Raw genomic sequence first — 133,185 nt, forward strand, 5'->3', positions numbered from 1 at the left:
GCTTGGCCATCCAAAATAGACCTCAGGTTCTCCTGGAAGTTATTTCAGTGGAAGAAGAATGTGCAGGCTTTAAATCCTCACAGTTTATATACACCACTCAGAGACTTGGAAAACCGATTTATCTCTCAAATAATTAAAATGTCATTTTTAGTGAAAGTTACCTTTTGCTTAGCTTTTGTGCATGTGTGCGTGTAGCAGAGAGATTCTGTCCCAGTATGTTGGAAATCTAGGCTTCAAGCTGCAAGGATTTTGTGAAAGTTATTTGCTTTTTTTTTTTTTTTTTTGAGTGCTTTTGTATACCAATGGTATCTCAATTGGAAAATTTGTGTCTGCATAAACCTGTACTGATGTTCTGATGTTTAAATCATTCTTCAGAGATGACAAAAATTACACTGTGTGCGGCCTCAGGCCCAGTAATCTACACTGTATAATTCCCTTGCTTAAAGTAGATAGTGAATAGACACTAGTTCTAGGAAACTCTGGCAAGTTTCACCACTCTAGACTGTTCTTCAGGCTTCAAAATAGTACAATAATGCCAACTTTTTCTTTCTTTAGTAAATTTCAATCAGCTGGAATTGTCATTTATCACTGACAGCACTCCATTCAGTATAGTTTCACTTGAGTTAGGGTGATAAATCACACTACGCAATTTCTCTTAAGAGTATAAAACCATTCCAGCACTACATCTGTTAAGAATATAATGCTAGTCTGTCCAAACAGCAGAATATTGAGGATTTTATTCTAACAACTCTATTTAGTGGTGTCCATTGTTGTGTTTGGATATATTTTACTGGGGAAGATTAGTTGCTGCTGCCTGAATGAGAAACAAATACGTTGGATAATTTCTTCTGTTTGAGCTATTTTGTCTATGAAATGGAATTTTGAGATATATTTAGAACGTTCAGGAACTTGAAAGCAACAAGTGTTTCCCAGCATTTCTACAGCTCTATGAAATGTCTTGCATGTGATAATGAAGGTAGTCAATTATGGTTTCACAAAAGGAGCAAGCAAGTTCTAATAGACTATCAGCAAAAAACATTTTTTGTAATTTTTCTTGAAAATGGGTAAAACTTTTTCTGATAAAATATCACTAAAATTTAATTAAAATGATGTATTATCATTTATTTTTGTAATGACATTGTAGTGCATTATTCCTGTTTGCCTTCCTAAATATGTTTTAGAGAAAACCAAATTTCTTCAAGTATTGGAGCAAACCAACAAAATTTGACAAATCGATCTCTAAATAGGCCATGCTCTCATCTTTTCTGCTCTTTAGATCCTCAGCTCTGACACATACATACTGTTGTTTACCCTCTGTGTGTATTTTTCTTCAGTTAGACTCATTTATATATATTAAATACAGGTCTTAGTCTTTGCAGCTGACGTAAATCAGCTCTGCTTCTGGCTTAAAGAACTGATAATGCATTTTAAGCCTTATTTTCACTTTTTCATTATTTTTGATTTTAAGCTTTATGTTGTTTACTTCAAATATTTTTAAATGCTTTTTGTGCCATGTAAGTCTTTGGGTACTGTTATTAAAACAGTCTTTGCTCATTTTTACCCCACTTCAGAGCATAGATTCAAAACCTATTGAAAAAATTAATTTCATTATTGTCCGGAGAAGTATGAACCTTCTTTTTTGTTTCTGTTTTTCTCACAAACCCGGTTTTGTTCTTTTGTTTTGTATAAATATTTAATTCATTTTGTGCTTAGTTCAAGTTTTTAATATTGACTTTTGCCCTTGTAAGTTAACCTAGAACTGGGACATGTAGGATGACTATAGATGCACTGGGCAGGCAGACTAGCAAAAAATTAAATGTGAATCTGTTTCAGAAAGTACATTACGGTAAAAAAGAAGTCTTGTGGCTGGGGGAGAAGTGTGTTTTAATGTAAGGCTATGTCTTTCTCACGTCTTTCTCTTGCACTGTAAAACTAGATCTCTGAGGTGAAGCTGTTGGTAATGTGTTCCACACAGTGAATCTTTTACTTTTGATTAGTTCTGATCTGGTCCCATAGATAGTTTCTTGGATGTTTTAGCTGCCACTCCCTAGAGCACACTACAAACTGTGGGTGTTCTGTGAGTTTGTGTGCAAACTGAAGCATAGGAAATGCAGACAATAGGGAGATTTGCTTCTGCAAATCATGCCTGATTAAAATGCTAGGAGTAAGGAACCTTAGAAGACCGAAATTCGTAGTGTGGAGATTGAATAATATTAGATGAAGAGAGAACACTTGTGTTTAAGATGAAAAAGGAGGTAGAAGAGATGGAACAAAATATAGTCTTATGAGAATATTTTCTGTGTGGTTTTATGAATGAATGTGGTTTTATGAATGTGGTTTTCAAGTTCTTGACTTGACTACTTAAAGAATAAATGAATTTTCAGAATGCATCAACAGTTTTACAGGCCTTAAAGAAAAGCAGGGAGATCAGTTTAGGCTTGACCTGAAGTGTTACAATCTTCTGCAGGCTGGGAAAAAGTTATCTGTAGCTTGTGTAAATCTTAACATTATTGCTGAACTCATGTATTTCTCCAACAAATAGGATATTGGCTTAAGAATATTGAAATTGGTAGGTATTGACAAGGTTTAGCAAATTTTCATTTTCTGTAGAGCCCTGTTTTGATTAAACCTTAAAAGGCTTTCTTTAAAGAGAAGTTGGGTCTTTTATGACTATTGAAGTAATGAAATTAGCAAGGAAATATTCTCATGAACCCTATGAGAAAAATGATGGGTATGCTCTTCTGAGCTTAATACACATAAAATTTCTTTAGTGAGTGTGGGCTTCTGGTAAGTTATCTTTTGAGTCACTTATTGTTTTGGCTTTAGGATAAATGTCTTGTTACATGAGAAACATAGGACCTCCAGAATCAGTTTGGAGTTGTACCTATTTTATGCTGACCATTAATGGCGCTCATAAGGTATCTGTTATTTCTAAGTGCAAAACTGAGACTGCTCTCAGCCAGAATTAATAATGCTATTTTACCATAGGAAAGCTCAAATATTGCTTTCTCTGTCCCACCTCTATTACATTGTAATGGTCTTACTTATCCACAATGTAGTGTGCACAGATGATCAAATTGTGTATGTGAATGTGGCACAAGAAATAGTTCAAACTGAATGAAATACATTCTTTATCTGCTGTGGAATAAATAAGCGATTCATCATTGTTACTAAGTTCTTTAAGGAATTAAGTCTGGAAGAAGCAATATAATTTAAAAGTTTCAGCAATATTGGGAGGGAGAGGGGAAACATATCTTAGAAGACATTTTCTGTGGTTGATTGCTTAAGACTTTTATATCATTGTGCCTTGTGTTTCTGCCACACTCTGTGGGTGGACAGTGGGACTTTTTTTTTTTAATTATAAATACCAGTGTAATTAAATGTTATTTTCACATATGTATTTGATCATATAGTGTGTGCCCTATATGGATGGGGCAATCAAGAATGATGAACAAGCCCTCTTATGTAGGAAAATAGATTGTATAATTAAACCATACCTCTTTTAACAGGTAACCTGAATCAGTTTCATGGCAACATTTGGATATATTTTCACCTACTCAAATAATTCATAATCTTTTTTTCTTTTCTCTCTCTCTCTTTTTTTTTTTTTTTTTTTCTTTTTGCTCTGGAAATTTGTATTTTAGCTGATGTTTGCTTGGTTAAATAGCTGAATAGCAATTAGAAAATGAGTGGTTTGAATAATTTTCTTATTCTAGATCTACCCCCCGTCCCAAGCTTCCAGATATTTAAATTTAGGCAATTGGCTTGTGAACAACTTAAAGCTATAGAAGGCTCATATCTTAAAGAACCAAATTTTGTTAGGTTATAAACAAAACTAAAACCTTCAGTGATCTGAGGTTAGTAACAGGTGCAGAAAAATTGCTACAGAGGAATGACTAAATCTGCATTGGCATTCTGCAAGCAAAAATAAGCTGAATTTCTGAATAATTTTCTTGTACTTCATCAAAATAAGTTCACTTTTATCTAGTTTGTTTTATATGAATTTTCCTTGGCTACTCACTGATTTAACATTCCAGAGGTAGTTGAGAATTTGCCAAATATGTGACAAAAATTAACATAAACACAGTTTTTCTTACAACTGTTAATTCAATAACAGTTCACTTGTAACTTTTCACAGTTATTACACTGCAGTAATAAGGTACGCATTCTTGGGAAGACAACCAGAATGTCGTCTGTCTCTGCAAGCTCTCTAACTGCCAGAGAGGAACTTCTTTTTTATTTTTATTTTTTTTTTTTTTGGTTTTGTAGTTGTGCCCCAGTCAATTTCCTCTGGATTACTTTATGCATCATCACCTTGTGTATTATGAAAGAGAAAAATGCATCTAGGTACTTATCATCTGAGGAGTGTTTTGATCTATGATCCTCACAAAGACGTCTTACTGTGGGTAAAACACCAAAGTTCCAAAGGAGTTGTTATTTTTCATAACAGTTTCCTATAATATGCTTATTTCAGGGAGCAGGTGAAAGGAAGGAAGGAGTAACTGGGTTGAAGGAGAAAAGGCATGGGAACATCTTAAACTGGATTTGTTGACTGTAGCCAAGATAATGTATCATGTAACTATGCTTTCATACAGATGTTTGGATTCCTTTGTATTCCTTTGAAGGAGGAGCTGATCAAGTGCTTAAGGGGTTCTCTAGCACCTCTAAACTTTTTAGAGATGGAAATATAATTTTTTGGATTGTGTTGTCCCACACAATTCTGGTCAGATCTCAACAGTACAAAGGAAATCCATTGTTGTTATAGTTTGTCTTAATATTTTTACATATATATCAAAAAATAACTGCACAAAAGCAATAACTTCTACATATAACCCAAAAGATAAGCATTTTGGAGAACAGCCTGAATGATAATTTTTTGTCTTTTTCTGTAAGAATAGCTTGAAAACAAAAGCATAAATGCATCACCCCTGGCCAAAATATTCTTGTTCAGGAAGAGTGTTTTGTTTGGAATTAATTTTCTTGCTACAACTGTGTTCTTGGACCTCAAGTGCATACCAGGTACTTTCCTGAACTGGGACCCCTGTCAACACATACATGGAGGAAAAGAGGTAAGATTATAAAGAGGGTTTTAAATAACATATAGAAAAGAAGGGTGGGAAGAGATGCGGGGGAAAGATTGCTTATGAAAAGTCATTGCATGGAAGATGCTTACAAGCATTATGTATGTATTTTCTATTATTTATCTTGGCCGATGTTTGCCAAGAGATTACTTGAGTCAAGTTAATTTCACCTGGTTTACTTAAAAAAACAAAAACAAAACTGTTTTATTCACTTTATCTGTATTCAAATGGCATAAAATCAATTAAAATGTGTATGCTCTGATTTGTAGAGAGCATGCCTTGTTAGTCTACTTTCTCTGAACCATTTCATGTGTTCTTTTTAACTCATTTTTTTTTAGTTGTCTTTTGAACACATGCTCACCTGCTTCAAGGAATCCAAAGATACTAATAAAACACCCCTAAATATGTAACAGATGCAGAAGGGAATATAAGTGGAAACAGTTGAATAAGGGAAGTGGAACCAGGGCTGTCATCAAGCTCTTCACAGTCACTAGATTTTTTTTTTCACCTGCTCATGCAGTGCTTGCCCAGGACCTGTTGGCAGTGACTATGTATTTCATATCTCACCATTTTTTTCCCTCCACCTCACAGGCTTTTTTGAGAGTTTGTGGCTATATTAGAGTCATCTTTAAACCCTGCTAAATGTGCTAAACAATGTAGAGTGGTTGCCATTAAAAAGACGAGTTTATGTGCTGCCAATATAACTAGGGCCTCCTTCTAAAGTGTAGTGTGTTTCATTTATTTATTTATTTATTATTGGAGGCTCTCTAGAATCATTCTGGCTTGTTAGAAGCTGGTGTATAAGTGTGCATCTGAGCTCCATGAGGAGAGCATTGAAGGGCTAAGTAGAAGTTTAGTGGTTTCTTTTCCTATATAAACAAAACATATTTGATGAAGGAGGGAAAACGCCATTTGGTAAAAGTATTTTATGCAGTGTTTCAAATTTGAGGTATGATACAGTGAAGCATACAAGACCTTTTGGACATATCATGATCCTATGTGTAAGCATAAATACCCTTTCTTTCGCTTTCCTTTGAAAATGTTTCCCGCAAGCAATTGACTCTTGCTTATCTCTGACACATTATCTCTGCGAGTTGTATTTTCAGAGATTTTATAGCTATATGAGGAAAATTCTGGGCAAGATGACTTTAAATAGGGTGCAGACAAGTTTTGACGTGGGTACAAAAACAAGGACTCTAGAAATCATAATTTCATGTATGATAAAATCCTTCCAGGAGTGTTCTCAGATCCCAGTTAACACACGTTAATGCATTTTATGGATACAGAAATAGTAATAATAAAAAGGTAGATGTTTTCAAAACAAGCTTTACAACCTAAAAAGTGATTGAAAATGATAGAGATCACAACAAAGAATGTAACTGATTTTATCTCCATTTGTTGGTTGTAATAATGTGATGAGCAGTAAACTGCTAGGAGGACCATCTCTGTGGCACACCAGTGTGATTCTAAAATTATTTGTTTTGTGCTTTCCAGTACAATGCTGAATACTGAAATAATTTATGCAGGTATATTTTTAGAAGCTTTTTCAAGGACATGATCTACTGTTCCAATCATAAATCTAGAGGATATGTCCACTGTTCTCTAGAAGAGTACAGAGAGAAAAACTACCTTGGTCTCCTTCCCTATTTTCTGTTTCCTTCCCTTATCCATGTGAAATGAAATACAGCTCTTTGGTATTTTTTTTTTTTCCTAAATTAAATTATAGTTTTTCTGCAGCATTTTGTAGTTTGTGGTATAAATTGATCTGTCTGTACTCAGTACTACTGTTTTGACTGTTTTGTTTTCTTTCTAAAATTGATCTAAAGGGTTGTCTGTTTTCTCTCCTATGAGACCTCTTGAAACCACACATCTTTCTTGTATAGAGACAGAGCAAGACAGTAGTGAAAGTCAGTTTGGTGGTGGCTTGTGAAACTGCTGTTCTTGCTGCACTGTGCACTTGCTTTTCGTGTGCTGAATACATATCTTTAAAGGATAGGTCTGCTATAGAAACCTGTTTCTCTATGTGCACAGACAATAACAGTATTGTACATACAGGCAAATTGAAAGTAGAACTTTTACTCTACATTGTCTGTAGGCTCAGCAATTCTATACAGTTCCAAAGCTTTAAATTTACATAGAAATAACCATGCATTAAAACATATGTAACCAAATGCTGACCTCAGCTATATCACTGTAAATCTAGACAGTAACCTATCCTATGGATTTATGCTAGTGTTGTTAAAATAAAAGGAGTGATTTATTAGTGGTGAACGGGTTTTTTGTGGTCATGTTAGTCTTGTGCACATGTATAAGGTTGTTTAAGTACCAGTACTCACCAGTTTAACTTTTATTATGTGTAATGATATCTGTGGCAGGTCATTTTGCAGTAAGTGAAGGGTATCTAAGAGTATATTAATTAAAGGTTATGTCACTTGAGGAAATGGTTTGTTGGGTTTTCTTTAAAGTCTCAAGGCTCTTGTACAGTTCTTAATTCAACTGAGTTCTTTTTGTTACCCTTTTGTTTCATACATATGTCACTATTTCATAAGACTATCCTTGGCTCAAAGGAAGAGCATTAGCAAGATAGTGAGCATGTTTGTAATTTTTTTTCAGTGATAGAGATGTGCAGATGTTCACTTCAATCCATTTTCTGGCCACCTGCAGAAGTTATAACCCACTTTCATCAGAGAGGGGGAGAAAGGGGAAAGACTTTGTTTTTGGGGTGATGATCATGGTTCAGAATTAAAGCTGCTGTTCGACCTATTCTTGTCTTTCCATTCCCAGCTCTTGACGGCGTTTCAAGTTGCACTAAAAAGAAGATGGATAAATAGATAAGTATGTATGCACTAAAAGAATAGTCACTTCATTTTTTATAAACTTTAATCTTGGCTAGACAATTTTAAATATGTCTTGAGCATAAAATATTGTAATCTTCCTATCTGTGTTTATTCACCATCTAAACAAAATAATATTGTTACTTAAATTAAAATTACTAGAGAATATACTTAATTATTACATTAATGAATGCTTTGAGTAATTTAAACATTCTGTAATGTGCAAAAAATGACAGATTCATGGGGAAAAAGAGTAAAATTAGTATGACTTAGAAGTCACATATACTACAGGAATGATTGTTCTTGTGAGGCTTGATACTGTGCCACTTAAGTCAGTGCCAATGCTGTCTTGTGCAATAATTGCTGACTCTGAATAAACCATTCATTTTCTCTTGAAATTGTGATTATTTAAGCACTGCAGTCATTTACTGTTAGGAGTATGTAAAGGCTCAAGCTGTAATTATGGAACTGAGCACAACAAAATTGTAAATTTTAGGAGGAAAGCTTTAAAAATAAATCCTTTGAAGAATATCCCTGATCTCTGCAGACTAAGAAATTTTCAGTATCCAATAGTATACCGTTGGAGCAATTGTGTACTATTGTGCCACTTTATAAGCTGTGCTAAAAATGTAGTTTTCCTGAGATGCAAAGTGAAGACCCTAAAGGAGCACAGAAATATTTAGCTTTCTTGATGTCTACAGCTTTTCAGAATACATTCTGTTTTTACTGACCTGAAGGTGGTTATTCGCATCTTAATACACATATTTACAACTTGTGAGTCCTGCAGAATCTGTGAGAAATTATACAAGTATGCTGTGAGGAAAATGGGCACAAAATCTCCTGAAGGTGGATGTTTAAATAATACACAGAAATTGTAAATTAATATCAATTCTCTATTGAACAGATTGTAGAACCATGGTCTTTACAGCCAAGCAAAATTGACAGCTCCAAAATATTCAAGTTATTTTTGATGTCTAGCTCTAAGGCAATAAAAATAGATCTTCAGATTTTTATATATGAAGACTGGGGCTTTAGCATCATAATGGCAATCAGGAGAGTGCTGCATATTTGCAATTCTGCCCTTTTCAGTGCCGCACATATGTCTCTGCGGCTTTGAGACCACAGAGACTGCATACCTGAAGCCTTTGTTCACCCAGGCTCTGAGCAGCCTACCTCAATGCTGAGTGCAGGCATGGCAGGCAGTGCTCATCTTGCAGGGTGGCTTCACAATCTCCTGTCTCTGTTCTTCATGGCACAGCAACCAAATTCTATTCTGAGTTAAAGGAAAGCATTAAAGATGTCCTGAAGTAGTTTTCAAAGTAGGAAGAAGACAAACCCATCACAACAGGTGATGTTATGCTTGCTTGGATGTCCTTCTTTAGAAGAAGGGCAATGCAATAACCTAAATAGAACTTTTTTTTTTTTTTTTAATTATTTTTTTAAGAGTAGATTTCTTCCACAGCAAACCCACTCTGTTGTTGTCTCTGACTGATTGAATGGTGAATAGAAAAAAAAGAATAGCATCAGGGTAGAAAAGTATTTTTATTTGAAACATTTTTTGTCAAAACTGTGAGGTATGCTTTTGTTGTTGTTGTTGTTCTATTTTGTTCCTTCCAAAATAGGCAAGAAGAAACAAGATGATTTTGAAGGCCTTCTACTCTTCATCTTGCATCATAGTATAGTATCAGATTTCCACGTTATACTTTGACAAAAAATATTAGAAAATAAAAATAGGTGCATGAAGCATCTTACCTGTTTTTTAAAATTAGATATTTTTTCTTGCAGGCAACTGCAGTGGAGTGTAATTCCTGGGAAGAACATATTCAGTTCGTATTCTCTAAAGCTAAGCGGTCTGATTGATAGACTTGAGAGAGTCTTGCAGAGAACAGCAGAGGCCTTAGAGAGGTATACTATAAATGATTAATTATTTAGGGCCCAATTGACTTTGCTATATGTGTTCAAGTTTATTCAGTTATTCTGGTAACCATGAGAGACTAGGAAGTATTATTGCAGCAAGAGACTTCAAGTATCGTCTCAAAACATTTCTTTGATTGGTTCTAATTCTATACAGTCAAACTCACATAGGGTAGAGCAGTCTAAGTTGGAGCAGAAAAACGTAGTTTCTGCTGTTCAAATAAAAAATTAAGGACAATGTACTGAACAATATAGAACTATTAAGAATTGACAGTGAAGTCAGTTTTGGTGAATTTGCCCTGTTCTAGTTTTCCAGGGTGCTGATTTTCTTGTAGTGCCTGGCACCTCCAAATGAAAGCACCTGGAATAAAAAGTGAGAGACAAGTCTACTCATATCAGAAAAAGAGGGATAATACACTCCTTCCTTCCATGTCATGTACCTATTTTTAAAAAACCGAAACCGTGACAAAAATATTACCACAAGTCTGTTCAATAATTGCATCATTAAAATTTGGAATAGACTCAAAATGTTATTTTGTGATAATGCAATAAGAAAATATCATGTGGCAACATGAATGAGGGTAATTAGTTTGATGTTGGTCATAGGGTACAGCTTCAAACTTTAACTTTTGTTGATTCATTTATTCCTTTAATTTATATAGTAAAAGTTAAATTAGCTCAACACAGCATGTTGCAAATGCGTGTGGTACCTCAGTCTGTCCACGATGTGTTTATTAGAATTATTTAACGGGCATGTATCCAATACATGTTATATCATGCCCAGGAAACAGCAGTGTCTAACTCTTTGCCAACCTTACCAATATTGTGCCAAGTTGTGTGTTTGAAGTGGAAACGTTTTACTGAAGATTTATTTACATACACTACTAGAACTTGTTATATGTTGGTCAGGACAGATTCTGATGAAATACAGAGGTAGCTGGCATATTAAAGAGCAGAATATATATTTGATATTAAACTTGTTGCACTTATTGTGTATGCATACATTCTTCTGTACACATATTTGAAAATAATTATTTCAATGTTTGTTATTACTTATTAAAATTTAATATACAGGTGTTACCAGAGTTTTATACACTTTTACCTGGCTTTATTCTATTTCTGTTTGAAACTCCACAAATGTCTATTTCCCTTTCTCTTTCTTATTTTGCACCAAAAAAGTATGCTGTTATTAATATGAACCTATCCTGGCCAGCAGTACCTTCCCTGGATAGGTCTCTGAGAAAACAAGTTAGGCTCTTTAGATGCTGAAGAGTATCAGGCATATTCATTGAATGATATTTATTTACTTGAAATAAAATATGCATAACTTTCTTACTAATTTTGATGTTGTTTTCCATGACTGGAACTGCAGCAGGTGGAAATGAGGGTTTCTGAAATGTGCCAAGAACGTGGTTGTGGTGCTGCTGTATATGAAGAGGAGCTGTATCTCCTAGGAATGGTTTGGATCATGGTGATAGCTAGGAAGAGCCTGAGGAGGCAGGAAGGAAGAAGCCCAGGATGGGTAGGAACTAATTCACATCCTTAGATTAGCAAAACCTTAGAATTCTCTCCTATAATTGTAAACATGTAAACATCTTTGTACCTTCTGCTTGTAAAAACTTTAATATAGTACATGTGTGTAGAAGCACTCTGTTTTAAAGCACGTTGACACTTCTATCTTAAGAGATAATGTGAGGCTGTGCAGATTTCATACCCTATGTGAAAAAATTATAAATTTGTAGGATGAGAACATAGCATAAGATGTATTTTTTTTACGTAACTGCTTCATCCTCATGCAATCTCCAGCACAACCTAGGCACTATGAAAGAAGTGAATGCTTTGAAGTTCCCAATCCAACTAGCCACTTGTGGATGGAATATTATTTATTTTTTATTTATATAAAATGGAATATGTTATACAAATGTGCTTTTTTTTTTTAAAAAAAAACAAAAAACAAAAAACATATGTTATAAACATACTCCAATATATATGGAATATGTTTATTTTTTGTTTGTTTGTTTGTATATGACTGCAGCAAAACATAACTGCTTTTTGTGATTGGAAGTTGAACTCCCTTTCCAGGTATGTGGTTCTATGTGTCATAAGGATGAGAGTAATTTTATTTTTATGTTCAACTTTGACTGTAAGAGCCTTGACAGCTTTCAGACAAAATACAATGAATAAAAAAAAAATGATTAATTCTGAAGTCTGCCATCATGAAGTAGACAATTTTATTAAAACTTCAAGGTCTCTTAACCTTGATAACTCTCATAATGTCTCTACAAGTCTATTTTATAAAATACTGCATCATAACAGTTAAGTATTAATGCTACATATGTGCATTCTCAGATTACCAACATATGGATTCTCTTTGTTTTTCCAATGATAACTGGCATGTCTTGAGTAGAAACAATGGTTGTTCGTCTCTCTAGGTAGTTCATCTTAATTGAGGAAGTTCTCATCATTTACTGAAGTTTTCTCTCAAGTAAAATGCATTCCATCTTCTTGTTAGTGTTGTTGCTCCTTGTCTTTGCCCACTACTCTGCCCCAGAAATGATGGGCAAGGGTTTGTTTCTGCTTTGGGGGGAAAACCAATTCCAAAACAACCTCTTTTGTGTCATTCAGGATCTTAACATTTAAGTCTTTCTCCTACTGACAAGAAATGTTGCCTGAAGAAAATATTGTATGGTCTTCAGCACCTCAAGACTTCCATGGTATTTGTGGGCAACTGTAGCATGCACCAAGATGTATTCCTACTTTGTGGCCTGTGAAGGTGTGATAGAGAGGGAGGTGGAAAGATTGTTTAAGGGGATTAGACTGAAGACAGAGGTCCAGGTGATTGTGAGGAAGGCTTAATGACACATTTTTTAAATATATCAAATCGACAGGTCATAAAAAGAAGGGGCATTGGAGCACATTTGCAAAACTTCAGATTTAAGATCTCACCTCTAGTTTAGTTGCAGTTACAGTTCATGTTGCAAAGGTTTGTATCCTGTGTTGTAGTATTTTGCCTTTAAATTTTGGTGGATTGTTCCTTCAACATTATCAATCTCAACAGAATGAAATTCAGGTAGACAGAAAATTATATGCATTCTTATCCTTTTAGTGAGTCTGGCTGATATAACCCTAATTGTAAAAGGTTATGCATCAGCCCTGAGTAAAAAATACTACCCTGTGATTGTTACAGGCCATAGTGGAGATGCACTCTATTTTTTAACCCATAAAGGGTGATGGAGAACTTCTTACACAGGTGCTTCCTTCATATTCACTGAAGAGTTGGTCCCATTCCCAGGCTGGCTGTGAATTCTATTGAGTGACAGCTCCTCTGAGGGCAAGAAACATTATACAGGTGTTACTATGGACCTTATGGAGCCATCTAACATCTAAAGGTTAAATTGTAGGGGAGAGGATGTGGTTGAAATAGGTTGTAGAAAATGAGAATGTCCAATGAGTCAGTCACTGATGTGCATACCATTTTCTTTGTCTCTCAAGTTACTGATTTCAGGCAAGCTATACTTAAAGCTGCAAATTGAGTGCAGTATCTAACTCATCCTCTGCATCTTATATGAAAAAGAGTTCAAGTTAAAATGTACTATCAAATTAAAAACAAAACAACCTCTCTGCCTGCCCACCAACACCTATTTTCAATAGGGAGAAGCATCATACCAAAAGAAAAGGAAATTTTTTTTTGAAATGCTGTTTGATCCAGCAGAAGAAAATGTACAATCAATGCAAAATTCATGCTTTCCACAAGATGGCAATATAGGTGCATTTTTTAAAACTTTTGTGCTTTAAAATAAACAAACAAGCAAAAAAAACAACAACATGGTGTTGTGATAACAGCCATTTACAACTAAGATAATTACTGAGTAGGTGTTGTATTATTGCAGTTAGTCTAATCCCAAGGGATAAAGAATTTTAGTAACTACCATTAATATATTTTTTAATTGTTTATTTAAAATATATGTAACTACTTTCTTGCCTTCTTTAGTTTGTAGTTAAAAGCCATAAGCACTCTGAGCAATGTGATGGCAATTTATATGCTGTATAATGAAGGAACAACTATCACAGAATCACAGAATCACAGAATTTCTAGGTTGGAAGAGACCTCTATAATGAAGATGATGAGAAACCTTTGTATATTTTAGCCTAAAGATAAAACTGGGGCTAATGTTTGTCATCAAAGCATATGTAGTAGATGCTTCTGTAAGGAAAAAAAAAAAAAAAACAAACATCTTGGTTTTCTGGAGAAGAGAATGTGATACCGACGAACAAAATGCCCCATACCCACAGTATTATCATTGTTTTATTTGCCCAATGTTTTTCTCAAGATAAAACTGATAGTGCAATTTTTGTTTATTTCCTTAGAAGTTAGTTGAGGGTTTTAACTAATGCTTCTGCTCAATTTGACAAGGTGCCTATTATGTGTTCATACTAGTATGAATATTGCTGTAATGTGCTTAATTCATCAGGACTGATTGGTCTTAGGCCTGTTGGGGAGTGGAATTCATATGCACCATAAATACAGTTTCTGATTTTTAAAACTTCTTAATCATGGAGGTACTGTACAAATCTCATCAGGAAGTGCTAGCAAGTCTGTACTTGATATAGCAATCTGGCTTGGAGAACAGCAAAATCATAAAACTGTTTTGACAAAAAAATATATATATATTTTATTTTCCTTTTTTTTTTTTTTTGGTATATGATGTTTTAGAGGCTGCCCAGTAGATGTCTCTTGAGAGCTTCACATTTCGTACAGGAGCAACTGCTGCATCTGCAAAGGCCTGGAAAACGTAGCTGGGAGGGTTTCTGAAGATGGCTGTTAGCACTGCTTTCCAGAAAAAGCTGGATAGAATATCTGAGAGATTCTTTGATCTAGGAGTTCGCAAGAAGGGCTTTCACAGTGCAGATATGTGTTATTTTTAACAGAGTTGAGAGGCATCCAAATGCCATATTTTTTCAGGCCTGCATATTAGACTGCTTTTTTAGACTGTTGATTAGGAAAAAGTAGAAATATTTGTTTTAATGCAAAAATTAATCTACCCTACACTTCTAGTGCATTTTTATCTTTTTCTGAATCTTAGGACTTTGAAAATAACATATAAACAGTGAAGAAGTTGTTTGTATTTTTCACAGAATCACAGAAGTGTAGGGGTTGGAAGGGACCTTGAAAGATCATCGGGTCCAACCCCCCTGCCAAAGCAGGTTCCTCAGAGCAGGCTGCCCAGGTAGGCGTCCAGACAGGCCTTGAATATCTCCAGAGAAGGAGACTCCACAGCCTCCCTAGGCAGCCTGTTCCAATGCTCTGTCACCCTCACCATGAAGAAGTTCTTTCGCATGTCAGTGCAGAGCTTCCTGTGCTCTAACTTGCAGCCATTGCCCCTTGTCCTATCCCCACAAAGCACTGAGAAGAGGTTGGCTACGTCCTTCTGTCTCCCACCCCTCAGATATTTATATACACTGAGGAGATCCCCTCTCAGTTTTCTCTTCTCCAGGCTGAACAGACCCAGGTCTCTCAGCCTTTCTTCATAGGGAAGATGCTCCAGGCCCCGTATCATCTTTGAGGCCCTCCACTGGACTCTTTCCAGGAGATCCCTGTCTTTCTGGGGAGCCCAGAACTGGACACAGATTTGACTGTGGAAGAAACATCTATCTGAAATGCAATGGGGATTTTAAATGCAACTGTGCAAAGTCATGAAACAAAAAAGTTACCTGAGGCTACAAGGAAAAAAAAAAAAAAGCATTATGGAACCACACTGAGCAAGTAAGCAAGTTCAAATACCAGAGAACTGGTATTTGAACTTGGAAGAAGTTTTAAAAGAAAATGAAGGGCTTTGGAAATGCTTGTATGTAGAATGAATATTTAGAAGTGTCGGAAATAAGCAATTAAAAAAATTGGATACAATATCATCTTTAGACACACAAAAGAAATTTTCTAGCTCACTGTCTACATAATAAAACACTACACATTGCATTACAGTTCTGTGGCGAATGCTAATATCAACATGTGATTTGTCTTAGAGCAGGAAAGATAAATGATTCTTCCAGTCAAAAGGATGCTTTATGAGAATATAGGGTTACAAATTGCATGCAGTTGCATAATCCCAGTTTTTTGGAAAATGGTGAGGGAATTTATACTAACTGCAAGCAGACGGGGGAAAAATAGTCATTATCTCATAGCAATGAGACATCTGAGAATTTCTGCCTACTGCATCCAATGATATTTCACTGTAATCTGAAATAAAAATTGTCCATTAATATGTACTCTGAAGGGCTTTTACACACACAGTGCTTGAGACTTTTCAGTTAAGATAAGTGATCTTGTTATTTGCAAAATATTGGTAATTCATTTTCTTGACTTTGATTAAAACATTCGCCCTGCCACCACTCGGAAAAAAGATAAACATACATCTGGAAAAGAAGGAAGGTCAAGCCATGGTCAGTATGCCTTGTCCAAGAATGGCAACAAGAGAATATTGAACCTGTAGTGCATTATTTCTGTAAATTTCAGTTTGTAGAATTATCTATTAACAATCTGAAGTAGAAGTTGTGAGGAATTGATAGAAAATAGGTGATTACTACAGAGTGCAACCTAACAGCATGATAGACATTCAAATATGCTCTTACAATGCAATTAATTCACTTTTAAGCTGTGTTCCTTAGCGAGTAGAATGGGAGTGGGAAGCCAGAACATGCCAACTTAGGCTTCATACAATTTGATTTGTCTCCAGTCATGGGAAAGAGGAAAAAATCTGATGGGAGCTTAAACGAGAAAGAGCCATCTATCATCACCTTGTAAAATTTAATTTTGCTTAACTGTACTGACTACCTTGCCATATTGTAGCAGTGCATGAAAACTATGCTACAATCTTGGAGGAATAACAAGTTTGTTTATCCTTCTCCTTTTGGCTTACCTCTTATCTGGTTGGCACGGCCAAATCTGTACGGGTTTCAGGGAAGTGTTGAGGCTTTTAGTGCTTTACACAGGTATGTTACTGATTAGTGATACAGCTGTTTTGTGTGCTATGTGTTTCAATAAGTATATTGAGTTATGATGGAAAGAACATCTTGCCAGTGTATGGAAGGTAGCCAACCAAAAATATCTGTTTGGCTAATTCCAACAGCTATTCCAAAAGATGTGCTGCAAATATATTCGCAATTTTGATGCCAGTAGGATTTATGTTATGTTACCTTGGTTATTGAATAGTTTCAACACCTTGCTTAATTTTTAAATCAGCTTTTTTTTTTTTTTTTTTTTTTTTTGTCAATACCATGTTCAGGAACCTCCATAGCTGTCTGCATAATTGTTGGAGTGAAAAGTGTTTGGCAATCAGTGAAGTCATGGAAACTTACTGTACAGGTTAACTACTGATGTTTGTTTAGTAGAATTCAGTACCTTGTTGAGGTCTCAGTCACTGCTCTGAGGTATTTACAATCAAAGATACCTAGAGATAACAAACCCACATTGAGTTTACTTGGCTGAAATTTGTTAGCTGAGCCAAAGATGACACATGAGGCGTGACAGATAGCATATACCTTGCATTCCAGTATTAATGAGCCAGTGAAAAACTGTAATAATTCAAATATTTAAATACAAGAAGAATGAAATTGGAATTAGGTCTCTTTATTGGGTCAACAACAGCCTGGTCTCAAAGCTGAATCATAATGTGTCAATAACCTGGCAAGCTCATTGTCAGCCTAGTCTATGCTCAGTTTGTTCTATTTCAAAACATTTTATTTCATCAAGTCAGTGATGAAGTCAGTTTCTTTAATTTGAAGTTTGAAAATGGATAAGGTAGACGGATTGGATAAATCTTGATTTACCTTATTCACTCTTTGTTTGGTCTGGATTTTCACACCTTTTTTACATCAGCTGTGAATTATTTATTTTTTTTTCTTTTTAGTATTCACATTCATAGTCTACTAGACTACGTTATTGCAAGATTTGGCTAGGTTTACATTTGCTGCTTTGTTTCATTTAGCCCTTTCAATTTGGTTATACAACATTATATGCTTTTCCATTTGTTCAGATGGCAAAAGCTTCAACAGAAAATAAGAGAGCAGAATTTCAATGGGAAAGCTGTGTGCTGGATAAGGAGAGAAGCAATAATCATCCTAGCCCTGAGACATTGTAAAAAGAATTTTGGATTAGAAGCACCAAAGAACAGGTGTTACTGGGAGCTTTGAAGATGTGAATTTAAAAGCACAAAAGAAAACAACTGAAAAGAACTGGTAAGTAGGAGGAAGAACTATCAGAATAGTTAATAAAAACAGGAAATACAGAAAAATGAAGATAAGGAAGGGTTAGAAAGCCTTTTCAGTAGACAGGCAACTATTGTGCGGTGGGGAAAAAGGTAAAGATAAGAGGCATGTTAAAATTGTTAGAAAGCCAGATGCATTTGTCAATGAGTTTTAGGAACCAAAGAAGGTTTAAAAATAATAATAAAAAGCCGAGGTCCTGAGATATCTTTTCTTTAGAGCACGAGTATATTCTCTGTTTTGAAAAAGATTCTCCTTTAGTGTAGATTACTGGCTCAAAAGGTAACTTTAAATCTCCTATATCATAGTTTCTTTTTGACATGCTTTCTCATGTGAATTAGGAAGTCTGCATGAACAACTCTTCTGAATTAGCCTTCAGCACAGTATAAAGAAAAGCGTAAATGATTATTGATTGATCCAGAACATGAGAGGGCATGCATACATCTTTGCTCAAAACAGGACATCACACTCAGTGAAGATTATTTCTTAGAATAAAATAAAATTAAGTCTGACTTTGGTTTTGAGAGGGAAGAGGGATGATTACTAGTAATTAAATGTATCAGCTAAAAAAATTGTTTGTGAATATTTAAAAATGCAGGTGAAGCATTCTGTCTGATAATCACACTTTGTGTTAAATTCAGTAGCCAGTTTTTTAACATTTTATTTACTAAGTCTAACTGTGAGAAGTAGGGTAAAGTTTTGTTCTGCAATTGAGTAAGAAGTTATTTTCCCTCTCTGCCTTAGCCTACCCAACTCTATGTTCAATTTAAATAGAATGAGATTTTGCTTTATGTTGTTGTTTAATACATTAATTTAGAATAACACTGCAGAGGTGTCTGTGCATTCCAGACAAAACAAGCTCAGGTGTAAGTTTTATGACCTTGTCATCTTGTGTTTTGATGGACCTGTGGATTATTGTCCTATTCAGTTTCTCATTGGTAAATGTTAGTGGGAAGAACAGGAAAGGCAAATGTCACCTGAGGGAAGAAACACTCCACAGGACTTGGAGGCTGTTTTACAGTAGATCCTGTAATCAATCTGCAATGAAGCTGGCTGGGAGCTGAGGCTGTGTTACCTGTGACCTGAATACTAACTTGTTACTGATGGGAGTCACAGCAGGATATTTGTAACCTGAAGCTAAGTTATCCATTAAATGGATCATGCTACTATGTTGCTACTTCTATTGTCAATGAAATTCTTAGCAACTGCTTATTTAAGGAATTTAAATAAGCAGCTTAAGGAATTGCTCCTCTTAATTTACTTTTGTCTAGTAAAGTAGTTTTGAAGTTGTGAAGACTTGAACAGGGAGCCCTGACAGTCCTGATTTTCAGTGTATCTTTTTACAAGCACCTATCAATGGTAGTGGTATGCTTATAGAAAAATCCTTCAGTGGAGAATTACAGGTATATATATACACATTTACTGGTAGGTTCTTCAAAATTTTGGAGGAAAGATGAATGATTAAAATGGTTCCTGGAGGTCAGCATGCATTTTGATGTAAGGGCACAAATGAGGAAATTCCAGTCAACGATGCCCTGCCTGTGTACAAGTAGCTTCCTCCTCTGTTGCCTTAAGACCTCATAGGGTTCTGTACATAATCTAAACCACTTTTGAGCAGCAGAATGTTGATGACAGCTATCCAGAGCCTTATACAGTTACTGGTACTTTACCAAAAATATTAAGATTTCTGATTTTATGTTTCTGTTGTCCTGTACATCCTGGCATCATTACTGTGCTCAGTGTTTGTGAACTGTTTGGGATGAATCAGATGTGTTATGGTAATATGGACTCACATATCTCACTGGAGTTCCTATAACAATAATAGTGAGTATGAATCAGTGCAGGAGTGGCTCAGAGTTTCGGGGAGCCAAGAGATGATTCATCCTTTGAAATAAAGAGAAGCTGCTAATAAACATTAATAGACATTTTCAGTTTTGTTTGCAGTGTGCCAGCACTTGCTGTACATATTGGGGAAGCAACACAGGGAACTGAGAGAATATCATACCAACGGTTGCGTTGTAAGCCATGACTTAGTAAACGCACATTGAGTTGTCCATGCTGTGAGTATTCACACTCTCTAGTGCTGATACAGTGACAAACTTTACTGTTTTGTAACTGCAGCATCGGACCTTTTTTCCAGTCCTTCTGTTGTTTTATGCTTGAGATTTCCTTAAATTGCTGTATACTACGTGAATTTTCTTAACAGCTGATGTTGAATGTTTAATTTTTAGTATTTAAAGTGTCAAATGACTTGGAAAAGAGGAAAACCACTTTAAAGTAGATTCACTGGACTACAGAAGGAATTTGCTGTACAGGGAGTAGCCATATGTGTGCCTCCAACTTGCAGCAGTCTTTGTCTCTCTGCCAACTTGTTTAACTGGGAACTCATGTTTCTTTGCCCACAGTGGCTGTCAGTGCACAACCCTACTGCACTGAGGTTGTCTTTACAATTTAATGCTGAATCCTACCCAGCTGCTGTCCCAACATGCTTCCAGATTGTGGAGGATTCACTTGCTTCAGGTGAATAAGTGTGACACTATTTTGCTCAGTTGTCAGACAATGTCTTGTCTTCCCTGTTGGCTTGTCCACTTGTAAGAGAGCTTTTCTTCATTCTTGCAACTGCAGATGATATGTATGTTCTTTTTATCTAATCAAATGAAAGAGGTCAAACAGACTTGAGAGGACTGCGATAAAGAAAAGAGCTTGTGTTAAATTACAGAATTGTGAAAAAGCAATATTGTGAGCCATGGGAGAACTTGTAGAAAAGCTCAGAGGGCTTTCAATTAGAGATGCATAGTATACTGTAAGAGAACCACCACTGTTGTTTTGAGCACATCATGATACACTCCCACTGGTTCCCAAAGTGATACAGAGCTTTCTGCCCTCAGGGATTATGAAACTCCCTACACATTGCTCAAAGTGGAAGCTAGCCTGGTGTGTCACAGACAGTAATCCTTTCCTGGTTTATTTAATGTACATACAATTGCTGTTTTTGCTGGCTGTGCAGTGCCTCTGACCATGGTGACCACTGTTCTTCCTTTGTCCAGCCAAAATAGCTCTGTTGTGTGAACTAGTAAGATACGTTTATTTTAGAAGCAGATGCAGGAAGGAAAGCCCCAAGAATAATCTAACTAGCTTTATGTCCTTAATTTTATTTATTTATTCTACTGTCAGGTGTTTAAATGGTCAAAGACCTACTTCACAAACATTTCCAGAAGAAATGCTTTGTCAACCACTGCACGTCTCCCTTTATTTAATACCCACACGCTCTTTTTGTCTGGGTCATTGTAAAATTAATGTCTTCAGTACATGCTATTAAGCTGTGTTTTTCTTTCTCTCTTTGTCCAAAAGAAAGATAATGCTGTAATTTGCACTGCAATTCATCCTTTTCATTACTGGTTTCTCAGTGACCTTGTACCTGCTTTGAGGTCACCATTCTGGCCAATAACCATCCAACATCTTTGTTTTTTCTGTTTGTTAGAAAGAGAATTCTCCTGAACCACAGTGGAAATACCTTCACATCTGAACTCAGAAGTACAGTTGCGATTTGTCATCACTTTCAATACTCAGATATCTCAAAGGCAACATGTTAAACATTGACTAAATCCCTCCCCTCCAAAAATATACAATTGACATAAAATCTTAAGAGGGCTGTTTGGTTTGCATTGTGTCCATACATTGCTTTCACAGGAAAAAATCCTTTCCAAAAGAGGATCAAATGCTAAGAACCAGTGTTTACTTTCCTTAACTAGGAAATATTGTGTAGATATTTATTTCTGACGAACTACTTACACCCTTCTTTCTTCAGATTTTTGTCTTTTTGTGAACCTGAATTATAAATTGGACTGAGCTGATGCTGAGTGCATATCACAGAATGGCTGAGATCGGAAGGGACCTCCAGAGATCATCTAGTCCATTGCCCCTGCTCAAGCTGGGTCACCTAGAACACGTTACACAGGATCACATCCAGGCAAGTTTTCAATATCTCCAAAGAAGGAAACTCCACAACCCCTCTGGGTAGCCTGTTCCAGTGCTCTGTCACCTGAACTGTAAAGAAGTGTCCCCTCATACAGCAATGAAACCTCCTGTGGTTCAATTTATACCCATTACCCCTTGTCCTATCACTGAGAAGAGTATCACCCCGTCCACTTTACTTTGTCCCGTCAGGTATTTAGAGGTTGATAAGATCTTAATCTCCCCTTCTCTAGGCTAAACAGGCCCAGCTCATGTAGTCTTTCTTCATAGAACAGATGCTCCAATCCGTTAATCATCTTTGTGGCTTTGTGCTGGAATTTAGAAGTTCTACGTCTCTCTTGTACTGTGGAACACAGAACTTCACACAGTATTCCAGGTGTGGCCTCACTAGAACTGAGTAGAAGGGAAGGATCACTTATCTCGACCTGCTGTTCATACTCCTCTTGATGCAGGCTAGGATCCCATTGGCCTTCTTGGCCACAAGGGCACAATTTGTTCTTATTTGTTCTCATTATTTTTTTATTATTATTATTATTTTTTTTTTCGGGGGGATGTGTGAGTTATCTTGCTCTAAGCTTTTCTTATCCAGACACTCTTAATGAACTTGGAAGTACTGTGCTGCATGGGAGTTGGTCTATCGATCTATTATTTTTACCCATTCAAAAGTGGATAATCTTTGTCTTCAAATTAATAATCTGCCCATATGAAAGAAGTTAATATGACACTCTATGGGTCATATTAACATATGGGTCTTTGTGATATCTTAAGATATCCCAAAGGAGCTATCTAAAATAGGGATGGAATTAGGAACATATATATATATTGTTTTTTTTTTTTTAAATAAGTATAAAGTATTGCTTTTTTTGATCAACTACGTGGTTACGGAACTTAACAATCTTTTTATGTTATAGTGTTGCAGAATTTGTTATATCAATAAGGTACATAAGTGGTTACATCCCATCTAACAACTCTTCTGAAAAGAGTGGCATTATTACAATGACATGTGCAATCTTGGTGAATTTCTCTACCATAGGTACAGAGGAATCTTTTTACCTCGTAAGCTCAATTCTTTTGTAGAAATACTGTTTTTCTTTCTCACAATATCCATTTATTCAGTGGATATTGCAAGATATCAAGCATTCAAGGAGATTAACTTGCCTGTCCCTTCAGATTTGGGTACAATCCCTCCCTCCAGGTAGTTCTGGTAAGCATTATATAAATCAGATACTTCCTAAAACTGAATATTACTCAAGAAAACAATGCAAGTTTTCCCCAAGTTGAGATGTCTTTCTCCATACCCTCTTACAAAAGCTGTGTCAAATCTCCTTAATTAGCATTGACGTGATACCAACTGACAATTGTACAGGCTGTTCAGAAACGTTTGTGTTGCAATGTGGTGTTATTTTTCACTGTGGGATGACTAGATTGCTCTGTAGTACTGGACTCCAACATAACACATTAAAGTTTAACCCATTCATGTTCTGGAAGTAATAGGTGTTGTCAGGTAGGAACATCCCTTTCTGGAAATTTTACAGCTTGAATAATTGGATAAACTGTAACCATTTTAGACTTCATGAATAAACATTTCTTAGACAATAGTTAGGAGCTTCTGTATATACAAGAAGGTTCACATTGTTAAGTGTGGAGTGAGAAGAAAAAGGAAAGAAGAACAGAAAAGAGTTGAGAATCCACTTCTCTTTATGCTGAAGATACTTCAAGTTCTTAGTAAGGTAGAGAAATCATCAAAAAATTACAAGATAACTTACTGTTGAGCAAAATATACTAAAAAGTGCTCTCAAACAGATGGAGTTTTTTTTATTATTATTTTTATTTTATTTTTTTTCCCCTGCTTTAAGCAGTTGATGAATTCTTTCCAATTAAATGTATGTTTCAGAGTGGGAACATTCCTGTGGCCTTGCAAAAGACAGCCAAACTCAAGGTGATTCATAGTGAAGCTCTCCTTTGTGGGGATCCTGAATTAATCAAAATATTTATGGAGAAAATAACACAGGTATCCAACATCTCAAAAGACAGAAGAGTTTTTTGTTCAAACTTTTTCCATGGTGTAATAAGTTTTCACATTACTAATTCACATTACTAATTCGTTATTAAAAAGAATAGTTGGCATTGGCAATGTTAGTAATTTGGGAAGTTTGCATCTTTATGCTGTGTTCTGCTGTATCTGATACTAACTGAGAGCTATTTCCCTTTGCACTAAGAGCAGTGTGTGGCCTATCTCTTTGCTGTCCCTCTTTCACACCCAGCTGGGGCATGGCCTACATCTTTGTCCTGATAAAGATTAGTTTATAAAAACAGCAGAAAAAGACAAGAAGAGAAGGCAAAAAAAAAGTTGCTGTAACTGCTTATCTTTTGCTTATACAGATACAAAGAACAAGAGGAATTATTTAGTATGGTCTGCTGAGCCAGTACAACAGGATAAAAAATGTAAAACAAAATTAAGATATGAATATGTGAAAGGAACTGCATGACAAGGATAAAGGGAAAGAAAATTGACTTTGAAATCCTATACTAATGTTCTAATTTTATGATGAATTAATACCCAGCAACAAGAGAAATACAGTCTGTTATGAACTCCAAAATGAAAACTCACTCCAAAGTTTTGTCTAAATCCTACTACCAGTTCATTGACTTTCCCACTCACTACAAAACACATTTTCATTTCTACTTCTTATCTTTTTAAAAAATTATGACTTTTCCAAAAGAAATGGAATTTGTGGCCTCAGATAACAGAGAATAACATTCTTGAAGTTCTTGATGGAAAATTTAAATGAGTTTACAAAGAGTAATATTATAAAGGTCATTGAAACCTATTTTATGCTGAATTTCCCATTCAGTTTGCCCACAGGGATTATGAAACACTCATCCTGAAAAAGTTCCCTTTCCAATTTTCTTTTTTAGTTCACATTTGAGCTTACTTTGAAGAAGACATGATTTTTTTAATAGATAAATAGAGTGCCAAAGCAGTGGAAAAAAGTGAAGTAGTTCTTATTGTTTTCTGAACATGCCTTAAAAATTAAAGATATTTTTAGGAAGGTCAGAATGCCTTTGATGTATTAGGTACTCTGCTGTTGAGAAGCAGCATTAGATTCACTGAAGGCCTGTATGTCATGGATAAGTCATGGATAAGGCAGGAAAGGGAAAGTATAAGGAAAACTGCTTGGATATTGTTAGCATGTTTCTTCAGAAAGTTGTGTAATAATCTGAATTTTATTGGTGACCATGGCCTTATTTGAACCTTATTGATACACTTTGAGGGAGGTTGTGAGTGTAAAGCATCTTGGACAGTTGGTGTGGTATTTTTTCCTGGTTCTGTTGATAGTCCTGCACTTGAAGTGTGTGTCTGTTAGCTGGTGAAAAGAATGGTCTTCTATCATTAGGCAATAGAATTGAGCAAGAGATGACATCTTGTCCTGTGATGGAGAAACAAGATGCTTCTTGGAAATGCACCAGAAAGTCAAGAATTTTGATCAAACATGAAAACCAAAGGGCTAAAAGGGCTAAAGAACAGCTTCTTTACAGGAGTTTCGGGATTATTCACTTTTTTTTTTTTTTTTCTTTTTTTTTTTACTAATATATTGAGGAGAGAGATTTTAGATGATCATTTAGATGAGGAGACTGATTTTAGATGGTGCAAACGGCTTTTTGAGGGGCTTATCTCCTGCTTCCTTATAGCAGTGATAAGTGACCACTATCAGAGACAGGATACAGAAGTTTGCAAGTTCCTGTGTATTTGTTGGTTGTGTTTACATAAAGTATACTTTCCCTCTTCATTGCTTTTAGTTTTAATGGAGAAAACAGATCCAAAAAGGCTAAATAAAAAGCCTGTGTGCCAAAGGAGTACTTCATAAAGTACACAGGAGAAGCTTCATGCATTTGAGATGTAACTTTTTTTTTAATTATATTTTTCTTCCTGTAGGCAGTAAAACCAGAAAAGTCTATTTTGTCCTACTTTTAGGGCTTTCATAACATTTTTTATTCCTGTTTTTTTTTTTTTTTTTTTTTTTTTTTTTTTTTTTTTTTTTTTTTTTTCTGTTTTGGGAAAAAAACAAGCACTATAAAACAGCTACTGAATGTTCCCATTTATGTCATCTGCCTGACTGTAGCCAGTTCTGGGGTTCAGGCTCTGCCCTGTTTATAATGTCTGATTTTCCCATATATCTAGATTGTCATAGTTTGTTGGATTTGTTTCTTGCAATGTAAATTAATTTTCCTATCTTAATACATTTTGTATATGGAAGTGTTTTAGAGAAAACAAACAGCAACAAACAAAAACAACAACCCAAGATTAGATTAATTACTATACAAAGTATTCCCCAAAGAAATAGCAAGCAAAAGGAAGCCAAGATTATGATGAATAGGGAATGTCAGGCTCTTGTGGCCGTCAATGCAGGAAGTAATTTTCCTCCTGGATCCTTTTTGAATATAAGAACAAAATAAAAATAAAAGTCTGGTGATTGTAGGTATAGTGGATGGGAAATACTGAAAGATCATAGAAGTGTCTGGGCTAGGATGGAGGTATCCCCTTATTAAGACACAGGATATGCTTTTGAATGGGTGAAGAAAGGATGAATGATTTTTTTTCATGTTTATGAATTCATAGCTCCTGATAAATTTTTTTTGGACATTACCATTAGTACACCAGCATCTGAGACAGAATTACATAACTTTTTAACAGTAGATCCTTTCTTAACAGTCAACTGATGTGATTGGCTGACCCTGCCTTTTTGGTTTGAAAAGAATGTTTGTTCACAGGATTGAACAAAATTGGAAAAAAGCAAACATAAAAACAAGCAAACCTCTTCACTTCTCTTTCTGTTACATCAACTACAAAAAGTACCTGTAGAAGCTTTAGGCATTTTAATAATTAATTGGAGGGCTATATAGATTGATTAAAAAGTCCATACAAACACACTGTATATGAAACAATTTTACCCTGCTGAGATAATGAATCAAAACAATTTAATCTCCAGAATTTTACCTTTGATACAGACCAAATACTACATATGTTTATCTCTACATGTGCTATTTTCTGTAGTTAATAGGTGATTTTCAGCACTTATTTACAGTTCAACAAATAGTGTTTTCACTGCTTTCTCAGGGGACTTCTTTAATAAATACGTTTGAGTATTATACATAAGTTCTTTAATCTCTTTATAAATATATTTTTAAAAGGTCTTTTTTGGTTATACAGTTATGAAATATCTTGCTGTTGGATTTTTGACTCAACCGCATGGTTTTTCATGTGGTATTTCACAGTTGATCCTGGCAAATTAAAACTTGTGTCATGTTCAAGAAAAAAAAAATCAGAACCAAATAAGTTTATTGCTTATCTGGACATCTCATTTTCCTGCTTATTTTCAGCTGCATATTTCCTGAAGCTCACTGACCTTTCCTGAACGTTTTCCTGATAAAATTATTTTTTATCTGTAAATATTCTTTTCTTGTTCTGCATTTAAATGAATTTATTTCCAGTTCTTATTGATAATAAACAGTAAGGGCAAAGCAATAGCTTTCACATTTGATTCAGATTCAAGTAGCTTCCAGAATTAACAGAAATAGGAGTTTGTTGAGATTAACTGTCTGCACATCTGACAAGTTTTTCCTTTAGAATGCAAACCAAAAGTTTTTAGAATATGAAATTACAACACTGGAGGGAAAGTCTTCTATTTAGTAGCTGGATATGGGGTTAGGTTAATCTTGTAGGTTATTTCTTAGTGTCTGAGAAAGTGTTCATTGTTTTGCTTGCTTCAACTAATTAAATGCTTGCTAGATGCAATACACAGCACTAGTTTGTGTAAAAAGAACAGGCCAAGTTTAGTTTACTTCAAATGCCCATATGAATTTCGCCAATTGAAACACTACCTCTGTTGAAGAAAATGGTAAAAACCCATAGACTTCTTGAAGGCAGATATTTCATTCTTGGTATCTCCCTCTTTCAGGCTCTCACCTGTAGATTGTAGTCATGTGTTACTGCACAATCAAGCATACAAAATAGAAAATCTGCTTCATTGCTGTGAAAATGGGAACTGTAGTTATGTGTATGATAGTACAAAATGTGATTGCCAAGCCTGGGCTTCCTATAGTTTATTTAATGACTCTCTGTTCGGATCACAAACAGGGTTATGGATAGTATAGAGAAAAATTATGAAGTAATCAGTATTCAAGTAAATACAGTGGACTCTGGAGGACAGGATGCAAGCAAACTGAGTAATGAATACTTCATTTCATTAGTGGGTAGAAATTATGTTGCTCAGAATGTAAATGGCAATTTTTGTGTCAAAGGAAACAATGTTTTATTCTAAGTTGAAACATTTAAATTAAAAAGAAGAGATGATTTGTTGAAAGGAAATGTTTTTCAAATGACATTTATAACATTTCATTTCAACATTTTTTTTTTCATAACTTATAAAAAATTTTCCAAGCAAGAATCATGCAAATAATTTTCCAAACATTTTAGTGACAGCATACTGGCATTTTACCCCTAGCAAGCTTGGTGTGAAAGATTTCATTTAGGTATCAATGTTAAAACAAAACAAACAAACAAAAAGATATGTTTACAAAATAGCCTTCAGTCAAGATTAACTTGCTAACTATTGCTAACTATACCAATGTAAATTTTAAGATATTAGAGGTCTTGTGGAAGCTGTGGCGAGTCCTCTGAAAATTAGACCAAGATACTAGCCTTTGGAAAACTTTCCACAGGACTATGAACTCTCCTCCAAATTTTGTCATGGTTCCCATAAAAAGATGGTTTTATTTATTAAATTAATTATTTTCCTCCTTCTAGGCTACTTTTCCTAAAAAGGTCTCAACTACATAACCTATTTTCAGCAGAAATCATATTTCTGAGAGCACTAGGTTTTCTTGGTAAGTGTTTTGAGAAAGATTTTTGGTTTTGTTGTGGTATTAGTCATGTAAATATTTAGGGTCTATGTCAATACAAGTGGTAAGTGAGAGAAAACTTTGTGTAGTGTTTCTACTGTAACTTTTTGTGTGACTTGGAACTTCAGTTTTATTTATTATAATCTTCTTTATTCACTCTTTGTCTTCTAGTTTGATCTTCAAATCCCTTTGCCAATGCCATACAGAAACTGCTGGGTATTGTTATCATTTGAAGTTTCCTCATCTTTACTATGGCTGGATTGAGAAAGAATTTCAAGATCAAGGTCAGCAAAGCTTCTTGTAGCAGGAAGTCAGGTTTCACATACAATGAGTCTTAATTTTTTACTGTTGCAGATGCTTTTATTTAAGTTTGGGCTACTGATTTTATGTTGTATTATTTCTGCTGAGGGTGACTCTCATGTGGAAATGCCCCAGGAAGTAAGAATTTCACAGGGCAAGTCAAAATCAAGAAGTAAAAAGAGAGAAAAATTATAAAAGTACAGTTTAATTCCTGAAAAATTTCAGCAGCTCTGCAGTGGTGGCTACCCTCTGTAGTTTGGAAATTAAGAATTATTAAAAGTTAATCCAGTAGGCTTTCCTCCTCAGGCTGAGTTGAAAAAGTAGAACATGTAAACCTGGTCACTTATATATAAACATCTTCCTGCATGGTCAGGATATGGTCTTGCAAGTCATCCTCCTGCCTCCATGGTCCCATACCAAGGCTGATGGTGTTGCTACCTAGTAGTGTGAACTTGCTCAACCTTCTCAAAGCTGAGTCAGTGATGTATTGCGAGGTACAAAATACCATGGAGAATCTCTTGGATTACTCATGTGACTTTATCTGCAACTAGCTTATTTACAGAACAGCTCATTGAGAAAATGTGTAACATGACCAAATGGGATGAATGTCTGGCAGGGGGCAGGGGCAGTGTGGTTTCTTTAACCTGTCATCCTAAATTTCAGCCCTATTTGCATATATAAACATGACCACCAAAGCTGCAAAGTGACCTTCAAAAGCCTAGTTTAGAAACAAAATTGCTACTCATACACAATAGGCTAGTCACAAGGTCAAAGTGAGTTTTACTTTCAAACTCATCATGAGATTTTTGAGAGTAAAGGTTGGTAATACTGGAGATATTTTCTGTGTATAACAGGCCTTGATGATCTTTTGGGTCTTTTCCAACCTAAATGATTTTATGATTCTATATTATCTTTGAAAAAGGAAGTATTTTGCCTGAGCTTTCCTACTTGTCAAGAAAAACAATAGAAGTCCATCTAATACTCCTACTCAAAAATAGACCAAATATATATATATATATATATATATAAGGATTATGTTTATCATTGACAATAACATTTTTATGTAAAACATTTTTTATCATTTGGATAAAATGAAACTTTCACTTTTTACCTTAGTAAAATATTAAGCCTTTTGAATGTGATACTAGCACAGCCAACAATGTCTTCAGAGAACTAAGAGATTACAGGGAAATTAGAAGTATGAAAATATTTTATTAATTAACAATTTGATTTTTTTATGTGAGGAAGCCTTCCTTACTGAAAGTAATCCCACTTAATTTGCTTACCGTCTTGAAAAGTGTCTGCTATTGCAAAGCCAAATATGACTGTCTCAGTCTGTGCTGCAGCAGGGACATATGAGTGCAAGTGTCTTTCAGTCCTTACCAGCTTTCATTATAAGCTTGCAGTGATGCTTCGTCTGTAATTTTCAAGTTGCAGAATAAGGACCAGAGGTGTCAGCCAAGGGATGCACTTGTTGCAGGTCAGCTGATTCCTGCCAGTGCATAGGCCAAGGAAATGGGAGGGAGGCAGATACAGTAATGTCCCCAGATCTCCTTCTGGGCAGACCCCTTAGAGGGATATACAGACATTCAGATTTTTCTACTCCACTCCTGTCTATCAAATCTGGAGTTTCCTTATTGCAGTACAAGGGTCTACAAAGCCCTTTGATCCTGCCTTTTACACAGCTGCCCCCAGCTTAGAAGAAAAGCCTTTCTCTTTCTCAGCCTGATTTAAATGCACTTTCTCTTTGTCAAGGGTACCACTTCAGAAGGTAACTCATGCACAATGTCATCATTGCTTCTGACATTCTGATGTCTATTAGCAAAACAGTTTTTTTAATTTAATTTAATTTTATTTTATTTTATTTATTTTATTTTATTTTATTTTATTTTATTTTATTTTATTTTATTTTATTTTATTTTATTTTATTTTATTTTATTTTATTTTATTTTATTTTATTTTATTTTATTTTATTTTATTTTATTTTATTTTATTTTATTTTATTTTATTTTATTTTATTTTATTATTTTATTTTCCATGCCATAAATAGTATTTTTCCTTCCTTCCCCAGCACAGCAGGATGTGCATATAGAAGCAGAACGTTTCAGTCAGTGGCCAGCCTTATAGCTGATATCCATTGTTTCTGCTTTTATTTTTTTTCCCCTCTTACTTTGCAATTAGCACTGTTGTTATCAATTGCTTGGTATGAGATAAAAACATGAAGCCTATTCTTCCATGTATAATTTCTAAACCTCTGCATCTTACATAGGAAGTGGAACTTTGCAGCCACACTCAGTGATTGCAAGATAAACCAAGAACTTTACATCCAAAAATGGATTTTGCCTTTCTTTTCCTTCTGACCCAAAGCCTAGAACTGTTTTTTCCTTTAGCAAGCAAATTCCTAGCTGTCCACTGTACAGTGGGTCTTGATACCATTGCTTGCCACCGTCTGTCATGAGCAATTTGTCAACAGATTAGAGTTCAGGGTAGTTGTGTTATGCAACAGTCTTGTGCAATGAATAACTTCAGAAGCACGATGCCGATTCAGAGGATGTTAAAAGAAAATCATAGAGTACTCTGACCCAGACAAGATGTCTCTAATGAGGCTTTCCTGTAGCTTGGGTGGAATCTTGTGTCTCCCCTTTCCTGCTATACTCTTCATTGGGACTGGTTCATATTCTTTCTCCATAAGAATTTTGATGCTTCATTTCAGGCTTTGGACTGGTCTCAAAATACTGGTCTTCATATTGTTCTTTATTTAGTCATCTGGTAAACATGTTTCTTCAGAATGCGTTGAAACTAACTCAATACCCGTCTGATTCTAAATATGGGGAGAACCTTCAGGTACTGTTTGCACCAATGTGACCCCAACGTCTACAGTTTTCCTTTCTTAATGACTACCTCTGTTTCATATTTTCATCCTTGACCATCAGACAACCCTCTCTCAAAGTGTAGAAACACAAAGTTCTAGGTGTTGAAAGGTCAAACATGAAAAATAATAACTTTGGCCTGACACTAACACGAAATCAATGTTGTATTGTAAGGAAGAATGAACTGCATTTAGAGAGGCCCCAGTCCTCAGCTATCAAATTTTCTATCTGACCCAAACCCGCACCAGTTTAGAACAGGAAACCAAGAAAAATCTGTTTCCTCCAGATCGTGTTGATGTAATGGTATGCAAGGTAATTTATATTCTGGATTTCAACCTGACCCATTGGAATCCTCAAAGGCAGAATGAGACAAGAAAGCAAACAAAACATTTCCTTTCTTTTCCAGAGAAAGATAAATAGGAACAGATAAACAAGCTCTGACAAGCTTTAAAATCAGATATGAAATTGGATTGTATTATGCCACCTAAAGATGATAGCAGAGTTACCAAACTGATAAGAGTTGGTTGTTCCACTAAACAAACCTCTGTTTTAGGAGGAAAAAATAACAGCTGTTGACTAGAAACCCTAATGGTCCAAAACCAAAGTGCTATCTCTGAGGCTAAAAGCTGAAGGTTTAAAAAGCCTAAACATTTTCTTGACATTAGAGGAAGGAAAGCAAACTCTAAAGTCCTTCCAATCATCCCTCAAAAACATTTTTGTTATTGTTGTTGTTCTTGGGCCTGTTAGTTAGGAAACAGCTCCCAGAGGTGTGAAATTTGCAGGAAAATAGTGGGACAGATCTCTGAATGGTGCAGACCAAATGTTATTGTGTTTGGTATTACATCCAACTTTTGCTTAAAAAGTAAAACAATCTGCCTGAAGTTTACTGCCTGTCCTTTCCCTAATTTGATTAGGTAGAAGGAGAGAGAGAGAGACCAAATGTGCTTTTGCTCTCTGCACATGTGGCTACAGATTTGCAGCAGGCTACAGTTGCTGGTATTTGTAATGAACTGATTTAGTTGTCTCTTTTGGTATACCTGCCAGGTTCTGCTATCAGAGAAGATACCGTATCCTAGTGGGTTTTAAAGCTCTTCTTTTGATCAAAAGTGTGATGTATAGCAAGAGCTTTGGCTCTTACCAGGTTCAAGTTTTTCTCTTTTCATCTGCCACAAGGTAAGAAGGTGGTGCACTGATGTCCACTGAATTTAATGAGTGCGGTTTTAAAATTAATTTTATATAAAAAAAATCGCTTCTTTTTTTTATTTATTTTTTTTTAATGTGAATAGAGTTGTGTATCCAATGACAGATATACAAAACCCTCAAAGGCTGCCAAAGAACACAAGTTATACAAGTGGGCATGTCACAGGCTGACTCAGTGACTCAGTCTTGGCAGCTGCCCTATAAACAAAGCTACTGAATTGGTTTGAATCTGTCTCATCATAGAACTTCTTATGCAGCTCACTTTCAAAGATATGTCTTAAAGAATTACTAGAGAGTGAAAATATGATCAAAATGCATGAATTACTAATAAGTTAAAAATTAGAGTAGGCTTTAAAAATCCAATTATAATAGCTGTACTTCAGTCTCTGGGTTTTAATCAGACATGAGTACATGCTAAATCCAAAACAAAGATTTGTGAATCAAAATGCATTTTCATTCTACATTACTGTAATTTGTATTTCTGCTTTGGGACTTAGTCTCCAGCTCCTCTGCCAAACACCACTGCCAGAATTTTTAATCAACTACAAAAACTGATTTTTAATATCAGACAAATTTGGAGGATCCAGTAGTTGGTGTAGATTGCTTAGTGGATGTTTAGAGACCTGTTCACACATTCTGAATTTTTAAAATTATATATAAAAAAAAAAAAAGCAGAAAAAAAAAGGTAAATAAAAGCTAATAGTTAACAATCTGTAGGTTAGAGCTTTCCACAAAGATGTAAAGCTATAGAGGTAGCTGTGTTCCAAAAGGGGGTATACACAATGCTTGTTAATATATGACACTGATATTTGCTGGTTTAAAATGCATTTATATTCTAGAGTTTGATTAAAATGAGTGTTAAGCCATAATATTTGTTGAGGATACCTTTGCTAAGATAAAATTTTGCAAGCAAGCCCTCTCAAGCAAATCTCTATAAATATCAAAAGTTTATAATGACTTCATACTATAATGCATTGTAGGTAGATTTGTGTTAATATCTACCCGTGACTGTGAAAAAGTAATTTTTACAGTTCTTTTGTTTTCTATTCATTTCTTCTGGAATACTGTTTGTTGACTTCTAGGACTGGAGACTCTGCTACCTGTCCCTGGAGAACAAAGTATTTGTGGTTAGTTTGGTGTGACAGCGGTATTTTTGTTTAGAAACTGAGCCCGAGTTCTCAGCTTCTACATGTCTTTAAATACAATTAGCAAATCTTGACAGTTTGTCACTTGTGCTCTGGAATGATGTGTACTGTTATTTACAGCTTAAATCCATGTAAGCAAACTGTTTCATCTGCATTTTCTCCAGATTTATGCAGCTCAGACGCTGTGACCCAATAAATCTTGAGATGAGCATTAGTTTTCTGGGATAGTCCAAAAAAAACCACCAAAAACACAACACTTTGAACATTTCTCTGAAAATCCAGAAATTGTAGGAAGCTGGAGGCAAAGATAAACAAAACAGCTAACAAAATCTGCTTTTCTCCAGAACACAGCAATATTGTGCAAGAGGCATTGGAGTGAGGCAGAAAATTCTTTTTTATTGTGGGGATTTTTGTATATCTCTTGCTTTCCCTGACTACAAGTGCTGTCCAAAACACATAGTCCTCACCGGAATATTTGGCAAAAAGAAGTTTTGTGCCTTCAGGGATTTTTATGTAGTTAATGTCTTGGTGCTGTATGATAATACATGACTTCTTGTCTATAGAACATATCTAGACAGATTCAGTTGACTAGTATACTTGTTAAGGTCTCATAAACTGATGGGATATGAGCATTTGCCTGAAGTTGAGCATGCATTTTAAATGCTTAAATGCCCAAGTTCCATTTTATTTTTAAAACAAAAATGTTTTGTTGCAAATCTAGCACCAAGGCCTGGTGCCTACACCAATTTACAAAAAATAAATATATTTAGTTTATTTAACAGACTGATTTTCCAGCTATCACTAAATAAAAATGTTGTTAAAAAAAGTCTAATAAATGTTTAATCCCCATATCTGTTAAACAGACCACACAGGTCTTTTTTGCACCCTATATTTACATTTATGCTACCTTAGCATTTATGCTATTCATTATCAAATGTTTTGAAAAACTATCCTTTGAAATTAAGTTTGAATATTCCAGCACAGAGCAACTACTGAACCTTTTTTTTTTTTTTCCAACAGTTTATGGTATGATGTCAAAGTGAGGGGAAATTAATAGCCAAAAGCAACCTTACTATTCATACCAGTAAGTATACAGACAGTTTTATTTGTTGCTCAGACAGATGAGTCTAATTCTTTCAGCTTCAGAGTTAGCACCATAGGCAAATATCTACCCTGAAAAAAATGGCTCTTTCTTTTTCTTCAGTTCTGTTTAGTTATACAAATTTTGTAATTTACAGAAATGTTTTGTTCTCTATTTGTTTTTGAATGGTTGATGTGTTAGGCAAAATAAGGAATGATGAGGAGTAATGAGACTACTCAGATAATCATTTTTTAAATCACAAAATACAACACAATCCCTGAGGTGGATTTCCTTATCACAAAAGAACCTACATTTTTGGGTTTGGACATGTTGTAACACTAACTTTTTAAAGCAAAATACTGTTGTGTTCAGTGGACTGTTCTGTTCAATAAATGAAATGGCAATGTAGGCTCTCTTCTGCTTTTCTAGTTGTCGTTATTCTTTGGATGAGTAGCTTTCAAAGGGAAGTTGTTTTTACATATCCCCACATGACATTTCTTTCCCCACGAGCATAAAGTAATACTAACAGCTAAGACAAAAACAGGAGGAAAAAAAAAAAAAAAGGAAAAATGTAAATTCCTCCTGCCACAAAGGCTGATGTGAAATTTTTAGGAAGTTTTTCAGTACTTATAATCACAAAATCACTTCTGATAAATAAGAAACAAAAAATGCATAAGATATTCTAACAGATAGGGTGATATTAGCAGGTGAATTTTTTAACATAGTATATATATCTCTGAGATTTTATGTCAGTTAATGGGAGAATGTTTAAATTAAAGACAATCTAATCTTGGTATAATTCAGTAACTAAGAAGAAACATGAAATTGTAAATTAAACTTAGGCTAGATAAAACTAAAAAACAGTTCATACAGCTTTTTAAGTGTATTCTGTAACTTCACCAAATGTCTGGCAGATGAATGTCACTGAAAAATAATGCTTTACAACTTTTTATTCATTCATCTATGTATTTATTTATTTATTTATTTTTGGTTTGTTTTTGTTTCTAGCTTCAGGTACATGCATAGATAACGTATGCTGCTCCATTACAAAAATAATTCCTATTGTGTGTGTAGTTATGCAGACACAAATATGTGTGGTGAGATGTATGTAATATACACTCATGTACTGAAGGTGTAAAAATGAAAGCATTATAGTCCCTGTAAAATGTCAATATGTACTGTTCTTTCTCAAGGAAAATGTGAGTGTAAGATGAAGTGCTTGATGTAACATTCATTTCAAGCACCGAGCATGTGTGAAAACATAGCTCCATTTTCTCTAGCCTTTTGTTAATGCATACCAAGGAAAGTAACTCTTAAATCAAAATAAATGGAATATTTTTGATAAGTGCGACTAATTTGTAAGCGTGGCTGAGGGCAATGTATTCAAACATACTTACAAATTCAGAGAAGAAAAGAGCTCCATAAAGGAACCCTGTATCTATTTGAAGTGAAATTGCCAGAAGGATTCTATACAAGGAAGCTGATTCACTTTTATAAGAGCTATACCAGAGTAAGTGGCAGAGATTTCAATGTCCTCTGCCCACCTGTGGGTCTCTTGAACTGCAGCATTCATGTGTATACAAGGTTAATTGCTGCAATACCTCCTCAAAGTCAGACGGTGTACAACATCCTGAACTCTTAGTCATTTATGTAAATAGAAATATCTAGATGAGCTAAAATATAGCTTTTTCTGAAGAGTTATAAATTCCAGTGTTCTAAAAATATCTTTATTTCCTCTTCTCTTCTGTAGGTTTTGTTTGCAGCTGTGGGAAAGTGCACTGTTGGTTTTGCAATTTTTCTGAAACCAGGCAGAAGTGTGCTTATTCTCATGTGCTATAGGGAAAGGTCAAAGACATGTAACTGAGAGCGCTATTTCCTATTCTTCTTTCTTTAGTTTCTCAAGATTGTGGCTGCTCAGACAAACATGCATCACAAAGAAAAGTGCTACTGAAGTATCTTGGGCCATTCCTGTGGAGCATCATGTGAGCTGAAAAAATGACCTTTCAGTTTGTCTGAAATCAGTGAAATGGGTGAGTATGTTCTTGGTGACTGCTGAAGAGAGGCAGTTGTGTGGTGGTATATCTGGAGTTTATCTATTGCTGAAATGCTTGTGTTCATGGTTGTCCAATGGAAAGATACAGAAAGGGAAGTGGCAAGGGTTTGATTAGAGTGTCTGATGGATCTTTTACATTCTGCTTGGATATGACTATGCTAAATCACTGCTTCACAAGGCTAAATCTGGATGGCTTAAAGCCATCCAGAAATCCTGGCCCAGGTGTCAGACCTATCACCAGATGACTGTCCTTCCCTGAGTGATCTCTCTTCTGGATAAAATTAGGAGGGCTAGAAAACCTCTGATGAAAGTAAAAGCTGAGAAAGTACAATTCTGTACTAAGAAATCAATTCTGCCTCTTCACTGATAATACTCTTCATCAGATTTGCCCAGCAGATGAATTAGCACAGTTTATGAATAATTAAAGGACCTGATTACAGGTCCTTTACAATACAAGTTATGAATGCTTCACTGCTTAAAGCATGATTGCTTGAAAGTGGTTATGTTTTTTCATTAAGGTTTATTTTCACTCAAAATCTCCATCTTATCCTCTGAATTCCTAAAAATAAAATAAAAGTGTGTTAGACTGTCTCTGTACACAAGTCAGAAGACACTTGAGCTTAGATTTGGTACACAGTTCAGAATAATGGCTTTCTATATACACAGTGGGATTAAGCTGCTTATTTTAAAGATGTGTTTTAGGTTTGACCTGTTTTTTCTTTTAGCACTTTTACTTCTTATATCTCTTTACCTGCCCCATTGTCTTACTGTTTATTGTCCCCTTCAAAGAAAGAGCATAACTCTATGTTTACTGTACCCATCAGTTTAAATTACAGATCTGACCTGATATTAAACTGTTCCTTTTTTGTACTGGAGAAAAAAAAAATCCAAAACAGTAAGTCATATGATATTATCCTTCACTTTCATTGAACCATCTGGACTTCTGGACCAGAGCCGCAAACTGTCAACATCTCTTGATGCAAAGCAAATAGACTTGGCTAAAAGGGAAGTTCAAGCTTAGAGAATCATCCTGTAGAAAGTTTAGAGCAGTTCAATGCTGGAGGAAGGAAATAATTATTTGTCAGAATAACCCCATCCTGCCCCAAAGCCATGGCATTAGAACATGCCTAATGCTGTTCCCTTAAAGATTAGGCTCGTATGGAAGACTTCAGTGGAAATCAGATATTAGTTACAATGAAGTTTATTTTTTAGTTTACTGTTTGCAAAGCTTATGTCCCAAACAAGAGAAAGAGGCCTAGCCTCACACATCAAGCCTCCCTTAATTAAAGTAAACTAGTAGGAGGACTAGTTACTGCTTGGATTGCTCCCTCAATAATAAAATTGACACATACGATTTTGATATGCATAAAAAAAAAAAAGTCAATTTCAGGTTCCTGAGCTGTACAGAACCATAATTATTGTGGTGATTGGGATTATGTACATTTTCCCAAAGACTTCTTTGAATCAAGGCACTAAATAATATAAATAAATTAACATTGTAATGTCACAGAAGCGTGGAAATGTCTTATGAACTGGTCTTTCATGTGGAATTATAAGTGAAAAAAGTGTAATATTTATTCTTTCCCCTGAAGAGATTCCAGATTGAGACTAAGGACATTCTGAGAAATAAGCTTGTATTGTATAGAACCATAGTATTGAATGTTCATTACAAATAATGATCACCATTTGAGTCTAGATTATTCCTTGTCATTTTATGTTCTTGGCAATAAGCATCTCTAATTTAAAATATTTATTTTTTCTTTTGGCTAAATTTCCGTTAAGAACTGGAACAGTTGTCTTAAAATGATGATCTCCCAGGCAAAATAAATTAAGTCTTGGAATTATGTCAAGACTTTTAACTGAAGACAAAGTTTCAAAACAATCTTTGTGCAAAATGAAGCTTACTTTCTCCCTTTAGCTCATCTTTCTACCTACTGCTACTCCGGGTGTTTCTGTCTGTAAATCAAACATATGCTCTTTCTCTTGCTTTCTGGAAGACTTCCAAAGTTTGGGGGGAAGTCTTACAGGAAGCCTTTCCAAAACATATTTAGGACTTGTTCTTCCTGCACAGATGAAACCCTCAGATGTGTTTTAATACAGGCTAACTGAAACTAGAAAAATACAATATTTGGTTTGGGGCATTTTTTTTTTTTTTAATTAAAAAGTAGAGGCTTGATGGCTATTTTTTCCTTTTAGAATTTGCATCAGGAGTTTTACTTCATTGTTACTTCCTTGTTTCTTTTAGTGAGTTCCAGATGTGCTAATAATTTGAGATTTATTTTAGTATAAATGTTTATTTGATCAAATAAGCCTGTATTACATTCTGAGACTTCCTTATCAGATGGAACTGAATGCAGTCTTTACCCTTCATGAAGGAATGCTATATGGTTTTGATTCAAAAACTTCTGTTTTTGAGTTACAAAAATAATCCAGAATAAAAGACCTATATGTATAAGAAAGATATGGCTTTAATTCTTTCCCAAACATAGTCACTGATTTTCCAGGTGTTCTGGAGTCTAACTGTATATTTTATTAATCTGATTTTGTCTTGCGTGACTATTTGATATACCACATAAACTGAATCCATTCTTAGAATTGTACCAATTCATAGATTTAGAATTTTGTACCAGTGAAACACCACAGTTAATTTTGCAATATCTAAAGTGATTGGCTCTAATTAACTTTAAATTTCTTTCCTCTCTGTATTTCTTTCTTTCTTTTTTTTTTATTTTCTTCCAAAACATCAAAATTCTGACCTTCTATTCTATTATTTGCACTCTTTAATTACAACTGATTAGTATTTGTTCTTTCATTGACCGCCTCCATGTTTAACAGATATTTGTTTTGGGGCACCAAGGAACAAAAGCGGTCAAGGCAACAGTATATGTTCAGTACATGTACTGACTTTATACGGTATTCCCAGCATTAGTTGAAGCATGTTATTAAGAGCAACTGCTGGGATACTGTCTAACGTACTGTGGTCTTTGCTAGTTAGTTGCGTATGCTATCATTATTGTTATATATTCCCTTTTTAGTAAGCTGTCCTGAAATACCACTTAACAAGGAGAGAAGCAGAGGTAGGCAATTATCAGTATTAGGACCTGACTAAAGTTTGCTTTATGTCATGTTTTTTTTTGTGCTGTTTATTCACATATTAGGAAATATTCAGATCTTCTGTATCCTGCTCTGATGTTAATGAAATAGAAATAGAAATTAATACTATCAAGTCAGGTAGCTTCATTAAGGAATGCTGATGGTATGGATATGATCATGTGTAAATAGGCTTTAAAAGTATCAGTGTTAACAGCCGAAAATGAACATGGGGAGAGAATGGTGAGTAATTCAAGGTATGTGTGCCTGCTTCTTTTCTTCTCCCCACAGTCTTATTACTCCCTGACTTCCACAGAAGATAAATATTAGTGCTTCCACTCTTTAGTTATAATCCTGAAAAAAAGAAAGGAAACCAACAACAATGCTTAAATCACTGAAATTAAAGTCACTACTCCTAAGGAGGGTGACATATTTTTTCCTAGCTTTGCTAGGGGTTATTACATCATCTTATGCTATGAGCATATAAATTACTGTGCACAACTGTATTTTTATTCAGGAATGGAGCCTATAGGTTTGCTTCATAAGTATAACTAGTGATTGAGCTAGATCAGAGGGTCCGGAGGAGCTCAGAAAATAGAAGTTTAGCTCCATTGCCATTATATGATATGCTCCATCTAAGAAGTCACAGCACCAAAATGGACACATACAAAATATAAAATAAACAGATCACTCAGGATTTAATTCAGGTTTTAATCAATCAAGGCAGGAGATTAGATTTAAAGTTTCAGAAAATGAGATTTGATGAGTAAATAGACATTTCTATCAATGCCAAAATATTCATCCTTGTATATACAAAGAGAGAAATTTCACATATATATATATATATTTATATATAAAAGAAAAAATATTTCAGAAGTATTTTATAAATAGCTAAAATCCAAGAAGAGAAAAATCTGTACTTCCTTGTATGATATGCTACATATTCAGTTTCATATATCAATGAGGAAAGAGAAGTTCGCTTCTTGTTCTATTTTACATATTTCATATAAGAAAAAGTAATTTTTTATTTTTTTATAGGTATATTTTTCTTCTGGAGTCCTGAACTGAATTCCTGGTTTGAGGAATTCAGGATGTAAATAAGTAGGCACTTAGTACAGTGAGAAGAATTATACTAAGTCATGTCCAGAAAAATATACATGGAATATGTAGATCAGATAATTGCACAGGAAGGAAAAAAACTGGCCCTTACTACTACATAATCAGAAATCTTCAGAGCAGTGTGCTTGTTCTACTGAATAAATGTAGAATCAAAGTAGGATGATAACATCTTCCTCATCCCTAGAGATGGATTTTCTTCTCCATTTCTGTTATTAGAATAATTTTGCATACTGTCACTACTCTGGATACAAAATTAACATTTTTTCCAAAAGTTATTTTTTCCAACATTTTTTCTATTTAAGAAAAGCAAAAGATAATTAGCACAAAACAATTAGATTTATCTCTTCGATGATGTATAAGGCGTTTGGCTGTATTGTTGAAAATGAATCCCTTGGGATGCTGTAATCTTCATAACTTCTCCATTTAGTGTATCGTCTTCAATTATTGTTATCAATCCTTCGGCAATTATCGATGGGCTTAAAAAAAAGGGAGAGGTGGATGTTATTTAAGAATCTTGGAATATTGATGTGAACATGTGAAAATGTGAACATGTGAACATGTGAAAAGGACAGGTATGGAAACTGAAGGTAAATCTATACACCCTGGAACTTAATCTGAAATTTGAACAAATTTTTTTTCAGAAAAGCAAAAGTGGTATTATTGTTTCAGAAGAGAATTTTTCTCCTTAGTCATGACATACAACATAAGGCTGCAGCTTTACAAATCATCATTTATTTGCTGTAGGTATCCACATCCCTGTGGATATAGAGGTGCTGCTGAAGTTTTCTCTTCTGGGGAAGAGGGCAGAAGTAACCCTTACGCAATCCTCTGCAGCTCCTTGTTGATTGTTTATCTTGGTTATTGTAGCAGGGCTGACAGTAAGTTGAACTTTGTCACATCGGTTTGTTGTGGTTAATAGATGCAATATATCTGACATATGAAAAAGGACAGGCAAAACAACACAGGTTTCCTTTGTGTAGAAGGAAGTGAGCAGCTAATTGTTAAGAGACTGAGAAAGCATTCTAGAAATATCACTTTAGGCTTGTCTTGTTCATGTACTTTTTCCTAGGTATCTGCTTTTGTCCTTTTTTGGCAATACCTCAATGGTCTAGGTGATGACTGATATGATCCACCATGGTTGGTACTGTGCTTTTATGAACTTAGTCCAGTTTGGTTCGTTGTTTGACGTCTATCTTGTTTCAATTCCAGTTGTTGTGGAAACCAAACCCTGAATCTCATAAGAAGTTTGATTAAACAAATTGATGGAACAATCCACCAAAGACTATTAAAAACTAATACACTGTCTTTAATTCAGGAATTTGATTTGCATTTTGCTGGAATTGGGAATGCATAAAGGGTATTATTACTAAATAGGTGATGCTCTTAAGTATGTGATGCCTTAAGTATCTGCCATTATTCCCTTGTGTATAGGATAACACATTTGATTGACTTTGGTTTGAGACAGCATTTCCCTTTCTTAACTTTAATTTTGCCTGTTGAGAATCACTTGAAAATGTTAATGAGTGTACTTGTTCTTCATTTACAAGGGTCAAAAAACATTGTATGTGACTTGACTTACTCCATGACGCCATAGAACTGCATCATATTTTTGATCTCATCTTTGTATGAGAAGTATTGTCCCATATTCTCTTCTTTATCTATTGACTGTAGAATCGGCGTGTTGACAAATCCTGGACAAATTGTGTTGAGTCTCACACCATAGTTCTCTATGTTAGCAGCTAACTAGAAAAGAGGAGGTTAGGTATTCATCATCAACATTTTTAAATGGTATTGTGCATCTAATTTTTCAAATAATAAGATTTATTAGTAAGTATATTTCAGACTTTCCTGGTTAGCAAAATTTGTTACAAATTTGTTGTAAAACAAATTGTTTCAACATCTAAGTTTGAAGTATGCTTTTTCTAGTAATTATATTTTTATTTTCCAACATCCATTTTGCTGAGAGAACAATTATACAAGAAATTAACACACTTTTTTCCATATATCTGTTTTTCCCCCAAATTTGACGTGTCATTTACCTACCTCAACTCAACTGAAATAAGATTTGGCCTGTACCGCTAAAGCAGTAATGCTAAACCTTTACAGCTGTTTTATTCTCCCTGCCAAGGAAGAAATCTATCACCAAGTATATACACACTGGAAAATCCCTGTGAACAGGAAAGGGGCAGGTTTTTTTTCATGATGCAGCTCAGGAATATGACGAAAGTAAGCAAAATGTCTGGCTGGATCCTTCCTTTGTGGTGCTACCAGTTCATTCTTGTAGCAAAGGAGAAGTCTGATCAGCAGCCAGGTTGAATGCTGGATGAACTTTCTTAACAATTGCGTAAACCTTATGAACTGTATAGGATACATCCAAGAATAACCATAATTGTTCAAAACTAAATTCCATATATGTTTTACATTTTACAGGAACCCTTTACGGTATCATGTAAATCACATTTCATTTTCATGATATGGTAGTTTGCCCTTTCAGTTTGAGAAAAAAAGAAAATGAAGTCATAGACACTTTGTATCACACCCATACAATGTTAGGCTGGACTGCCTTTCCTGGTAAGTATAGTTTATTGTTCTTTTTCTTCTCAACTGTATCATGTTCAATAGAAAGACAGTATTTCCTCTAATTTTCTGTGGACTCTTTTATTTTTGACCTGATGTTAAATTACATTACCATGTGAAAGTAAAACTAGAAAACCAGGTGTGAAGTTCTTTCTGTGGCTAATATGAGATGTACAACATCTCACATGTACAACAGTGTGCTGTTTAGCTTAATCTTAAGGAGTAATTTGTGTGGAGTGTAGGGGAATCAAATCTAGATAGCTATCAAAATGATTTTTTTCAGGTGCTTTATTCTGGAAATTAGTTTGGAATTCTTTTATAAGTAGACTGCTTAATCTATGAAAATGTAATTATATTTCAGTATCTCCAAGTTATTTTCTCATACTGTTTGGTTTGACTGGAAAATTTTGGAGTCAGACTAAGATGTGCTCATATACTATCTAACACATCCCATCCTAACTGTGTCATTTTACATTTTTAGTGTGTTAAAAGTTGGTAAGAATAAATAATGGCCAACATATTTGTGTTCAATCACTTTTTGCACTCTTTAGTACCTGTTTATCATTTAAAAAAAAAAAAAAAAAGAGAGAGTAATCAACCTGGCTTACAAATAAGGAAAACAAAATGCTAAATGACTGGGATGAAGTTATGAAAAATATTTTTTTAAAGCTTGGAAAAGAATGCCTGACTTCTGGGCTCCTCCTGCTGTCCTTATATTATTTTACAATGTCTCTCCTGTGTTCCCTAAATCTTCCTAAACTTCAAATTGTTCATAAACACGCACATGCCTTACTTATTCCATCTTTAGATTCTGTTTGTAGAAGGAGGGAACCTCCAGCACTTCAGACACTATTTGCTTTAAGAAAATTAGTTCCAGTTATGTGACAATAAAGAGGGAGCATGAAAAACTTAGCATGTCCCAAGGAGCTGCTGACTCTGTTTTCAAAAATATATACTTACTGCTATTGAGCGCGTAAATCCAATTACACCATGCTTTGTAGCACAGTACACAGGTTGGAATGCAGCAGGCATGAGTCCTTTAAAATAAAAAGGTAGCTGAGTAAGGATGTTGGGTACCTCTACTTATGATTACCTTAAACATATATGTAAGTTAATAATGTTAATATCAGTGATGGATTTATAGAGATGCAACAAAATAGACAGTTTAGTAAATATCTTCAAATTCCATTTTGTAATCTGAAGTAAGCTGGGAAAAAGGAATGAAACAGATAAAAACACAGGAAAGCAAAAGAGAAATATTGAAGAAAAAAGTATAGTTTAAGATAAAAGTTCTCTCTCTCTAGTGTAAGACAAAACAGAGGACAAGATCTGGAAGAATACACTCAAAACCAAGAATTTTAGAGCCTTGTTCAATGAATCTAGATATATGCAAATAAATACTCTGACAAGTGATACCTTAACTACTGATACGCAAAGAAGACACTTGCGTTCATTTTAGGGAAGAGGAAAGGTGAGGGAAGTAGTGAGGGAAATATCAATGTCCATTTTGGCTACTGTAACTGAATTAGTATTAGAGTTGTAATACATCGCTAAATCAATAAATAAAATATCTGTCAATCTGTCATAAATCCCTTGATTACAGTTTCTCTCTCTCTCTCTCTCCCTTTTTTTCCTTTTTTTTTTTTTTTTTTAGATCTTTTCCCCTAGCCCTAGTGCAGGAGAGAGGAATGCCAATGCTGCTCAACTCACAGATGTGCAGTCAAGCATTACATCTGCCCATGAAATATCATTGCTGTTTATTTGACAACATAGTTAGTACTATAACAAAGAGTAACCACTATAACAAAAGAGTACATGCTCCTTTGCATAGTGTTTTTTGTTCAAAGAAGCAAGCATAAACAAAATATTTCAGACAATGTGCCATCAGATGCAGTGTAAAATTTACTTTACTTACAGTACTGCTATAGTAATATTTTGTAGGTGATATTTTATAAGAAGAGATTTATATGAAATAGGGAAGTAATAAGTAATAAGTAATGGAAAAAAAAAACACTAAGGAGTGAATGCAGGACCTCAGTGAAGAGAGGGTATGGAGGTAAGTCAGTAAACACTGTAAATTGAATGATAAGATGAACTCAGATAGTGAGCAGAAAGAAATGAAAGCAGAGATATAGACAGGAAATTTTCTTGAAGCATTTTTTTAGACTGAATTAGGTAGTCTGAAAAGGGTTTCACTGTATGGTACATCCTACAGTGGGCCCTGTTCTGAGATGAAAAACCAGGACGATGATATTTAGGAGGGGATGGGAACAAAAGAGTTAACAATACTTGGTAATAGCACTGCTATCTTTTAAAAAGAAAAGGAGAAGCAAAATGAAAAGTGACTTCTGAGACTGTGAACCTTTGTGATGGGAGTGGCAGAGCATACAAACTTCATTTACTGTATTGAAAGAAGAGCAGAGGCATTGGTGGAAAAATAAGAACTTCTAGTTCTAGTAAGATTGAGTTTGATGGCAAAGAGCTCATCAAGAAGAGATGGACCATAGGTGTATATATGTATTTCTAAACATCATGACAACAGTATCCACTGTAAAATAAAAGCTGAACTGGACCACATGGATGCTCTGGTTCCACCTGAATGCTAGGGTCCTATGAATAACAAACCACAGCCTGTCCTATAGTTAGGACAGGATGATGACATTTGTGTTCTTGAATGTGATATCATAAAACCTGGATGCTGATTTTGATGCCTTCATGTTTAGTTCTAATGGAGATAAGCTGGAGATAAACATATCTGTTTCTTATTTCATATTTTTAAGTGATATAATCAAGAAAGAGTGTGACATCTCAGTGGAGATGATGGATATAATACTCAGCTATAAAGTATGGATTTGTCAGAAAAATATGTATGTCAGAGGCTTGTGTGAGGTCTTTGCTCTGGAATCCACTTTTCCCAAAGAAAATTACTTTCTAAGAAAGCTCTAATTACAACCCTGACAGCTTCAAGATTTTATCTTGATTTAAATACTACTCTGGTGATCTGGTGAAAGCAACACTGTTAGTACCACTGTCAGTGCTGGGAAATGAACAACTTAATCTAGTGACTGGTTATGTCCTCATCTTGGATTAATGTATTTTGCTTCTGGTTTTGAAAAATGTCTTCCATGGTGTTTCCTCTGGGTTGCGATTGCAAGACTTCTCATTCCTCTGTTTGATGACTTCTGATTGTCATCCATCATCACCATTCTTCATGATAATTAGAAATGTTGGGATGCTCACACATTGGAAATATATTATTATTATTATTATTATTATTATTATTATTATTATTATTATTATTATTATTATTATTATTATTATTATTATTATTATTATTATTATTATTATTATTATTTTAACCCTTGAGTAGTTTTACATATTTTAAAGATGAAATCAATTCCAATAAGGCCGCAGGTAACAGACATACATAAAATATACTGGGAAATACAAAGGAGGAATTGAGAAGGTAGTTTTGTTTGTTTTTTAAACCACAGTAAGGCAAGTTACTTTTTTTTTTTCTTGAAAGGGAAGAGAAATAAAGCAAGGAAGGAAACAGCTCCCTGTACTGAAGTGGAAGAAGGTTCAAAGACAAATGTCAAAAGAGAGCAGAAATAATTTGGCAGGAAGAGAGGAACAAATAAATCATCATTTGGTTAAATGAAAGCATTTAAACCAGTTCTGATTTATTTTTTTTTTTCCTTTCTAAAATGGAGAACTAAGAAGAAATCAACTGACTTTCAGCCAAAGCAGTGACAGTGAAGAGCTAGTCCTTGCATCCTTTACAATGAGTCCTGCCTCACTTTTGTTCCCAAGTTCAGTACTCAGTACCACAGTGCACTTTTCAGCTCTGAGCCATTGCCCTGCCCCGGGGAGAGCTGAACCTGTATCTGCTAATGGTGTGTCCTAAGGACTGTGCTAGGAAGTGTCTTGGGATGAACTGCTGTGTGACATTGATTCTGCTCTGCCTGAGTATTTATTCTACCAGTGCATGAAATGATTTCATAACATTTGTTAGTGCATTCAGTTGTTAGAACATCTGGATTCTATTTGCTGATCCCATAAATATTTAATTATCTTATGCAAAGTGGAACAGCATCTGAAACAGGCTGGAGAATGTTATGCACAAAATAACTGGGGGGGAGAGGGTGTTCACATGGGTGATGACTGAGGGTGCCCTTTGGGTTACCAAAAACAGTGCATCAACTATGTAACTATGTTTTTTTGTTTGTTTTTCTTCTTAGTTCTTCACAGGCTGACAGAGGGGAGCAGCTCATGCCCTTATGTATACCTGGTAAGGTGTCAAGACCAGTCGTTACCATTTCAGACATGGTGGCAGGCTTCTCACTACAACGGCTCAAGGTCAACTACAACCAAGGTCAATAGTTTTAGTTCAGTTTCAAGGTCCACATCTTGAGAAATTGTTATTGGAGACAGAAAATTGAATCAATAAGCTTGATTTGCATTAGTAAGCTTTATTGAAACCATTTTCTTTCAGTTCACTGAGGAGTTTTAATGAATAGAGAGTTAAGGATTTTTTTTTTTTTTCCAGGTGTGCTTACCCACTGAATATGTTTCACTCTGAAATTTGAGCAAGTCTCTTCCTTTGGATAAGATACATTAGCTTTTAGGTGCCTTTTCCAGTCTGTTTTCTTCATGAGTGCACAGTTAAGCAGCTTGGGACAAAATTGTTTTCTGTTTGATAGTATCTTTAAGTTTCACTAATTCTTTGAAAAGTGTACGTTCTGTTTGGATGGAAATGTCATAGAGAATAAGAAACCACAGTATGTTTTCTAACAAGGCTGTTCATCTCACAGAGGCTTTGAGCTCATCAGAAAGCAGTGCTTCTACACTATGATTAAGCTCTATTCCCAGTGATACTTTAGGGAAATATGTTCATGATTAAAACATTTAAATATTCTATTAAAATATTCAAATTATCTCACTAGTGTTTCATAATGTCAATACCTTGTACCATCCTAAATTTCTAAATTTTATTTATTTTAATGGAAATGGAGAAAATGCTGAAAGGTAAGTTTTGGGTCACTGATGGAATCCATTTTAAAGCAAACCAAAAGTGTGCTTCTTTGTATACTGGAAAATATTGCCAAAGTAGTTTGTTTCCCATACTATATTGGGTTTGTTTTTATAAAGTATAGCTATTATTGCAACACATAGAATACTTACAAACAAATAACATCACAAAGATTTAGCCACATTTATTTAAATTAAATGTCTTTCCAAACCACATTACAGAAATCTCCTTTGTTACCCTGAGGCAAAAGTCTGAATAAACAGTATGGAATACGCTTACAACATCCTCTGATGGTCAAAGCCATGTGTGAAGAAGCAAATATATGTAAGTAGAAAAATGAGCTAGGGGCACAATGATCCTACAGAGTGATGAGAGAATTGATTAAAAGGATTCATATAATACCCTATACTTAAGAGTTTGGTGGGATACAAGATCATGTTCACTATGTCAGTTGTGCTACTGTGATCTGTGCCAAAATCAAGGAGACATAGAAAGCCTAGCAAAAATTGTAAGCTGTGTCATTTCTAGGAAATTTTGTAACAGTGAACTGAAGTCTCTAGGGAGTAGTTTCTAAATTTTCTCATCTCATTCCTTCAGATTCTGCTCAGCATTCTCATTATTTACATAAGGGAGGAAACAGAAGCTCTGTCGTGATGCTGAACTGAAGGATTCAGTTGTATTGCCATTTATACCTTTACTCCACTGCACTGCATCATCATGATAAAGTCTCACTCAAAATGATATGACCATATGCTTGGCTTTGTTCTTGTGAGATATATATAGAGGATCAGATCCATAAAAAAAAAAAAAAAAAAAAAAAAAAAAAAAAAACAACTCTTTGTGAGGAAAGACTTTATATATTTCCTTTGGCTGAAGCTTTCTACAGGTGGAGGACAAACTCTCTGCTTGTTGGAACCTGTATGCTTCAAGTTGAATCAAATCACTGATATGATGATACAAAAGAACTATGCAGATCCACTACGCATTGAACAACCTCTCATAAAAAGCTAGCATGTCCATAAGCTAAATATTTTAGTAGGTTTTAAGCTCTCTATAAATTGATTTTTTGTGGGGTCCAGAAAGATACAAAATCAGTTTTACAGAATACCTTCTTAAAGGTATGAAAGCCATCAAAAGAAATGTGCATACGCACACATGAATTCCCTATTCCCTTCATTTACTAAAAGTGTATAGGTGCCAGCCACCAAAAGATAAGACAGTACTAAAGTTAGTCAAGTAAATAATTTCAGGAGTTAAATTTAGTATTGTATGGTTTTCCTGTTGCTTATAACTTCTCTGTTAAAGAAAACAAAAATTAATGTAAGTAGTTTCCTACAGAAGGAGTTTTAAAACAGTTTACTTTTTAAATCTGGAATCAAGTTTACCACAATGTATTCAAAAACCTGCTGCTGTTGGCATTCTCTTTTGGCAGTAAAGTACAAATTTTCCTGCAATCTTAGAGTTTTACTGGAACTACTTCCTCTTAATCTGAATGTGTAAATCCCAGAGAATAGCTTCATAGCTTTGAGGAGCAGTGGGTTAGGAGTTGAGTGCTCCATGTGCTTATGTATTTTCTTCCCTTTCATATTTAGTCTTGACTTGCTAAGACACTAAAGAAAGGAAGATTCAATACAGGAAAGGAATGGTGGGTGCTCTGACTTTCACCCATTGCGAGTATCCTTGTCATGGGAAGCATTTAAGTAGGCCCAGGGGTGTTCTTTGAAAATATAAAACAGTAAGGCTAGATTCTGTCTCTACTTCAATTATTGGAGAACTTACCATTGTTAAGAACTAGAAATTAAGAACTGTGTGAAGCAAATCTTATTCTTACTGAACATTACATAAGCACTACATATAACTCTACATGCTGCTCAACAAGATACAAGAACACTTGCTGTCTGTAGAGCATATCTGATATAATCTTATAGAGAAATTGTATGGGAGGGGGATCAAAACCATTTGAGAGTTTAATGATCAACAGAAGCTAGCTCTGAGAAGAGAAAACACTTGCAGGGAATATTAAACAAGCCCATGGCAGTTTGCCTTTTTTATATGGGGTGAACTGTGGGACTTAGACCTTCAGACTGTAAAGGAAAATTATCACAGATAGTAAAATAAATAAAACTATAAAAAGTAGGTGTATGTCAGCTTTTATAATGTGGCTTTCCTTATGTCTTTGGAAATTATTACTACACGGAAGACGTGTAAAAGCAAACAAAGCAAAGGCCACTTTGTTTTTGACAGATAACCACAATCATTTGAGCATAACATTAATTAAGTAAATAAATGCATATATTAATAATTACAATAAAATGAGCTGTTACCAAACGAAGAAAAAACAAACTGTTAGATCGTAAAAGCAAAACAGTTTTTACACAGTTCAGAACAGATAGAACAGGAATCAAGCTGCTTGCTACCTTTGCCCTTTCTTAAGCACTCCATGGGCATCAGCATTTCTGTGAAAATGTTTAATCTTTTACTTGTGTTGATGAACTCTTTTAGTGCAATAGCATTTTCCTTCAGGCTAATTTGGTCCCAGTACAATGTCAATTTTAGCCAATGAGATAAACATACTGGCTTCAGTAAGCAATGTGTCAGGCAGTACTGCAAGTGCTGACTTAAAGGGACATGGAGGCTTTTACTAAAGAACCCCTCACCCATAATAAGCATGTGTATGTATTATGTCAGATCCTCACATGCTAAGAGATCCTCATGACTTAGCTCAATAGCGTGAACTCGATTTCTTACTACAAAGCCCAGGCTTACAATAGAGTTTAACAGTACCCAGGACACTCACACCTATTCTGCACTTATCCCCATCTACAATCAGGACCTGGGGCCACTGCTGTCTTACTGGCTTTTCACTGTTAGAGCACATATGAGTACCCTGGAAAAAAAAGTACTATTATTTGGTATTCTACATGGATACAAAAGAAAGCAGTGACAATCCAAGGATAAACCAGCATATATTTCCCAGATGTCATGACAGTAGCAAGAAAGAATGCAAGCATTTCCCCACATGCTTTTTGAGGAAGGGTATCAGGGGGCGTATCGTTCTATATTTATCATTTCCCTGTTGGTTGTGTTTTTTTGCAGTGAGCATGGCAACATCAAGCCTACTTGCAGGAAAGGGTATACAGTTGTGCCTCACAACTCAGTAGCAATAATCCTGACTGACTTAGAAGCCATATAATTCTATTTCTGTGCCAATAAATTGGAATAGAGTTATAGTATAAACAAGCAGTTGAGCAAAGAACATGTCAACTTCTCAGTTAAATATGAATGTTAATTTTATGGCTTCTCAAGCAGAGGTGGCTCACCTCTAAGAGGGCTTGAAGAATAAGTATAGTGGTATTTGACAGTCTTCATTAATAGGTAGATGCAGCCTAATCTTAAATAGTATCACAGCTAGGCCCCTATGGAGGTGAGCAGAGGGCCTACTACTGCTTCCTCACTTTCTGTGAGGAAGCTTATATGATTTTCCATATTTGGTGCCTGATAAATGTTTTATAATATCAAAAATAATCATATTTAAAGTAACCTGAATTAAGGTTAGGTCTTCACATGAGATTATGTTTCACACTGTGGAGCACATATTGTTGTAACCCAGCAATGTTACTAAAAGTGTGGAATAAGCATAATGAATTGAGGCTAATTAGGTTTTGCTCAGTGTGGTACTACTGAAACCTGAAAAAAAAACTCTGATGCTGTATTTACATCAAGCTCAATATTATTAAATATGAGGCTGATATGTTAGGAAAATTATTGAATATTTTAAAGCAAATTAAAGTTATGTTCCTTTGTAACTTCTGTTACTATGATGAAAACGGGCTCCAAATGAGAATAAACAGGGAAGAGCCATAGGAAAGAAGAAAAAGTGTGAGCGATCAGTATGATTCATTGATTTTAGAAATAAATCAGTGAGGAGAAAGTGTTTATATACAAAATATTCTCACCTGCTAAGGATGAGATATTAATGATTACTCCTCCATCACCTCCATTTCCTTTTCTCATATATTCTAGGCCAAGGTAGGTTCCTCTAATCACAGATGTCTGACATAAGGGGAAAAAGGATAATTATATTCAAAATATGTTTCTTAAAATATGTTTTGTGATCCTAAAAACGGTCTTGCTTTAGTTGTAATGCTTAGAGTCTGTATTACTTTACTTGAGATTTTAGTTATACTTTGAAGATTATAAACAGAAGATATTCCACAGTAATGCAGCTCAATAACTTCAAAAGCACAATTGCAATGAATAGAAATTATTATTATTTCTTAATTATTTTTCTCATAAAGATATCAATAATAAAACTAAATAGTTGCAGCCTGAAATAAACACTGTAAAGGAGATGAAATCCAGACTAATTTATAAATGAATCTCTATAAGGAGTGGATGAACTGATCCAAGTCCCAGCATTTTTATTTAGATGAACTCTTTGTTACAGAAAATGTAAAGACTGAATTTGAAGATTTTGCTAACACTGATGGCCCCATTTGGCCATTTAAGGGCATGAGAAACTTGCACTTTATAGGATGTGATCCTAAAAGAAGTTGTGAGATCTATTTCTGGTCCTAAAATTTGTATTTTCTGACTAAGTTACATCATTTTTACAATTCCTCTCAAATGAAGGTAAGCCCAAACAGACAGATACAGATAAGTATTCTAAGAGATGTGAAAGAAGGTGTTGTCATATTTGCTGCAGCATGTAATTTTAATTTAATTTAATTTTATTTTATTATTTTATTTTATTTTAAAGAAAGATCTTTGAGGAAGAAGATCTTGTTGAGACCTGTACAATCTTGATTGCTTAAGATCTGTTTTAGAACCCAACTGCTGGGATTCATCCCACCGAATTAAGACATCTAAACAGATTCCTAAATGTATGCTGAGCCTGAAGTTATCAGCCTCCTAACCCAGAGGAAGTCTGTCTCCCAGAAGGTAAGTTGCTTTACCATAGACTTTAAGAAATTGCTAATAGAAAGTTATGGTGATGCTTCTAGCGGAACATAGTATATTTAGTGAAATATTGCTGCATTTTAGTGAAATGTTGCTGCAAGTTTCATAAATATTAATTATTTATATAATTTTCTTAGATCTCTGCTAAAACATTTCATATTTGGTTTACAATTTCTACCTAAAGTTAAAAAAATCATTTAATCTCTTTTATACTTCCAGAAATATTTAAGTTTTTAAACAAGAACTCAATTTATATTTTATTTGTGTCTAATGCTATTTATTTGACCCAAACAAATTAAGATGCTCAGCAAATGAAGTGTCCCTACACATCTGTCCACATCTGCATGTAGTCACTTCCCTGAGAGTTCTGTTAGGGAGAGGACCAAGGAAGGTTTGCAGAACTATGAATCATGGAGGAGGAAATGTCCCAAAGTAATAAAATACATTTTTTTTTTTAAAAAAAAAAAAAAGGAAAATTTTAAGGCATGTATTGCATCTCATTTTTACTAGCTGGTGTTTTTAGACAGATATGTTATAAAACATAAGAATCTTAATTCAAGTCTTTTTGCCTTCTACAAGAAATATGCTTGTCGTTTTAACCAGAATCATATTTGCAAGACTGCATGTCTTAGTGTTATGGCTTTTTCAGTGTCTGAGTAACATCAATAAACTGCACATTTACAGAGACAAAAGAACTTGAAATGTCATTATCAAGTTTGCTTTCTAATATTGATATTGAACGAGCTTTTTAAAATTTTCTGTAGTTGTAGTATTTTGTGATATTTTAAATATAAATATGTTTTCACAATACCATATTCTGCAATAACATAAAAATCACAATATTGGAATATTTCAAAAGTCTGAAATAATGTTTTAGATTTTTTAAATTAAAACTTCCCATAAAAAGCTTTTTGTTTTATGTTTTTATTCTGGAAAGTTTTGGCACTAGAAGCATTTTGCTTATTATCAAAACGATGTTATTTATTGAACGCTTAGTAGTAGTCTTGCAGTGTTTAATGTTGATGGCCACATCTAAATTTCAAAGGATGTATTGAAAAACAGGATAATTTATGTCTAGTACCACTGCTGTGTGGTACATTTAGTCTGAAGGTAAACTCAATGACAGCTCAACTGAAATTAGACTTGGTATTAAGGATGGATGGTGAATTTATATATATATGTATATATACACATACATATGCATGATACTAGACATTTTAGAAAATCAAGGGTTAATGCTGTCTCTGTAGAGCAGGTGCAGGTCCTATCATGCCCTGCAGCAGTAGCTCAGCCTGCTGAACAGAAAAGGAGAATTCCATTTAGGATGATTAGAGGAAATAAATCAGTTGGAGTAGGAAGTAGCTTGGGGCTCCTTGAGGGTTTTTCTATTCCTCCAGCCTTCTAATTCAAAGAGATAATAAAGCAAGATGAGTCCTCAGCCAAACCACAATTAGAAGACAGGCAAAAAGTGGGTAGCTAGATGTTTCTATCAAAATCATAGTACTGCTCTTTTTTCTCTCTAGACTCCACTAGCTTGGCATCTCTTGGTGAGCTTGGTTTTGTTACAAAATCCATCTTTGCAAGTGTTCAAATTGCAGCCTAAGGCTTCCTTTTTTATGAAATGTACCTTTGGTTGCTGATGTGTTGGGATGAGAATATTTTGGCTGAATTCTAGAAGAAAGTTTATCAACTATTACTTTGCTGTAACATCAAATTCACAACAGAAAGTAAGACAAAGAATGATGTGTTTTGTGCACCACATTTTCCTGGTTTTGGGAATATGATGGAAAAATGTCTACTATCTACTTTTCAATAAACTAAAATAAACTGAAGGTGTTTTCAGGTGGCGGAATTCTCTGTGTATATAAGAATAGTAACTTAATCCTATGCTCCTAACCAATAACAATTTGTAGTTTGTCTTTTTTAATTAGAAATTCGGGTAAAGTTCATATTTAAAATTTCCTAATTGAAAAAAAAAAAAAAAAAAGCCCGACATTTTATATGGCAAAGATATGCTATGAGAATTAACTTCTTAGAAGAGTTGCATTTTAAGGTAGAATTTTTTTACAGTTCCTTAGTTTACAACTGCACCCAGCTGCATGGATGTTCTCCATAAACATGTCAAGAACAAAGAGTAGGGAATTAGCCAAATTTACAATTAAATGCAGGAAAAGTGAAAATTAGGACAGTCGGCTCTTTCCTAGCTTGTTTGCTCCTGGCTGCTGATAACCAGTAGAACGTCTAAATGGTTGTCCTTACAACTGTTGGAAAAAAAACAACACTTGTGATCTCGGTGATACTGCTGTTTGTTTTTTTAATCAAAATATAATATTTTACTCTAGCAAATAAAGAAGACAACCTATCAAGGTGTACTGCAGGTCTCAGTGTGCTCTCAAGGGAGGCAATTTTGCTCTATACCTGCCAGTAGAAACCTTTTCAGTTAAATCTTAATGTCTCCTAATATTAGCTTCTGGAAAACTCAGATTTGCATTAGAGGAGATCAGACATTCTGAAGCATAAACTGATAAAACTAAAACTTAGTTTCTCACAACATGGTAAATTTTGAAAAGTAATTGTTTGAATGCTCGAAACATATGCAGTTGCTATTGGAAGCATCCTATCAGTAATCAGCAACTTATGTAACAAATTGTTTGGCAATTTATGTGTCAGTGTCAAAATCAGAAACAAAAATCTGAGGTTCTTGACAAGTCTATGTATCCCACAGCTGTATGGCTTTAATTCTTGCTCTAAAAGAAAGTATATATCAAAACTGATTCTAGTCAGACTGCTAGTCTTCAGTAGACCTCTAATTCAGTTTGTTCTGGCTCTATGAATCTGCCTACCCAGTGTTGTACAATGTTCTTGTATTCCAACCTAACACCTGTAAGTTGATTTTCATACTCTGTATTTCATTTTACCTCTTAGCTTGATCTACAAGTAATAATAATAACTAAAGTATTTTCTTTTGTAGTGGTGGCTTCCAGAATACCTTTAATCATCATCATTTGCAAATGGCAATTCTTTGGGAAGTAATTTACTACACACTTTTTTTTTAGTGTTTCAATGCTGAAGTAGTTTCTTATGACTTCCTTTGAGAAAACAAAATGGTAATCAGTCCTAATATATAATGTAGGTTTCTGAGCTAATGGAGCCCAGGCCTTTGTGCTAGGCATACTGCACATAAAATGAATGAAAGAGCCATTGATTCACAGTTTCATAACCCATGGAAAATGTTATCAGTTTTCTTGTAGGTCAGGGAGGTGGGATTTTATTGTAGATCTTCTAGGAGGCAGATGGGTTGTAGTAAGCATGCAAGTCCCTTGGCACTCCCATTAATTTGCTTGCTATATGAAATGAAATTTCAGGGTCTTGAGTTTGAGTTTCTGCCTCAAACTGTGGAAAGCAAGAAGTCCTAGGGAGGGAGAGGCAAAAGGAAGGGGTAGTAGGATTTGTTCCTTTTCTAGAATTCAATAGCTGTTTTACAGCATGGGAGTGAAATACTACATTTAAGTTTTTTGTTATGCAGTTTTTCTTTGCCTTTTTTCCCAAATGTTCCTCAGGGACAGAGGAATAATATTGCATTTTAAGTAGCTAGGCTTAAGTAGTCCCTATTTCAAAGAATGTGTCTTTCATTGTGTTTCAACATTGAGTACTGTAAACATGCATTAAAAATTAACCTATGAAGTTAATTGACTTACTGTGCAATTAAGGTAAATCTGTGTTTCCTAAGACAATATGGGCAATAGAAATTATTATGCTTACAGTTGTTTTCTTTAATGTACTTAGAGGATTGATCCTCACTCCACCAATTTTAAGATGATAGCTACTTCTCACTTTTTAGTGTCCGTATCTCTGCCTAGGCACGTAGTCCTGTTTCTAGCATCAAATTATACCGAAGAAATAAGTGACTAAGCCATTGAACAACAGAGTTCGTGTATTTCTTGTTGCCTTAGAATGCAAGCTTGACAAACTAGTTACCGGTGCAATTTACTCACCTACAGACAGCACTGTGTTTTGTTTTTGTTTTGTTTCAGAAGGTTTCACTTTGACCAGTTATGTTAGTAGCATTAAGAAACATTACTTGCTTGTCTGTACTGTGGGGCCAGGTTGTAATTCTCAGCTGCTGAATCCAGCCATATGTCCTGGTCATATTATTTTGGGATGAAAGCTCAGCCCTTGTCATTTCTCCTGGTACACTGGGAAAGGAAAGCAAGGTACACGAACCTTGCTGCATACACCCTCCAAAGCAAGGTGAAGGTTGTAGCACACACCCAAGAGATCCCTTATCTGGCTTGCACGAGGGAATGGCCTTGCAATGATCACCAAGTATTTGTCCCCAAAATCAATAAAATAAATCACTTCTGATATTTGCCTACTTACCCTTAAGGTTGCTGTTGAGATGCTAACTGGCCTTTTGAGGAATAGTTCCTTACTAATGAACACATCAATTGATTCTGCAAGGTTTGCTGGTTGCTGGAAATTTTATTTCACCATGAACTGTATTAAACTGAGCCTCACATTCATGCTTCTCCTAGTGTACTTCATCATTTGCACATGAAACTTAACTACCTCCTTACGACCCAGGAACTGAGCAATGCAAATGGGGTACACAAGGGAGTAAGACAGCTCTCATTACTTAATTTAATTATCAGAGCAAATGATAGCTAGCTACTCAAATCTTTGGGGATATTAATTCTAAAATTTGGCTAGCATTTCAACATTTCCCTAAATCTCTTCCTGTGACTATCCTCAAAGACCTTTTAGATGTTAATAAACCTCTTCACAAGCAGTTCTTACCCCTCTACCCATACTTCCACAGTATATCAAGAAAAAAAAGCTTGGTTTTCCTTAAGAACACTTCAGTCACAAATTTCTGATAACTGACTTTGGACATTTTGTATTTATGCTGACATATTTTGTAAGTATATTTTTCTTTTTTTTTTTTTCCTTTTTTTTTTCTTTTTCTTTTCACTTTACTGGTGTTACCATTACAATGCAGACAAGGGATTAAGTAAGAACAATTCCACTACATAGTTTACTTCACACTATTTTATTCTGAATCCTGAATTGAGGTAGCATGCCAACTTTCCCACTTTCTTCTACTTTTGCCTAAAACCACATCTTCTCTTATTTTATTAAGATTGAGGAAATAATACATGTTTTAACTGTCATTTAAAATTGTGAACTGTTCCTGAAACAATTTTCAGAACTTTTTATTACAATACAATATTATTACGTCATTTTTGCTTTAGAGCATAAAGAAAAAAACACACCACACAACAACAAAAAACTACCTCACAATTCTTTTCCTGTGAAACTAGATAAATAAGATACATAAAAACTAAACAGGTATTCACCTACATGTTAATTAATAGTGCTTTCCTAGCAGAATGCTTTAGAGATTTTTAGAGGCTTATACTTTCTGGACCAAATTTGTATACCAGGAAATATATATAATCTTTGGAGATCAGCATTAAATTTCTCTTTTAAAAAAAAAAAATGACATTTAATTATTAAGTTGTTCCAAAATAAATTAGATGAAGCTATGATGCTGAGCAGGGTAACACTAATAATTGGATCCCATGTGTTCTTTTTTGGTGTAAGAAAGAAAATAACATGGTCAAAACTTTATGTAAAATGCTCCTGCACTTTGAATTCAGGTAATATTTATGATGTAAGGATATGTGATTCATGTACTGTTTCATTTTAACTGTATAGTGTGACCTATGTCAGTCTTCAGAAACCTCTACTATGAGCATAAAAAGGGACCTTCAAGTTAATTTGGGAATTCTGTTAGTATAAAATGTACTAAATACATTTGTAAAGAGAAAAGATACTGTAAGTATAGCAGCCACTATAGAAAGCATACAACCTCAGGAAAAGAAAGCCTTTCAGAACAACTTGTGTTTAACTAAACTAATGTGGGTTTAAAGCTCATCAAAATTTGGGCACTTTTTTTTTTTTTTTTTTCTCATTTAGGTGAAAAGAAGGGGGGAAGTCAAACTATAAAATATCTGGATTCCTTAGGTGTAAGTTCTTGTGAAGCTGAATGGAAGAAATGCTGCTTTTGTCATTCTGGATGACTGTAGGTAGGACTCTTGGTAAGAATGTATGTTATGTCTCATTCCTTTCGGTGTATGGGTATGTTTATGTCATGAACTGTTGAAACAACACTGGTAATATCCACTTATGGTGGAATTTATATGGATATCATAGTTGAATCAATGTCTCAAGCTAATTTTGATCAAGTCAACACTACCAGTCTTGGAGTTTTCTGGTGGGGAATGTATGGCATTGCTGGAATGCTGAACTAAGAGTGTTAATAAAAATACGAATAAAGTAATTAAAAGGTGGATATTGTTTAGTACAAAATATAGCAAGAGCTGGAAAGCACTGCAAGAAAAATCTTTCTAGTGGTTGATATTCTTTTTTTCCTTCCCATGTTTATCAAGCTGTCTTGTTTCCTTCACAGGAATCTGTACTGGATACAAGCAGGGATTGTGTTTTATCTCCTCTTTTTTCTTCTGTAGCATGTTCCATTGTAGCAGAAATGTGCTCTTCATTTCTGTTCCTCATGCTTTTTTAAGCAGTGCTCTCAGGAAACTTCCTTGCCCTCCTTTAAAAAAGGTCTTGAAGACCAACCGGTTCTGTGAACTGTTTTAGCCATAAAGAACACACCCCGTATGTGTTTGCTCTGATTTATCTTGCTCTGTACCGCTCTACTTTTGTACTTTGTACTTTAAACTGGGGCAGGGAATATTTGTTGTACAAATATATAAATAATATCAGCAAGACAAAGATTGGCATGTAGAGTTCTTTTTCCCCCCTTAAAAAAAAATTAAAAAAAATCTGTCCAATGTTTGCATAATGTGTATCAAAATGTGTGCCTATTGAGGTTATTCATGTTCTTAGAGATAATGCAAAGGATACTTAAATGCCCTACACAGGAGAAATAGAGACGTTTTTAAATTGCATTTTTTGTACATAATTTTTCCTTTCTCTACCAGAAGCAAAACATATTTTATGAAACTGGTCAACATAGCATATTGCATGCAGCAGCTGTTATTGTTCCGTGTTACAGTTAATAAGTAAGAAGCATAAAATGTTTATATCTTGGTTCATGGAAATTACAGTAACTAGACAGAAATGCCCTATGGAAATAAGCTAGGTAGTTGGCTCAAGGTTAGGTAGTTAAAGAATATTTAAATCAAAAGAGTAATTAAGATATTTATATCTTAATGTGTCCTTAATTTAACCCACATGGTTGTGCTTTTACTTGGCTTGATCATTTTAAATGTATTTGTTCTAGTCATGAATTGATGCATTTATTCAACGTTCGACTATGAATTAAATCAGGAGGACACACATAGTGAATTAACCCAAACAATCATGTATAAATTACAATATCCTCCCCCTACCTCCCACATTTGCAAATTTGTTTGGACATCAGTCTGTAAGTTAAGATATTTACTTGGGCATTAAATATCTTCAAGATTTGTTGACCACAGATACCTTCATTTTTTGAGCTAAATTTATATGTGAATCACAGACAAATGAGTTTCTCACATGGTCTTCATTTTTTTTTTGTGTGTTGTGACTAACTATGTGCAAGCACTTTTGACACATGGATGGCTGCCTATAGTAAATTATATCTCATATTAATTCAGGCACAAAATAAAAAGAAATAAGTAATCTAGAACTTGAATTCCTTTAAATTCAAAGGATCTCTGACAATATGTATTCATGTTGCATTTAACTGATGATGTCACACTTCTGTAGGTTCAAAATATGAAATATCCTGTTGTTTAATTTGTCAGAATACTTCAGAAATGAAAGAGAGAAGAAAAAATACGTATAGTTACATCTTAAGGATATAAGATATATATAAGATATAAAGGAAAGACAAAGGAAAATGAACATAATAAAAATAATAATTTCTCTTATTGTGGAAACGTTAATCTGTGGTCTCAGTTTAGCGCCTTCCAAGAATAAGCAAATTTGACCTTGGATAGATTTAAAAGGTAAAGAAAAATATTGCTACATCTATAACTTTTTTTTTTTTTTTTTAATATGGATTTCTCTATTGTTTTTCTAGAGCTTGTCTCATATACATCTTGTGTTACTTATCCTGGTCTTTTTTGATTGTCTGTTAGTTTTCAGAGAGATAGAATTCAAAGACTCAGGTACCTTTGTCCATAAAACTTTTGAAAAAACCAAGCTTTTAGTTTTCATATCCTGAGCTATACTGCTTGTCTGACAAATTCCTCATGAATGATTGGACTCAAACTCCAAATAGTACTCTTCCATGCTTTCTTTTGCTAGTGCCTTTGCAGATCAAGATTGCTTTTAAGCATGGCGATAGGAGTAACTTGATGAATCACCATCCAATTAGAACTTCATAGGTGGTAGAACACAAGCTGGCCATTTTATTAACCTAGAAATTTGTTCTTTCTTTTGGAGCTTAGATCTCCTAACTGTGTAGCCTAAATTTTAAAAGCAAACAAAACAAAACAGAAACTGAGATAGTTAGTGAAGTCTCCCCTCATGAGAGGAATAAGATTTTACCATAGGGTTAGCCAGATACCAGATAACGTCAAAGAACCAGTGGCAGTCTGCTTGAAAATAAATTTTACACATTCATTGAATGTATCTGGTTTTATCAAATGCTCTTAAGTGGTGTGATAGTGAAATAGCGTATATTAAAAACTCAAGCTGTATGCTCAGTGGTGAAGAAAATGTAGGAGCTCGTGGCTGAATAAGTTTTCTTGCAGTACCAACAGATGGCAACTTACTTTCTAATGCAGTCCAGCCAACTCTAACAGGGAACTAAAATATTCTAAAACATTCATATACACCTACTGGCCTCATGTAGGTGTAGATCTACTGCGTTGGATACCAAATTATTACACCTATGTGGGATTTCATTGGGCTTCATAAGAAGGAGAATGTTGTCTGGTATATGGCATAGTTACTCAGGCTAACATCTTGGATAGACAACATAAAGGACCCACCACACAGACATTTGTTTTTTGTACACATGCAGTTAGATGGTTATTTTTTGAACAGCTGTGCTTGCCAGACTAATAATCCATGTTTTGTCACATGGCATGATCTGTATAAGCCAAGGAGTGTTAAGTGTATTCCAGCATCAATTACTGAAGTATGAGTATGTGAAAAGAGATAATACTTACCAAATTAATTTGTATAGTGCTTTCCCAGTCCTTCTCGTTGTTCACTCCAGCATTATTAACCACAATATCCAGCCTTCCAAAATGTTCAATTACTTTTTTGAAAGCACCTATAGTAAAATCCAAAGTTAAACTAGTACTTATGGAAAATAAGACACAGAAATAAAACATGTATTCATTAAATATAAAAATACAGCATATACTTACAAACACACGCTTTATTAATCCACCAAAATGTTTCAACTGTTTTCTTAATCACTAATGAGCAACACAGAATTACGTGTTTTATCTAACCATTCACCAATATTAAACATATTCAGGAAAACTGAAGGAATTAAGATACCACACTAAGCTTTTCATTCTGTTTCATAATGTCTAACATGAGCAAATGAAAGTTCTTAGCACCCATATATTTTGTATTAGATAGGATGTTTGGCACCCTTATTATATAAATTAAGCACTTACATCTTGAGTTTGATGTAGTTAATAAATTCCAGATCTGTCTCCACCTATTTTAAATGCAAAATAAAAGCTTCATATGTTCAGAACCATGGACTCTGGTCTGAGTCTGAATTTAACTTATTTAAAGAATGCAGTACTTATCCAGTGATATAACTAATATGAATCTTTCAAGTAAAAACAATTCATCACAGTTCTTGATTAAATGTATCCATTTATGAAAGTTTTTCTACGTCAGGTAACTTTAATAACATCTCACAAATTCACATCTTCTTCTGTTGATGAAAATAATGACCTGTCTTCCAAAGAATTTAAAAATAAAGAACTGGGAAACTTCCACAGTGACACTGTGTTCTCCCAGGTGACAGTGTTTGAACTAAGATAAAAGATGTGTATGGAAAAATACAATGATGTCATAGTGATGAGGAAACGCATCTAGTCTGGCCCTGCTCTGACAGAACAGTTGGATGAGATGACCTCCAGATGTTCTTTCCAGACTAAGTTTTTCCATGACTGCAGACCTTATCTGAAATACATATATAGCTTTTTTGTTCTTCCCTCCAGATATTTCTCATCACTAAACATTTTTTGTTATGCAAAACACCCCTCCTCCACTATATTGTTTTAAAAAACATCAGTTGGTGACTGATTGAAAACCCAGAGTATTTCAGGTATAGTGAAATTATGCTCAGCGGGCCTTAATGAAACTACTTCACCAAAGGGTGATGCCAGGATCCTCTGAATTCTCTGGTATTTCTCTGGTACTTCTTCTTTGGCTGTTAGTGTCAATCAGGTCAATAGTAGCAGTAGCTCTGAGAGATCTAGCTATCTAGCTTTTTTTTTTTTTTTTTGGTAGTTGCAGGGCTTTACAAAAGCACCAGATGTTGGTGCTGTTACAAGTTTATATTTACACGCTGAATGACACAGGTCCATCACTGTCATCATCTTGATATCAGAACAAGAGCTGGGCAGTAGCTGGGAAACTTTTTATTTGTCCAACTACCCTTATTGTACAGACTTTCTAATGTTCTTCTGTAACAGAATATTTTAATATTTTAAAGCATCTCTTTTTGGCTTTCTGCCTTTCAGGGATTTGTTATGTTTATTGCTGTCTCATTCTCTGATCCCTTAACTCTTCAATCATCCTTCCTCATCTTCCCAATCCTGCACAAGCCAGGGCAACTAAAAAGTTGGCTTAGGAGCAGAACTGATTACTTTAGCTTAGTTTCAATTAATACAATAAATGCAGTTTGAGTTAGCTTCCAAATTTTGCAAAATGTCTCTCCCATTCACTTTTAAGCCTTTTTGAAATAGCCTATTTCGTCAACTCCACTCTTAAGAGAATCTTTTGCTTTCAAAAACACTGAGATAACAGTACTTCTGCCAAATAATATGCATTAACTATTAAATTCACACATTGACTTGACTAATTGTAGTTTTCTAGCTTGCACCTTAAGAAAATAGCAAAATGTTTTTCAGCAGTTTGCATATCTATGTTAAAATAAAGAATGATTATGAAATTTAAAATATTTCTGGTAGAAGTTTACCTGTCTACAATAGTCCATCTGTTACCTTCCCACGGAAAATAAGATTCTCACTACAAATTCTTAAGAATCTTATCACCCACTCATTTTTCTAAACTGATTTTTCATTCTTCCCTTTCTGAATAGAGAATAATTCTGTTTACACTGCTAAGACAACTTTTAAGACTAGTTGTCTTATGAAATCATATCAAATAAAAGCAGATGATCATGCAGAACATTGATCATTACAATGAAGAAGAAGATCCATTTAAATGGAGATGTAAGAAACACAGTGCAAAGTAAGTCATAAGTGGAATACCAGTCATAAGTGAGCTTCCTAAGTTTTCAGGGAAAGCAAAATTCAGTGTATGGTAACTTAAAAAGTGGAACAAGGTTGAAGATTTTTGTGGGGGAATGTGTGAGTGTGCCAACAGAGAAAAAAGCACAGGCAAGAATTGAATATGGATAAAGCAGTTGCTTTTCTACCCATAAGCTCTAATGCTGTGACTTGTTTTGTACTGAAAGACTTAAACTAAGAAAACTAATGACACTGACTGTAAAAAACAAGTATAGGACTCAATGCATCCACTAAATGCAAAAAATCATAGGAGTGAAATTAGGTTTATTAATCAGCAGTTTGCAATTAAAAGTGAGGAAAGAGAAGAGAAGGCAAAGCAGTAACAAACAGAAGCCCTACAGGATTTGAAGTTGTGATGGCAAATTTTTGCTAAGCAACCTGAAATGGGAAAAATGCAATATCAGAGAAGCATAAGGAGCTTCTTGCTCTTGCTCCTTGCCATCACTCCAGTCTTATTCTAATCATTCTTTTCCTGCTAACTTGGTTCCAAATCCTCCCCCACTGACCCATCATTCTCCTTCCAGTTCCCAGAGCTCAGCCTTTAGGCCCTACACTAGCCTGGCACTAAAATGAGGAGGAAATGTGGGAAGTGGGAGAGAGAAAACATGCTGGGGTAACAGACAGGCTGCAGCACATGCTATTCCTACCCTTAAGATGCTTATTCTTGCTCCTGAGTTACTCCTCCCACTTGAAGAAAAAGTCAGTAATGAACCTAGCTGATAAACAAACAAAAAAGTTTGCTGATCAGAGCAGATCTCATGTTTAAAGTCCAGCATCTCCCACGTAAAACACTGGAATTAGGTGTAATCATGCTAACTCATAGCTAGGAAAAATATTGCTGAGTTCTGGACTATCCGCAATGCTTTGTGAAAGAGGAATGGATATGCTTCACCACTACTGTTGAGAAAGCAGTGAGTGAAGCATAGTGCATAAAAGTAGAACTAACAACGCTCACATCTAGCCTGACACAAATGAATCTGGGGAAAGGGTACTAACAACAGTTATGTCAAAATCCAAAAGTGACTCACTACCTGTGAATGTTAACTAAGAATGAAGCTTTAATGAAGTGATGTGGTGACTATGAGATGTGAAGGGTATGTCAAAATTACAAACTATTCCAAGATCTCAGTGGGAAGCAGGATTTATTCATTAACATGAATGGCAATCATGTGTGAGGGAAGCTTCTTGCCATGCCCTGCATCTGCAAAACATATGCAAAATTTTATCGATCCTTATCCAACCCCACGCTAAAGCAGCGTGCCATCTTTTGCCGACTCTTCTTTCGGCACAGCAGCAGGACGTTGAAGGCAAGCATGCTGTACGGAAAGAGCACTGCAACCCGGAGATTTATTACTCCTGTGATGAGAGAATGCAGCTTGGAGTCTGTACTGAAGCCTCATAAAAAGCAAGTCCGTGCTTTAAAGTTTATGTATATTACTCATAAAATAACAACTATCTTCTGCGGAGGCTTTTATGCAAAAATGTCACACAGCGCTCAATGGAAATGATTTCTCTGGCTTTTCTTTACGATGTGCCAAGTAACACAGTGAAATACGCGCGCGCTGGCAGTCATATTTCACATCTGCAGGTTCAGAAACAAATCCTTTTTGAGTCACTGTCAGGAGAGATTGGGAGTAGGCTGTCCTGCAGCACCCATAATTGCGCACCTATAGGTGCAGCAGCCCGGACTCCCTTGGCGCGCTGAGCCGGAGCGCAGCGCTGACGCTTGGTCCCTTACCTTTCAGCTGTTCGGGGTCCGTAACGTCGCACTGGATGAACACCGTCCTCTGCGCCTCGAACTGCTCGTCCAGGGCCTCTTTGCTCTCCTGCCCGGCCTCGAGGTTGCGGTCCAGCAGCGCTACCTGCCCGGGGACGGAGGGAGGGAAGGGAAGGAGCGGGGCTGAGCGGAGCCCCGCCGAGGCTCGGGGGCTGCCGGTGCCCGTGGCGGGGGCGCTACCCGGGGCTTACCTTGGCTCCCTTGCCCAGCAGCGCCTGGACGAACGCCCTGCCGATGCCCTGCGCCCCGCCGGTGACCAGCGCCACCTTGCCATTGACGTGCATGGCGCTGCCGGTCCGTCCCGCCCGGCCGGCGCACAGGAGGCTTCTCCCGCCCCGCCGGAGGAACCTAGCGCCGTGTCACCTGCCCCAAGTTTCCTCCCTCCGTCGCTCCCTCCCTCCTGCCCTCCCTCCTGCCCTCCTCCTTCTCCTCCTCCTCTCCCTCCTCCTCCTCCTCCCGGCGGTGCTGTTGCGGCCCATTCCCCCCGCTCCCCTCGCGTACGTCCCCGAGCTGCCCGGGACAGGGGGGAGCGGGGGCGGAGCGGCTCGGTCCCTGCTAACTCGCTCTCCGGGGCAAGACCGAAGCAGCGAGGGCCGGCCAGAAGCCCCCCCCCCCCCCCCCCCCCGGCTGGGGCAGAGCCCCCGGCCCACTGCGGATGGGCTGAGAGGGGGCTGCGGGCTCCGAGAGGGCTCCCGGCAGCCGGCTGAAGCTGGGCGCCCTGCGGGTGGGCCAGGCGGAGAGCAGCAGGGGGAAGGAAGCGCGGTCCCGACAAGCGAAAAGGCACAGGGTGCTTGTCCTTTCCTCCCACCCGGGAATAGCCCGGCAGCCCCCTCCCTAGCTGGCAACCCGTGTGAGGGCTCCCTTGTGTGAAGAAGCAGGCATTAAACGGGGCGAACGGCGGGCACATGGGGATAACTGCTTTTGAGAAACGCTCAGGTCTGTGTGTAATGAACCTTGCGTTTCCAGAAATGGTTAACCACTTTTACAGCTTGCAAGCCAAATATCCCACTACATAACGCAAATTACGTTTGATTAAAAACGGATGTATCAAGACCAAGTAACATATATCACTGTATGTAAGAAATAAGAGCAGTCTTACTGATCAAAAAGCTGAAATCAAGTTTCTTGTTCGTTAGTATTTCACTGGAGGCTCACAAATGTTATCCCACAGGAAAACCACTGCGGTGGAGTGTTGGGCAGATGGGAAAACCCATCGCTCCAGCCTTAAGCACAGAAAACGTACATATGTCAGGTATGCATCTGTGTATTATGACACGCTTTTCTTTGGGCTGCTCTTTTGCCTGGTGTATCAGGTTTAAACTTTTTGCTTGTGCTTTCGAGGCCCAAAGGTACTCTGACTCAGACTTCATCACTATCATTACTGTCTGTTGCAGTGTTTCCTTGCTTTGCAGCGACAGGAACAGTACACCTATTTGGTTTTTCCTCCCAGCTGCCTGTTTTCTCCTATGCTGCCTTCATATATGGAACACCCTTCATTAAATTCTTTTTTTTTTTTCTTCTTCTTTTTTTTTGCTTTTTTCTTTTTTTTTTTTTTCTTTCTTTTTTTTCTTTTTTTTTCCCTAGAAGAACTGAATTATATTACTCCTAACACCAGCAAACTGTTACAGAACTATTAAGGTAACTATGTTACCTAATTGAGTAAATTGAGTAACACAAGAACTTGTTATTATAACCTTTGTCCTTAAAAATGTGAACTAATATAATCCAGCTGCAAAATTGGACAGCAGCCATCTAGTTTTCCTAAAGATCATGATTCACAGTACTTCAGAAAAGCAGTCGGAGCTGGTCTCTGGGATTAGTGATTTGTTTGACTATGATACCTGTATTTCTGGGAGGACTCCAGATTGCTTTGGAACTGTGAAATTTGTGCCACCTAAACTGCCATGCCTAATGAAGTCTTTCCCAACCAGCTGAGCCAGCTTCCCTAATCTGCTGAGAGGCAAGCACAGTGCCCGGTCAAAGGCACATCATGAGAACACTGTTACCACACAGGGACCAAACAATAGAATTATAGTGGAGTCTTTCACACTCAACGCAACCCCGATAACTTCTCCCCTTCCTCAACCTTTGGCCAAGTCACAATCAACATCCGTCATGGTCTTTATTTTCACTGTGTATCAATATTTTTTTAAAGTGCTACGCAAAGGAAAAGATCAATAAAAAAAAGCCTTTGTGTTGTCAAATCATTGTAGTCAGTATGACCTTTGGCAGCTCTTTTCTAAATTGTTGATAACTCTGCATAAATTTTAAGAACAAGCTGGACTCTTCAGTGACACTGGAATGCTTTGAGTGCACACACTCTGCATTAAACAAATCTTACAAGTCTGTGTTCTAGCAGTCAGCTTGGTTGAATATAATCCTGGACATGGTAGATTGAAGTTACAGAAAGTGAAGTATTGTAATATACTAACCCAAGGTTTCTAAATCTGATTTTGTTCACTGAATGTAGTAATGGAAAGGGTCCATTATATGTACTTGTGCAAGAAGACAAAACAAAAAAAAAAACACAAGTGTTCCGCATCAATACCTATAACCTTGGCAAAAATATATCTGAAATCAAAGACAGCATTCTCAGCTAGAACAGGATGTGCCAATCTTCCAAATACAGGAGGAAGTACCAGAAGGATGATTGTGATTTACCAGGGCCAGCAGAGATTGCTTGGCTGTAAGAGATATGTATGCTTTTCTCCTTCACACTGCACCAAATTTGCTGATAACTCACTGCAGTGACTGAAGAATTTTGTTCTGGCGTTGTCTTTTACCAACATTGGTCTGTAATATGATCAACTGCATAAAAGATTAAATGTTGCCCACAGAAAAAAAGCTCTTTATAGACATTTGCATTGTTAGAAATCCAGAGTTAGCATCTCTTCATAGACTTCTTGCTGAAACTTGGGTGGCTAGTTATGAAGAGTTTGTTTTCCATGACTAAATTGGCAGTTTTCAAACCTTGCCTTCAATATTCATGGAAGAACAGAGAAGCATGAGGACTTCTGCTTTTTATTGGTCCACATTTTCACATAACCTATCCTTAAGAAAAACCCATATCAGACAGTATATAAAAACTTGGAAGAACTGTCTCAACAAGCAACTATGAACAATGTATCATCCTAAATAGCTTATAGAGACTGAGTACATGCATTGGGTATCTTATTTAATGTGTGTGGGAAGCTGATTATGCTTATTTAAGAAAACATGACATAAAAAATGATGTTGCATTATTTAATGGTACAGTCAAACCAAATCGTACCACCTTCATGTTTCTTTCTTTTTTTTTTTTTTTTTTTTTCCCAACTGGAGTGTACAGTAACACATGGCCTTAGGGGTTTGTCATACAATATGCTAACTGGACTCATAAAAATCACAAATGACTATTATCTGAAATCACAAGCATGAAAAGATTTTAAATGACTGCATGAAAGTTTGGTTTGGGTGCTTTGAGCAACAAGCAATTCCATACAGGTAATCTGCACTTTCTGTTCAAATTTTAAAAATATCAATAAAACTAAATAATGCCTTAGATGTTGAAGCCATTCAGATTAAATCTTCCACCCAGTCCCACTGACTGAAATGCTAAATACATGTGACATTTACGTACAGAATATGATTTCACTTTACTGCTTTCCAGTACTAGTATTGGTTAGCAAAATTTCATTAATTTTGGTTTCCTTCTGCTGCTATGGTCCTTCCTCTTCCATTTCCCTCCATTTACTTATATTTATTCTTTTCAGTATCCCGTGGCTTATGTTCCAGTGTTCCACACAGAACACAATGGCATCAAAGCATGAAGAGATTACCAGGTGATTTTAACCCATTTTTAAAAAGAAGATAGGAATATGATCTCTCTCAGATGTGTTATCCTGTTCACTCAATTTTTTTATTTTTTATTTTTTATTTTTTATCTTTTATTTTTTATTTATTTTTTATTTGTTATTTTTATTTTTTTTTTTAGCAGAAAAGAGATCCATGCTTAATTTGTGTGACCATTTCTGTACTCTGCAAGGTGTTATTCAAGCTGCTATGAAAACTAGGTAAGCAAGATCACAGCTCTGAATGGATTATCAGGCAATGAATGTAGGAGGGCATTCAAACACAGTTGCCACAGTGTGTGTACTTTTGTATGTCCCTTTATCCAGCTTCTGTGGGAAGGAAAGATGGAAAACAAAGCTAGAGAAATGTCCCAAGTGTCTAAAATTATGTGGGAGAGTTAAAAGACAAATCAGGTCACAGACTTAGTGTTGTGTTACCAGGCATTCTTTAACAAGAAACCTTATTCATCAAGTGTAACAGTTTTTCATGTCCCAGAGTTTTTTTCATTATGTCATTTCTGTATGATCTCTCTGTTGTGCACCAGGGTAGAAAGGCAGCAATTACTGCACAAAAAGATAAGGTTATGCAGCTATGCTTTATTTCAGTTATTATAACTTGCAATATACAGAAAAATTCAAGACATCTGATAGATAGACTGGTTGCCAAAGTTGTCAAACTAACTTAAAGGGCAAGAAACTGAATGAACAACAGGCTCAATGATTTTCCAAAAGGCATATTTACAGAACAAAATCACAGCCCATGCTAGTTCAGTGGCTGGAATATTTTGCTCATCCAGAACAACAGAAGTACGTGCAGAAAAAAATCTGAAAGTCAGTGCATTAGCACAATATGAAAATAAAAAGGCAAAAGGCTTGGTTTAGTTCCATAAGGAAGATCATGAAGAGAAGACTAGATCACTTTATAAAGTCAAAAAGAAAAGTCACTGGAAACATTTAAAATGGGAATGAGAAACTTGTGATGTGCAATTTCCTAATTTTTAGAAATGTCTAGAAAGCATGCAGTTTTTGTGAAAAGATTTTTCAGGGCTTGTGAGGAACATGTTACAGAAAATGAGAAGTGAGGGAGGTGATGACTGGTTTTTATATTGCCTTTAATTCACATTAGAGAAGAGAAAATTATGAGAGATTTCTGTCACTTATCTGAAGTGACAAAAAGGTGGTGAAAACATCTACTATGGAGGAAATAAAAGTTTTATTGTAAAGAAAATTATTTAGTGGGAAATATCTGGTGAAGAGAGAAATAGCTTCCCAGGCTACTGACATGAGGATTTGGGGATCCAGTTTTGGTTCCTATTCTGAGATGTTTTTGAGCTCTCCAGCATGCTTTTTCTTGTAAGCTCAAGATCCTGCTTTTATGCTCAGCATTATCACTGTAATAAATATTAGAAATATTTATAGAAATAAAACCAAGCTAGCAAAGTAAGTAAGCAAGTAAGCTATGAAGCAAGTAAGTTAACACAGTGCACAGTGATGACATGAGTATGATTTATAATGCTTTTAAGAAGTCACTAGACATCTAGAATATGGGGGGTAATTCCATGCCTGAGAACCAACGCGTTTTAAAAAGGTGCCTGCTACCAGAAGAACATGAATGTGAGCATGAATGTGCACTGCCAGGGCTGCACAGGCCTCCTCTAGCAGGCAGCTCTGCCAGGCCTTAAACTTCTCAAGACTGGAGCCAGGCTCTAAATGAATAAGGCAGGATTCAGTGTTAAAGCATGCCCTGCCCTCTCTCTATCTGATATAATTACAGGAGAACCTTTAAAACCCTGTATTTGGCACTGTCTTTAAACACCACAGCAGTATGGCAGCTGGCAATAAAAACACAACAAAAATATGTGAACCCCTCCCATGCCTCTTGCAACTTTGGCAACACACCATATGAAGAAGGACTGTCTACACTATTCATTTGATTATCAACTCATCGAGCAATGCAAATATCTATACATTTGGAAAGTAACTGTATGCTTACACTGCAAGGCTTCTTAAAAAGCTAGTCTGATAAATTAAAACCACACTATCCACAATAATGGAAAATGTGCTTCTTAGAACTGTATAATTGTAGTGTAACTGAGAGTTGTCTGCCTCCTTAAAGGACTATATCCACATAGCTAATGTTTATTCTCTTCATCATTTGTTGAAATGCTAGATTCATATTAATCCTTATTTGATAAATACCAATGTGCTTTCTTTGAAAAATATGCAGTTGAAGAGAGATGGCATATGTTTTTGATTATGATTTAACTGTTAAAAAGTAAGGACTTAAAAAGAAAAAAAAAAAAAAGAAAAATCCTAGAAAACTTTCACTCCAACTTTGAAAAATAATGAATTAGCAGGGAGCCATGAATCTAATGAATTCTCCTTATTTTGCTTTCCAAATTTCTGTAGGGTCAGACAGAGATAGTTGTCTTACAATCTAATGTTTTTGCTCTCTCCTATTTTTCTCTACATGCAATCACTGTCTGGGTACATCAATTTCTGGGCAGTTTGTTTTGGGAAAAAGGATCACATACAGAGCTTTTTCTGAGTGATGGCAGAGCATTTTGTGCTGCAAAGTGATTGTTACACATATGTTTTAGGGAAGTCAGAGAGCTTCCACAATTGTTGTGTGCAAAATCCTGGAAGTGCTACAGAGTGCTTGTAACTATTGTTGTAACTGCAACAATAACTACTTGTAACTACAGAGTGCATTATTGACGTCAAAGGAATGATGCAGTGACATTCAGAAATAATATGGAAAAGTGAACCAAAACTCAAACAAAAGATATAAAAAAGTAAGAAAAGGAACTAATGAGAGATGTACTTACCAGAAATAACACTTGCTGTCATCTTTCTCTCATCACAGAGTGGGTAAGAAAGAGTTCTGGACCATAATCTCATGTTGCTTCTCCACCGGAGTGCCAAGAGCAACATCCTGGCAGAACGCAAAATGAAAGTGGAATATAAGTACCCTCATTAGTCATCCTTCTTTTTTACCAATGGGGGCAGAATATCATTTTGTTTGAGCTCTGAAAAAAGAGCTGCAGTGAGAAAATAATCTGTAGTTCTTAAATCACAAATGTTTGTTGTTGCTGTTACTTTTATTTTAATTTAACTCTGTTTGGAATGATAACCCTAAAAATAAACTGTGGTTCTTGCTGCAATATGAAAGGAAATAACCAGATACCCTGGTTATCCAAACTGTAAGACATTTTAATGTAGCATGGGGAGTTATATTTTTTTGACCATAAATGATTATTTGTTTGTTTTTCAAGAGGTGTTCGGAACATCTGAGAATAAAAGAAAAAACCTCTACTGATATACTTAGTGAAAAGTCTGCTGGGATAAATAAATAGTGTTCTGAATGGTAAAAAGTCAATATTTTCATTGAGATGAATCTCTTCAAAACGTGATTGCACAAATAAATGATGATAAGAAATACAATTATGGTAATTAATACTATAGCTTTGTAAATAATTATGGATAGAATACTTATAATAATACTTAAAGCATTCTTTAGCAAATTTCTAAGTATGTCTATATGTCTAAAATCTAAGAAGTCTAATACATTCTTAATGATTAAAAATTTTAGCACATGTTGCTTCATACACTGCTGTCAATTTCAGGCTCAAAGTTGTAAGATGAAACCAGTAAATGAGTTGAAAATCTTTTTTTTTTTTTTTTTTTTAAGAAAAGAAAAAAACATACATAAAAACGAACAAACAAACAAACAAGCAATGAAAAAAACATAATGTACATAGCATTTGTACATAAAAATGAACCAGAAATTAAGAAACAAAAATAACTATATAAAACTACCAGACTTATTTTCTTAAGGAAATGTAAATACTGATATTATTTTGTGAAAATGAAAAAAAACAATCCAGACAAGGATAACCCTAAGTAGTCAATTACTAAATATTGTTTCTGATTATTCAAAATGGTTACAACTACAAAATAAACTGCAACTGGTAGCTGATAAAGAAAATTGTATTATGTGTTTTCCAGCTGAGATTCTCTTGGCTTACAGAGGAGTTCATGTTTTTAAAGAACTCACCGATGCAGCTTGGTAAAAGGAGCGTATTATGCTGATATAAGCACCTTTATTATTTGTGAATGCAGCCACACTCAGCCATCTGTTCATACTAAAAGCTGTAACAGAAGAATTCAGTACAAGTCTATGTGGAGGTCAGGCTCCACCTGCATATGCTGAGTTAATTTGCAGAGTACTATGAATTAGTTCCCAATTGTGTAAGAGTGTTTACTTAATATGACCATTAGGAAGAAGCTAAAATCTTTGATGTACTGAGCCAAGTTCAGACTCACCATGGATATCCAGAAACAAGTATATTCCTCTAAGACTATATAAATAACTATATATGTCTTCCATTTTACATTTCTGCTGTTTAAACATGCAGAAATACACTTATCTCTTTCTAGAATTAAAGTTATCTGAAAGGCTTTCTTCTTACTGGATAAATTACATTTTAGACTATGCAATGAAACTCAGAATTTCCCACATACTTTTGTGGAGATGGTAAACCTATACTACATTTATTTATTTTATTTTATTTTATTTTATTTTATTTTATTTTATTTTATTTTATTTTATTTTATTTTATTTTAATTTCTTTTTTTTTTTTTTTTTATGTGAAGCCTTTTAATAAGTCTTCCAATATGCTTCAGAAATCATATAAAACTAGAATCCACATTATCACGTCAAATATGGTAACATACTTGGATATTCTGTAATGTCACCATCATGGAAGGTCTACTAAAATGACTAAGGGACTGGAGCATCTGACATACCAGGATAGGCAATGAGGGCTGGGAGTGTTCAACGTATTGAAGAGAAGGCTAATGGGAATCTCAGGAATATCTATAAATTCCTGATGGGCGGGTTTACAGAAGATGCATTCAGACTCAGTGGTGTCCAGTGATGGGATAAGAGGCAATGGGCAAGAGGCAAAATAAAAATTGTGAAATTTCATTTAAACACAAATTTTAATTTTTTTTTTTGTTTGTTTGTTTCTTTGTTTTTCTGTGAGCATGGTCTAGCACTGGAAAATGTTGCCCAGAGATCTTAAACTGTTACCAAGTTTAAATGGACAACCTGCGCTAGATGATCCTGCTTTGAGCAATGAGGGATTGACTTGATGATCTCCAGAGGTTCCTACGAACTCAACGTTTGTGTTATAAATAGCAAAAGGACAGTTTCCATTGCACTTGTAAGTTCATCAAGCTAACTCACCAGCAAATATATTAATATATATATATTATTGTTTAGAAGGAATAGAATTGTTATTAGACTATTTTCATTTTTATTTTATTTTTATTTTAGTGTACAGCAGAGTTATGGATATAAATGTGCGATAGACATGCACAAATGATTTCTCCCTGCCACTCTGTAACATAACATTATGCATTCACATTTGTAGAAAAACCCAGGCTCATGCTGTGGAAACAAAGAATAAGGGAGATCCCCTTACCACCTTTTCCAGAAAATGGCTGGAGTAATACATCTGTACCAAGAACCTTTGAAATGCGCATTATAGATTACAGAAACTAAAAGATGTTCAGCAAAATAATGCACTTAAAACTAGAAAAGTAATTGGTTACTACTGTGAAGAAACAAAACTAATAACAAAATATGCTGGTTTACAGTAAAACCCATATGAAACTTCCTTGTTTAGGAAGCTGCCTTGCTTTGGAATGTAAGTATTGTCCAGATATATCTGATACGTATGTGCTTCCATGGAATTTGACTCAGCCAACATTTGAATATTTTCCCATTACTAATTACAGCATAGATTTAACATAGATTTGATAGTTATAGATATATATTAATTATAGTGTTGATTTAACAATAGATTTAATGATTATTATTATTTTCCTAGTTCTGCTTTGTTCTGGTTATTATTTCACAGCAGCTTTGAGAAATCTGTGTGTCTGAACAAATTAGTCAAAAAACTCTGCTTTGGGGATAAATTGTGAGATGTAATAGCATTTAATTTCCTAAACTTTTCCTTAATTTAACATTTTGAGTGTGATATTTCATGCTAACACTGTACAGTAGGACTGAAAAAGAAATATTTAATTTAAATTATTTTTTCAAAAAGTTATTTAGACAGATAAGTTGAAGATGGAACTAAGACATTTAAATGGAAGATAGTTTTACAGAAGGACATTGCATTTAAATACAACAACATTTGATTTGGTGGTGGGATTAAGGAAGGAGTACATCAGCGTTGAGATTATGAAGCAGTGGGTGCCATGGAGAAGATGAACACACTAGAACAGGTAAGCACATTGCTAGCGATGTTTATATGAACTAAATACTTTATCTGGTATATTCAAACTGTCAATGCAGCATAGGTCGAGATGATTAAAATGAATGACTAATTCTTGTGACCTTTCATATATTCAAACACACATTCATATTTTATTTTTCCCTGAGCTGCATGCTTCATGTGTACTTTGGCTGTGACATGCAGAGCTACGTCTGCCAAAGGACTGCAGTAGTTTTCAAACACGTGCTCAGCCACTGCACCCTTTGGATGTTTTTGTTTTTACCAGGAAAGCTGTCTCACTGACTGTGTTAATCTTTGTCTAGTACATGCATAAACCCATTTGCGTGGAGTCTGCCAGAATCCTGACTGGTTCTATGTGCTGTGACGTGACAAAGCGGTGTGCACAGATACTGAGCTGGCCTTTGTAGACAATACTGGGGCAGCGCTCATTAGCTTATAGTGTTGTGCAACTCTTGCTTGTCAAAATAATTCTACAGTAGAATATTTGCCTAGTCTGTGGTTCCTTTTTTTTTTTTTCTGTGAGAGATTGGGAAAGGTTCAAATACACACATCTCCCATTTGAGAGGTGTTGTTTACCCACTGAAATTTAAGCTGCTTTAGTGCTTGAGTAGTACTTCTGGCTTTTTTGTCATATAGGGCAACACTGGAATTTCATTAGGCCAGACACAAAGTGAACTATAAAGAAGAGGACACAATAATTACCTTCCTTTTATTGTTTTCTACTTATTGCCTTAAATTTTGAAACATGACCAGTGAATGAGCTGAACAAATTTGTATTTAGCTAGGCAGACTGTTAATTTATGTCTGTCTGTCTATATAAATGAAACATATATACAAATCCTGAGATATAGATGTATTTTTATGGATCTACAAGTTCTGCTGTATGTGACTGAATTTAATTTCTTGGAATGTGATTGTCATATCTTACTGATATACTATTAAATAAGATTAGTTGATTTTGTGAAATTCTCAATCAGTTAAATACTACTCCTATTTTAACTATTTCATGCCCTGTAACATTATTGAATAACAGTATAATGTATGGTATATTAAGGATCAGTTCTTAGTCTTTTGAAATGGTAAGTGAAAAAAAATTCTGAAAAATATGAAGTTAAAAATCCAAAATAGGAATATGAGAAGGAACATAGAGAATTGCTCAACCAAAAATCTCTGAAACTCAGATGCTCAGTGACACACTGAGCATTTTTGTAAATATGAAGGGAATCAGACTAGATCACTTCATTATTCTAGCTCCCTGGACCACACAACATTCCAGGTCACTATTCTCTGTGAGCAGGGATATTCGATGTTTCAGTATTAGGAAATCCCTTCTCTCTTATGGAACCACATTTGTTTTGCTAAGTGTAGAAATAATGTTAGAACAAGAATATTCTTATTTCGTTAACAACCACATGATTCATTTTGGCCAAATGAATGTCTCATTCTGAATTTGCATCATTTAGGGATTTTATATCTTATTAGTTGTATTATGCCATTGTATAGTTTCTGTTATATGTACTATTTCTTGTTATGTTTCAATTTCCTTGCTTCTTTTTTTTTTTTTTTCCACCCAGAATTTCCATACCATGAATAGTTGTGAGATTTCATGGCTGTGAATTCCTTTCCAGTAATAAACACAACTGTGAAATGTGAGAATTTTCCATAGAATTGATTTTCAAATTCTCTGCCAGCCTTGTCATGGGTTTTTAAGGCTTATTAGACAAACGTGTCTAGTTGTATTGTCAGCCTGGAGAAAAACAAAGATAAAATTTTCAGCCTCATAATATTACTTGACTGCATGCCTGTAAGTGAAACCTTCAATTAATAATTTTTAATGTTTTCTAATTATTACCTTTTCTTTTGCCTCAAATAATGAAGCTCTGACAAGATAAGTATGTTCTGTATAAACTTTTATTAGATATACAAGGATATAGTAAAAACATCCTACCAGTTTTGGAGGGAAATTTTAGGTTGGCTTGTAAATCACAGTCTAGGTGCAAAGGACTACGTAATCCATTTCTAAGCAGCTGAGACAGCAAAATCTGTAAGGTAATTTACAGTATTGCAGCAGAAGTCTTCAACAGAGTTTAATTAAAGTGCTCTGGTGATCTGAAGATACTCATAATCCAGCACTGAAATTAAAGAAGTCCACATCAACAGAACTTTTTCTCAGGCTTATGATGCCAGTTGGCATTGCTATACATATATATGTATCATGTATAAATCTACATTTAATGACCAAAATAAATTCAATCACCCCCAAGTAAGTGATGCAACATCAAAATATGAGTCACCTTGTCCCAGCTGGTAGATTCAGATCACTTAAATGATGCATTTAGGCTTTTTATACAGTCCATGGAGAATGTTAGATGGGTGATCTAAAGAGGAAAGTTTTCTGCTGAGTTGCTTTGAGCTTGCGAGCAAGGGTAGATCTTATGCTTGCAGTGCACAGATCTGCACCCTGTACTTTAGGTGTCTGCTCATTTGGCTCCAGCTCCACTTCTGAGTATCAATGTTTAACTTGAAGGGAATATTTGCATATTCATGTTAATGGCTATAGAATTACTACAGTATACATAATGCAGCTAGACTGTGTAACTGATTGCCATGCAATGTGGTAATTTTACATGGGTTCAGGAAATCTTTAAGAAAAAATATTTTAATTAAATGCAAAGTTACTAGCAGTGAATGTGGGATAGTATATTGTAAAAGAATTGCAAAATATGTATCTTCTGTTTTGCTCTGATGACTGTCAAAGACAGGATTGTGAGATATGTGGGTCTTTATTCAGAATGAGAACACTCATGTTTTCAGTATTATAGCAGCACTATCATGCACACTAAGTGAACTAAATCTATTCCATGTTTCTCAGATTTTTTTTTTCAAGAGAAAACAGATTATTCTTGAAGCAAGTCTGATTATTTTTTTTTTTACCTACTTTAGGTATATTCCATATTCCATTCTGTCTTTCCCTCTATATTAATATACATTCAGTCTTCAAAATACATTTATGCGTGTGCATATGTATACACCTATTCTGTATACCTTTCAAAACCTAGGAAATATTCCAGTTCTCCATGTCACTAATTTCTATTTGAAAGATAAATTATCCCATTATGAACTCCCCAAACTGGTACAACCTGGCAAAATGGCAATAATATTTACAGAATGAGTTTATACTTTTCTTCCTGGCTTAGGTGGCATTAGGTGGGGCTGATATAGTTCATTGCCAAGAAAAGCATATATGTATATCTCAAAGTGCCTTTTAATGAATTTATCTGTTTCAATACCTCAGAAAAATTATTCTTGTTCAAATGAGAAAGAAACTCTGATATGCGATACATTTAGCACTTTTAAAGTACAGGTTTTTGTTCTTTCTCCTCTTGGAATTAGTGAGATAAAGGTCAAGCACTAAGGTCACAGTTTCTGTATGAATCTAAATTAGTTTTGTACAAGCTGTGCCTCTTATGCTTGTAAGAACTAAGAATCTGGTGTGATCATGATCCCACATTCCAAAGACAGTATCACTGCAGAGTTTATAATACACAAAAAACAAAAACAAACAAACAAACAAACAAAACAAAACAAAAAAACAGGGAATCATTATTTGGTAGGGGATGAAGGAATAAAAAAACGTAATCAATATTTGGTAGTGGATGAAGGAAAAAATTAGCAGTGGTTAGAACAAAATTTTATGAATATGTTATTTTCATAAATTATAAAGTTATAAAATATGCTAAAAGTATTCTTTGCCTTTGTAATGCCTATTGACCATCTTGAATTATATAAAAGAAAGAAATTTTTCATAGGGAAAAATAGTACAACGCCTCTTATTATCATAGTGTAGTTCATTCCTGAATATGTATATTTATTTAATTTTGGACTTTTTGCTTTTACAAGTAAGCCTGGTTATTCCTTTTTCCTTTTCATTTAATTAATGTCTAGCTTCTGTAGACTTGAAATATGTTATCTTGAAGTTAATTATGTAGGAGATTCCCAGATACAGTACACAGAAGTAAAATCTGTATGTGATGAATTAGAAGTGGCTAGTAAATACAAATTGTACTGCTAGGCTGGAGCACCCGGGTCTCTTTGTCATTTTTTTTTCTTTCTTTCTTTTTTCTTCCTTTTTTTTTTTCAGCTTTGGGCCTGTGGATGGAGCATTTGTTTGCTTAAAATTTTCAGAGTACCTATTTCATACGAAAAGTGAGGGTGGATTTTGGCATCACTGCAGGTTCTTTTTCCAGAACCTTTTGGCCTTTTTCAAGTGTCTGGGCTCTAACTCAAAGTTACTAACCACATCTGGCATCTGGAGCACAGAAAGTTCAAGGCAGGATGTCTCAACAGCCTGCAAAGAGTTCCAAAAATTTAGAGAGTAAGTATGTGCAAATTGAAAATCATACACTAGGAATCTAGGAACTAAGACATATCAAATGTTGAATGACTAAATATAACCCAATGAAGCTGAATTATTTCATGCTGATTCACTTAGGTGTATGACTAATCAGTCAGAGCTAACACAGTAGCAAACTCAAAAGGGTGAGAGAGCTTCAGAAATCAGCAAAGTTGGAGAAAGAACCAGTAACTGGGAAAACACTGTGCTTAACATTTTTAATTTATTGCACTTTTGCTCTACATCTCTCAACCATTATTACCAGTCCTAATGGTTAGCTGATACAATACTGCAAGCACTAGCTCTTGTAATGCCAAGGAAGTAGTCCTAACGGTAGCTGACACTGTACTATAGCACCAGTAGCTCTTGGCATGCCTCACTGCAGACAACAAGGTGGTGAAAGGTAGTAGTAGCTTTCCTGTGGTAAACCTCTCCAGTTCTTTGTAGCAGTACAATTACTCTAGTTCACGGGACTCGGGGATTTTCAAGCCAACATCTACAAAAATATTAAAAAGCTAAAAGTGGGGCTGAAGATGAGTTTTAATAATCGAAATCCAAGACTGAGACTTGGAAGCTCTGCTGAACAGTGCTATATTTTTGGTAGTCATGCACAAGATTACATTCTTCCCTTCAGTGGCTGCCATCTTGTTAGGATTAAGAAGGACGTTTGAAACCTAAATCTGATCAGTAGTCTGGAAATTTATCTGCCCAAGTATTTACCTGTCCTGTTTCGTGTTAACTTCAGACAAAATATGGTTATTTGGTCCACTTTCTTTAAATTTAAAGGGTATGAGGTGTGCTCTGTTTGCGGAACACCTTAAGGATTAGTGCACTTTGGTAGAGTATAGGACGAAGTAGTTCAAGACCTTCAACATTATGAATAAACCAAAATCCATGTCTCTCTAGAAAGTGTCTTAACCATGAGGCTGCCAGGCTGTATATTGATACTGTTCTGATTCAGGGGACTGCCCTTGTTTTGAGATGACGACACTGAAATCAGTGCTTCCTGAAGTATGCTTGTTTATGTTAGACTTAATGATCAATTTATGTAGCTGCAGAAATTGCCATCTTTATGTTAGATGTTTGTTTGTTCATTTGTTTGTTTTAAACTTTAAAGTTAAAATATATACTAACAAGATTTATTTAAATTCTAAACTAATTAATTATTTTCAATGGTCGCTTTCTAATACTATGGGAAATAAAAATCCATAAATTATCAAGCGTGATTAACAAATCTGTCTTGTGATAATTGAGGATTAATTATTTCATCTAGATATTGCAAAAATAGTTTTCAGGAACAGCATGAACTAAGAGGGATAGATGCAGAAGGAAAAGTAGAACGATCTGTGTGAATCTATTGAATTCTTCTTTGGGCTTGTTGCTCATTTGACTTAGAAGTTGCATTAGCAGATGTCAGTTATCATGAAAATGAATTGTTGTGACTGCTGTTTAAAAAAATGTATTTTATTTGAGAAAAAAAATGAGGTAAATACAATTAACTCGAGTATAAGCCTACTGTGAGACAACTTCTGTTCTCTCTCTTTATCTGGAATCAGATAGCATTTTTTATTTATGGAATCCAGCTGAGTTTTCAATGCTGCAATTCTGAAAGGCACATGGAGTCAGAATTAATGCAGAATAAGAAAACCAGAACTAGAAAAAAACAGAGGAAAGGGAATCTGCAGTATGTGGTAACCACAATTTAGTAAATCATAAAGGCAAAATAAATCATAAAGTTGTAACTAAGTTTCTTTTTCTTCCAAATATCCAAAGAAAAACAAACTCAGGCCTTATGCCCATATGTTTAAGAAACTGGACTATTCATACAGGTAGAAAATGTCAACTTTACACTGAAATTGTAAGAACTTTGTTGTATTTATAGATTGTCTTTAGTACGGTAATTGGAAAATAAACAATAGTTAACAAAAATGTAGATTTACCCCTTATAACTACATTTTTGCTTTAGTTCAGAGTTGACAAGAAGTCTGTCATGGGTTTTGTCTATGTGTACTAAGAGGGTGAATATCCTGACTTTTGAACAGTAACTATTCTGGGAAGATCTCCTGTTCCTTAAGAATTTTTGATAGAAATTATCGTATCAGTTTTTGCTCAGGAGTCCAATACTGAACTAAATCTTTGACTCACACCGTATTTCATAATACAGAATTTGCTTCAGTTCAGAGACAATACTGGGAAGGATTCACTTGCTTAAACACAGCATCCTAAGTAATTTTAGATGCTTTAAGGAATCTCAGATACCCACTAACAGACATGACACAGAACATACAAGAAATCCAGATTTTCTGGAAGAGCGTTGGATAACGTAACAGTGAATTCAAATCCCTGAGACACAACGCTGCCCAAGTTTAACATGTGGAGATTTTTCTGTTAGTAGATGAGTTTCTCTGTGGCATAAAGACTGTCATATCCTGTTGAAAGTCTTAACAATTGTGGGGTCCAAGAATTATGCTGAGGTGACAGAACATACATGTGGATGTATATCTGTATCTGTGTCATACACACATAGGAAACAAGAAGTTAATGAGTTCAGGGTAGTGTAAAATGTTTGAGATCATATGGATGATTAATTCTCAACCCATTGTGAAGTAATTTTAGATTAAGCCTAATGCTCTCTCACCTTAGAGAAACTCATGCTAGAGGCATCCTAGCCATGGAATAAAATAAGGTCATAAATCAAGAATAATTTAAATATTTTGTCTGTCATACCAGGATGTTTACAGCTACAGAGGATGAAATGAATTATTAACTCAGGATGACTCCTTGAAGATATCATATTTGTATTTGGAAGATGGAAGATTAAAAAAAAAATGTTGCCTCTGGCACTTGTGAGTCTGCTATGCATTTCAGTTTACTTAATAGATTCATTACTAACACTTTATTTAGCTGTAGTGCATATATGCCAATAGTTGCTGTATAGACTTTTTACTGCACAAGTAAAATCAGGTGGCTGTTCATTCATGTGTCTTTAGTTGGATTTTAGCTCCTCAGTTTGCTCCTAAATACTGGCACCCTTGAACAGAGGATGGATTTTTCAGGCAATCAGAGAATATTCTAAAGATCAGATCTATGAGTGTCTAAGTTTTCTTTAAAATTGGTCAATTTTTTTTTTTTTCACTAATGGTGTTTTCCCACAGAAAATACTAGTAAATTGAAGCCATAAATTGTATTGGGTTCAACAAAATTTCCAGTAACATGCTTGAGATAATTGAAAAAAATATTTTATACTATTGGGGCTTTACTATTTCATTTCAGTTCGATGTCAGAAAGTTCTGTTTCTGTTACATGTTATTGCATGTATCCATTGACTGAGTTCACACTGATGATGCTCTTGGCTCACTATAGCAAACTCTGGTCACAGTTGCAGTCTGCCCCTCATATTTGAAAATTTGGTCATTTGAAACGGGGCCTGTTTACAATTGTGCTGGGAAGAGACTGCCGAGAGGAACAGAAATAGTAGCAGCATGAGAGCAGGCTGGTTACATACTTAAGTATACTTCCTGAATGATGAAAAAGAGTATTGGGAATTATTAATAGTCTTTGACTCAAAGAAGAGAGAAAAATACCTCTGATAACGCAATATTGCTGTTTGATCTGGCAGCCTCACAATTCCCAGTGCAACAAACTGAGTTTATGGTTCTAGGAACAGCAGTACAGGCTGTTCATGGGCAGTATTCCTCTGAGCAGTACTGAAGAAGGAGAAATAGAAGAAAGTTAACTTTTGGAAGAAAAGGAAGCTATTCCACTAATATGGAAGTTTTGCAACATGCATCCCAGGAATTGGTGAATATGAATTTGCCTAAGCCGAACTCTGACCTTGAGGTACAGCCCATCACTTTAAGAACATTAATGACGTGGAAGAGGAAGATAATCTCTAGTCAGGCTAGGATCACTTGAGATAACTTCTTCAAAGTCTCAAGAGTTGCTGGCCATTTCCCAGAGATTATCTGTTCCTTCTGTAACAGTGGTCTACTTTCAATTCTGGCAAGATTTTTTTTTTCCACAGCACCTAGCCAGAGAAGTTCCCTGTGAGGAGACCAAATATTACTCAGTAGAGACCATCTCTGCTTATAATTGCTAAACTACTTCAGCTTAAGTATCCAATACTATTGAATGGCACAACAGCCATTTGCCAACATTCTGCAGATGCAGAGACAGTTTTGGCTATGATCCCAAGAGGGTGGGGACATTAAGCATGATAAAACACATTGAAAACAATCATAGAACAAATATGCCCCAGAAGGTTACTTCAGGAGAAAAGGAGGCGAGGTCTGTGTCTGCTAGCAATCTGAACATAACACTTGCTATTGCTTCTTATGATTTCATCAGTTCATTCCAGCAGCATGGCTCAACAGACTTTAGCAAGTCTTTTCAGAGGCAGCAAATATGATTGCAAACACCCTGGAGCCATGAACCTGGCCATGTTATGTGTGTGGATGCTGGCCATAGTTATGCTTCCTTCTTGGGAAAGGCAACAATATTAGATGTTTTGTAGTTACTGCTGTTTCTAGTGACAGGTTCCTCACAATCTGTTTTGTTAAAAAGGACAGTTACCAAGTTCAGTGGTCCCATGAAAAAGCACTGCCATACAGAGAGAAGTTGGCAGAGTCCAACCTTCCATGCTGACAGCTGTCGGTAAGATAATACTGCCTCCTGGATCAAATGAAAACATAAGGTAAGGAGAACAGGTCCTATAAGAACAGCCTCCCAGGCTGTGCATTGGTATCATATGAAAAAAATGTACTCTTGAAAGTGTCTATGGAAAAGTACAATGTCACAAAGAAGCAGGCCTGCAAAGCTTCTGGTGGGCTTTTGGAATGTGACAATAAATTTTAATAGGAAAGGTCAAATTATAATTTTTAGCATGACAAATGAGAGATTTCCTAAAACGTATGTGGTTGTATTTTCCAGGTCCCTTTAAAACCCCAAAGTGAATCATATTATTTGTGGACACTGGCATTTCTGAGTATTTATGAGCCACAGTACTGATGTGTTATTTGCTGTGCAAAGGAAAAAAATAATACAGAAATCCTGACATCGCTGAAATCTATTTGTTCCCAAACAGTATCAGCTTTTTGCCAGAATCACAGCAAAAGAAGAAGGATATGGGAAAAATAAATACTACAATGGGTTCTGCTGCTGCTAACAATTGTCCATCCAGTCACAGAGAATAAGGTATGATTTACCAGTTGCCTCTTCCCATCTGTAGGGGTGTAGTTTACTGCTGCTGCCACAGCCAGAGAGAAAGAGGGTTTATTTAGGGCTTGTTAGTAATTAATAGCTGAAGAAACATTTGCATCAGGTCACTGTTGCCTGTCTCTCTGTTTGCCATGTAACAGGTACATAAGGGCATCTTGAAAGTACCATAATCTCAGACACCCTCTACAATAACCTGGGGCTTTACTTCAGGTGCTTCTTGAAGAATGCACTCTGCATGTGGCAGAGAAGACCACTGACCTTCTGTATTGTGAGGGAGGGAGGGAGGGAGGGAAGGAGGAAGGAAGGAAGGAAGGAAGGAAGGAAGGAAGGAAGGAAGGAAGGAAGGAAGGAAGGAAGGAAGGAAGGAAGGAAGGAAGGAAGGAAGGAAGGAAGGAAGGAAGGAAGGAAGGAAGGAAGGAAGGAAGGAAGGAGTAATGGTTCTTAGAGTTTCCATGACAGTGTCGAAGAACTTCAGAAAAAATCAATGGAAAGCATACATTCATTTCTTCTTTTTCATCTTAATTCCAAGTGATGTGGAAACGTTAATAGTTGTATTTAACATCTTGTAAGCAACAAGTATTGCAAAACTTTCACTGAGAAGTGGTTCAACCCCACAGCTCTAATTCCAAAAATTACAGATATTATCAGGAAAATTATCTGGAAAAGCAGATAAATTTCATTTTGGCAATCCTATGTGATAATACTTTAATATAATACTTCTAATACTTCATACTTCCATTTCTTTGTATTTTTTTTTTTTTTACTCTCATCCTTCCCATTTAATTTTTATTTAGTTAGTTAGTTAGTTGTTGAACATATAAAGAGTCTTCAAATCTATCTGCTTTCCCATACAGGGAAACACAAATCAACAGGGTTGGAAAACTTTGACATTTATCAAATATCACAAAAATATGGCTCTTAATCATCTTTGGATTCTGAAAATGATAAAAGTTCTGGTAACTGAACTGAACTGACCCAAATATTTTCCACAGCTTCTCAATAAGTACTCTAAAAGTCTGATACATCTCCAGTTCATAGCTTTAACATCTTTCAGAATTAGTCTTTAAATATTGCTGCCAAACCGATTTTGAACTTATTTTGGTTGTGTTTTGTGCAATGTATGTCTCTGTTTTTTAACTCTGTAGAGGCAATGAGGAAAAGGGCCTAAATAGATGTGTTCCTCTAGCTCTTTTAAAATATCTGCTATTTTTCTAGTTGACACCATCATGTAATATAGACTGCATCATATAATTGCATACTGTTAAGTCAAAGTAAATTCATGTGCTACTCTCTAATTGTGAAAACAAAAATATCAGCCACAATTAAAAAAAAATGTTATAGGAAAACAAAAATAACAGCCACAATTAAAAAAAAAATGTTATAGGAAATAGCAAACTTAACTAAACAAAAATGTAATAAAAAAACAATTACAAAGTCACTGCTGAATGGTGTAATTGAAAACTATTCCTCATGCTTATGCTGCTCTTATACAAACAATTATTATTATTATTATTATTATTATTTAATAACCTTGTGAAATGTTGTTTTATGGAATTTAAACTTTCTGCTAATACAAATTTAGTCATTTTGACAAGCTGGTGTTACTTGGTTGAGAATTCAGATTTAATATGCAATGGGTAAGAATTGAAAATCATATATAACACATGTTCTTCAGCTTTACACCTCTAGCCAAGTCTACTTGCTTACAAAAGCATATTCTTTAAGCTAGGACAAATGACAGATAACCTCTGAGACCTTGCAGAACTGTACAGAAAATAACAGGAACTAAACAGTCTGACATAAAAACACAATTCTTACTGCTTGACAAAATGTTAATAATTAACATTTCAAAAGAGAAAGCAGTGTCCCTCTCTGAGGAAGTTGCCAATGTGTATCTCTGAGGGATGTCTGATGGCATAAGATATGCTTTGGGCTGAAGACTTCCTGCACTACAAATGAAGGGAGTGAAGGATTACACATTAAAGAAGTCAGAGACAGTGATGTACCAATTCTGAAAAAAAAATATCTTTGAACAAAAAGACATGGTGAACACAGAAGGTGTGATCAATGCAAATGCAAAATGTTTTTTTCTTTTTGTTTTGTTTTGTTTTGTTTTGTTTTGTTTTTCTCCCCATGATTTCTTTAATATATATGCATTAACGGAAAGATTCAGGGCTTGAACTGGGAGACTAAAATAAACTTCATCTAGTATAAACTGTCAAAAGCAGTTATCCTTGTGAGGTGGTACTTTGCCCTTAAATTTGCATGAATGCACAAGGAAACACAATGACCTTGTTTATAAACTGCTGATGAGGAAATTCTAGCTGATCAGATGCAGTTTTTGGGAGAGCAAAAGGCAGTGCCTGAGGTATACCTCAGTAATAGGTAATACCATAATAACAACATTTCATGCACAATCAGATCAAAAGGCCAGTATTCTCTGGTGGTAGCAAATACCATTTTGGTATAAGAAATAAGTCACTGCTGAGTGGTTCTTTCACTATCATACATATGAGGACCTAAAAGGTAAGGGAAAACAGTTCAATCTCAAGATCAGAGTTCCCCTTTAAAAAGCAGTCCCCATGCCTCAGACAGCACTTCCAAATGAGAGTCATTCCTCCTTAGCCATTGGGCAGACCTTGAAGTTTCTGTCAAAGTGTCAAAACATGCAGCTGCAAGAAGCTGCAGTGACTAAGATGTGGAATAGGAAGCAGAAAATAAGTTCTGTTTTGGCTGCTGATCCAGAAAATTCAAAGAAAACAAAATTATATTGAATCAAAATATGTTTTGTTGTTTGCTGTACAAACAACAGCTTGGTCCTTGCTTTCACCCCACACCTCTTAGCAAAACACTTTGTGCAAAATGAATGCTTTCCAGGTTTTGTAAGAAAATATTAAATAAAAAAAAAAAAAAAAAAGAAGACGTGAACCAGTGAAAGATCACGTTTCCTTTCCTGTTACTGGATATTGAAGGTATTTATTTAGACACACAGACTCAGGGGCTTAGTGTTCTGTTCTACCTGAGAGAAATAATGTCTCTTTACCTTAGAGTAATCTGACTACCTCAGTGTTGAATGGCTATCTTAACTACCCTTGTTACCATCCATCCTCTGGAAACTGCAGAAAGAAAACACTGAGACACACTAAGCAGGAAGGAAAATGCTGACTCTGTTTGGGCATTGGGACATTCATTATAGAAATGAGACACCTTGACTCCTATTTCACTGCAGTGCTTCATTACTAGGGGTTGCAAGGATAGGTTGAAAGCACTTTCCACTGTTAAGGCCTTTTGCTTAAGATGTGGGAGATACAAACAGTCAGCAAGTTGTGAAGTTATTTTCTACAACTTTAATCTAAGACAGCCTTTTCTACACAGGCTGGCATGTAGGCAAAACAAACAACAAAAAATTCTTTTCATGTTTTCCTTATTTTAAGGTTTGAAAGCATTAAGAATATTAATGTTCACTGTATAAATAATAATAATAATATATATATAAAAAAATCCTACCAAATATAAAAGACTTTACCAGCAAATGAATCTAGCCACTGTGGATTGACTTACGATATTTGTTTTTATTTATCTGCACTTGGATGCTACTATTTTTTTTCCTTCCTTCTCTCTCTCTCTAAATGCTTATTATTGTATGAGCAAGCATTACTCTTAATCCTATTGTGGTTAAATGACAAGATTTAGCAATTTCACTCCACGCTTTCATCTTTAAGTGCTCTTACCCATGCATGCAAGTCTCTTGCTACTGTTTCATCTGTCCTGAAGAGATTTAGTCCAGAATGTCATCTGCATGGAGTTTCATTACATGTTATGAGCACACAATTTGGGGTCTGGTAACAAAAAAAAAAACCACAAAAACAAAACAAAACATTTGTCATAGGTTTGCACCTTCTTAGTGGGAAATAGTTAAGAAGAAATACAGCAAGGCTATAAACTGCCATAGATCCATGAGAAAAGACAAATGTACCTTTGAAATGTCCCCACCAGGACAATTCCAGAAAGACAGCCAAGGAGCAGGCTGATGGTGCTAGGCCTTGGTGTGGAGTCACCTGGAATAGTCACAACTCTGGTCAAAGACATGCAATAAAATGAACAGAAACTAGTTTTTTTCAATGCAGTGAAGGCTACTGGGGTGACAGAAGGAATGGAGAACCTGACTAATGAGAGGTGGAAGGGTGTGACTTGTTTAACTTTGCAAAAGGAAGGCTGAGAGGGGATAAGATTGCTCTCCTCAGGGATAAACACCACAAGGGAACAGAACTGTTTAAGTAAAAGAACAATGTTGGCACAAGAACAAATAGATATAGGCTGACCCTGAACAATCTTGGATTGGGTATTAAAAGAAATTTGTTGACTATTAATAAAGTGTTCTTCGAGTAGCCACAGCCATCCTGCAAGGATGACCAGTGTACACCTATATCTGAAGTAAGGATATTTGCATCTCTGAATAAGGATGGATACCCCAAAGGCAGCAGAAAGCCTATCCATGTATCTATGCTTCTCTAGTACTTTTTTTTTTCCCCTTTAAATGTGGTTTATGAAATCAGAGTTGTGCTGTGTCATTTTGATTAGCAGGAATCCATGTTTAATGACTCTCTTCCAAGCTCTTCCCAGCATGTATTCCCAGCACATATTCCCATTAAGCTTCTACAATTTAGCTGGTAGAATATTATCTGTACTGATACCATTACATTGGGGTTCATTTTTAACTGATATGTTCTCATTCAAGAACAAGTTGCTAGCTTGATGCAGCATTTATTTGCTAAATTGCTACTGATCTACCATGTGATCTTACCAATTCCTTCTAGCCTTAAAGCCCATTAATCTGTGAGTGACCTGACTCAGAGTTCACTGGAACCCAGGGGAATCTTCCAATGGTTTCATTGGTATGTATAGATAATAAGCACTTTTTAAAAACAGTAGATTAATTTTGCCAAAAGGGATTCTGTGAGGTGTCAGCTATGAAAGCTGCCATCAAGCATTGTTATGACACTTACAAGGACAAAGTAATAAGCTTTGAAAATTACATCATTTACAATAGATTATTTACTTTTGGCTGTCACTAATGAAAGATTTAGAGCTCTGCCCAAGTTATTTTGCAGAAGAACATTAGGGGTTATGAACTTAAAAGAACCTGTTTTATTAGCAGGCTAATAAGAGATGTACTGTCATGTGCTGTAATGTTTTCCTTGCAGGTAAAGCCTCTACTTTGCTGACAGCATTATATTGAGGAAAAATAAATCTAGCTACTGAAGAGGTTTTCTAAGATGTCTTCACATTTGTAGGGAACAGTGATACAGGAGCAAATTCTAGGCATAAAACCACAAAGGTAATTTCTATTGAGAACAGTATAGTTAGATAAAATAAAATAAAATATTCTTCTGGAAGAAAAGTTAAACCTATTTAATTCCCATCTTTTTCTAAACTAGCATGCTTACTGGTTTTAGTATTTTTTTGTAACTCAGAAGAGAATAGCAGTTTCAAAAATTTAAATTATTTCCTTGACCTAGATAATTTACAGTCCAGTGAATCAATCCAGGAAACATTAGGTTAGACATAAAACAATAATTACCGAAGCAAAATAAATATAGATTCTTGCCAGGATCAACATAATATTTAGAGTGACAACAAGTAATAATGTCCGATTTGCCCAGCAAGGAATAGACTATTCTCAAAGCAAAACAAAACAAAACAAAACAGTTCTCAACAAAAAAAAAAAAATAATAAAAAAAAAAAAATAGTGGTAGATATTTCTACTTTCTTTCAAAAATATTGTGATTTCTCAAACCAGGTAGCCCAATGATCACAAGGACTGGTTTATTTTGTTACCAGTGTGTGCCTCACATTTGACTTGTTTTGGTTTCTAGAAATGAAGCAACTCTCCCTATTTCGGAGTATTTATAAGATGCCTCTCCCATGCAGATTTGTTATTGGTTAGTAATGTACAAACTGACTCTGCACATTTTCTCAAAGTTCAGAAACGGAATGGTCTGTATTTTCTGCTTGGCCATTTATTTTCATAGAAACCACATACACCCTTCTACAAAATTTGTTTAATATCTGCCAAGCTGTTCAAGAGTTTTTAGGAGAAACCAGATGGTCAGAAAAAAAATACACTTACAACACATTCACACACGTCTTGTTTCCATGAAAAATCATGTTAAAAGTTAAATACGTTAAAATTACTTTCTGTTGACCTTCTTTCTCTGACAACTCATTAATCATCTTGATAGTGATTTTATTATTTTATTATCAGTAGATATCATAATTTGACATAAAACAAGGGAATGTTGCTATTTATGTAACTCCCTTCACTGCTCATTTCAGGGTTGCATATGGCCTTGAACACACTAATGATTTTTAAAGAAAAAGTCACTTTATTGCTGTGTTTTAGTTTTTTATTATTATATTAATGCAGATGCTTACCCATGGTTTCTTTCAGATAACTGTACTACATTCAGCATTTAACAGACATCAGGAAAAGAAAGCAATTTTTCTCACAGGCCTTAATGGAGATGCTGTTAGAAAATGTAGAACTTTAATGATGACATGTCAACATAATTCCTAAAATGGGATATGAAGAGACATACAAAGCAAAAAAGAAGTCAAGTGAAACTTGAGTGAAACACAGTCTAAAGCAGAAGGAACAACTTGTCTAGAATAACTCCTGTTTGCTTCATTGGCAGTATGTGAAATAGCCAGCAAATTCTGTGATGCCTCCTTCTTATATTCTTGGCTTGTCACAAAAGCAGTGTGTGAACTGGGTTCCTGGAAATAATTTTTGGGGCTTCAGAAGAAAAAAATTTATTTGTTTTGAAATGTTTTGGTATGATATTTTGTCTTTTGTGTGTGTGTATATATGTGTGTGTGTGTGTGTGTGATTAAAAAGTATTGATTAACTTAAGAAGAGAACTGAAAATTTGTCATTCTGGAGCAATATGTGGCTGCAGTCCTCTGGGATGAGATCTGAGGGCTTTCACACAGGACCTGGCAGTGCTGGGTACAAGAACCTAACAGAAATGAAAGAGACTTGAAGTCTTATTAGCCCAAGTTTCTTCTCAAATATGCCCTTATGCTTCCTCACATGAGAAGTGAGAAGCTTTGTAATGGAACTAAATTACAGAATTTAAGCAGAAAAGCATCAGGTCTGAATTTTAGCATATAGATATTGCTCTGGGATACACTGACTATGCATAGTGAAAATTATCTTCAGAAGAGTCAGTGAATGGCAGCCTCCACTTTAAAATGCATCCCAAGCACCTTGATTCATAAGGTAATTTATTACTAGAAGTCATATTAAAAGGTGCTTTCTGGCAGAGCCAAATACAAAACAGATATAGACCAGGTGCAAATACGGGAAATGTTACAAAGAGAAACTTTTCAGAGCTTCCTGTTCTCTGAGATCTGAAAGAACAAGCTGTAACGCCAACACCTGCCTGGTGCTCTGTGTGTCATCTCAGCAAATTTCCCATCTGTTAAGCACTGAAGCAGAGAAAAAGCTGTTTCAGGCCTGCAACAATGTTTACAGGACTGCTTAGCAGTTTCATATTGTAAAAAGACATTAATCCAGAATGTAATGTTCAGATACATACATGAGATTTGTCAAACATTTCTTAGTATCTTAAATAAATAAATGTTTAGTTTAATCATGGTATCAATCTTAGTATTATTATAAAGGCACAGAATATTGCAAACATTAAAATGGGTAACAATTTCTTTCATTTTAGGATAGGTTAGACAGATTAGTAGCACTAAACAAACCAACAAACAAAACAAAAACAATCAACTAACCAAACAACACAACAACCAACCCAGAAGTCTAAGAAGTCACCACCCCGAGGGTTTCCTGGTAGAACTTTGGTGAGACTCCCCCAAGTGGGAGCTCCATACTGCTGTTACACCTCAGTCACTGATTGTTGTGGGAAGAGAAAGGAATTGGCCTAACAGTGAAATTCCCATTTAAAAACTGATATATTTTCTAGGCAGAATTCACAGGAACCTGGAAATGCTTATTGTGAAAACAGCACCCCTCTTTGGGAAATTTTAGGGACTTTCAAACTTAGTGTAGGTTCTAAGGGTTTTGCTCAAACTTCATTAAGATTTCCTGTGGTTTCTTAGCAGACTTTGGTTTTGCTTCAGCAAAATATACCAAATATTCAGTGAGAACGCCACTCAGCTGGCATACCTAGCTAATTTTGCTGGGAACAAAAACGTTAGAACTATCTGCGATAATAGATAGAACAGATAGAATATTCCCTGCCCTTCCTCCCCCTGCTCTCCCCCAGAAAAAAAAAAAAAAAAAAAAAAAAAGAGTAACAGATATCGTCAAGGTAAAGAATATTTCTTTCTTTTGCAGCCACACCCGGCATACTGTAACCATGACTCAGTCTTGTGTTCATCTTATACTGCAAAGCTATGAGGCTAATTTTGCAAGGGTAAGAATAAATGACCATTCTTTTCTTGTCTGACATCATATCAAGAGACAACAATAAATATGTCCCTTCCAAATACAAATTATATAAAAATAATCTGCAGTACATCTTCTTTCTCAATATGGTTGATTGTAGCTGACGATATGGAGCCAGGCTTTATTTTTATTTGTGGTTGTTTAAGTTTGGAACATATCCAATGACTTCAATAAAGAGATTCTAGATTTACACTTTTTTGGGGCAGAATTTCATTTAAATCTTTATGGTTAAAAAATGCTCACAAGGTTATTACGATTAATGTGGTACAATAAATTCTTAGGTAAAATTTCTGTTCCAACTTAAACTCTTGCAAAACACATGTTACACGTGCCCAAAGTACAATGAGAGTATTAGGGGAATGTAGAATTTTATGCTTATCTTCAGATCTCAAAGAACTGTGAAATTAGTCATATTACCAGAAAACTGTGACTGGTTTGTCAAGTAATTGTAACAGGTCACAACCTTTTCAGCCTCAGGAGCAAAACCAGGGGGTCTTCTTAATATACGTTTAATACACTAAACTATTTGAAACCTTCTAAAGATCAGACCTTCCAAACATTTAGGTATATGCTTAAACTTAAGTAGCTAATCAGTTTCTAGTCAATTCAGTGGAACTACTGTATACTGTTTATTTGTAAACTGAAGTCATTTAAGCAGAGATGACTTCTCTCCTTGCCTTATATTATGTTTTAGTTTGTGTTATGAGGGTAAAAAAGATGTGAAAGGAAGAGAGAAAATCTTTGAACAGTAGAAGAATTATCCTTGGTTAATTAATATCAAGTAGTTCCTTGTGTTTTCAGTCACTTTTTTTTCCTGGGTAAAGCTATATGTGTCACTATTCTGTATCATAAACAGACAGAGTTGGATTTACTTTACATACTCTCTCGATACATCAGAAGTAGTTTACTAGATATTTTAATGAGCATGGTCCACCCAACAAGTGGTGGCAAAATCATCGCTGAGGAAGAGTTTGAAATCCAGCAGAGTGGGATTTCTCTGAAAAGAGAAATTTGATCATCCTTGTGGAGGGGAACTATAGCAGTAAAGGAGGGTGAACAATAAATGCTATGTCTTTAAATAAAGTGGAAACAGACTTTGGGTTTTATGACAAGCTTGGTTTTTCTTTTATTTTTTATTTATTTTTTGATACACACTAGTTTTCTTCTAAGTGTATCTGCTGACTGAACCTTTCCTGATACCCCCAGCTTTTATATATCAGCTGATTTCCAACAGGCATGGGGGGAAATGAGCCTTTTTAGGGAAAGAAAAAACAGAAAATTCATTATGCAAAAATGTTTTCAAATTGTGGTTAGCTCAACCACTTTTCTTGTCATATTTCCTGTAATGTGATACATCCTAGGATTCCTCCAAAACACACATACACACACGTCATGCTAAACTACAAACAAAACAAAACAAAAAACATAGAACTAAATGAGAGATAACTGTTTAATCTATTTATTTTAATCACTTTGCAACATGGTCCATACTAGCTGAAGCCATTCTTTGGAGCTTCACTAAAGTCAGCACAGAGTTCAGGAAAGCGTAGACCTTCAATTCACTTCAGTGGATAAAAATGTACTTATCTCTCATGTTATGATTTATTAAATTGTTGTCACTGGAAAGGAAATATAGATGCATAAATAGTACACCCTTATTCCTTATGAATAATATGTGGAAATGGAAATAAAATAAAACAATATAAGGGACAATAAAATAATGGGAACGTTGTGTTAAACAGTTAACGTCTTTGCCATGTATGAGTGCTTAAATAAACATATAGTAAAACTATTATTCAAACGTTTTTATTTAGATAAAAGATGCATTTATCTTTTGTATATTCATTCAATATAACTCCTTAAAAACAAATATTTTAAAAGCTCTGTTAATTCTTTAAAATAAATATACCAAGAATCTTACTTTAAAATAGAACAGGCTTGTTTTGTTTAAGGCAGTATTGACAACATGAAAAAAAAAACCAGCAACACACAAACATAATGTAATCATTAATCAAAATCTCCTCTTTGTCTCTTTAGCTTACTGAAAGAAAATCAAAGGAATTTGTGTGTTAAGAAAAGAGTATCACAGATCTTTTAAAATCTGTGTTACTTCTGTGTGAAATATTGTCTAAATGAAAAACCCAGCTAATGTTGCAATTTCATCTGAAAAAGCAAAATTGGACCTATTTCAGCAAGATGGAATCAGCTAATATAAACAGTTGCACAAATATTATTCCAGTGCTAGAAAGAAATGTTTTCTATTAGTATGGAAAATTTCCAGATCTCAGTAAGACCAAGGAAGCAGCTTGTTTCCTGAGATGTGAAATAGGAGCTATGCCTCCTCCCCTCTCCCCTTTTCATATAAAAGAAAAACATTAAAGAAATAAAGTTATATTATCTTCTGATTTCTGCCCATTATGAGTTCAGTGATAAAGTGATAAAATATATCATAAATGTGAAATTCATGTTATATCAAATAATAATTAAAAAGTTTTGAGAAAAGAGGACCAAAAGCAATGCAAACTAGAGTATACACAAGCAGTGCCAAGTACAGCAAAGCACATTATAGTCCTATCATAATATGACCATAATGCTTATCTTATTTACATCACTTTACTTTCTTTGTCAGAAGTAGTTGTAAAAGGAAAGCAAAAGAAATTTGTCAGAGATTTCTGGTACTGAGTAAGTGGGTTAGGAAAAGGTCTAGTGATGCTAGTTTAGATCCTAGCCTAGGATTGGTATCACTGTGGATTTATTTTGATTTGCATCCACTCCCCCTTTAGCTATCATGGCTTGTTCTGTAGTGTATTCACTGCATTTTGTAACTCAGCTTCATGGGACATAGATCATAGATCATAGACCCATTGTTTTCCATACTTTCTAACTGCTATGCCTAACTGTTGCACTGCCAGAAATGCAGTGAGACCAAAGAAGTAGTGTTCCAGCCAGAGCTCTTGTGATGAGATTTTGGTTAACAGTACAGATTTTGGTACAGATATTCCAGTCTTGCAGACTCTCAGACAGTTTCTTCCTCATATACGATACCTCTCCCAAATGGAAATTTTCTGATAATTATACATGACTAATTTAAAAAGATAGTATCACAGTACGCTACCTGTGCCATTTCCCATTAAAAATATCTCAGACAAATAATGTCCTCATCGTTAGGCCTGAGGCATACTTCTGACAACCTGTTGATTATAGCTGTGTAGGTTAGGTTAACACTTAACCCATCGGAACTCAGTCTTTATCACTCAGTCCGAGTGTGAATACCATACCTTGAATTGTCACACAGGTCTGTGTTTATGTTTATGTTTATGTTTATGTTTATGTTTATGTTTATGTTTATGTTTATGTTTATGTTTATGTTTATGTTTATGTTTATATCTTTATTTTCTTTTGGCATATTACCCTTTTTATACCTTTGGACATTCTACTCCAGTGAATTCACTAAGACCTTGTGAATTACAGTAGCCTGTGTCAAGTAGAAAAAGTCATTCTTCCTGTCTTGTGAAAAAGTATTCAGGGAAGTAATAAGTACTTTCCAGTTTATGTTATGCAGACACCTCAAAAAGCATTGGCTTTGGCATCTGAACAGTATTTTAGGAATTATCTTTTTCCATATGCGGAATCAAAATATTTAATTCCCTATGACTTCACATCATTCATTTGAAATTGAGTAACAGGTATTTTGTAATTCATGGGAATCCCTTGTCTTTTAAATACATCTTTCAGCAATAATAGGATGTATTCACTTATGTAGCAGAAAATGGACTTAGGAAAATGTGGCACAGCTTTTCAGGCTTCACAAAAGCTAATCACAGGAGTTGCTGATGTTGAAAAAATATGTTGCTTTATACGGTAGTTAATTATAAATTTTATCATGAGATAATAGACTTTTGATTAATTACTCTCTACTCCTGATATAACAATACATTGATTTGCTTGTTCAGTTATACCTACTTAGTCAATAATAAATCATCTGCCCAGTACAAGTTCTTGTGCTTTGGAAGCCTCAATATAACCATGGAAATGATGAAAGATATAGTCATTTGCAACCTACAAGCTGTTTTTTAATAAAATATTATTTTCTACAGACCAAGGTTATTTGAGCATTTCTGGTAATCTGCTTTACAACCTGGCTTCTTTAAGATTTCTTTAAGATCTGCACTGCACAATTTTTGTGCATGTTCCCTGAGTTTCACCTAGTTTGTACACAGTGTAGGGGGTGAAGGTAATAATATAGATCAATGTTTTTAGCATCCTGTAAAGTAGGAGATATACAGTTCATATTATACAGGAGATACAGTTCATCATAATGCAACAACAATGCATCTTTCTCATTTTCTGCTATTGAAATTCTACTGATAAACAGAACCACCAGGTTTCTTCTCAGTTTCAACAGGTTTTTTATTGTTTTATTGAGAGCTCATGATGTCTTGGTCATGTAATAAACAAGTTCCTAAACTGTCCTCACATGTCCAGCTGCACGATGACTGGGCCAGGGAAATTAGTCTTGAAAAGAATACTGCACATCACAAGCAATGTGATGATAGGAAAGTCAGAAAATAAGAAAGTTAAAGCCACGGCTTTATGTCCATTAACTGAACAGCAAGCCCTGCAGTGAGTCCTAGAGCAGTCACACATAACAGAGCACTGCTTCTAGTTGCTGCAGAGCTCCATCATGTTTCTGTGGGTATTGCCAAGTTATCCTGTTATTCCACTGTCGCCTCAGCAGAGCAGTCTTCCCTTGGGTGCCCTCTGTGGTTAGAGTAATTATCCAGAGGATGTTTTGTGAGTTTTTTGTACTATGAACTCTTCGTGTTTGCTACTGTTGAAGTCTTCATCTTTGCTGTCATCTGCCTCGATTCCTGTTTTATTTGCCATCTTTTAGCATTCACTTGAGTTAAATTAATATTTTCTAATTGTATCTTTGCCTTCGTTTCCCTCTGTTTCTGATCATTATCCACCCTGATTGACACTGTAATTATCATGTCCCCAGCTATTATGTGGGTGTCTGTAATAGCTCCACTGTTGTTTTGTTGAAACACTTTCCTCATTGCTCTTATTCCAAAAGCTAGATATTATCTATCTTGTAGATGCCTCAGGAGCTTCAGTCTAGATGATTCCTCATTTAAACAGACTTGCCAATATCAATCTTTTTTTTTTTTTTTTTTTTTTTTTTTTTTTTTTTTTTTTTTGTCTAAAAGAGTAAATACATTTGCACCAAGTAGTCTGTGCTTAACATCTGCTAGTGGAATAATGTGTAGAATAGACCTGTTAAAATGTCTGGAATTAAGATAAATTACACAATTACACTTTTTTTTTTTTTTTTTTTTTTTTTTAGCTATGACTAAGCCTTTGTGGATATGTTCATTTTGGCTGTGACCTTCATCTACTAGATGCTTGGGTACAATTTGGAGACTGTGTCCTGCAAATGAGCCATTTTTCTGGCCAGGCTTGATAAGAGTGACTGACTGATATATACACTCTTCTGGTGTACTTACAGGTCTGTAAGCACATTTTGAATCATAAAATTCAATTTTTGTGTGTGTATGTGTGTGCTGGCTGCCTTAATACCCAACACTTGTATTAAATACATTAGTTTTTAAGTCTTTGTATTTTTTCAGTTTAACAGTAGTACTGGTAACACATGAGAGACAAGAGCTGAAGACTTGACCTTTACTTGTATTAAAGGGACTTAGCTTGGAATTGCCATCTGTTATAACGCCAAAGTAGATGGAACCTAGTATCTCATTCAGAAGTTAAAAACTTAACTTCAGGCCCAGTACCTCTCTTTATTATTAAAATGTGAGAAACTGAGATTTGCTGGGCATACTGAATGTCCTTTCCTACTCAGTATCACTATACTCTCAGTGTAGGATTAATTAAATTCAACTTCATACACACATTTTAAGTATTATCATATAGGTCAACTTAGTTAATCTTTGCATATGGAAGTGTATTTAAATTTTATAATTTTGCAACATGTTACTGTGAAGGCTGAGCAAATCTTGGTACTTAAACACTATAGCACACATGCATTGCTCCTACATATATGTCTGATATACTGATGTCTCATTTATCATGGCTATATCTGCCTTAACAAGTAGCAAATTGCTGAGGATACCCACACTATATACATTTGCTGGGGGAAGACACTAATTCAGGTTAGCTCCAGGCTCCCATGAACTGAATGTCTGCTGTCAGCTGACATGCATTAGGTGAAGTCCCGCACTGCCTCCCAGTCTCATCCAAAACAAGATCAGTTCATGCATTCTGAGACTGCCCTGCAATGCAAATCAGTGTTAAGTAATTGGAGACAGCTGGCACACTTGTTTTATAAGGGCATTTTTGGTCTGAAATAAAATGCTACTTCAGATTTAACCTGTGCCTCTTAAAAGCTGTGATATTCTTTGGGGTACTTTGAGACGATAAGAATTGTACAGATGGAACATGATTTCTGTTCCTGGATCTGTGGCTTGTAAAATCCTGCTAATGACTATTATTTGTTTTCTGACCCAAATCAGTATCTGTGACAGTCTTTTCTAAGGTCTCTAGCTCCCATCTCCTGCTTCACCTTGACTGCATAATTTGTTTTTCCAAATTCATAATTTCTTCGCCTCCTAACTGTGCTGTACATGTCTTACTGCTTTTTTCATATATGTAAAAATTGGTCATCTGTAATTACACTGGAGACGTTATCAACATCAAAGCATATTCATAGCCATTACATGTAACAATAGGTTGTTATGAGCTTTATGAAACTCTGTTTCCTACTTTCCTACTTTATTGTTTCCTGAAGCCTTCAGCTGGTCCAGTCACCTCCACTTCTCTGTAAAATTGCCAATGAGAAATTAAACTGGAAATGGCTTGTAGTTTTTTTTTTTTTTTTTTAACCAACCAACCAACAACAACAACAACAAAAAAACACTGCTTTTAAGTTTATTTGCGTTACTTTTCATTTTATTTTGTCATTTATCTGTAGTCTCAGACAAAATAACCTCTCTTTGCTTTAACCCAACTGGTGTCTCTTCTGACACAATATTGTTTCCCAGCTGTTGACTTCCCATACATCATGAATTCAGCATGAGACCAGGGAGACCAAAGGATGTTGAAAACTCTTGCCAAATACCAGATACTGTACCTGCAGAGCCCCGACTAAGTATGTGTTTCACATGAGAGCTGCTTCCAACTTCTTCCTCTAAAAAAAGCTTGGTTGTGTGAAATGACTAAACAGCATCAGTACAGTAGAAGACACTTGTGTTAACTGAGTTTTGTTGTTGTTGTTGTTGTGTATTTATACGTCTGCATATTGGTACAAAAGAGAAAGTATCAAATACTGTGTTCATGTATTTTTGAAAAAGATGTAGCACACATCATTTCACTCATTTGAAGAGACTCATTGCTGGTGCATGGGTAACTCAGGTAAGCAAAATACATAAACTCAAGTATTTATGGGGTCAGAATCTTAGTGACTATTAAATTAATTGAGGTAGAAACCTGGATAAATGCAATATTTTGGGAAGATTTGGTATACTTCATTAAAGGGAAGTCCTGTATGGCCTGAAGGCCTCTTGAAGATGTTCAAAGGAATCAACAAATGCATAGTTATGGGTGATCATTTACTTGTATCAGTCCAAAGACTTGTAAGGTATCTAAACAGTCATCAAATAAGAGGGAAGGTCTCAAGGGTCATTGATAAATACCTGGTTAAAAATATAATAAAAATAAAATGATATATATATATTTTCTTTATAAGAGAGGTTACCATTGTAGTTCCACTGCAGCTGTGCTCATTCATATATTTAAAAATGATGTAGAAAAGGATATTATCATGGATGAGACCCTTTTAATATTATAATATTTGTGACAGTAGTTGAAGAATGGTTAAAGGACCTTAGAAGCCTAAGTGACTATGTAATGAAGGGGCAGTTGACATATATTATAGATATATACAAAGTGATATACATGAGGAAAAACAATCTTAACTTCACACGTGAACCAGCAGTCTGTTACTTTGCCATTATCACTCACAAATGATCTAGTGGTGCTGTGATAATCAGTTCTGTCAAAACAACAGCTTAACATTCAGCAGTGGACAAAAAGGCATGTTAAGAATTATTACAAAAAGAAGAGCAAAAGCTGAATAAGTGTTTATAAAACTGTAAATAAGTGGTTCACATTCTAGAATATTGTGATTTTTGTCTCTTCTCATGATAGCAGAATATAGATCTACAGTAGCAGTAGTAAAGATACAGAGAACAACATGGACGATCAAAGATATGGAACAGCTTCAACATCAGTAATGTTTAAATTGAATGTTTTTAGCTTCCAAAAGAGAGGGCCGGATAGATGTAAAGCTCTCCAGAATCATAACTATCTTGGAAAGGCTGGAGAGGTAACCTATACGCCATCTCTTTCAGCACAAAAACTTGGAATTAATGAATGAAGCTAGTATGAATTGGTCATGTAGTGGGGAAATACATCTTTTGAAAAATTTTCAATGGATGTTCTATATACAAAAATTTAGTAAGAGCTAAAGCAGGCAACTATAAAGATTCTTAGAAATGCAATGCAAACTGTTGTGAGAGGTTATTAAGTCAACTACATCGGGTTCAAGAACTTCCAAATTCCAAAAACAAAATAGTTGAGGTCAAGAAAGTATTAAATGAAATGCAATCCATGCTTTCCCCATACTTGCTTTTCCCTAGCCATTTCCTTTATCTCTTAGGGTCAGGATATAGGGTTACAAAAATTTCTCTGTTTCCACATTGTTAGTTTTGTGAAGTTCAGTTCTGGTTCATTATTTACTCATATTACCTACTCATTATTTATTTATGTTTATTCTTGTAAATAAAACTAGTTATTGCACCAGTAGTTACTTTATTGAAATTGTTTCATTCTCACGTTCTTAAAAAATTTTACAAAATTCATTCTCTCTCACAAACTAGCAAGCTTCTCCAATAAATGTTTCAAATAAGAAAAGTGTTAAAGAATATTATGTAACTACAGAGGAGTATGGATTAAAACAAAACAAAACAAACAAAAAAAACACTTACTTACACAGTGGAGATTACTACCATTAAAGCAGGCTAATTAAACTTACACATAATAAGTCTATTCAGTAGTTATAGTTTTTTTTTTTTTTTGTGTGTGTGTATAGTTGTTTCTTTTAGGTTTGACTGCTCTGTTCAAGAGCCATGGACAGCGTGTGGTACTGTAAAGCAAAGTACAGAGTTACTTTAAACTTTCAGTCAGAATGTACTGAAGACATGATCTGAGAAGAATTTTGTTATCTGTAAGCAGCACAGAAGTTAACTTGGTTCCACATCAGATTCTCTTGGGAGGGAAAAGGGAGTTGTTAGTATTTACTAAACAGTGTAATTTCAGCCTACCACCAGAGCAGGTATCAGACTTTAAACTCTTACCAACTCTATGCAACCATCACTCCACAAAACATAATTATAAAAACCTTAGCCTGGCTTTCATTATAAAGTATGCTTTTATCTCAGGGTAATTACTACAAGCAAAATGCATGCATTGACAAGGAACTTCAATTTTTACTACCAAGTATATAGATATAAAGAAAACTGTTTCAGATAAAGGCGGAACTGAATAATCTTTGCTGTGATGAGCTTTTACTTCAGGATAGATCTGTAAAACTAGGTGTAAAAATAAAACTAAAATAACAAAGAACAACCATTCCCTAAGTATCCTTTTATGAAATAATAAAGAAGAAAGTTTACACAGACAAAAACACGCACACACACAAATGTATAAAAAAGTAAACAAACAAAAATAACCAAAATATCTCAATAAATTAAACAAAATAGAATTCTGTGAATGTTATATGTTTCTTTTTGAAAATTAACCATATCACCAGCACCCTGACTTTTTAAAAGTAGACTTCTAGCTTCCTTATCAGGAAATACCACTTTATTTGAGAAAATCTTGCAGGATTCAATCAAGAATTATCCTTGAGAAAGGACCTAACCCCCCAATTATGACTGATTTGCATCCCAGCAGTTTGAGATGTTTCCTTCTTTTGTAACACAGATGATAAAGATCCCCAGACTATTCTCAATGTAATCATTAGTAGGCTTCTTTGTTTTCAGATGAGCCCTAATTTAGACCTCAGGTGAACAGATGAGCTATCTCATATATCAGGTTTTCTCCAAAATAATGAAGGTATTCATTACTCAGTTTAGCCACTGTGTGATAAGTAAAATCACCAGTACCTGGTAAAGTCCTAATGAAGATAAGTCAGTTTGTAATTTCAACATGAATTTGGAGATTGAATTTTGCTCCTGCAAAATACGCTGTGTCAAATTACTAATGTGTGAAAGCTGCAAATCGTCTTTGTTAGGATTTAAAAACAAAAACAAAAACAAAAACAAAAACAAAAACATAGCTGAAGGCACACCTACTTGCCCAGTGAAGGTATATCCTGCATAGAAATGCCTCTTGTGGTAGGAAAAGGTTTTGCTAGCTGCAGGCAGACAAGTAAGCAGGCAAAATCAGGTACTCGGAGTTTACAGTCCTTTGAGCTATTTGCCTGCTTCAAATTAGTAGCTGCTAAGTAATTTGTGGCTCGCAGCCTACATTTTGGAATTTGAGGCATCCTCCTCCCCCAGTGGTTTGACAGAGGCAGATATCAAGATCTTTATGAAGATCGATGGTGTCACATAGCCCTGCTAAATTTTTGCTTAAAGAGCTATACAAAGTAGGATTTTGTTTAATTTAGGTAGTTAATTCTTTTCTTTTTTTAGCAAGGGCTTGCTTCTTTTAGTTTGTTTCAGTTTTGTGTATTTGTTTATTTGCTCAAGAGTATGTTTATGTTGTGCTGGAAAGTTTGTGGAAATTTCAAGAGCAAATATAAATAATGCTACAGGGTAGATAAGGAACACCTAAGATTGTTAAGAAAAGTGAAAGAAGCCAGTATCTGAACACCAGCCAGTGGCTTTTCCCTTTATTTTCAATGATAACTGAAAACAAATTTGACAAATGGCAGAATTCCAAATACTGTAATTAATCTAGTATTTTTTTTTCTGATATTTGACATTTTGCAATAACTATTTAGTATAGTGGATGATTTCTCTCTCTATCTCTCTCTTAATGAAAGACCAAAAGCAAACAACTTACAGAAACGTTGAATTTTAATTATCACTATAACCTTTAGTATGACAGACTATTTCTAAAACAGAGGGATCCTTACCTGCTTTTATACAGGTGTTTGGAAAAGTGTCTCACATTATTAGATCAGTAATTGTAGCAAATGTATAACATAGTTAACATTACATCTGCAAAGTAAAATTCTCCATATATTGAAGTTAATTTAATTTACTTCATTCACAACTACAAAATCTTGGAGCAATGTTTTAGCTCTATCACTCTGGGAGGACAGAGAGGCTTCTTAACTGATACAAGAAGACAACAAATGCAGGATACATGGAATCCTTCAAGAAATTATACATTTTCATCAAAAAGCAGTTGTCACACATTTTCTTTTATACAAAATGAGCAATAGTTATTTTTTTGATATCGCTGAAGATATTATAGAAACTGAAATGCTCTTTGCTGTGTGTATTCGATTAAAGTCATTTCCCTGAACAAAGGGATAACTATGTTAAGACTATGAAGTCAAGATCACTTAGTTCTGGTGATGGTGAAACATGGTCTAAGAGAAGTTGCTTGACCTGCTTTGACTTGTGTAGGCTGCAACAAGTTGTTAGTAAACTCTCTAGGTTATCTCATTTTTTTTTTTTGGTTGGTAAAACATGGGTAAAAATAACCACCGTGTTAGGTCTTGGAGAATGCTTGTACAGCAAGGCAATGTGCACAGAATACATCTCTTTGCTCACACTGGTGTTCCTGTCAGATGAATAAGTGAGATAATCACTCAAAATGTACACTGGCTTTGCACATAACACAGTCAAATCATATAATGTGGTAGGTAATATTTTTGCCATTGTGAACATTGACAACTGCCATGTAATTTTTTTTTTTCTTGTACTGAAATGTCAGTTAATGTCAGTGAGGAATAAATCATTCTCCTAATATGTTTTCATGTCTAAGTGATCCACCTACCGGGCCTAGACAAAAGCAAAGGAGAAACTTGTGAGTGAAAAGTCCAACAGTAATGGTCAAAGATATACAGTTTTGCCATGATAAATGTACTAGCATATATCAGAATATGGTGACAGAGGTCTTTTGCAGGAGGGTGGTGGGTACATCCAGAATTAGAGTTATGTAAATTGATTTGACCTTTAAGAGAAAATGAGGCTAAGATAAACCAGAAAGGAGATAAATGTTTTAAAACTAATTGTCTGTCCTTATTTAGAACCAGAACATTTTATTATTAATTTACTTTGGATGCTGAATTGTTATCATGCTGATATGGTATAGATCAATTCTTGTATAAAAATAAGGATGCTCACTTTTTGTTTTGGATTTGCTTTTGTGTGTAAAAGAAAGCTTTAAATTAATCTGACCCTGAATTCCTCTTGTATTTCTTTGAAATTACAAGACTGTTATTTTATGAAGTGAAAATGAAAGGGTTTATTAAAAACAAACAAACAACAACAACAACAAAATGTTTAACCAAAAAATGTAGAAAAGCTCAGTATTTAAATGAAACATCTGAACATATTATTTCCTAGGGTCAAAGTGTCCAGTAAACAGGACTCTTCTATGTAGGAGGCTATGTTTACAGTCACATAGTCATTCTGGGTTGAAAAATGCAGAGTAATTATCTTGCTAAGTGTTATATATCACTTAAGTGGTAGAGCCAATGTTATAAATTAAAGTCCTGTGCACAGAAGCTTCAAAAATGCAGATCATATGATACCCAGTAATTTCATTTAGTTTGTGTAATGGTTAAATTCTAACATGAGACTAAAACACCATAATCTCTGGAAAGAGAAAGAACTGAATTAAATAAAAACTTGCATATAGGTGCATCGATGCTACTCATTCAGCGTGTTCAAGAGATTAATTTATATGGGGCCTGATGCAGTTGTGAACTAGCTTGTTTGTTTTCCTAGTGTTCTCTGTATGCCTTAGTTCAATTTTAATGAGAGATTTGGAGGAAAATGCTCATTTTTAATGATATTTTTGGAACTTCAGAAAGAATTCATGAGGCTTCCTTGTATGGTTTATGATTAAATACCTCAGTAACACATACATTTTTCTTCTTCGGTAAGTTTATATATTGTGTTTTATAGCCAGTATCTAAGACACCATGAAACTTCCATCACTTCTTGGAGCAGAAATAACCCTGCTGAAACAAACCCAGGGGGTGAGGGTGACACTGAAGGTTTTTTTATCTGTAAAACTTTCAAAATATGTACAAAGCTAGAATCTGCAGTGTATCTAATAAAGCCAGATCACAGTCTCACAGTGAATGGACACTTTTTGTTCGGTTATGTTAAATACTGTGTCTCAATATACAGAGATAACCCGTATATGTTTATTTGAGAGGCTAACAGTAGTTTAAGAAGCCCATCATGAAATAATGTAATGCTATGAGAAACAAGTGTGTTTCTGATGCAACATTATACTTAGATCTGCCTTACAAAATAAGAGTTGCTCTCATGTCTAGGGAATATTTAGAAAAGCAAAGTCACAGAAGATATTGTGTAGTTCATTTGGAGCTGTCTGTTTTAAATTGGTAAAAGGTCACACAAAATCAAGATGTAATTTCAGCATGGGGTACTATCTTGTTTTTTTTGTTTGTTTGTTTGTTTGTTTTTTTATATATATATAGTATGTCTCTAGTGCTGTGTATTATTAGTAATAATAAGTAGTGATATGAGCTTTTTTTTTTTCCTTCTTAGCTTGAGTAATATAATTGGACTATATTTATGTGGGATAACTTATATTTTAATTACTAGCACCATCTGAAAAACTTTCCATATACGTTTGATGCAATTTTGCCCAGGCAATCTAGCACTATTACAGGTACACAGATAAATGTGACAATTGTGCTAAAAGTGAGATTTTATTTTAAGGCAATTTGGTACTTACAGATGTTAATGTAGGAAGTGACCTGAGATACTTAAAGAAAGTTTTTTTTTTTTTTTTTTTTTGTATAAATGCTGAACAATAAAATAGAATAATAAATAAAACAAACAAACAAACATGCTTTACCATGAAAATTTTACATGTCTAAAAAAAAATAAATCCTTGTATCAGTCATAACTCCCAAATTTTTCATGCAATGCATACTTAAACCACCAAGTTCCATTCTTTAGTTTCTCTACTAAATTTTCTACTAAAATTTTTGTATGCTTCAAGTGAAACTTGAACAAGTTCACAAAGTAAAAATGGAATATTTACATGCACATTGGTGAAGAGACAATACGCTTTTGTGGTATTAATTTTTCTTTTCATTAATATTGTTTACCCTTTTTGGTAGGGGAATTATGAATTACCATACCCAAATAAAAGTGCTGAATTTTTAAAAAGCAGAATTTGAAGGGGAAAGATTTTTCATTACAATTACCACTGTGGTTGTAAAACCTGAAGTAATCTTGCCTTATGGAGTGCCCAAGCAAAGAAGCGTTTACTATGAAGTATCTTGTATATGTCAGTCTTGTGAAACAAATTAAAATCATACTAAGCTTTCACATTCTTAAACATTTTCAACTAGACCAATTAATTAATTTATCCAGTAATGTCAAATACTTACAGATAACTGTAATGATGAACTCCAAATGGCAAGAGCATAGCATAACAAATCTTGGAGCTGATGATGTGTTGTAGCAATTAGCATATCCTTTTTTTGCGGAACTCAGCAGACACTTGTAGTTATACGTGCTAGTAATTCATCAATTTCGCGTGTGCTTTAACAAGAACTAAATGCAATTTGAATTATATAGTCACTATTATCATGTGATAATTTAGGGAAGTTTTCTCTCCTTTTTTTATTTTTTTATTTTTCAGAGGAAACAAAATTATAAGAGAACATTGTCTTGGAAAAAGGAATATTAAAATAACTTGACTTATTCCTAAGTAAACTGGAAATACTCTTGGCAAGTCTATAGAGTATAAATGTAGCATGTAATGATGATCTTATGCTTCTTGTTTCCATAGCGTACATTAGAATACGAACAAAACTGAGGGCAAAGGGAATTCTAAATTTAACTAGGAGATTGCTTTAGGCTACAGATATATTTATGTTTTAAGTGAGCAGGAGACTACATGAAGCAAGTCTATTTGAAAAATCTTTTGTATACCGTTTTCCTCCTCCATTACAGGAATTTTCAGAGATAGAGTTCCCTGTTCTTTTCTCATAAATAATATGAAATGAACTATTTATTACAGGTAGGAAGGTTCTTTGGTGGCACTGAAGATTGCCTCTAATGTGGTTTTAAGGCTACAGGATCAAATAAGAGTCAGTCCATCTGATAAAAAGCTGACAATGATTTCAATTAAGCAGATCAAATTGGTAAGAAAATGATAAAATGGGGAAAAAAAAATTGTGTGAAGTGATCTCTCTCTCTGATTTGTATATGAATTTTAAGAGTTTTTATAGATAAACAAAATATAAGATGAAGTCAAATTCTTATGTATTAATGGCTAATTCAGTATTTTCTAGAGTAAAAGTTAAAAATAAACAAACAAAAAAAGGGAAATGGTAGGTAAGTGCAAGCTTTCTGCCTGCTCAAGGCAAAAATCTGCATTGCCCAAAGAGAATAGTTCATATCAGTTTTAAAATCCTCGAATGCTGCAGGGCATTTCAGCAGTAAACTTGGTCTCCAATTTTTCTCCCCTATCACAGCAATCCCCTTTCTGGCACTCTGTATTCTGAAGAGTAATTGCCATGAGTGTGAGGAATGAAAGGTTTAAAGCACTATGCCAAATTGGAAAAATAACTTTCAACATTGCATAAGTACTCACATGCAGCCATTTTGAGAAAAATGAGTTTTATGATTTGTTGTTGTTATTGTTGCTTTTGCTGTGAAACACTCCAAAGCATCTCCTTTCATGCAAATTTGAAAGCAGGAATGGCTTTGACATAACTATATTCATGAGACAAATTCACGTTTGAGTGTTGTGGTCTGATAGGTAACATCAGGCTCAGAACACAGCTAAAGTTACTAGGAGAGAAAGAAGAACGAAGGTCACTGGCTCTGATTGCCCTGATAGGGAAGCTGGTATCTGTAACTCTTTTTTTTTTTTTTTTGTACTTTGTGTTTACTGTAGCATCATAAAAAACATTTTGAAGTCACATGTAGTCAATAAGCTTACTGCTGACTATATGTGAAAGAGGAACCAAAAGAAGAATCTGTTCTGACTGTAGGCGGCATAAATTCTACACAGAAAGTTGCCTGATTTCAGTATGTTTTCTGTGCTTTTCTTGGGCAGTGGAGCAGTGCAGTGGTCACAGCATCAAGCCTGCTGGAGTTCAAGTAGTGTTTGGACAGCTCTGTCAGACATATGGTTTGATTTTTGGGTGGTCCTGTGTGGATCCAGGATTTGGACTTGATGATCCTTGTGGGTCCCTTCCAACTCAGGATATTCCATGATTCTGTGATAAAAAATTCATAAATTTAAACCTTAGAGTACATCCAGTGAAGAAAGGGAAAGAAAGTATTTATCGCTAGTAATTGGATAATGGAAGAATTTCAGTCCAGATGTTATAAACTCTATAAAAACAGATGTATTCCTGGGATTTCCATTATTTTCAGCCTGCATTTCTTAAGAACAAGTCATGAGTTTTGACTCCATCCAGTCTGACTCATAACCAAGCACAACAATATTTCCTCAGCACACCTACAGAACTTGTGATTTTCATGTAATTCCCTTCACAATGGGAAGCCACTCCACAGAAATAACTGTGGAATTAAAAGCTACAGAGTTTAGAGGAAATGGGAATGTATGGTGCTCATAAAGATCTTATTGCAGTCTGTTTGCTGAGGCACAAAAAATTAGTGTAATCTGTAGACCCATGGGCCTGAGGATAACTATTCAGTTTAGCTTTCCAGAAAAAGAAAGCATTTAATTTTTTGGCAAATACCCATAAGTACAAGCAACATAACATTACTAAAAAGGAGAACTAGAGCAGAAAACCAGTGAACTTGCTTTTGAATAAAGTCTTGCAGAGCTATAACATAGTCTGTTGTTCTAGGATTTGTTTTGTTGGTTAAATAGGAAAAAAATGCAAATGAATCCACATAAACATACCTTGCTGCATTTAAAAACGTTATTCAAATGTATGGTAACTGTCAATTGAGTCATTAGGAAAAGAAGGAAAGGTTAATTCAGTTTCCTACTTACTGTTTTTTTTTACCAAATGAGCTGTTGAGAGTGGTTGAGAGTACACTCTTGCTGATACCAGCAAGAACAGAAAAGATGGATGAAAGTGGTAAAATGAAATTGTAAATCAGTTTCTTGTGTTTTTATATTACTTAAGAACTTTGGGATGGAGCCAGAAACTGCCTGACTCATTGTAAGGTCCTCTGTTTTGGAGATCCTTTTGTGGAGATCCTTTAGGGATATAGAAATCTCAAGCAATTAAACAAAGTAGTCTGTATGTACTCCTCCTTCCTTTCCTTATGCAGAATAGAAGTTCACCAGTGCCACAGGTATCTTTGGCTATAAGTATTGATCATGAATTTTGAAATATAAGGGTAACTCAGCTAGTCTTTATTTACAGGTAATACACTCACAAATACATGTTTTTGACCTATCTGGAAGAAATTTAGACCTAAAGAATTCTAATTTATTAGAAACATACTAAATGTAAATGAGTGCATTTTGGGGTATAATCCTAGATGCACTACCTCTCATTCATGCTCCTCAGAATCTTGTCGCAGTGAATGCCTAAAAGAGGTTTGAGAAAATTATATTACTTCTCTTGAGAAACAAAATTTTCCACTTTTTTTGAGGTTGTGAATTCAGTTTCTGACCACTGAAACATAACTTTGCCTGCCACAACTGACTTTGGTCAGTTAAAACCAGGAAGGAATGATAAATTCTAAAAGGGAAATAGCTTGTTGAACTGACTTACCTTACTGAGGGGCAGCTGGTATGAGAGAGAGGGCAGGGCTGCATATCTGGGGATCAGGGAGGAGTGGAAGAAGTGAGATCACCATTTTCACAGTCGGTGGGGTTATTGGACTGACCTAGTTTTTGTCACACTGTCTCAGGATTATGCTGTTCTGTGAATCAACACTGATTTCAGTAACTCCATCAACACTATGACTGAACTAATAAACACTAGTATAAATAGACCCCACTTGGCTTTCTTCTGACTAATTGTAAGCCCATGGCAGAGGGGAATTGAACATATTCTCCAAAGCTGGTGCCCTAATGAGTCACTCCTAAATTATACCTTTTAATTTTTTTTTTCCAGGTTATACTGAAGTACACTAGATCCTAACTAGTTCCTGGAAAATATTTGTTCTTGTTTTGCTGTTGTGTTAATATAAAGTAAAAATACTTTAAACAATAATTAACTTCAATAAAAATGCTTAGTGCTGTACACCCAAAGTACATATTTTACATTGCTGTGACAAGGGTTTATGACACTTCATTTCTAGCCAGTGTTTAACATATCTCTATTTACTGTTCACATGCATATATTCAGATCAAATATGACATACTGTCACGAATAAGATACATTATACAGTAACAGGTAGTTTCTATATCCTGGAAATTTTATCTGCACAAACATATGTGTGTGTATGTACATGGACATGTGCATATTCACACCGTAATGGAAGCAATAGAGTGGAAGGAAATTAGTTGGTGAGTGAAATCCCATTCTGTTGCAGACAATCACATAAAGTTCCATAATAGAAGTTCTCTTTTTGAAGGCTGTTACCCTCATTGCTCTCACCAGTAGTCTATTCCAAATCTAGAATGTTCTATAGGTTAGAACATTTTCTTCCATTTTGTAGTCTAAAATACAAATGACTGAATTTATTCTCTTTTTCTGACAGTTTTAAAGTGTCTTTTTTTTTTTTTTTTTTTTTTTTTTTTTGTGTGTGTGTGTGTGTGTGGTTTTTTGTTTATCTCCCACCAGGGCCATAGTGCTTTGCTCAGTTTCTAGAGATCACTCATAAAACTTTGCTGCTTTCTAGATGTACGCTGTCCTAGACTTCTCATATAAAGGGCAAATTTCATATAATTTTTATAATCCTATTCCTTTTCTGAACCTCTTTTATCTTTTTGAATATATGTATTCAGAGCTGTTCCAGGACTGTTCCTATGGAACCTATTCCTTATAAAAGAGTACCTTCTGATGTTTCCTAGGATTCTTTTGGCCTTTTTCTCACCTGCAACATATGGCAATTTAGAGTCTATAATCATCTTAGGTCCTTCTTTTTGTGCATTTCCAGCTGACCTGCTTCCAGTTTACAGCAAACTTGTTTTATACTACTGAATGAAAATCCATTATTCCTTTCTTCTCTGGTACAGAAGATAATTTAGTTCCTTGTTATATAGATATTGGCAACACCTACCAAGTAATTCTGATAAAGGCTAATTTTGTCAGTACGTATTTTTACCGTGGTCTTTGATAAAAATGTTAAACTCCACCATTTTTTTTTTCCTAGCCCTATGGTATTCACTGTACAGTATTCCTGCTATATCTTTTTTGTTTCAACAAATGCTTATCTGTAGGGCAGTGCTGTATTAAGCCAAGATTGATAAGATCTAATTCACCTTTGTCTGGAAGAGTATCTCATCAAATGAATATATCAGAACTCTAGATGTGATTTATCTTTGTTTCTCTATGATTCAATGTATCCTACTCTCTATGCTTATTCTTATGCCTTTAATTTCCCTCTCTAGGGAATCTGCTTTAGATGTATGTATGCTTTTGACAACACTGCAAACCAGCAGTTTTCTAGGCCATCCTTCCTTCCATATTTTTTAAAAATTTAACTATTGCAAATACAATTTTTTGTGGCAGCTTTTGATAACTGTTTGAAACTCTCTGACTTGGAGTAGGACTTCATGTTATTTTTATAATTTATGCAGAAGAAACTATCTGCATAACTTTTTAAAAAGAATGAGTCTTTTTCATCATAGGTATAGCACTGATGAAATAGTATGTTGTCATGTAATTCAATATCTCCAGTATACCATAAATATCATGAAGCATGAACCACAGTACAAAACAAAATCCTTGTTAGAAAAATAAATTCAGGTGAAGAGAATAAAGGGCTTTTCTTGACACCTTTGAATTCTCAAAATATTAATCACTGCTAATTACTGTACTTCTTAGAGGGCACAACCTGGAATTCCCTCTCTCACTAAGAAATTGGAGGTGTAACTAATGTGGAAGAAGGAAGCAAAAGAACAACTTACCTTCACCAATTAATATAGATGCCTTTTGTCTAGAAAATATTTTACAGAAGAAACCTCTCACAGCAGGGCTAGTGAACGTGAGCCAGCTAATATCAAATCAGCCTTTAACTTACACCAAAGAGCTATTTCAATGATAAATGAAATACTTCACTGCACTCTCTCAATTTTAAAAATAGCATCCTTTTGCAAACGCATTTTACACAGCTAATAATTATATTGAAGACAATCAGAATCAGGTCTATTATCTGTGTCTTTAATGATATAAGAGTAATCCTTAGCATTAGATCAATAATGCTCAAGGATGTCTCCTTGATCATTAGAGATCAAGGAGACATTTGGATCTGCTGACATTTCAAGATTTTCGAAGACAATCTAGGTCTTCCCCGCCATGTGCTCTCTGAAATAGTTCTGGTAACCTCAGATGTAATTATTGACATGCTGAAAATTTTGGCAAGTCCAGAAAAGAATGTACTTTAAGTAGTGATTCTGTCCATATTTTCCTTAGCAACAGGAATGAGGAAAAAAGGGGTGCAGGTGTGCTCTTAGAAATATTGCAAACCAAGCTGTAAGGATATAGATCTTTTGTGCTTTACTTTATTACATTTTATGTATTTGCAATTACATAAAAGCTCAAAAACCTCAACTACATCTTCTTTAAGATCAGCTTAGTGAAAAATAACTTTGAAGGTTTCTTGCAATATTACAGACTCCTTGAATCCACCTTTCTCAAAGGCTTTTCTACTCACCAGGTCCAGCTGTCTTTCCATAAATGACACTGAGCTATGGGAATAGCATCAGTATAACTGTAGGGACTATGGTGAAAGAATCCTAGAAAGGTATTGTATTTTCTTCCCTTACTGGCTTATGGCTGAAAGTCATTTACAGGAAATGTAAAGTGCCTGCAATAGGGAAAGCAAAAATTTCTTTGTATTAAAACAGTGCTATCCAAATGAAAATATGACATTTAGAAAAAACATTCTTTGCTTAAGTATTCTCCACTCTCCCTAAGTAAAACTGCCATGGAGCTCTAGGAGGATATGAACACTTTTATTGATGAAAGTGCTGAGAGAAAAATGCCGGGCAATGTAGGCTGCAAGACCAATTTACATACTGATTGTCAACATCTCTAAAAGAATGAAAGCTATTCCAAAAATCCATATTACCTTTATTGCCAAGTTGCAGTAAGTCATATCACATTAATTAATTAGGTTTATTTAATGTGGATTCTCCTGAAGACTGTGTTTAGATACTCACAAGAAAGTAGGCTAAAGCATCTAAGTTTCTCATTAGGAATAGGTATTCCTGTTCTCTCCCTAATGAGATGTGAGTGCCAATATTACCTTTATCTGGTGATGACAAGTTTCCTAGACTTCTGTAAGCCTAATGTATATCTTAATATGTATATATATATATAAAATAAAATATATATAATATAATTATATATATAATATATTATATAAAACATATATAATATAAATATTATGTATATATAATATATATATATAATATGTGCATCTCTCTCATCATTGCTAGTCACAAATAATATTATCATTATTATAGATAGTCACTGAAGTCTTTTATTGCAACAGTAAAACTCTCTGTTCTCTCTTTGGTGCTTGCAAAGTAGCTCTTAGGATGCTAAATGAATGCTGACCAGCTAGCCTCTGTAAGAAAACAAATTGCATGGAGTTCCCTAACTCTGGCCTCAGGGACGCATAAAATGTCCTTCTGAAAATGCATATTCTTAGGAGATATCCCTAATAAAATGACAGCTTAGCTTTTACCAGGGAACAGCCTTCAGCAGAATTTATCCTAAATTCTGAATAGGTGAATATATTCAGAATTGTCAGTATAAATCAATTTGATATTAAAAGGATTTTTTAAACAAATCTAATTATAAGTAACTTCTATCACCTGATGTTTGGATAGCATTCTTCAGGATTTTTTTTTTTTGTTTTGTGTGTTTTTTTTTTTTCTTCCTTATTATTTATAACATTAATAACCTGGAATAAAAAGCTCTAAGTTTGGCTGTTGAGCCACAGAAAAGTCAATGGAAATATTCAGAGAAAGGTGAACATGCTTTGAGAAACACAATGCTACTCACAGTTTTTATATACGTGTAATGTCTGTTGTGATGGCATTGTTTCCACAAATCCAGAAGTTTGGTTTTACTGTGACCTCAACTGTCATTCCAGAGAAATGACGTAGTTGCTTTAGCAGCAACAGAACACAAACTCCATACAATTATTCCATAGGAGCCATTCTTAATAACTTTTTCAGTTATCTGCTAACTCTGGGTTTCCCATATAATTCTCTGTAACAATGAGTTTTAAAAAATAAACCAAGAGAGTACATTTGAGAGAAACCTGTAATCTCAATTTATTTGAAATTCTTGTATGGTCCAATTACTTTTAAAATAACTATTTATTTATTTGTTTATTGGACTCTGACCCTATAGTTTGATGACCCTCTGTGACCCCTTGTGTCTCACTTAAAATCAACAATTTTACATGTGTCCCTTGCTTTAAGACTTGGTTCTAAACGTGTAAGTGCTTTAAACAGTTCTTGCAGACCTTTTTTTTCTCCCCCGAGTAGTGTAACAATTGTGTAGCTGAAATACTTTGGGGAATTACACCTAAAATATCCCTCCAACTTTTATCACAGAAAATCTCCATTCAACAATAGAAAGTCCTCTTCTTCTTTTGAAAGTATTCAGATAGCTGTCTAGCAGTGACAGAATCCTGCCTCTTCCATGATGAATTTTGTGCCTCTGAGTGTAGTGAATAGAGAAGGAATGAAAAAACCTGTTCTTTATTTTCTGAAAGCAAAAATGGCATCAAATTAATATTTACTCAAAACTTTTGTGTTTTCTTCCTTAAAAGCACTGTTATTACAGCATATGAATAGTATGTAGCTTGGCTTTGACAAGGATATCCTTTGACAAGGATACTTCATTATTATTGCGTGATAGGAACAATTCTACCAACACAGTCTTAAAACATTTTGAAAAGTCTTGTGAAGCTGGGGAAGGAATTTTAAAAGGGGCCTCTCTCTTCTTGGAATAGACTCAAACTACATTGTTTTCATGTCACTTCACACTAGAAGTGAGCAAAATGTTTTGCTTAAATAAGCAAAACAATCGACTGACTAGTATTTATGTAGAAAAGAGAGTATGGATTAGTGTGGCACACATGCTGAACGTGAATTAACAGAGGCATGCTGCTGTGAAAAGGAAAACGTATAAACAGAACTTTCTATCCAAAACATATGAAATAATCCCTCTGCTCTGCTCAGCAATAGTAGGGCTTCAGACAGAATACTTTGCTCTGTGTTTCGGTCTCTAAGACAGGCAGAGAACTGGCTGAAAAACAACTGGAGGAGAGCAGTAACACTGATTTGAAGTCTGGAAACCTTGATGCATGAGAAAAGAATAAGTAAATTCCAATTTTTTTTATTTTTTTATTTTTTTTTGTCCTAAGAAGACTAAAAGAATATGGTGTGGAGACGGAAGGTGGTAAATAAACTATTAGCAAAGAGAATAATTCATTTTCTTTGTTGTAGATGGAATGAAAAATGATAATAACTAAGTTGCAAAAAGGAGTTCTGTTAGATATTGAGAAAAACTTATAGGAGTAAGAATAATGAAGCCCTGGAATAAACCCTTAGGGAACTGTGGAGCTGAAATTATTTAAGTTCTTTAAAAACAGCTTTATCAAGTGTCTATCCAGACATACATTCTATCTTAAAGCTACTACCCCTATATTTTTTTTGTTCACTTACAACAACACAAATTTTAGACAAAGCGAATGAATACATTATTTTGCTTCAGATAAATGGTATTACACCATTTTTCCTTTTAAACTTAAACTTTTAGTTAAGGAATATTTTAGATGCACAAAGATGAATTGTAATTTAGAGTTGTACTCAATTTAATTGAAAAAAATATTAGTAAATTTTAACTGTTCATTTGACATGAATTTTAATGTGGTTAAAATAAACAACCATCAGGGTGATTTTTTTTCAAATTTTGTTTTATGCAATGATTGGAAAGCCAATTATGCAGACACCTATTTAACACAAAATAATAACTGTTCAAATGTTTTGTACTTCAGCAGGTAACAAAAAAACAGCTAGAGCATCTGTGTGTGTGGTGGGGGGTTGTATGTTAAGTGCTGCATGAGCTTTATGCAGTTTTATTGCAAGACAGTGGTCGAAGTATTTGGGTGGGAGAAATGGAAGGACCATATGTTTCTACTTATTGATGAACTGAAGCAGCGAAAAGAGTGATTGGCTGCTATTCACTATTCTTACTGCAGTATTATGATGAAAATTCATGTATGTTTTAGATCTTGGGCATAATGAATGATTATAAGCTTTTAGCAGCAGTAATCATTTTATCATATTAGTATTCCAATTTCATATGTACAGTGGAAAAATAACAAGATTATTCACTGATAACACTTATCATAGTATTCTTGTATGGTGCAGCAGTAGTTTTTGTGCAGACCCTCCTGGCTCATAGTAGCCCTACTAACTGGGCATCCCCCTGTATTCCTGCTTCCTCCTGCTGATTCTTTTTTCAGGATGTCAGGGAATATTTTGTGCATGAACAGTCCATTCCAGCGGTTGTGGGAAAAATCCTCAATCATCATGAAAATGTTATTTCCTCTTATCAACAAAGCACACAAAGGGGTTTTCAGAAGAAACTTTTGATAGCAAGAGCTGAGCTGCAGTAGAAAAAGCAATTACTTGTGGGATGGAAAAAAACAAAAGAGATCTCAGTTCTGTCTTGCACTGAAGACTACTCAAATTGTAAACGTTCTCAGAGAGACAGGTCCTACCTAGCTTGACTGAAGAGGTCAGGGTTCAATGGCTACCATGAGAAAGATTGTTACTTTCAGTCTCCCAGAATAGCTCTGTCCTTTTGTCCTTTGAAATAAGATTTCGTCTTCAGGGGAAGTTGAGTATAATTCCATGATGCTTTGGAGAATATGAGTCCTGTGAAGATTGAGTCTGTACCTACCATCTGCTACTGTGCAGCTAATATGCAAAAATCATGAAGCCATTGAGAGAAACACAACAGGGAACAAGACTTAAAGCCACCTAATGTGCTTGTTGGGTATCCATACTAGAGATGTTGCCCTAAATCTGACAGATACTGTTATTTTTGAGATTGGAATGGGGCCCAAGTTATCCTCTCTTACTCTTCTAAAATTCCAGTTAGGATGACCCCCATTAGGGGTCATCCTGGGGAAACACGAAAAATAGATAATTTGTTTCTTCATCTTTTGTGGTTATTATTATTATTTTTTTTCTGTAAGAACACACTAAATATTCACAGAACTATTGCAGCACTGTCACAGCACTATGCGTGCAATATGAAGAGATTCATTTCATATCTTTATGATCATTCTGTAAATCACACTAATCTCTGCATTTTAGATTGTTCTTCTCCACAAGTAAGATGTGACTTTCATTATATGATCTCAGAATGGAGTTAATTACATGTTCTTGTTGAATAAACACTTCGGTTTGTTTTGATTCTGCTGCCTTCAGAACTATGTAAATGCAGCCATGAAGTCTGGCTAGCCGGATTAGAATTCAAATTAGCTGCTCAAGACTAATTAACTTCTATGGCTCTACTTCTATGGACAAAAAGACTGGAAATGCATCTACTCATTTTTCTTTTACCCATTTTCTATTTTGAATCAACTCTCTCACAAGAGAAATGCATCAGGAGACTGCTTCCTTTCCAAAATCCATTTATGGAATGGTAAATCTGCCAAATTAATCTTTTTGCCAGTCTAGATAATGTTAGAGTTATTATAATAATGCCATTAAATGGCTAGAAATCTCATACATGTCAAGTAGAAGCAGACTATAGAAGAGCTAATAGAGAAGGAGGTCTCCCAGGTTTTGCCTTTTTTTCTTGGGAAAGTGCAACAACACCCAAAAGTGGTTCTTCAGCAGGGAAAATACAATAAAAATCTGTTTAATTTTTTCTACAAGTTTTTTCTCTCTCTTCCATGAGCTCCGGTAAAATCTGATCAAAGATATGTTCCTATCAACACAGAAGCTTATGTGTTTGGACTTAGTGCAGTGATAGAGACTGCTTGGTATGTCTGTTTGGAGGAGATATCCAGATTCTGAAAGAGTCCTCTTCCTTCCACAAGGGACTTAACAAGGTCTGTTTTTAATAAAAATTATTCAAAGTCATGACCTGCTGCCCTCTGATAGATTGAAAATGTTGATAGAGAAAATTTCAATCTAGACTTTCAAGCAGAAATGGAAGTAAAGTAATAAACCATTGGAAATAGTTGTAGAAGATCTCTAAAATAGGATGAACAAAAATAAATTTAGAAATCTTTTTCTATAATGCTCAGGTTGTAACATGATATCTAAGGCTAAGAGATTTAAGTGTTGCTTTCCTTGTTTCAACTCCTATGCTGTTTATTTTTTGCCTGGATATAAACAGCACAAACAAAATCACACAGAGCATTTCCATGTTAAACAAAACAAAACAAAAAACAATGGGGTGATAGAAGAAGGCTTGAAGAGTTGTATAATAAAAAGAGGATTATTTAATATTTCTGGATGTTGCATAATTGCTATTTTACAAGTTTATTTTACTATTTAAAATGTATTATGATTGAAATTATTGAAATTACACACATATGAGTCTAATAAGACCTTAGAATTATGAGAATAATGAGGCTTATGAAGCCTCTCCCAGCCACTGCTGAAGTCAAAAATATTTCCACTTCAGACAGAGGAAGGCTGGATTGCAGCATAATTTAGAGTTATGATGGCAAGCATATTTTACAGATGTTCAAGCTGGGTTCAGATGTTCAATGTTGGTTTAAAATCTGTTGCACATTATTTTTATGAAGAGAGTATTTTAAAATATCTGATTAACTTGTGGGCACACAACAATTAAACAGTGGAAAAGACTCATAGTTTGCTTAACTCCCTTAGTTGAGAACATTTGTTTAAGGTCTGATGCAAACTGAAAATTTTCAGAATGATAATGTCAAAGGTGGTGATTCAATTTCCTTTGGAAAAGTAATAATTAACTTCCAGCTGAAATTAGATATATAACTGCTGCCTTTTATAAGCATGTAGGTCAGCCTGATCCAATTTCCTTAGACATTTTTCCATTGACTGCAGACCCATAGAACAGGGCTATTGGGAACTACCCAAGCAGGCTTGACAGCAAATTCTTGTTCAGACCAGATTCACAGAAACTCCAGCTACTAAAATGGTATCAAGGATAATAAGTTTGGAACATTGCAACATCAGAATGAACTCTGTCACTCACTGACCTTAAACTATTGACTAGACATTTTGGAGAACTGTTTGCATCTTTTTTTTTTTTTTTTTTTTTTTCAGAGGAGGCTTATATAGGTTACCAATGGATGCATAGTTAGTAACTTTCGTGAAGTTTTAATATCCTCCATGATTTTCTCACTCAGGTGGTATTAGGAAGCCAGTTCAGAGTCCTCAAGTAGTCATGTTATATACCATGAAACTAGCAGGGCTCAGAAACATTACTGATACTCTTAGAATAAGCCAAATTAAATTGCCTGTTACCTTGTTAAAAGTTTTCTTCTCAAATATTTGTGACAAACTTCACATGGTAATTACTTGTTAGCCTTTTTTCCCTCTGTTAGGTTAAATAACAGGTAAAAAATTGATCTATTTTGCTATGCTACTTTTCTGTACTTTTATATAGGGGCTAAAAGCAAGCCTATCAACATGCTCCTCTGGTAGTGCTTATTTTAAAAACATTTGAGATCATCTGAGATGCTATTTGAAAAGTAAAATGGCAAAACCATGGATTTGTAACATATTTTTCATATAATTTTGTAAAAATATCCTGGTGGGTGAGCAATCCTGTGGGAATCCTGTGGAAATCTTTCTGCATCTTAGTGCACTTATTTGGGTACTTTGGTACCCAAAGTACCAAATGAATGCTCTGTTGGGAATATAAAAATTAACAGACCATTTACAACACTTCAGTAATGCCGGTGTCTTACGATACATTTCTTGAAGTTTGTCCTCATTCCTGCTACAAGCTCTGTTTGATCTGGAACATGCAGGTGGGCAAGTGCAAGGCACCAACAGAAGTAAGAAAGCTGCAGATAAAACTTTGAAGGATCATTTTCCTTTGGCTGAGTAGGAGGTTTGACACTTGCTTTCATGATAATTAGATTGTGCTGTGGTAAGATAGTCTTGTCCCAAAATCAATGACAGAATAACATTTTACCCTTTTTTGTTCATGAAGAGTATGTAAACAGAGCTTGTGAAGTTAAACACCACTCATTTTTGTCAACACAAATAGATCTGCTCTATCTGCAGCTGCAAAACTATGATGCATATGTAACTTGTTACCAATGTATGTAGAACTCGTGGGGCAAACAAACACACAGCAAGTTGGATGCTATCTAGGGCTTAAATTAGACCCTGAGTTAGAAAACCATTATACATGGAACAAGTAATGGAAAACGCTAACAATTTCTATCATAACGGAAAAAATATTTTTGTTTTGAATGGCTTTGCACATGCCAAAAGAAACATACAGGATATGTAGGTATTGCATTGCTGCAAGTAAAATATTCTACTTTAATTTTAAAGAATCTCAGAATCACAGAATCATAGAACTGTAGGGGTTGGAAGGGACCTCGAAAGATCATTGGGTCCAACCCCCCCGCCAAAGCAGGTTCCTCAGAGCAGGTTGCCCAGGTAGGCGTCCAGACAGGCCTTGAATATCTCCAGAGAAGGAGACTCCACAACCTCCCTAGGCAGCCTGTTCCAATGCTCTGTCACCCTCACCATGAAGAAGTTCTTTCGCATGTCAGTGCGGAACTTCCTGTGCTCTAACTTGCAGCCATTGCCCCTTGTCCTATGCCCACAAACCACTGAGAAGAGGTTGGCTACATCCTTCTGTCCCCCACCCCTCAGATATTTATATACACTGAGGAGATCCCCTCTCAGTCTTCTCTTCTCCAGGCTGAACAGACCCAGGTCTCTCAGCCTTTCTTCATAGGGAAGATGCTCCAGGCCCTGTATCATCTTTGAGGCCCTCTGCTGGACTCTTTCCAGGAGATCCCTGTCTTTCTTGTACTGGGGAGCCCAGAACTGGACACAGTACTCCAGGTGAGGCCTGACCAGGGCAGAGTAGAGGGGGAGGATCACCTCCTTTGACCTGTTGGCCACTAGATTTCTTTTAATTAAAAAAAAAAAAAAAATCCACCCTTGCAGTTCTGCACCGAAGGGTCAGTTTCCTGTAACATAATTAGTGGAACATTTCTCTTTTGCTCTTTTCATCCTCCTTCACCCCGGGGAAAGGACAGAGTTCCCTCTGCCTTCTGCAGCAGGGAGCAGGGAATGGCTCCAAATGGAAACATTATTACAACCCAGCCATATATACAGATAAACCCTAATGGCAAGTAAACCCTAATGGCAAAAGGGCGTTAAAGAAGGTTAAGTAACTTTATAAAAATTCACAGATGAGAAAATACTAGCTCTGCCTTGCATTTACCCTGTAGCTAGCTGTCTCTTAAGCATTAAAAAATGTGGTAGAGCTGTATGACAGCTAGTACAAGTTCAGGAGAGATTATGAAGGGGGACAGGAAAAGATAGCATATCGGATTTTCTGAGTGTTTACAAAATTTTTCCATCATTCCTTTTGGGCATCTCAAAGCAACTGTGCCTGGTTTCTCAGGAGAAACCAGGAAAGGAATAAGTAAATTTTGTAAATTGTGATAGAATTTAATTACAGGCTTGTACACATCCTGTTTTAGTATTACTCCAAAACTTTTCCCAAAATAAGTTACTTGGTTTAATATTTGAAACAACAAAATTCAAGTTCTGCTATTTAGAAGCCTTAAGTCTGAGACTACTGAAAAGGGGCTAGAACACTTTTGAAAGTGTTTTCAAAGTGATTTTGTCAAAACTATATGGTGATATAACATTTCTCTATTAGTCTGACCATGTTTGTATAAAACTGACAGGTTTTCCCGTTGAACTGAGATATGCTGTTCTTGATTCATTTTTACAGAGCTTCTTTTAATGACAATACAGTTAAATATGGAGTAGTTGGCTGTTACATCAAAATAATTCAGTTGAGTCATTTTTCAGGAGAGCCTGCAAAGCCAGGGAAAAAAAAAAAGTCTATAGTAAATTCAGTATTCATTGATTTGAAAGTTATGAATCCTTCTATGAACTTTAAATGCATCTTTCTTTTTAAATACTACTTCTGGTAGACGATTCATTAACTAGTATTAGATCCTAAGTTAATAGCCTTCATCATGGTCCTAATCGTGATCTAAAACATGAAAGAAGGTACATGTTGGACTCTTTTGAGAAATTAAGGACAAACAAGAAATGGGTGTTACTGGTACACAACAGTGCCTTTTCAAGCCTACAGCTATTCTGTGGTATCTATCTAATCTAGTGTCTTAAGTATCATTTGAGATCAAAGTTCAGGGTGCTTTTGCAACTGTTCAGTAGGTATGTGAAAGGATGAAGCTAAAGTAAGATAGGTGGTGATGCACCTGAAGCAGAATATCTGATACGTTTAGCTAACGATATATATTTGTACCTGTAGCCGCAACTGTCCTCTGTACACCGTAACGTGGGGAATCTACTCCAAAGACTTTCTAAGTTTAATGAATTTGATAGAAGAATGTTAATTATTTATATATATATATATATATATATTTTTTTTTTAAGACATCTTTAAAAACTGGGTAGCCATTCATTTCTCATGTAACAAAATCATTTTTAGCAACAAGTAGTTGAAAATCAACAGATACTTTAAAAAAGTATATTTCTAGTTTCTGTTCTAAAATACCATTTATATTTAATTAAATGTCCAGCTACACATATAATTACATATTCATATGTAAATTTAGACATAAACCCTTGGGCTCTGGCCCTAAGAAATTACCAAAATAGCTATTTTTGTTTCTGAGACAACATCACCTCAAAAAGTTTACATCACTTTTTAAATGAAGTGTGAATAGTGCTTACCCTGTATAATTTTCCGTCTTAATAATGAATGTCAATGTTTGGAGTTTCTACAGAAGTATTCATTCTGCCAAATTTATTCTGTTGAAAAACAAAACAAAACAAAACAAAACAAAAAAAAAAAAAAAAAAGCAAACACCTGTGTCATCTCTCAATTCGTATGGAAGGGAGCCATCTTGTGGTTCAATTTATAGTTTCCTAAGAAATGAAATTGAAATAGGTAAGATTTTCCAATATTCTCTTACTATAAGTAAGTTCAGGCTCATTCTAGTACTATATGGACTCACTCTGTTCTAATACAGCTCCATGACAGTTTACTCTTCATGCAGTGGCAAACAAGCTACAGTATTATGTGCTTTTAAAAATATATATATATTTTTGAATGTCTTTGTCTACTGAACATGCCTAATGAGAACAGCTCTATAGAGGGCTAAATATACATAAAGTAACACACTGTTTTTCAAAATAAGTCATCTGTGCTATTTAGCTCATTAATAGAGGAATTAAAACATGACATAAATGTGTTTCAAGCTGAGCTCATTACTTCAGTAGAGATTTTAAATGGATATTGGTTAAATAGAGGCTAGGTTTACAGGAAAAATGTTTTTCAGTCTTATAAATGGAAGTGCAAAATTCTCCACCTGGGAAGACCAACCCCATACATTAGTATCTGCTGAGAGCCACCCAGCTGGAAAGCAGCTTTGCAGAAAAGGGTCTGGGAGTGCTGTTGGGCACCAAAATGAACATGAGCAAAGACTTTGCCACCTTGTGGCAAAGACGACTAATGAAATCCTGGGCTGCATTAGGAGGAGTGATGCCAACAGGTTTTTTTTGAGCACCCCAGTACAGGAGACACTGGACTAAGTCTACAGGCCACTCCATGGACTAAGCAACAGGCCGCTACTTTGAATAAGGGACAGATGCTCCTCTCCTATGGGGAAAGGCTGGGACAGCTCTGCCTTTTCACTCTGGAGAAGAGAAGGCTCAGTGGGGATCTCAGTAAAATGTATAAATATCTGAAGCGAGGGTATAAGCTCTTTTCAGGTGGAACCCAGTGGCAGGACAAAAGGCAATGTGCACAAAACGCAAACACAGAAAGTTCCCTCTGAACATCAGGAAGCGCTTCTTTACTGTGCAGGTTGCACTGGCACAGGTTGTCTAGAAAGGCTGTGAAGTTTCCATACTTGGAAATCAGAAGCTGCCTGGACATAGTCCTGGGCAACCTGCTCTAGGTGGTCCTGCTTGAGCAAGGGGTTTAGACAAGATGACCTCCAGAGGTCCTTTCCAACTTCAACTATTCTGTGATTTTCTGCTTCTGTGAGGTAAATGTTGAAATATTTATTTGCTGTCAATAAATGTATACATATATATTTGTACACACAGTACGTATATACATATATGTTTATTAAAGGTTTGGAAATATGTTATCCAATTTTTGAAAAAAATTGATTTATTTTTCAAAATTATTCTTTCCTCTAATTCTAGTTTCATGACTTTGGTGAGTTGTTTTCCAGGTTGTTAAATTCACACGCTTGTGTCTTATTCAGAAGAAAATAATATCTAAGCAAACATAGTTCTCAGATCCCACCTTTGTACAGAGAATACAATACTATACATAAAATTGACTACATGGACCATATGTAATTAAATTCTTGTTTTATTTCTAACATAATTAGGTAGCTATAAATATGCAGACATGAAAAAGAAGATGTTCGAGACTCATTTTTCCAGATTTCTGTGTTGAAAGGGCAGCGCAGTTTACACAACACAATCATATATTGATCTCTTTAAGATCTGTTACTTCTGTATTTGACTCTCCATAGTATTACCTGGCTGTTACTTTCTTGTTTAATTGCTCGTTGCACACCTGATATGCTGTACACCTCAGCATGAAAACAGTTACTACTGTATTAGTTTTATAATATTGTTGCTTGTGAACATATCCTAATAACAAAATGTTGAACTGATGTTGCACTTTGTCATATTGGGTGGGCAGGGCATCTGTCCTGAGGCTGCTGAAGACTTCTAGCCTATGTAGCATCACACTGATGTATGGCTGCTACTAAGACAAACATTTTTAACGTTCTTTGTAAATACTCCTATAATTAGATTATCAGAAATGAAGATGTTCTCAAAGGACTTCTGATGCATCCTCACTTGAGTTTTCTTGAAATAATTTTCTATCAAAAAAGATCTGCTACAGATCTACCAGTGGGCCCATCAGGACCTTCAGGGTATTTTGCTGCAAGCAAAATACTTAGCCTTTCTGATAATAACGTAAGCACGGCCATTTTGGAATGGCTGTAACTATTTCAGTAGGTATTTATCAAGATAACTTTGTTTGAAAACCTAAGTTTTCACTTTTTTTTTTTTTTTTTTTCCAGAACAGGAACCCATTCTCTGCCTGTATTCTGGAGAGACGACTTTCTCTCCATTCACTGTAAAGGAAGACTTGAAAAATCAAACTCCTAATTCAATGCCTGCTAAGCTCCCTGAAAACACCTTTTTGTGTATTTAATTAATTCAGTATTTTGGAGCTTAATCTGAATTTAAGGCATTTAACTTAATCTGTACCTTCTCTCTAAAGTTTTTAATACCAAAATATTTAAACGGTAATGCACCTTTACTACTGGTGAGAATTGCAATTTTTTTCCCAGTGGTATTGATAGTCCCTCTTGTGACTTTAAACACATTGCATGGTTTATGAAAAGAAGTTGTTTATTATTTTTGAGGAAAATATATATAATAACATGGGTGACACCATAAATTTCACGTTTTAAGATTCCCATCTGCAGAGAATATCAGTTTAAGTGCAATATGATACTGAAATACAATAAAAAGGACTTTAATCAAATCCATGCACAACACATTTACAGATTTTTACTAAAAAGGAAGTACTTTGAGATGAAATTGCCAGTGAATGTTATCTAGACAGAATTCACAGGAGAATATGTTTAAAACTCACAGACAAGTTATTAATACATTTTTTTTATTTTTTTTTTTAGCCTTTAAAAAGCTGGGATCACGAACACACAAAATACTGTATATTATGTTAAAACTTTAGGTCAAAAGCTTATGGCACAATTTCTTTTTTTATACAGCTCACAATTACACATTCATGGAACATCCGTTGCTATTAGTCCATTTCATCCATTAACATCACTCTGCCAAACACTAAAAATACAAACATAAGAAAAGTTTCTTGCATATTTCACAAAGATGAAAGTGAAGAAGTGCAGTAATATTTAAGAAAGTCAAGAATACAGGATGAGCCAACATTTTCCTGGCATTTAACCCACTGCTTCTAGCAATCTAACCTGCTTCCACAAGCCTTCCAAACTGATAATATTTCAGTAACTTCTATAGGTGACGTGTGTTGCCTGAAGGCACCTTTTCCATAACCACTGAAAAATAGAATACCTATTTTATTATTAACAAGTGGCTTAGTTTGTGATTGATAGTTTTACTTCTTAGTTGTCTCAAAAAGGAAAAAAGCCATGATGGTCTGATATTGTTCTTATCTAAATAGCCATTTGATTGTACAGTGAGATGTGGATAAAGTTATTTTACTACCTTACAGGGGTACTGCAAGAATTAATAGCTCATTCAGCAATTTCACAGTATAAGGCCAAATTCTGCTCTGTTGGATTGGATTAATTCCTATTATAGCTCAAAGGAGAGCAGAAGTTGCACATAAAATATATTTACTTTTTGCAACAAAGTATCTCAGCTTGGGCTGGGAACTGTATAAATAATTTCATTTCTAATATAAAATTATTGCTAAAAATAATACATTTAATATTATTATTTTTTTTTAAGTTTAAGGAAGACTTTCCCTACTGTTAAAAATATAAGGTTTTATACAGTTTATCTTATTCTGTTTCTATCTACAGTATCAACCTACAATTCTCTAACAGGTTATAATACAAAGTGGAAACAATACCTCATTCTTTAAATGTAAAGTGCACATCTAAATATATGACTTTCTAGTGATTAAGGAGAATCACCTCTCAAACATCACGAAGGATTCTTTATAAAATAGTTTATAAAAAAGTTATGGAATCAACACTAATAAAAAGAATCCAAAGAAAATCATTATATTATTGAACTGAAGTAATAATTAAATCCCATGTTCTTCCTGAATTCCACTAACCTGCTTAAATAATAGTGCTTGCTGTCAAAACTCGTTGAAAGAAAAAATGTGCTTTATTTTGATGTTCAAATAGCTAAATTGTAATAATAAAACACTATTATCCCTTCTTTCCTTTCTCCCTCAAGCCTCCCCTACTTTATTACCTTTATAGACAAAAAAGTCAACCCTCTATGTAAATCTATTTTGTTGATATTTGGATATAGTTTTAGAAAAAAAAAACAAAACAAAAAAAAACCATTTTGCTATGTGGAATTTAAGCAGGAGTTTGGTAATGTAGGTCACTAGTCAAGGCCTGTGGTAGCTGAGTATATCTATTCCACCTCTGTGGGACCTTTCTTATCCCCTCTCAAGGACATGAAGTTTCTGGCCTTACTAAGGGGAAGATGGTTTTGGCCACATTTCTTCCAGTACAGGAAGAAAAGACAGTCACGTGTGAAATTCCAAATACTCTGGGCTTTCTCTCTGTCTGTTATGCTATGTACAGCCCAGGCTTTTTCTCATGTACCTTCCTGCTCTGCTCATCTTTCCATTAAGAAAGCATATGGTGTGGAAATCAGTTCTCCATCTGCACAGGTAGAAACTACTATTCCATGAGAAGAAATATATTGCATAAATCCTTGCCCTACTGCTTCCACCTGTAGTAGTATACCTATTGGTAATGGAGGCTTCGTATTTCCTTCTTTCCCCTTTTTGGTGACCGGTGCCAGCTCTTTAGCTGTGGAATTCCTCCAAATCCTCATTTTTTTTTCCTCTGATTTCATTGCATTGCATGGATATTCTAGAGCCACTATTTTATTTTTGAAAAATAGAATTAGTCTATAGAGTCCACAGAAATATGACCTGAACAGTGCAGAGTCTGTACTTATTGTGAATAATTGCCGGAGGCAAAGCTGTGTTGGCTGTTGCCTGTCAGGTAGGGGTTGTGCATACAGGAAGCCTTCTTATATGGCTTTGCTAAGGGCCTTTACTCTGGAGAAACTAGGTTTAGTTATAGTGAGATGAGGTAGCTATCTACTTCAGCCTGATGAATGTGGTCTATTTCAGATGTAGGAGAAGACCTACTAGATACCATCTCCTTTAAGTATCGTTTCCTTGATTCTGTTTCTGCCTCTCCACTATTTCTTTTGCAGGATTGTATTAGACCACAGTCAGATAAATACCACTTTCCATTCCTGCCCCTTTGTAATCTAATTCCCTGCTATTTTACTGTACAGTTACAAAAGAATCAGCTCCCACACTAATTTTAACTGATGACGGTAACTGTTGGTTCCAGCTTTGTATAGAGGGCTGGCATGCCTATTGGCATTTTTAGGCTTTTCCCATAGTCAGTGGTGAATAAGTAGACATTCTCACCTTGAGTTTTCTTAGAATCTCGACTGACATTTCTCTCTTTCTTTGCCATGTGACTTAACACTAAATAATTTAGGAATAATCAAAATGAAGTTTAAATTTCTTTTGATAAACACATTATTTAGTGGACTGCAGAGGCTTCTGTTACCTTGGCAAATGTTATGATTCCAGAAAAAAATAATTCAAAACCATCAGCACAGGAAAGACCTTGGTTCAATCACATCAAAGTGGAAAACATTTACTTACCTTAGAACAGCAGGATGATATGCCAAATGTTTTGTACATTTGAAAACATCATTATGGAACCATTTTTACTTTCCCCCTCTGTTTGAAACACTTCGGGTATTAACTGATTACTAAATAATAATAATAATAATAAAAAAAAAAGTTTCACCAATACTGTAG

At 35.1% G+C, this 133,185-nt stretch overlaps 1 protein-coding gene and 3 long non-coding RNA genes across 4 annotated transcripts; 2 read left to right on the plus strand and 2 right to left on the minus strand.

Moving 5' to 3' along the window:
* Window positions 1–41,379: 41,379 nt before the first annotated feature.
* HPGD (15-hydroxyprostaglandin dehydrogenase) lies at window positions 41,380–68,086 on the minus strand. Its single transcript, XM_068681244.1, has 7 exons — window positions 67,889–68,086; window positions 67,659–67,782; window positions 63,584–63,690; window positions 53,390–53,486; window positions 45,362–45,438; window positions 43,404–43,567; window positions 41,380–42,300 (listed from the first exon to the last, which is right to left on the minus strand). Exons 1-7 carry the CDS (start codon window positions 67,979–67,981, stop codon window positions 42,162–42,164), a joined length of 801 nt encoding a protein of 266 aa, XP_068537345.1. The 5' UTR covers window positions 67,982–68,086; the 3' UTR covers window positions 41,380–42,161.
* On the plus strand, window positions 44,097–63,577 carry LOC137856187 (uncharacterized). Its single transcript, XR_011096274.1, has 6 exons — window positions 44,097–44,395; window positions 48,643–48,692; window positions 49,655–49,757; window positions 54,193–54,374; window positions 60,372–60,493; window positions 60,865–63,577. It is a non-coding gene; the product is annotated as an uncharacterized lncRNA (long non-coding RNA).
* A 100-nt stretch (window positions 68,087–68,186) lies between the features above and the next one.
* Window positions 68,187–101,955, plus strand: LOC137856188 (uncharacterized). Its single transcript, XR_011096275.1, has 14 exons — window positions 68,187–68,949; window positions 71,450–71,518; window positions 71,674–71,749; window positions 74,394–76,755; window positions 76,966–77,241; window positions 77,647–77,827; window positions 79,413–79,642; window positions 81,980–82,213; window positions 84,962–85,077; window positions 86,795–86,924; window positions 87,315–87,424; window positions 92,266–92,343; window positions 93,900–95,892; window positions 101,272–101,955. It is a non-coding gene; the product is annotated as an uncharacterized lncRNA (long non-coding RNA).
* On the minus strand, window positions 74,353–92,151 carry LOC137856189 (uncharacterized). The gene is made up of 3 exons (XR_011096276.1): window positions 91,425–92,151; window positions 91,180–91,287; window positions 74,353–74,462 (listed from the first exon to the last, which is right to left on the minus strand). It is a non-coding gene; the product is annotated as an uncharacterized lncRNA (long non-coding RNA).
* Window positions 101,956–133,185: the final 31,230 nt, after the last annotated feature.

Source organism: Anas acuta, chromosome 4 (genome assembly GCF_963932015.1).
Source record: "Anas acuta chromosome 4, bAnaAcu1.1, whole genome shotgun sequence".
Lineage (NCBI taxonomy): Eukaryota > Metazoa > Chordata > Aves > Anseriformes > Anatidae > Anas > Anas acuta.

Excerpts from the sequence above, each read along its gene's own strand:
- HPGD (XM_068681244.1), bottom strand. The coding sequence starts at position 67,981 with ATGCACGTCAATGGCAAGGTGGCGCTGGTCACCGGCGGGGCGCAGGGC. Across the intron at positions 43,568-45,361 it reads GATTTACGCGCTCAATAGCA|TTAGCTGCTAACATAGAGAA; the intron begins GTAAGTATATAT and ends CCTCTTTTCTAG. Across the intron at positions 42,301-43,403 it reads CAGTTCTATGGCGTCATGGA|CCCATCGATAATTGCCGAAG; the intron begins GTAAGTCAAGTC and ends CTTTTTTTTAAG.